Raw genomic sequence first — 105,774 nt, 5'->3', positions numbered from 1 at the left:
ATTCACCACCGATAACTAACATATCGATATTATTTTTATCGATACAATCTCGTCAAGGATGGATTATTTTATATATTTGTAATTTTTACACGGGATATGTTCTTTCTATATGTTATCTTTAAATTTGTAGATGATAACGGTTTTAATCGAATGAGATTATTAAATAATTTTTATGTATTGTATTTAAGAGTTTACCACAAGAAGCGAAAATTTATTCGTTCTTGTATATATCTTTTTTGTTTTACATAGGAAAGTTAATAAATAAGCCATTGCGTTTGGGACACAAAAGAGTTTCTAGAATCCATGAAAAGATGGAGTATTCTCATTTACGAAAATAATGTTCTTTCGATGATGTATGTGTTCATAGCATGTATATGCATCGTTGGTTGAAGTATTGAATAAGCAGATCAGTTTATTTATCCCGATAAAAGTCATATCGGAGCTTTGATCCACTAGGAGAAATTAACATGGAACGAACTCAGAATTGAATGTCAATATGTACGATAATTATAAATATCGATTATCGCATTGTATAATGTTTTATGAACCATTGTTTATAGGGTAAAAGACGATAAAGCACGAGAAAAATCATTTTGCATATCAATACTTTTATCAAAATATTACAGTTATGTTTTGCATACGTATCGTCTATAATAGATATGGTGGTATAAAAGAAGAAAAGAGTGATAGAGAATGCTCTGATATATAGACAACATACACGAAAAAATATATCGATAATCGCAGAAGACACATAATATGAAATCGTGTTTAAAATCTATATACAAAACACGTATAAAATAGAAAAAATAGGAAGATTTTTGTCGAGAATCGAAATATCGATAAAATTGAATTAAACTATAATTCTCGTATAACATAGAGAAGGGTGGGGAAGGTCGGAGTCACAATCACGAAAAGAAAATGTTTACTATCGTGTGTATATTCCTAGATACATTTATATCGTAATTTTAATTAATACTGTAAGACGTACAATTTATGTATACCGATTAAAAACGTAGCATAATTTACATACGTTAATAGAAATTAACTAAATATGGATTCGGAAAGATAGCAACCAGCTTGAAATAAAACTACAAATTAACTTTTAACGTAATACATTAATCGTAAAATAAAGTTTACATAGTTCTTACGTATCATCCTTATAAGATATTAAAGGGTGAGATAGAGAAAGGAAATAATAGAATAGTTTTCCGTATATATAAAACACACACGAGAAAATATATCGAATAACCCGGAATTCATAGTAGAACAATTCATATATTCACTAAATAAGGATTACCTTTGTAACTACACCTCCGCACTGGTTTATTGGCGGTGATGGTGATGAATATAGAATAGTAATTTGGCAGGGTCTTCTGATTTGTTTTTTATCGTGATGGCGAAGATAAATGTGATTAGCTCGGATAGATAGCACCGATATCCTATACATCCATTTTTTCGACTCGGTATGCTCGAATAATTCGATGCACACGTAATGCAATGGAGCAAAGTATGAAAAGTCCAATGAAGGAAAAAAAATACAACACACGAACGTGCGCATGCATATCGTCCAAACGAGAAAGTGTTGAGGGAGAAAAGAGAAAGACTAGTCACAGTATGAATGACAATATATGGTGTATTTGTTACAACTAAATATATAACTGTTAGGTTTCTAGTGGTGTATATGGTTAGTTATCAAACCGTGTTGTCCCCAAACTAAACGTCGCTCAGGTACGATGTATTGTTATTGTGGTTTGATATATAGATATTTCGTCTTTGATTTTTCTCATATTTCCTTGATAAACCTTATCGAATGTATTCAGTAAATAAGATATAATAAATAAGTTCGATAGTATAAGCAGTAATATGTTTACCAGTGAAATAATTAAAGATGTTTCAATAAAAGACTCGTAGCCAAAGACGAGGAAGGCCATGAACAAAGGATAATCCATTAAGAAAAGGAATTTTATAGGCAAATGATAATTCGCAGACAAAGAATACTCCAAATATAGAAGTAGAGGATATGTCTACTAGTTGTATGAATATAGAATAAAGAAAGCTCTTTGCGTGTGATTCAGATAGTTCAGACTTATTAATAGATTTCTGATGGATATGGAAATTGTTTATTTTTGCACCATTTAAAATTATTTTTTTTTTGTTCTTTAAGCATTTTCATTTTTTTCTTGGTTTTCATCAAGAAGATAGAATTTTTTTTCTTCTTCTCCTCCTTCTATGTAAGCCATATCCTGTTATCAATATTCTCAATATCAAGCTCTTTGTTTTTCCATCTTGGGAACTTCATACTAGTTTCTTTATAATTATGTTCATATAACAGTAGTGCATCGTCCTTGTTCTTTTTGATCTTCCTTATAGCATTAACTGTATCCTTGGGTTTTCCCTTAAAGAATTTAGATATTGTACAATATCCTATGTACACATATATTTATTCTTTATCAAGTAGCATACATTGTCTCTAATATAACAGGATGTACTAATGGCTTGTACAAGTATCCTATATACATCATAATATTTATCAAAGCCTTCTCCTCTTAGAATAATAAAGTAAAGAACAAATTAAATTAAAATATTGTAACTAATTGTTATTAATATTAATATTAAATTGAACAATCATAAAGGAATATTAAATAAATCTACTATGGGAAGATGCAGACTATTCTATCTTTATATCCTTATGTACTACGCTTTTATATAAGCTCCTCCACTTACAATCCATTCCTGTAATACACCATTTATATCTTTATACATTTACAATATCCTATCACTTCTCTCTCACTAACCACATATTGAAAATATATCTTATCATTAAGCACAACACACTCACAGAAGTATACTTCTTTCTCTAAGTTACATTGTCCTTGTTACATTATTAAACAAATTTCCTATAAACTTACATCTCCTGTCACCAATTTAAAAAAAAATATAACCTACCAGCTATGCCTATACTGAAATTTATCTTGTATTCCATAAACATCATCCTATGATACACAACGTGTATTGCAAGATGTTTTTTATATCCTGACTCATGAAGATTATCCCTTCTCTTCCATTGTTCTTTATTATCTCACACTTCTATAATAACCTAATGTGCCTTAAAAGATACTTTTGCTTTTTTATATTACTTTTATCGCTCAGTTTTATTTCATAGAACTTAATAAATATGAAGACTATCCTCTTGCTAATGCTGTTCTTAACAGTGGATTTATTATATTTCCTTAATAGTTGCGTGAATGTGAGAAGAGTGCACTTATTAAGTAAATTCTGATGAGAAGAATAAGCAGTTGACTGATTTACAATAACAAGAAGGATTTTAACATAGCTGATATTTAGTCCTTTATTAAACGTATTCTCACTACTAATGGGCACTATATACCACTTCTTTATATTATCAAGTATATAAATATATTTCTTACTGATAACTTCGTATTTTAGAAACTAGTTCACGATCACTATTATTTGATGTAAGGTTTAATAATCATACTTTCCTTACTGATACATATCAAATGAAAAATTAATATATATCTTCTTAAGCCTATTATAAATATATTCGACTGCATTTACAAGATTGACATTTCGAATATCCTTGAAGATATAAGCTAGTACAGATTTTAAATCTTATATATCTCTCTCTACAATATAAAATCTGTATGATATATTATATATCTTATATTTGACAAAGAGTATACATTCGTTAGCAGTACTCTCTACAAGTTTGATGAGCAGAATATGTCGGCTACATTTTGTCGTCCTCTCTTTATCTATGCGAAATATTTTTGAATTTATACTAATAACTTTTATTTTATTATTCTGGAGATCACAATACAACAAAGTATCTTTTGTATAAATTACTCTTCTGAGATAATTAGACCTTAAATCCATATATTCTAAAGATAACTGGTCTAAATTTATACTCTCAATATACTGATTATTAACAACCAGATTCCTGATATTATACCCAAAAGTGTGCATATTTAGAGGTAATTTATGCATATGTAAAGATAATTCATGCATATTTAAAATGCGTATTCAATATGCTTACATATATAATCTTCTAACATTTGTGTTTCCCCGTCTACTACGTGTAACATATCATAAAAATAATTTAGTCTCCGCATTCTGTCTTCTTGAATAATGTAAAGAATCCCATTTGTACACTTGTCAAGTACTCGTTGTGTTTGTGTATAATATTCACCAGATGGTGTTTCTATAATGACTTCTATAGATATCATCTTATAGTGTATGTACGCACGTGCGATACGTACAGGAAAAGTATGGCGTGTGTGCTGATTTTATTATTGTTCTGTTTATAATTTTCTTGTAAAGAGTGGAGAGAATAAGCATTAAAGGAGTAAGAGAAGAAAAAATATAAACAAAGGAGTCAGACGACAGAATCATCCTGTAATGGATTATTGAATAATCTATCAATATTTCTATTAGTATGAATATTCTTAATCCTTATTCTAAGCGGTAAACGAATTGGACAAATAGTAAGTAATAAATAAAAGCCATTCATTTTCTGTAATTATTGATTTTCACACTTTTATACTTCAAACTTAGTATTAATAGTAACTTTTTTGGTTGATTTGGATTTATAAATTATTAGAGTACAATTATTTGATTTATAAATTTTACTAAATAAATTTTATGAAAAAAAATATTATGTAATTGTTATATAAATATATTAAATAAAAAATAACAATTATCTAAATATATAAATATATGTCATACGGATCATTCTTTTTTTCTCCTTTTATCTCTGTAACAATAATCTCATATCTTCCTTTATTCCCCTTTTTGATGTTCCCTTTTAGTGAATTCAGATCCCTTTGAATGAATATATATATTACCGCGATAACTAAAATACTTCTTACTCATTTTATACGAACCTTTATACCATACAGAGTAGAAGAATACACCAGTATTGAGATTACATCCATGATAGGATAGGTATTATACAACACAATCTTTCTGGTATATGTTAAATATACAAAAGTCACATATTTAAATCAAGATTCTTTAGGGAAAATTCCAGACAAATATTTTCCTTTTTACTGTCCTGCCTGGTACTAAAAATATGTATAACAAATATGTCCTATTACATTATGAAGTATTATATGATTCTTTAGAAAAAAATTGTTTTGAAATTTATAAAATAAAAAAAAGAAACTGTCATGGATCATGCCATGCAATAAGCCATCGGTATTTTTATAGCTATATACTCCTAACTCTAATCCCAGGTGGGAAACGAATCGTACCTCCTAACAAATAGCAACAATGCAAAGATTAACGATGGCGAAACTTTTGAGTTTATGATGAATAGAATGAGAAACGATTAGTGAGAGATTTAAGAAATTTAAAACGGAAAATTACGGAAAAACGAAAGTACAGAAGCTTTTATAGATCAATATGCAGAATTTAAATTGAAGTGATCATCAGAACTATTGTTAAGGAAAGCAACATAGAAGTTAAAAGACAGAGGTATTTTATGATATAAGGTAAATAAATGAAACAAAAATGAGAAGTTATAAAGAATTTAATGATCGATGTAGAAAATATTATATAAAATAATTGAAAAATATTATATAAAAAAAAAACATTTCGGAAACTAATATGGGAAGGATAACTTTATTAGGACATTTTGTTTTACGTATACAACCTGAAGATTCATGCAGAAGATGACAAGATTAGGTTTGAAAGAGCAAAAAGTCTAATAATATAATTATTTAATCCATAATATATACAAGAACAAATTGAAGAAAAGCATTCATAGGATAGTTTATTAGATTATTTATCTGAAAAGGATGATAGGTTAAATCCAAAGATGAAAACATCCACCAGATCTTACTATAAAAACAATAGTATTGTCACAGATACTAATCTAAGGATCAACACTGTAAGACCTGAAAGAATACATGTTAAAAAACAGAAGAACTAAAAGATGAGTAAGATTGTTAGAAAGATCTGGACTGTAAAACTGATTCATAAAACTGATTGTAAATCTAGAATCAAACTTCAACATGAAGAGAGGATTCTAACAGCATTATCGGATACTGATGTAAATGTTTCAGTCATATCACTTAAAGCGATTAAAGAAATAAGAATTGAATTCAATAAAGAACAAGGACAAATTAAAGGATTTAATAACCACAAGGAAGTGGAACAGTAAAATTCTATAAACCAGATCATATAAAGATAGAGAATATGAAATTATTAGTAGTAGAAGATATGGAAGAGGAAGTACTTTTAGATATAACAAGTTATATGAAAACTTAATTTAATTCAATATATAGATATAGGAAAGAAAAAAGAAGGAAAGCTAAAGACAAAAATATATAAGATAGTAAAATAGTAATAGAAGTCAATTTTGAAGACGTACAACAATTTAATAAATCTGAATCTTTAAAAGAAATGAAAAAAAAATAGAGACATTGGATGTATTAACATCGAAGATGAAGGAAAAATATAAGTGGTACTAATAAAAAACAAAGCTATGTACAAAGAAAATACAGAGGAAAGAAAAAACGATGTAAAGCATGAGATAGTGCTATTCGAAAATAAAAATATTTTAATTTGTCCAAAGTATTAGCGTTCTGCAGAAGAGCATAAGCTTATTAAAAATGAGGTGAAGAAATTTTTGAAAAAACGGTTTATTGAAGAAAGTGAAAGTAAATACTCCAGTTGTACAAATTAAGAAGAAAGACAAAGAATTGCATTTCTGCAGACTTCCAGAGGATAAATAGCATCACTATACCATATGAATATTCAATCTCAAAGATAGTGTCACATCACCATGTGATTATGTATATTTAATTTTGTTCCATTTAGTAACATCTTATAAATTATAGATTTCTAACAAATTTATTACAATCATATAGTGAATTATTATTGAACTTAGTGAATTGATTATTATACTAAGATCAGCAGAATGACATTATTTACTAAGTCAGACTATATTGCACCCATAATCGGCGGATGCGCATACAAAATGACCCATGGAGTATAAGACTAATTAATTATATATATATATATATATATATATATATATATATATATATATAATTATATATAGTTATTGTTATTTGAGTGTGATAATTTAACTGAACATCTACACCCTTAACAAATTTTTTCCTTAATCTTCTAATAATAATCTTCTAAATATTGACCGATTAGAGAAAGAGACTTACTATTGCAAGGGAAAAAAAGTTCTTCAGGTAAGGTAACAGTAATACCTAATGATAAGCAGTGATATACTAAAACAATCTATTAATCCGTATATCTTTCTATAGTTATGTTTTGAGAATCATTTTTATGTCTTGATTAATTAGCCTCAGTCCTGTTTAAAGTTTTGCACTGACCAAAAGGAGGCAAATGACTAGATTCTTGTAAATGCACCAAATTCCTTCTTGTTGTGTAACACAATCCGCGATGTCACATAAAAATAGTGACTAGATTGTAGTAAACACATCAAATAAATATTTTGCTTGTCACGTGACACAATCCGTGATATAACAATAGATATCTAGGATCAACTAAGTGAAACCAAAGTATTTGCGGCTTTGGATTTGGAATCTGGGTACCATCAAGTAACAGTTGAAGAAGCAGATAGAGATAAGATGGATTTCTACATCAGAGAAAGAATATACCAATGAAAAAGAACCTTTGAACTTATAAATTTCCTCTTCACTTTTCAAAGTATTATGAACAAGTATTTTGCGGAATATATATAGAAGTTTGTGATGGATATTTAGATGATATTTTGATATATTCAAAGGATCACGAAATACACCTAGTATATTTAACCCTGATACTGCAGATAATAAGCCAAATAGGATTTACAGCTAATGGGAAGAAGTATAAGTTCGTAAAATACACAGTAGAGTATTTGGGATTTGAAGTTTTTGATGGGAAAATAATACTGCTTAAATAAAAATTAAAGAGTATAGATTAGAAAGAATCAGAATTAAAAACTAATATCAGAGTCTTTTTTGGATCTTTAGCTTACTTTAGTAAATTTATTAAAAACTACACAAAAAGATGATCCCTTTATACAAAACTATTTAAGAAAAGAAAACCGAAAGATTTACATTTATGAAAAAAGCAAGAGTTGCATTTGAAGATATGAAGGAAGAAATTAGAGATGTCAGTGATTTATTTTTGTTAAATTTTGTCAAAAAATTGTATATTTATGCAAATGCTTCAAATATGGCAATAGATGCTGTTTCGACTCAGAAGAATGAAAGAAATCATATACCCCTATTTTATATCTTGAGACAGTTAAGCGCAGCAGAAAATAATTATATGGTTATGGAAAAAGAGTGTTTAACAATAATCTCGGCCGTAAAAAAGTTGAGAATCCATTTAACTAAAGAATTTACAATTAGAACAGATCATCAAGCTTTGAAGTGGCTACTGGGTCTATAAGAATCAATTAGAAGGCTAATGCACTGGATATTGATACTACAAGAATATAACTATATAATTGAATATAAAAGATAATAAGAATAGCATGGTTAGCACATATCATGCACTTAGTAAAATAGTAATGATGGTGAACATAGAGAAAGTGAAAAAGTATATTGATGAGAGGAAAGCGGAAATAATTCTAAAAAAATATGAAAAATGTGGACATAGGGGAATTGATATGTACTAGTTGCTAAAGAGCACCAGTAGAAAGAATGTGATGATATCTTCGAAACTTTGAGAGGATATAGCGTATGCAACAGATATAATAATACAATAGATATAGTAAAGGTCCAATGAAACTCCAGAAAATAAGATTACCATTATCAAACCCATTAGATAAAATTGGGATAGATTTGATCGGTTCTGTCCTTAAGACTTATAATCTTCTTTAGATGAGATAGTATGAAGCAGCAGTGAAAAAAAGAAAAACAACAACAGTTATAGCAGACTTCCTGGTGATGCATATTCTTATAGCTTGACCCTCCAAAAGAGATGCTATCGAATCAAGATACTGAATTTACAAATAAAATTATTAAACGAGTTTATGAGATAGTGAAGACAAGGAAATCGTTCACTTCCAGTTATAATCTGAAGTACAACGGACTGACTGAGAGAACTAATCAAACACTAATCGAGAAATTTGTGAAGATCACGAATAAGATGAATACCTACTGTGCGCGATATACATGTATAGAATATTCCCAAGAAAAGCTACAAAGAAGTTTCTCTATGAATTAATATATAGAAGACCCCATCAGTACTAATCAAGAAAAAACCTTATATTGGAAGATAACCAATTGACAGAAAGACTAAATTTATTAAGGTAAATCATGATTGAAGAAAAAAAATTAAGGCGGAATGAACGTGATAAAGTTTAAAAAAGCAGAAAACTAGAGGACATTACTCCTAATGTTAGATACAGAAAATTAATAACAGAAAGAGAAAATAAACTAGATAGCACATTTGATGTTTAAAGAAAAATAAAAATGTAAGTTATTGAACTGAAGAAATGGTAGCAAAACAATTCTCAGTAAATAGGAAAGATATTATAGTAGTAGAAGAATCTGATTCACAAGAATGGATTTTTCAGGAGAAGCGGAGAGTGTCAGTCAAGGAACCTTTTATTTATGAAGATAGCTTGGTTTTCTGAAGAAATAGAATTTATATGAGTCATGTGGAATTGGATTTAATCTTAATAAAGAAGTAATTGGCTAGTACAAAAAGCATAAGAAATGGTGTGATAACAAATTATATACAACATATATGCAACTTTATTAGTGTTTCTGAACGCAATTTAGCTGATGTGTTTAAATTAAATAAAAAATAAATTATAAAAGAAAATAATTGACCAATCCCAATTTATGATAGACAGTAACCAATTAAATAGATATGATATGAATCTTCTCTGATTAGTCTCCTGCGCAGACCACACAAACTTTTTTATTTTGCAAAATGAAGGTAAGCAAAATTTGCTAGAAACGCAAAATTTTTCGTTAAAAATACAAATTATTAAAAAATTGTTTATTTAACTTTTTACCACTTTTGAAAATTGAGATAATGGATAAAATATTTTTAGATATGGAGGAATTGAGTTTTTTTTAATAACAAAATTATTAATTCATGTATCTGTACAAGATGTGATAACAATCACTTCTGCCTATCACTGTTAGCAATAAGTCTCTGGCATATAGATGTAAGGAAAAAGATTGTCAAAAAAGATATTCTTCAGTTCAGAAATATCATTGACTAAAGTAACGCATATTCATATACCTTTAATATAGTCACCGTTGGTGAATCTAGAAAAACCAATCATAAGATTGTTTCGTCCAAAGTGAAATAGAATAAGGTCATTGGTCAGAAAATCTCTTCAAAACTATATATAGGAAATTTATAAATAAAATTATTATGGGAAAACAGAAATCTAAATATAAGAAATCTTCTAAGACCAATTGTTTTAGCAAAGTTGACATTGATGACAGCTTGCAACATAGAACCAACTTAGAAAGTATTATTCAGACATTAGCAATGAACAGTGGAAATATGTGGGAATATAATGGAAATCAAATAAAGATTCGCGTAAATGACTATCATAATTTAATTACCTAAAAAAAGAATGGGATGATAAGAAGTTATTAGTATTTATCAAACCATATCTAAGTGATATAGTTCTTTAATGGTATGATCAAAGATGAATAGGGAATTTATTGTAAGTTCAAGTTTGAGGAAAAGTTCGGAAAAGATGTAGTGATATTCATGTTATGATTTCATGAGGTTATATTGATTAAAGGTCCAAAGAATTTTCCTTAGAAGGATTTATTTATAAGATAATCAAGCTAAATAAGAAAGTCAATCTGAAACTTTCGCTGATTCTGGCAGAAGTATTACAATGGTTTCTAGTAGCTTTTAGGGAAAGAGTGAAAAAATGTGAAGCTGAGATAAAGTTCTCAAAATTATTGCTAAGAACAAGATGTATGTAGAATCAAGCGAGAACAAGTAAAAAGGAAAAACAAAAAAATGAAAATGTAATGAATAGCGGATCTAAAAAGGAATCATAGGAGAGAAAATACTATAAATTTGGAGATTTATATTATGTCCACAAGGGTATGATTTGTTTTTAAAATATGCTTTACAATATCGTTGTTAATGTAATTGCTTTTATTAGTTCTTTTATCACCTCTGTTATAATACAGAGTGTGTTGTGTCTATTTATGAATATATATCTTTATAAAAATATTAAAACTTTTTTAGTTATAACTCTCAAAAAATAAACAAAAAAGCGTTGAATGACAAAATAATGTCATAAATTTATACTGACGATTACATAGCTATATAAAATATACCCAAGTATATTTTATTGAATATGAAGAAAATGAAACTTTTGAAATATTAGAATTATTTACAAAGTTTGGATTCATATGTAATTTCATGACATGTAAAGAATGTGAAACTTCAAGGGGAATAGTATAATTAAAATTAAAAATAAAAGACAATATTTGGAATGTAATAGGTCAATACAACATAAAAAGATAATAAGAATAGATTCGATATTTGAATATCTTGAATTAGGAATACCAGCTGTAATGAAATGTCTAAATTTATGGGCTTTGAATATTTTGCATAGCATATAAGTTAAGTCTAAATAAAAATACAGTATCATCTTGGTGTGTTAATTTATGTGGATTTATTTAGAACTATTTTCTTGAATCTCTGAAGATGCTTGATGGTTATGATGCAAACAGAAAAAATAGTAAGGTTGTTAAAATAGATGAATCTCTTTTTTTTCGAAGAAAATATAATGTTGTGCGGTATTGAAGAACTCAATGGGTTTTTATTCCCAATAGATTAATACCAATAAGAAGATATGTACTTTTAGGTACAACTATAATAAGGAATAGCTTACAATTCTTAATCTATTAATCCTAATTACGAACATTTGAAAATTAATCACTCTTTAAACTTGGTGGACTCCAATAATAATATTATTTATATTTAAAATATTGAAAATTATTGGTTGCATGCTAAAAAGGAACTGCTAAAAAGGAATGGAATACTGCCAAATATGCTTAATAGGAATATTTACGAGTTTGTTTAAAAAAAAATTGAGAAGCATTTATGTTTTAATGAATTGATAAAAATAATTAGAAAACAAATAAAATATCTTGATATCTTTTTATATTTAAAAAAATTTGTTTTTTTAAATTAAAAAAATTTTGTTTTGTTAGATTTTAATTTTTATAGAGGCATATAGTCATAAAAAGGCCTTTGTTGTTATATTGTTTGCTATTATATGTACTCTGCACAATTTCTTAAAATTTATTATCTTTATATAAAATATTTTTTTTTATATTTTGTATTTCTATGTATTTGTTTTATTTGTATGTTTATAAAAATAAAATTATGGGAAGTTTTATGTCAAGTGATATAAGAATATTCTTAACAACAATGCACATTATTTATTTCAATACAATAGTCAAAAGCAACAAAAAAACTTAAAATCTAACCAGAAGCGAAGAACTAAACAAAGAAACTGTATATGAATATCAATGAATAGATTAGGTCTTTGTTGCACCCTGTAAATAAAAATAAAAACAATGATCAAAATTATTTTAATACTTTAATAAAATCATTAAAAAGATCCATAATATGTCTTTTCTAGAACATAAAATTCTTTAAAATACCTGTCTGATCTAAAGTGAGACTCTTTGTCTTTTTATTGCTAATTTTATCTTGTTATATGATTCAATGTTCTATATATATGCATAGTGATATGCATCTGTAACTGAATTAACAAAATTATACTTATGACACATTGTATTATGATGATATATCATAGAATTTCTTATATTATTATAAGATTTTTATTTACCAGAATGAATAATACTACCAGACTTAATAGTACATGTAATAATAGATATAATAGTATCTGCAGAACGATTAATTATAACTGTTGCATATCCATTAGATAGTTTATATGATGTATCAACAATACAGAACCCCAGAATGGTCTACTTGATCTACCTTTGTGATTTCTTATATTATAATTCAATTTAGTTTCATCGATTTGACATATCATATTCTGCTTTCCTAATCTAACTGAATTTAAGATAAAATAATGATCTATTCTCTCTGCTATAATTTTCTGTAACTTAATTAAAGGATTCTTTTTAATATAAGAATCCTATTTGTATTTTCTACTTTTTTAAATCCCATATTATGTCAAACGTAGTATATTGCCTTCAAGATTATTTTTATACTGATTTTAAATTTAGATAATCATAAACCAATTTGTAAAATAAAGCTAGTCTGAGAATGTTGACATGTATAATTTATACCATTCAAACATCTCAATATACTGCTGATTTCTTTTAAAAAACATTAGCATCATTGTGACACATTTTTGTTCATCTTTAATCAGTTCGTATCTAAATAACAATAGTATTATTTCATACTCATCAGCACAAGCAATTTTTCATATTTTCTCTTTCATATTTTCTGTTATTTTCAGGGGTTAAAAAAATATTTCGCACCTCTTCATTACACCCTGAATACTACTAATTAATTTTTTTCGTAAATGAGTTTAAAATTTTAGAATTTTCATATTGAAGGATAAAAAAAATCTTTTTTTTTTTTCATTTTTGCGAATTTTCGACATTTTGCGCTACTGGGGGAAAGGGGTAAAAAAAATTTAACCTAGCAACAATAAAATTGTTTACTTTAAATCTTCAGATATCGGATCATCTAGTAACATATGGTAACTTGCTTCTTCTGTATTGAACTATTGTGATGATATAGTCCTTCGATACTGTTTATAGTTATAAATATTTTATTAATTGATTTTCGATTCGAAAAATTTATAGAACGATTATCCTGTTCTGAATCAAGATAATTTATTTTAGACTAACCGAATATTTTCAATTACGATCTTTTTTTTTCCCAATAAAAAAATCAAAAAGTTCTTTGGAAGTAATAACATTCCTTTCAGATCTAAGTAACAATGTTAGTATTATTTTTATATGTAATCGAAAGATATCACTTGTAATTTTTAAGTTTGTAAGCATAATCTTCCTTCAAATAATTTGTGCCGGGTGAAAATTATAACTATTTACTTTGACATTTTCAAACATTGATGTCAAGGATTTATATATCGCTTTTTCAAAATCAATAACGTATTTGATGGCAAAATCGACTTTACCATCAGTTTTAATGCAGTTAAAAAATCGATTGTACAATACCGTATCTTTGTTTTTTATAAAACAATATAAAAGAGATAAGTACTCATCCTTTATCAGACCTTGTATAGTAAATAATTGTTCAAAACTGGTCGATGTATTCTTAGATATACTATCTATAATTGATATATCATTATCCTTGATTATCTTTCATTTATCATGATATGCTTTATATTTGATTCTGTTGAAAAAACAATTATGCGATTGCTAGAATCAATGAATCGTATTGTAAAAATTTTCTGCTGTTTTAGTCAATAAAAGTTTTTTGTAATTATTTTCTTTTTCTTCTATCATTTGCCGTTTTATAACAATTAATAGTCTTTTGTATTATTATCATCGTAAAAAAATTTAGTTTATCTTCAACTTTATCTTTAGCATTTAAAATCACCATTTGATATCTACAAAGAAAGTTCTTTATCTTTATCTTTAGCTTTTAATACAATAAGATTATATTTTTTGAAATTAGTCGAGTGGTTGTATGCTGAAATGTTAAGAATTTTATCTACAAATTTGTGTTCAAAATAGATGAACAACCATACTTATTGCACCTGTAAATAAGCTTTCTCATGCCTGATCCAATCAAATTATAGATGCCCTAGCAAATCATCTGCACATGTTAACAGTTGTGTTATACCGTTCAACTGTAGACCATCTTCATTTTTCTATATATCTTTCATGGCATATTTCAATACTGAATTGAATAAAAGAGATGATAATGCATCCTTCTACTTTAATCCACTATGAATATTAAAAGTTTTCAACATTTAAACCTATAATTAATGAGACGACGATTTTAGAAGTAAAACATGCAGTTAAAAAATTAAAGAATCATAAAACACCATATTGACTTAATTCCAGCAGAATTAATTAAATGGAAAAGTAGATTGATAGAAGAATTAATTATCTTAATTTGGAATAAAGAAGCAAAGAAACAATGGAAAGATTCAATTATAATTTCAATTTTCAAAAAAGGGACAAAATGAATTGTAACAATTGTCGGGGTATCTCACTTTTATCTACATGCTATAAAATTTTATTTAATAAATTTAAAGTCTAAATTAACGATCCTTGTACTATATGTAGATGAGATAATTGGGAACCATCAATGCGTTTTTAAGAAAAATAGATCGGTTGTAGACTAAATCATTACTATTCGGTAAATTTTTTAGGAAAAATGAAAATTTGAACAATCGATACATTAACTTTACATTGACTTCAAAAAGTATGCTGTTAGCGCCTGCAGATAGATCATTGCGATCATGTATCATCGACCTTGCATAATGAGCAATTCTAATCTTTTGTTTATAAATTTAATATTTTTTACTACGGATAAGATCTTATTGATCATGAAGCCCACGCCAAAATCCGACCTTCCTTATTGAAGCGTATACGAAACTGCGCTACATTTTGAACCGGTCATTTGGATTTTCATTTGGAACATTCAATTTGGACCGGGTTAGTGTTATGCAACTTATAATTGAACGATGTTGAATTAATACATTGTTGTCCTATGACGAGTTAACTCGTCATTGCTATAAAATAATAGCCGGTGACATGACATAATTTCTGTGTAAAATTTCCGGGCAACAATGTGTTAATATTCACTTCTAAATGAATTAGGAGAAAAGTGAATCGTTTCCGTAGGCACAACTGGGATTATTGACTTAGACTACGTTTCAATAATGCTTAATTTATTCAAGCCAACAATAACAAATAGATACAATTCAACAAGAATAACGATCTGTATTGGATTTTAAGACAATAGTAATTGAAGTAATAATCGTAATGTGAACGTCAAAGTAATAATCGTGTCGAATAATCATAAGAAATAGACTAAAGCGAATAATCTGTGCTGTAAACAACCAAGAATCGAATAATCCGTCGAAATAATAAGTAACAATCATAGAAACAGCTAATAGAAGAACAATCGAATAATCTGTGTGAACAAAGTAACAGTCGTAGTAATAATCGAAAAATCGTATCGGAACAGAACTTAGAAAATTGAATAATCATAGAGATGGCATGTGTAGCCGATTAAATAGAAAGCGTTAACGAATCAATGAAGGGTGATCTGCTGCTGTGTCGTCATTGGTTCATTATGATTTTCTCCCTAGCTAGAGGTGGAGATGCTAATAAGATTCTCTTTAATACGGCAGCTGTGGACGCTTGGAGTGCTGAGTCTCGTGGTGGGGATGAGGCCCCATGGACTTGTCGCATATGTTTGCACATGTGCTGGCATCCATTATTTCTCTGCTCTTTACATGTTAGATTAGCTTAGGTCACGTCGCTCTTTGTGTAATGGCATTAGAAGTATTTTTATAAACATTTATGCTAAAACATATGTCTAATTATTATATTGCTTAAGGTAAGTTCCCATTTTAATTCTAATTTGATTTGATTTACAAAAAGGAGATGTCGCTTATTCATAGTTATATCTGGAAAAATTTGGAGTCATATTTTATAGTTTCTTTTTTTATAGTCTTGGGTCAGCGTAGAACGTAACAGTATTATTCATATCGGAACAAATCTCAATTCTATTTCAAATTCGTTCGATTATAAGTTGCTTAAACACGATATAGAAATTCGTTTTCTGCGACGCTTTTGACAAATTCCTTACACAATTTCGCTGCAATTATCTCTACTCCCTCTGGAATAGAGCAATCAAAACGAGAATAAAGGAATCAACCTATCCAGCAGTAATAGCATTCAATCTACCAATCAAAGAAGTGAATTTCAGCGTTGAATTTCTGCCAAGCAATCCTCATTGCCAATACATCACGTTATCAGAATATTATAAATTACAACATTCCCATTCGTCGAAACCAAAGGTAGGTGTTATTTTATTGGCTTACGTACTTTGTTTAAATACCATTAAGTGCCAGTCCCGTGCCATAGACTACACACAGTAGGTAAAAACCAAAAAACACATGATCTCACGCATAGGAACTCCTCAAGGGAATTTATATTCCCGGAGGCTTGTGCTTCGTGAAATACAATACTTTGTATTTACATTATTTTGTATTACAATACTTGTGAATTGCTTCGTAACAATATGTTACGTCCTATGCTAACCATAGATTCAAAATAGAACTATGTAACCAGAGACAAACGATATCTCCTTTATAAAAGTGAAATGGAAACGTACCATACCGATATAAGAATTAGATATGTTTTATCTTAAATATGAGCAAAGTAAAAAATCTCTTAAACGCGATTGAGGAATTTGTTCCCCGCGGCACAATCAACAAATTTTTTGTGCGACTTCACCACCAATTAATTCTACTCTTTTTTGAAATCTAACCAATCGAGCGAGGACAAGGGAATCGGCCTATCCGGCGGTAAATATATTCAATTCACCAATAGAAGAAGTGGATCCAGCGTCGAGTCTCGTCAGCCAATCTTCATTACCGGAACAGGGACAAATCGCAGCATTCTCATTTGTTAAAGGTAAAGGTAGGTGTCATTTGATTGATGCGTACGTCGTCAGGCATACCGTTGAGTGCGGGTTTCGTACCATAGAATTGTATATAGCTGGTAAGGGCCAAGAAAGGTACATTAATCTCACGTAACAGGAACTCGTTGAAAGGAGTTTATTTTCTCGAGGCCCATGCTTCGTGAGGTGTAACAAATACTTATGTTTTTCTAGTTGCATATACAAATCCTACATCATATATAGCACGCTTATAGTAAATAAATAGTATAAAATGAGATAGATTAATCTGTCGACAAATGTGAGTATAATTCTATACTTTTGAAATAATTCTAACCTCTATTTACTCGAAGATTTTAGTCAATTTCTTAATATTATTATTAAGTAACTCAATTCTAGGGGTTGAAATATATTAATTTTTATATTTTTGGTACTCTTCATTGTTTTTTGTATATATTTATATGTATTCTTATGAACAATGTTATTGTACTTCTATTATCTTTTACTATATGGTTCAGTCATTACTACTACAATAGTATGTTCTAATTCGATTGAAATGAATTTATATTCTAATTTATAAAATCAATGTAAGACTGAGATTATAATAATAAGAATTTTTAGGTAATAATTGAATCTTTATATAAATAATATTGAAATATTTTATATAAATTATTTGTTATTAATGTTATATATACATTCTTCATAAATTTTATAGTATCATTGGCAACATTTGATATATAACCTTACGTTTTTATTATTTACATATAAATATGTTATTATAGATAGATATTTCAATTATATATGATACTATATATGAAGTATATAAAATAAATAAATATATAACTATGTTTTTTGTTATTTTGATATAGACTATAAAAATGGCAAAAGGTTATAAACATTTAAAACATCTAAAATCTGAAAAGGCTAAAGTGAAATTAAAAGCAAAAAAAAATAAACTATTACCAAAAGGATTAAATGTAACGGATACATCTGTTAAAGTTAAAAAAATCATGATACATGATCAATTTAAACTATATAATGAAACTGAAATTGTTAGTAAGCGAAAGCTTAATATTAAGGTGTGTATATAATATTTTTGGTTCATTTATATAGTATTTATCCTAAAGTTTTTCTTTAGTATTATTTTGTTTTAATATTATCTTTGTGTTTTTTCGATCTATAGGATTTATTAGCTAGACTTCAACATCATAATTCTACAGTTCGTCAAGAAGCAGTTAAAGAACTCAAAGATATTTTATTACAACATCCTTTAGAAATTTTGAGTTCTCAGTTGAATCTATTGCTGCAAAGAATTTCTGCTTTATTTTTTGATAAAGAAAAGGATATAAGAAGAGATTCTTTAAAAGTATTAAATTGTATTTTAAATCTTATTTCTAATGAACAACTGACTCCTTTTTGTAATGTTTTAATTACATATTTAAGGTGTGCAATGACACATATAGATCCAAATATTAAAGAAGATTCTTTATTATTTTTGGATATATTGATACAACATTGTAATAGTATAATTGCAAAACACAGTCATAAAATATTACCAAACTTCTTGGAAATGATTTCTAGAATGAACATTGAAACAAAACCAGAAAGACAATTAACAATAACATTAGATTCTAAAAATACTACTGTAAAATGGAGAATTAAAGTTTTAGAATGCCTTGGGAACATATTAAGATCTATTATAAATTACAAAAAAATTGAAAAAGCACAACATTACACATCTGCTGTAAAAGTGATATGCATAAATAAAGAAACTAAATATATTCCATTCTATAGGCAAGTTGATATACAAGATTATAAAATAAATTTTGAGAGTATTGCTAATTTAAGAAATGATACCAATGAAAGAAGTTTAGATGTAGCTGAATTCATTGAATATATAAGTGTATTAATACCTTTAATGTTTGATAGCTGGATTGAAGTATGTCCAGCAGAAAGAACTGTAACTAGTAAAATTTCTGAAACTATTATTTCTAGTGAAACATCTATTTTGTTAAAACATATTGTAATAATTATACAATTAATAACTGAATATATTGATATATTAGATTATAATGATCATGTAAATACCAAAATGTGGTTTACAAATTCTTTTCAAAATGTTTACACTAAGAAATTTTTCTCTAAATTTCCATATGCTAAAACAAAAACTGTTGAGAAATTTAGAAAAAGACAAGAAGATTTTTCTAGTCTAGAAATGACTGAGAAATGTTTAGAACAAAATTTGGGCATTTGTCAAATTTATACTTGGTTTACATCTATGAATATAAATCATATCACTAATAAATTGGACAAGACATACTGTCAATATGTTATGGATTACATATATGGTATTTAAAATATATTTATCTGGATACTATTTTTATAATTTATCAATTACTGCTATTTAAGTTTGTTTCATTACAGAAATAATTGATGATTGGTCTGATATGAATAATTTTGTATTACCGCAATTAAATAAACTTCTCAGAACCTTGTTTTTCAAAGCAAGTCAAGTATGGTACGTCAATTGTATAACGATGGAACCTATATTAAAAGTAATGATAAGTGCAAGTTTTCATCAATCAAAGAAAGAATTCCACATACAATTACATGATATAATTAGTGATATTATATCAGACCATACATTAACTGGATTACAGAGGTAGGAGTAGTTTTTAAAATATATCTTATGTTTATTTCTATACATTTTATGTCTATATATATTTCATATTTTACATATTTATATGTAAATATTTCTATTAAGTCTATAGAAAAAAAAGACAAATTCTAAAAGTAATAGTTCTATTATAGTGAACATATATTTAAGGACTTTGTATCAACTTTACCAACTCTTCTTCTACATTCTTTTATACATGAAAATATAATACAAATGATTAATCGGGCTGTACTTCATCACAAGGAATGGATATGGAATATACTTGTAGAAAAACAGGATGCTATTATTGGTAAATTATTTGAAACATTTCTGTGAAAGATTTCTGCCAAAAGGAATATATGAATTTTGTATTAATAACTATTAAATTATTTATATTACAGACAATGCAAAAATAATTGAGATTATAGGATCGGAGGATGAGGAACGTTCTCGTTTAATGATATGTAATTTATTTTATTTTGTAAATGAACAAGTGTTCTATTAATAAAAAAATTAAATTTTATTAATTATAAATTATATTGATTTTCTAAATGATTAATATTTGTAAATATTATTACATAAATATAAATTTAATTCTTTTGTTTATTCTTTTATTTAGCATAATACTTATGTTTCTTTAGAAATTAACGATTTTTACAATGTGATTATTGTAATAATCTATATTTTAATTTCTTCACTTCTACGAGTTGATCAAATTAAATGACTCTGTTTATGAAGAATGATATAATACATTCAAACACTTAATTGATATGATAAAATTAACAGAAAACAACTTAAATTATTTCTAACTTAACTTAACTAAGTTATAAATAACTCAAGTTATTGTGCAATATATTTATTATATTCAAATACGATTGTGAGAACAAAATAATATCGATAATATTATAAAAACATCCTAATGTAAAATGAAAAATAATATTTGTGCATATGAAGTTGATACTTTCTTGGATTCTTGAGAATAATAAAGTTTCGATATTGATTTTTTTATTTCATACTCTATTATTAAAATTTTAGATGTTGGAGTAAATTTATTATATTTTATTTTATAGGAGGTAAAACAGGGATCCAAAGTACTTGTTTTAATATTGTGGAATTCAAGTTATGCTTCTCCATCAAGTTATATCTGCCACTAATTGTAATAAGAGGCTTGGGTATTAGAGAATAAAAGGATTATGCACACAGTAGTACATACATGTGCGCAATAACTTGTCTCTGCAATATTTTGTCCTTATGATTAAAGAAAAAGCATGTTGAACCATTATCAATTGACTTTTTGTAGAATAAACTAATGAATGAGTGGACTAATTTTGAAATCCAACATTTACATTATTTGTAAAATTGTTGACATATCTTTATTGAAAAGACCAGTAGCAATATTCAGTGATTTCTATCGCTTGGACATACAATTGATAGTTTAGAAGCTAGAGCCTATACAAGATAATCGAAACTTTTATTCGTATTTTGCGTAAATTCATCAAAGCTACATTGTAACAAAGTATCTTCACTTGTAATGTGTTACAATAATATTCTTAAATTCCAGATATATTCAATGGATAACAGCAGTGGTTACACAGTAGTGGATAACAACAGAAAAAACATGAGATTAAAACTTTGCAAATACGATAACTGATTAATGCAATTGATGAATTAATGAAATTAACGAATTATAATTAGTCAAATACTGGCTGAACATAGTTCGTATTTAAACCTTATTATATCTGCTGCCATTTGTCCATCATATATATATATATAATATGTATTGTATGTGTACGTGTGTATATAAGATGAGATTTATCAAATGCTTTGATGAGAATGAGACTTTTTATAAGTATTGATGTATACATATTGTTTGGAGATAGATGTGTGAAAAATAATTTAATTATGATCTTATAACTGTTATAATGACAATATACATATAATGTTGTAATAAAATTACATTGTAAAAAAATAAGTGTTTTTCAAAAGTATATTTTTTTCATTTCTTTTCTAGAATCGAAGTAAAAAATATTAAGAATGTTAATAATTAAAGCAATATTTAATATATTCAAATATATTGAATATTTAATATATTCAAATATTGTACAACTTTCTTTTTTATTAAAATTTTTACTTTTTTATTAAAAATTTTACTAATCTAATGTAAACAATATAATACTGGATTATTTAGTTATATTTGATATTATTTCTTAATAAATTATCGTTAGCAGATAATGTTAAAATAAATTGTGAATAATTGTTAGTGTTGTCACAAATTATTTAATAGGTTTTCCATTTACCAACAAAAATAAATTTAGATAAGTATATATATATATCCCACCTATAAAAATTGCGAAAATAACGCACATAATATACAGATGTAAGCAATATTTATTTCATACAAATGATACCTTTTCTAAGAAATATTTCTGAAAAATTCATTCTCCTTTATCTTTTTGCGATCTCGCAAGACTATTTCAGTTTGTTTCAATTTATTTCGTAATTCTTGTAATGTATCCTCTGCAGATCTAGTAGCACTTAGTGAAACAGTATTTTTGTTTCTATAATAAAGTGTAATATAAAAAGTAAAACATTATAATATAAAAAATATTTTTTCTAATATAAATATATATCACATACTTTATATTATTAATTACATTAGACAAGTTAATGAGATTGGAATTAATATTTATCCAATCTACATTGTACTGCATTGTAAATTTGTTTAATTCATCTTTCATATTTCTAACTTCTTTACATAATATTTTGTATTTTTGGTAATAATCCTTAATATCTTTTGTTAGATTCAGAGTAGACTATATTAAATAAATGATATAATTGAACAAAGTATGTTGGTAACATAAATGCATAATCTATCAGTAATGAGCAACCTTTCAATAGGCAAAGATTGAAACCTCATATTCCATACAAACCGCAACAAATGCAATATTAAATACTTAATATATTAATTAACAAATTTTAATTTATGGGATTGTTATTTTTGACACAGATTTACTTGACTCTGTCTCTTGTTATTGAACTTTCCAACATTGGCAGATATGCTTGAAACTGAGACTCTAATACAATTTTTTAATAGTTCATTATCAAGTTGATGCATTTTTTTGCTAAAATTTTTCACTTTAGCTTATGAAATGCAACATTTCTGCCAACAGCAATTGGATAGCATAAGGGTTTTGGGCCATGAGTTGTTCACTACTGTTTTATATAATATATAATACCATTTACAAAATATTTACATGCATAATGAACTGTTTAAAACAAAACTTACATATCTCAATTGTCCATGGGAAAAGTTTTTATCATATAATGCAATTGTACATTTAATATCATCCCTAAAAAGAAAATTGATACTTTTATATTTGATATATAATTATACAAGTTTTAGAAAATATATACCAATCTTTTTGTTCTTTTTGTGTTCTTAGCAGTTCTAAATTTCCTAATTTTTGTTTGTAAATATGATCAATTTTTACATATTGTAAGATAGTTTGTTTTAAAAATTTTATTTTTTTCTGTAAATCATTATAGGTTGCATTTTTTGACCAATTACTAACAGATAGTTTAGTATCTTGAGATCTCCAAGAATACAATTGCTCTCTAGATTTCTTATCAATAATATTTTCATCAAAAAACTGGAAAGATATTCTTATGTTATTCGAAAAATTTATCCAGATCTTTTTTTTTATGTAAATTAAATTTAACCTTTTTGATCAATGAATCAATTCGTATTTTTATTGAAAATTCATTTGACACACCAACATCGTTTATAGATATTTTCATATTTTTTTCACTCATTGTTATGTTAAAATTTTTTATTTTTATAAGATATTATTAAACTATTATTTCAAAAAAAAAGTGCAATTACAAAATCTTACGCGTATTTAACTATGACTGTATTCAATAGCAGTAAGCAAACTGATCGAACCGTTCAAAAATTTAGAATGATCAAAGAAAGTTATTAGAATAATACATTAATATATAGATAAGTTCTTTATTATTTATATAAATGCTACTGCCGATTTTAATTATTGCAATTTACATATATCATATATACATAATGAAAGAAATATTGTCTATAAACCTTGGTACATGAAAAATAGAAGAATTAAATAAACTAATAAATTTTAAATATAGATTGTTTAAATATATTTATATACTTTTTATCCGTTACGAAAAATGTATTAGTTTAATAATTTTTTTATAACGTTTTTATCTCTGTAAATTAGTATTATTATATGTCTTTATATTCTAATAATTTTTGGTATACTCAAATAGCATACAATATTTTATAAATATTCTTATGAATTACAAATGTTCTTAAGATTGTAAAAGAATGTTCGTTGAACGTTCATAAAAATGATTTGTATTATCTAAACGTTTGCATATATGTTGTAGGTTAATATATATGTGTGTGTGTGTGTGTGTATATATATACTATAATATAGTAGAAGAAATAATAAATGCAAATGAAACAACAACAAGGCAGCTATATAAAGCTCTTTTAAAGATAATCAGTTGAAAGAAAGAATATTCCATTTGATGGATAGATTTGGCATATACTTTGATAAGCAAGATGCCAACAAAATATCATTTTATTATTAATGTAATACAAATAAATATGATATATCTAATCAGTTTGTTTCTAGTACAAAAACTCTTCCGATACTACAAGAAAGCTAAAGATACAGAATGGTTTATGAAAAGTTATTCAGATTTATCATTATTTTTTATATTAGCAAATTTGAATTTAAGGTGATTTTCATAATTTATGTAATGATGATACCTTTTTAAGTAAGTATCTTTAAAAGTGATATACAGGAAATACCAATATATATAATAATTATAAATTATAAGTCTTATTAAAAAGATATTACTTTATTGTATTTAATATATATATTTTTATAAATTATATTTTCAATTTTTTTATATTGGTATATAATTTATGTATTTTTGTTAGAAAACAGTATTTATGTACGAATAATATTGTTGTTTATTTTTTTACAGTACTTTAAAAATATTGTGTAGAAGATTTAAAAAGTATCATGAATTCTATAAATTTGTTTATACTTAAAATAAAATAAGAATATTGTATTATGATATTTATATAAACTGCATACTTATATAAGGTATTAGAGTGAATTCCTGTAATATTTTATAAAAGCGACATATTTTATTCTCATTTCATATTCTATAATCTTGCATTACCTTTTTTCTTTTTTTAAAGGAACATTAATAAATATAAAAAAATATACATTGAAAACTATCAATATTTTGAAATATAGATTACATTCTAAAATTGATAAAAAATTCAAAAAATTTGATTCTATATACATTTTGGAATTTCCAAATCCACTATTTACGTGTCTTGAATTCAAATAATTCTACTAGGTATTTTGCTTCCAAAGCCCATAATCTCAAATTCATGTTATAAACAATAGATTTTCTGTTGTAATTAATAGATCATTATTTTAAAAGAGAATAAGTTATACCAAAATCTATTACTTATGAAGAGTTGACTTTTATGTGTATGATACATATCTTGAAACCAGTTATTATATTATTATATTATAAAAGAAATTTGCTGAAATAGATTTCAAATTTGATAATAATTGGTTTATTTAATTGAAAAAAAAATTTTAACAAGTCATTAATATTTCTGAAAGGACAGTATCTAGACATATTTTAACACGTATACTAAAAAAATTTGTTGAAGCGATAATAGTAAGGAAAGAGTAATTAAAAAATTATAGACTTTTCAACAATTCTTTTTTACGCAGTTTGTAATGAAATGATGCAACTTTTGTTTAAACTCTTCTTTATATATTTTTTACTGTTAATATTTTATAAAAAATAAAATCTTTAATTTTTTTCACAGTGTGATTTTACTCCTTTAAATCGAATTATGTAATGAAACAAAATTAAAGTTGTATTATGAAGACATACTATACTTGTATCCAATTTCCGAATTTTTTGAATTTTTGGATTGCATACCTTGCCTTATTAGTTAAAGGAAAAGTATGATCCCAAAAGACTGTTTCCTACATTTCTTGCTGGCTAAATATTTCTTTAATCAATTGTAACTTTAAAAATAATTATAAGATATATAAGACATATGTTCATATGACATTTTTCATTTATATTAGTATGTAGACTGATTCCTTAAAGTATTGACATGCATTTATAAATTACCCTGTACAGTATATTGTTCGCATTACACGTATGTTGTCACAGAGTATTCGACAATTTCTGGGTTGAGAATTTTCCCTTGCAAATACTATGATTATCATTTCTTCTTCTTCTTTGTTTGTTACTATCAATAGTGATGCGAATCATGTGGTTATGTATTGAGGTTTTAAGAAAAAGAATAATAGGCAAAACCTATTATAAAGTTATGTGATATCTCACATATATAGAAACAATACAGAAACAATAAATTGATTTTTATGACATTCAAATTTTCGAACTTTTTAGATATCATGTCCTTCCAAAAAGGCATAATTATACATTATTAACACTTTTCACATGATTTATAGTAAATTGAACAAAATCCACAATTTGAAATGCATTTGGAAATATGTTGAAAGTTAAACAAAATTTTATAAAACTTATTACACTTACTTTTTAATGTACTATTATAAATAATGAATTCTGAAAACCATTGAATGAGACTTCACAAGCGTGAATAAAAATACTGATACAGGCATAAGAATCACTGTTTATATATTTCGTAACATTTACTTATTCACTTTCAGAACCACTTGCAGCACTACCACTACCAGAAACACTACCACTTCCACTTGCAGACCTTGATTTTGAATGAGATCGTGACCTCGATCTGGATTTTGAACTTGATCGCGATCTTGATCGTGATTTAACAGGAGAACCAGATCGAGATCTCGATACTGATTGTGATTTGGATCGAGATCTTGATCGAGAAGAATTTCTCGATTGAGGTGATTCAGATCTTGATTTTGATCTACTACGTGATTTAGATGGGGAGCGTGACTCTGATCGCGATCTAGAACGAGAACGAGATGAAGACTTTGATGCTGAGCGAGAACGTGAATGTGACTTGGATCTTGAACCAGATTTAGAGGGAGATGGAGATTGAGTATGAGATCTTTTGCTGGAAACACGAGAAGATGCTCTGGATGATGCGCGCGAACCGCTCTCATTTTCGGAGTCAGCTGAAAGAAAAAAATAATAATGAGGATCTGATTAAAATTACAGATATATTAATATTATAATTAAAAATATATATAACCTTTCTCTTCTGCTTTTTCAGTTTCCTGCTGCATTTCTTCCTCCTCTTCCTCTTCCTCTTCTTCATCTTCATCTTCTTCTCCTGGAGGTTCTAATTGTTTTTCTCTGTATCTTTGCATTTTGAATTCATTAGCATTTAATGGTCGATGACGCACAATTAATCGTGTATTATTTGGTTGTTGACCAGCTTTCTGTCTGCGTTTACTAAGTCGTACACGAGTTTCCAATTCATTATAATATACCTGAAATCATGAATAAAGTAATTAAATAAGTACTTCAATAATTCAAGAGAAATATTTCATCTTTGATACCCCATCTTGTCGTATAACAAGAAAATAATTTTCCTCATATCCCTTAGATGCTTTGCTTTTAACATTCCAATTATATTCTCTAGCCATCTTATATTCATATTCTTCTTCATCTGCATAGTCAATACTAGCAGCAAAATCTCTCCTTCGTTTTTCTAATGTTTCTTCTAAAGGTAAGAAATATGCTACAAATTGTTCACCACTCTCATCCATGACGCCCCTATTCCCATGAAATTATATATTACGAAGATTTATTACTAATTTATAAAATATGAATAGTAGTAATAAATTAAATTAACATAAATTAGAGGAGATATAACTTTACCGAATCATTGCTTGGGACATCTCTTCTATCTGAGCAGGGACAGAACGTCCTGTTGGTGCAGGGTCGGAATCAAATATTACTTGAGCACAAGGGTATTTCCATAACTATGATAATAAAAATATATGATTATATTGAAATTCAACAAAATTTTATCAAAACTCATTTTTATATTTATAGATACCTTAAAATCAGGATATACAGGTAAAATCTCAACAGGTACAACATTTGGTTTGCTATAATGTTTATCAATTGGTTTCTTATTGTCTTCAAATGTTTTTTCAATTGCTTTTATTTGACTTTCTCTGTCCATATATAATGTCTCCTCCTGTCATATAGAAGATCATACAGAAAATCAATTTTAAAGATCACAAATATATAAAGTTAATTACTTAAAAATATATAAGTTAATTACTTATTACATTTGTATGCAAACCTTAAAATTTTTCTTAATACTATAACCAACTTTAGCTTCAACTTTATCAACTGTCTGTGGTTGAAATCTAGTTTGTTCTGTAGAAATATATTCAGTACGTCTAAGCCAAGAAACACTTCTGGCATGATGTCTAGATCTTTTTGAATCTTGTGGCGTAAGAACATCTTCTTCAAGAAGCTTTTCATCAGCAGGTTCTAACTGTGCATTAACATCTCCAGCATAGGTATCTTTATTTATAAGATCTATTTCAACACCTAAATCATGTTCTGTCAAAACTTCATATTTGTAATTACGTTCCAATGATGTGGGGTTATATCGAATAAATCTATTAAGTAATACGATTATATTTACTACAGATGATCATTTTATAAATGGATAAAATTTAATAATCAATACATACCGAGTTGATTCAAACGGATATGTGATAAACTTAGGATCAAATGGAATATCAGGAAGTGTATTACAATATTTAACTCTACATATTAATTCGGATCTATAACAAAAAATAATGTAAATATGTAGTTTGAAAAATATATACATATTTGAGGTGAATTTCCCTACCTTTTCTCTGCTGGTCTTGTTGTTCGTTTATCTCTTTCAGATGTACTCCCATTAGTTTGAATTGTCGGTGCCATGTTATCGAAATAGATGATACTCGAGAAAATTCGCGTAAACGTTTATTAAATTGGACTAAAAAACAGGAAAATATAGAACAACTATCTGCTCTTTATTTGGTCGTTCGACATCGGCACTGTTCGATGATTGGCTAGCGCGGCACCTTATCAAAATCGACCTGTGATTGGCTTGTACTTTTAAATCGAATTTTTGTTTAAGACTCGTATTCATAATCGAATCTTATTTTGTGGATCGCCTTAACTCTTTCTAGATTTATAGTCAAAGAATAAGCAGACTTCAGCAAAATCTCGAGACATGACTTGTTGAAGATTATCTTCCAAAACGTTTCAACCTCTTTTATGAACGTTTCTTATTCGACAGAAGCATAGACTTAATGTTATCTCATTAGTGTTGTATTTATAGTCATTTAAAACGATCTTAATTGACATATATATTTTCATCAAAAACGAACAAAGTATACATGACAAGAGGTTAGTGTTAAAACAAGACATATGACAAAAATTTATTATTTATTGTTTCATTTATAATGAATTTGAGAAACTAGAAATATCGAAATTCGAAATATTAACTTTTCAAATGAGGAAGAAAAAAAGAAGAAATATAAATGCATATTAATAAACAATATATTCGAGACTAAAAAGGATTTTAGTCGTCTATAAGACGAATAAGAATTTAAAAGATTTCATTTTTCAAAATCCTCAGTTATGTTTTGAATATTAGCATTAATAGAAGACAGATTTAGATAAACCATATCTATATTTCTAATAAAAAAATGTATAAATATAATACAACGTATTAATATGGAAATATTTTTTCAAATATTTTCACAAATATAAAATTTATCAATTTTAAGGCGATCTATATTTTCTATACAGTACATAGGACTGTACATTAATGTTGTATATACATTGTTTATAAATTTCAGTATTATCGACATCATGTGATATATAATTTTGTTTTTATTATTTATATAGCATCTGTGATTACAGATAAATATTTCAATTATATAGAACACCATATATAAAATATATAAAATAAATAAATATAGTTATATATGCGACTATATAAAACTATGCTTTATATTACAAAATATAGTTTAGTATAGACTGTAAAAATGGCGAAAAGTCATAAATACATAAAACATTTAAAATCGGAAAAGGCTGAAGTGAAATTAAAAACAAAAAAGTAATGAATTACCAAAAAAATTAAATGTAATAGATATTATTTAGATTTAAAAAACCGTAATTTATAAATAGTTTAAATAAAATGATGAAGTTAAAAGTATTATTAAGTTTAACGTTAAGACATGTATATTATAATACTTTTTGTTGATTTATGTAATATTTATACCAAACACAAATGTTTGGAATATATATTACATAATTATTATTATATGTATATTATTCGTTTTAATATTATCCTTGTTTTCCTTTGATTTATAGTAAAATTATAGATATTATTATAAATCTATTAGTAAAACTTTATTATTATGATTCTATAATTTGTCAATAAGCAATCAAAGAATTCAAAGATATTGTATTACAATATTCTTTAGAAATTTTGAGATCTCAATTAAATAAATTGTTATAAGGAACTTTTGCTTTATCTTGCCAAGAAACAGAATAGAAGAAGAGATTTTTTAAAAGTATTACATTTTATTTTAAGTCCTATTTTTAAAGAATGACTGATTCTTTTCTATGATTTTTTAATTTCATATTTAAAATTTACAATGACACATTCAAATATTAAAGAAGATTCTTTATTATGTTTGGATGTATTGATATAAATTTATGATAGTATACTTAACAAAAAAAGTTCTAAAATATTACTGAATCCCTTAGATATGATTTTTAGAATGTACATTAAAAAAAAAAGAATTAAAGAGACGATTAACAATATAACATTCTAAAGATATTAGTATAACATTGAATTAATTAATGGAAGATTTTAGAACGATTTGGAAATCTATTATAAGCTAGTTCTTTTGTATATAAAAATATGATACAAATGATCAGTCAGTATTTCGCTGTCAAAAGGAATATAAAAACATTGTATTGATAGCTACTGAAATATTTATCATAGATAGTGGAGAAACAATTAATTGGAATTAGAGGATAAAAAACAAATGTAATTATATTTTGTATTAATAAAATTTTCTAATTATAAAATTTTCTATTAATAAAAAATTCAATTTTAATAGGTATAAATTACAGTGATCTTTCAAATGATCCTCAGACATAATACATGTAAATATTATAAGATAATATTATTTTAATTTTTTTATTATTTACTTATTTAATAAAATTTTCGTCATTTTAAAAATTAACAATACTTACAATAAATACTGTGCTAAAGTATATATACATATGATTAAATATATTCTGTTACATCCTTACAAATCGATCAACATTTAACATAAATTGTTTTTTGTTGAATATTTAAAATCTAGTGATAATGCTCACATTTTCGATCAATGAATCTTCTACAAATCCTTGATTGTCAATACCATTTTTTTTTATGTCATTTAAACGTTTTAATACTTTTTGTTCATTATATTTTTGATTATTTACAGTATTTGCACATTCTGAAGTTTCTAGGTATATTGTTTTAATAATATTTTCAACACTTGGTGTAATTGGTAAAACTGGTAGTTCATTATCCAACTTTGGCCAATTTGGATTATTATGTAATTCATACTCTATTTTTAAATAATGTTTCTTAGATTTTTCAGGACGATAAAATTTTGGAATTAGTTTCTTTTCTATCCCATACTCTATTATTAAAGTTTCAACAATTAAGCACATAAAAAAGTTTGCTAAAGCAAGTACTAAGATTATAATCCTCCAATTATAGTCTGGAGGTACAAGTAATTGTAACAAATTTATTACCCAATTTGCAGGATAAATTGTAATATATATACAAATTGAAATCAAAAGAACAATAGAAAATGTAAACACACCATTTGTATAAATAGGTTGCCTATATGGTTTACCACGTGAGAATATTATTGCCATCGTAATGTATTGAAACATAGATATACAGAAAACTGAGTAGTTTTCATAACATGTATACCCAATATTACTGGTATGAACAAAAGGTGTAAACCAAGAGAAATACCGTACTGTGTGATATGCTATTGCTTGAAATGTTGTCATTATTAACATATGCATTGTTAAAGACAATAGTGGTGTGAAACTCAAGAGACTTGTCATTGGTGGATTTTTAGCAAGTTTTTTGTCATATGCTTGTGTTTTTCCAAAAAAGGAAGCAAAATTTACAATCAAAAAAATATCAATAAATAAAAATTCCAAATCTGTCAAATTAGAGTCTATTGAATATAAAATTATAACAGACAAAAATTCTGTTAGGGAATATGCAACCATAAATTTGAAAATTCCAAATGATGTGACTAAAGCAGCTCGTCCTTGTCGTATGACTTTAGGAATACATGTTATGTCAGGTATTCTTGAAGTAAAAGGACTAGCCACACTAAAAGAGATAAAAATGTTGAGATAAGAAAATATAAATTATAAAATAAATATTTTGTGTATTTTGATACATGATTTCTTTCTATTTGAATCTATTTTTACCTTGACTCTGCTTCTGAAAGAGATACACCTGCATGAGCTGCTCTTAATGCTCCACAATCATTTGCGCCATCTCCACACATAACTATGAAGCAAATTTAAGAAGTCGAAGTAAATAATTGTAATAAATTCCTAAACGTAGTTAATACATACCCACATAATAACCAAGTTGCATAAGTTCTAGAATCAATTGTTGTTTTTGATCACTTGTCATTCTTGCAAATATTGCTCCCCTTACGCAAATTTTTGGCACAATATCAGGATAACATTCTTTTAGCAATTGCCATGTTTGTCCAGTTAAAGCAAATCTATAATTTTTTATATCTATTCCTTGTTCCATATCATCTAATATTGGTATCATATGTCTTTTGTCTCGAAGATTCTAAAAAAGTAAGATTCGAAGAGAAAGGTTTTGATATTGAGATAAGTTTTTAAGATAACAAACTTACCAATTTTTGAGTTATATTTTGTGCATTGAAAAATATTTCTGGTTCGGATTTTTTAAATTGATTTGGAACTATGACTACATCTATAATTGTTTCATTAGGTAAAAGTATACCACACTCTTTTGCAACACTTACTGCAGTTTGTATATTATCGCCTATATCACCGACAAAAGACATAGATTTATTTATATATGAATAACATTTTAATTGTAAGTATAAAAATAAAAAACAAATTACTAACCTGTGATCATTATTACATGCATGTTAGCTTCTCTAAGTTCTTTTATAACTGAAATTGTTGGTTCTTTTAATCTATTTTCTAAGATAACTAAACCTAGGAATTCCAAGTTTTGTTCGACCTCGTCTCGTGTCATTTTTGATATCTACATAAAAAATTATTTTATTTTATTTTATAAACTAGAAAAACTTTATTAATGCTGTATAATTAATAAATATATGTTACCTTTGCACCATTTTCAATTATTGTAGATTGCCCCATAGCTATTACACGATAGCCTTGCTCTGTATAAGTTTTCAGGGTTGTTATTATGTTTTTCGGTAGTGTTTCTGGTTTACTTAAACTAAATATCATTTCAGGAGATCCTTTAGTATATGCTTTAAAATGGTCAGATCCTAGAATGCGTACTATCACAGACATTCGTTGTAACGAACTTGAAAATTGATATTGTTGCACAATACCAATTTCTGAAATTTTATTCATATTTTCTGTAAAATTATTATTTTTTGGCGGTTTCACTACTGTTGGTGTCACGAGATCATATTTATCTGATTGTGTTGTATCAGATTCTTCCAATATCCATTCAGTACTTTCAAACATCTATAATCAATTTTATAATAGTACAAATAAGGGTTCTTTTTAAATTTATCTTTACAAAAAATCTAGGGATAAATCTTGAGAATTATAGGATTACCTTAACATCCAATGGATCCCCACAAAGTTTGCCATTAATGATATTTAGACTGTGACATACTAACATACCCTCAAAAAGAGAATGATGTTGTAGTTTTGATATATTCTTCTCTGATTCTTCTAAGTTACCATTTGTACATGGCACAACACCCCACATATCTAAGCCATCCTCTGTCAGCGTTCCAGTCTGTACAAGTAGATGAAAGTAAAGAAGAAATTTGATATTTCATAGTCTCCAAATCTGTAGATTAATGATTTTTTAACAATATGTTAATTATTATTTTATAAAATTCTTACCTTATCAAAACACACACAATTAATGCTCCCACAGACGTTAATGACCCTATTATTGATACAATATATTTGTGTACGTTTTAATCTTGCTTGTGCATATAATTTTCCTACTGTCATTGCAGCTGGTAAAGCTGGAGGAACAACTATTGTAATTATATCTAGAGCTTTAATTGCAATATCACCTGCTGTAATTCCTCTTGAGGCCTAAGAATGTAATTTTTTTTAAAGATTCTAAATAGCCTGATAGTAGAAATAGTTAATAATAGATTCATAACTATAAGGTTTTTTTTTTACCTTGGTAACAACTGTATATATGAAGCCACAAGTGGCAACACATGCTAGTATGCCAATAAATTTATACGAATCTTGATCGAATTTGAAGTCTGCTGGTGGTGGATATAATATAGCTGCAACTAATGCACCTCTATTAGTTTGTAGACCTGTTCTAATGACTCTTGCAAGAACTGGATTATTCCCATAGCATCTATGATATGAAAGATAAAAATTTGATGAATCATAGTAATATTTTGAAATATACAATTACATTTTCTTTCATTGTATATACCTAGTTTGAATTATAGTAGTTCCACTGTACAATGTATGATGAGAAGATTGTTTTGAATCATATGGCACTTGATTTGATGGTAATGGTGTTTTTGAAACTGGTACAGACTCACCTAATCAGAAAAGAAATATTTCTTTAATTGATATTAATTGTCAAATAAATTTCTAATAAGATATATTTACCAGTTAGCATAGATTCATTTATTATACACTGTCCAGTTAATAATACTGCATCACAAACAACTGTTCCATGGTGATTTGGTAATTCTATAATATCACCTGGTACTAGTTCATTACTTGAAATGCTCTCAAATATACCTGAACTTCGATATACTCTAACATTTTCGAAAGAGGCCACAGTTCCTTTCAGATTCAGTTGATTCTAATGTATACACAAATTTTACACATATTAAGTTAACAGAAAGTATAATTAGATAATTGTAGTTGTAATCTACTTACTTTACGTGTTTGCAAAATGGAACTTGTAATTCCAAAAAGAGACATGCATATTATAGCAATGGTGTAGTAAAGGTATTCTTCGGCAAACCATACTGCTAAAGTAAATACTTGAAAGATGTAAAAAGGATTTAAAACTTCCAATAACAATAATACACCTATACTTTGCACTGGCACAACAATCTCATTGTTTCCATAGACAATTCGCCTGTAAAATTTAAATAAAGAAAAATAAATTTTCTGTATAACTGGAATTCAACATTAAGCAATTAATAAGGTTATATATTAAAATACCTTAGGAATTGTTCTTCCTTAGAGAGTCCCTTGTTCTGACCAAGATGAAGGTCTGAACACAATGTATATTTGTCAAGACCAACAAGTTTGGAAAATGTATTTTGTGTAACATCCCAAATATAACATTGTTTTTTACACCAAAATGCTTTATACTCTGTTACTTCAGATTTTGTACCATTTTCTAAAGTAAGCTTAAGTTTCTTATTTTTGACACTTTTAAGTAAGTTTATACTATTACTTCCCAAAATTGAACTGAATGATTTGTCACTGAAAAATATATTGTCTAACATATTATTTGTATAAAATATTAATTGTCAGTTGATAACAATCGAAATATTTCAGAGATTATCTTATTATTAGAATCGGAATCGTTATGTACGCTTTTATAATTGTTCTTACGAATTATAATTATATTATAATTATATGTATATAATTGAAATTCAACTGACCTCACATTTTCAGTAGATATTGTCTTAACGTTTTTCACGAAATAGGATTTATACCTTCCTTGATAGTCATCCTGCATGTATAATTATTGTTATTTTACGTAAATTTTTATCTTCTATTAAGAGAAAAATAATAATGGAAGGTCTGGTCTATTAACGAAGATTTTAACTGTTTCAAGAAGTAATAACACTTACGATCACAAGCAATTTTGTGGCTTCCTCTAAAGGGCATTTCCTATGTGTTGCATACAAATACAATCGCGGATACCAATGGAAAAGAAGTCTTACGAAACCGACAGTTAATATATAAGAAATATAAATTATAATCGTTTTCAATGCACTCCTTTCAAATCCATATACCTGCTGAAATATATATTAACATATTTTAATAGAGGATATCATTGAAGAATAAAAAACAACAAAAAGTGATCTTACTATATCTTCATCTTGGCCAGTTTGGATTTTTTGACAGTCTATTTTCGACTGTTCATCATTCTTTGTGTCTAGGATAGAAAATTAACATATGAATATAGATACAATTAAATTATAAGTAGAATATAATGAAGTATACATATATTTTGAGATAACAACAAAGAAATAAGTGACAATATATGAGGTATAAATTCTTATTGCGATTCGTATTTGTAAATAGCGCGATCTTTCGTTGACATCTTGCCATTATCTTATTTGATCTGATACGGTAAAACGATTAACATAGTAGAATATATCTTAAAAGAAAAGAAAGAAAGAAACAAACAAAGAAAAAAAAAAAAGAAAACGAATTGTTTCGTCATGCTAAAACAGTACGGAATTTCAGTAATGGATTTTGTTATTTGTCATTCTAATCCATAATATTACAGATTTTAGAAATAAGCTTACGCGATAAGAATTCAATAATACTTCTGTAATGTCATAGAAGTGCGTCTCATAAAAATTGCAATTCGTTTGTTTCCTTTACGAAGATATATAATAGATAGATATTATTATTCTATTATATTACAGTCTGCTTTTTTTAATCAGTTTTAATATTTCTTTCAATATCATTTTTATATTTTAGTTTTGTTTACCAATGGAATATACAATAATTAAGTATGTGTATTTCGAAATAAAAGTAAACTTGTAAAATTTAAATACAGTATATCGAAAAATTTACAAAAGATAAAAGAATGTATAGGAAAATGTTTTATTTTCTTTCTCGAATATTTTCTGTTTAAATAGTTGATTCGCTTACCATTCGAATCGCTCATAATCGCCTCGAGATTGCTTCGAGATCGTTTATTTAAATAAGGTCAGCGATTGTGTATTAGAAATTTTCGCTTTTTCAAGACGTAGTTGTCAGCTTAGAAAATTTCTCTTCCTTTAATTGCACTGAAAATGATTACATATTTACAATGAATTGTTATGTTATTGTCATATTTAAATATTTTTCCTATGCATTATTTGATAAAACAATTTTCATGATTTGCTCGAATTGTAAAAGAATTTTGGCAAAAAATGAATCGTTTAATTATTGAAGAAATTCAAAGCTAATCCGCGCAAGTCAAGACTCGCGATAACCTTTTCCTTGAAAAATCATTTTAAAGCGGAAGTGACGTGGAAGATAAATCATGGTCGTATGCGATTACGTTGACCGTGCACTTGAATTACACACAGTTGGTACAGCCGTTGTACAGTCAAACAACGAAATAATTCATTACTCAAATCATTCGCTTCGTCGGGATTAAATTCATAGCTTTTGTACAAAGTTCGTAAAAATGCAATTGATACGTATATCAAGAAGGTAAAGAACCCGAAAAGAAAATAATTTGACGCTATAAATGATGAATACACGCTGATAAGGTGACATTAGAGAGTGATTAAGTATAACACTTATAAAATGTATAATATATTTTTTTAAATATTTTAATTTGTCGTAATTAATTAACATTTAAAATCCTGTTACATTGTTATATATTTAATTATAAATTTCTTTACAGTCCTTTATTTTATTTTCAGTGCTATTACAATTAATCGTCAAGAATGTAAACAAGTTGGTTTTGAGGCAAACAATAAGTAGATAATTATAATATTACTGTTCGCGGAAAATATTATATAACATAGTTTGATAAATTCAGGTAGGCCAAAACTGTTCAAAATAAAACGTTTAAAAGTCTGCTAGAAATATTTCGATGAAGGACGATTCAAAAAATATTTTTAGTTGATTTAATGCAAATTTAAAATATCTTATTTATGGTATCGCAAAATCGTTTTCATCTCCGTCGGATAAAAATTTAATTTTAAGCGTTCAATATTGAATGAGATAAAATTGAATGCGGTTTAAAAACGTTTTATTACTATATGAGTTATATTCGAGACGATACAAAAATCTTAGTTTTGGTCACCAAACAGGTAGTATTTTTTTAAATCTCTGACGCACTCATAAAATGTATTCTTCACGTCCGTACTTTTTTGTTCTTTTTTTTTCTTTATATGTAATTATAAAAAAAAATGAATATTTTCGATTCAGCATGTTCACGATGTGTCATGTGTGTTGTCATTATTCTTGACTTCGCAGCGGCTATAAGCAGAGATAATAATAAGAATTCACGAGAGCGAAACGTGTTGTGTCTTCCATATACTATATCGGTATTACTTCGTTTTCTTTGCGCCAGTCTAGTCGCACAGACATATTAATGTTTTATTTAATATGACATGTCGACCGACTAGTTTGTAAGTTATTTCACTTATGCAACAGTTCTTCGATTTCCGATGTTTTAACATCAAAGCAATTGTAGACTTTGAATGTGATCATCGAAAGAAATTTGAAAGTGAAGGAGCGATAAGAATTGTAAGGTAAGTAGCTACTAGGTTCTTTGAAATTGTTACAAGAAAATCGATCGGTGTATTGTAAAAATTGTCAAAGACGACATTGCTTAATACGAGATGATTGTAAGTATTTCTTCGCAATATATAAACGATGATTAATGATTAGCGCCAGTTATTTGACGAAATAATGCGAACGAATAGATGAGGTGGAAATTCTTGCGATAGCGGCATTGTAATTCAGTGTTTTACAATTGAATGAAAAGAGATAATTAGGATTGCATAATAACTCGTTCTATTCGTATTAGGCGACATGGTACATCCTACTGCGTTATGCCACTTTCGATTTGACTATGTATAGGGAAAAAAATAAATCGTGATTTTTTAAAAGGATATTGTGATACGAGAGTGGTTTAGAATTAATTGTATCTTCAAGATTACTTATTGCGTATGATAACATAAATTCATTAATGCGATTAGCCAAAAAACGAGAAAATTTGTTAATTATGATTTTTCAATCTATTTAATTCTCTAAGCGATTATTTCATCATTCTTCTTCATGTATAAAAATTTTATGTATAAGAAGAAATATTTATGATAACTCAAATGGAGAGGAAAAATGTGATCGCTATTGTATTACTTTTTCCTTAGGAGACTGCAAATATGTGTAAAAAATTGTTTATGTTATAATCTGCTCGAATAAGTTCGAATAAGGAAAGAATAGAAATATTCTATAGAGACTGGAGATATTAAAAAATATTTTTTCACAATCGTACGTGAAGATTATCTTCGAAGGATATGAAGTAAAAGAAAAATTGGATGAAACTAAACGAAGTTTTACTCACCCAATTTGACTGTATCTTTTCTTGAGGCACAAATAATTCCAGCTTCTTTTTTTTAAAACGCCCTCCGCGCTTTTCGCGCGGATCTGGACATAACCGAAATGTCTTGAGATTAATTTTCGGTGTTTAATTTTCAACGGACTTTTAACGAATATTATAACAGTGACAATCCAATCCTTCTTTCCTTTGAGATTACGCAATAGTTAAGAAAGGAGAGAAAAATTAAAAAGATAGTTGAGAAAGAGGAAGAAACGAACTAAAAGCATTAATGCTAAATAAAATTTAAATAGAAATCGAAAGGAGCGTCCGAGTTGCGCAAAGTTGATACCAATCGAACTCAATGAAATTCGTGTTTGTCGAGTATGATTTTATATGAGACTCTTTTTATGTTTCTTCTTCAAAGCACGAAGTCATAACTTGAAATGAACGCTAACACACCTGTTTCACGTCAAACTCAAACGAGTACTGCGGCTATAAGCGTGATATTTCAAACTCTTCGGCTCTTACGTTGTCATCTCGAATTTCCCCCACCTCTTTCATTCATTCCCTCTCTTCTTTCTTTTGTATACAATCATTTACACAATATAATGTTATTGCTTTTTGCTTTGTAAATATACCTTTTTAGTCATTTGGTAAATGCTTTGATATTTTTAAATAAACACAACGAAAGAAACGTAGTTAGTTTGAAATTATTATTTATTAATAAGAAAAGCGAAAGAGAAACAGGGATAAATAAAAGAGTGTTATTTATAGGATCTTACGTATGGACATAATATAATCCATCATGGATTATAATATATTATTATTATTATTATTATTTTATTATTATTATTATTATTATTATTATTATTATTATTATTATATATGTATATGTGTATCGTTAGTTTTTTAAATTATAATGAATTTAATATTCAGTTAACACGAAATTATCTATTTATCTTTTTAATTCATGTTCGTTACAAAAAAATATTTGAGTGATGCTTGAAAAAGTAAAATAATCAAGCACCTATTGCGCAGAAATCTGGCACGCTTGCTATTTCGCAATAATCCGGTTAGAGTGGGAATTCGAAACGTAACATAAGACATTTTACTTAAACTACTCGAAAGATTTCACACTTACATGTAAATGAACTGATGATAGGTGAACATCATTTCCATTTTAGATTTCTATCAGTTTATTTTCAATTCACTTTTTCGAATCTTCTAGCGTCTAACATATGATAGCGGTACGATGTTAATCTGTTTAAAGCGATATGGTTGATATTAACTGTAGTTAAAAGAAAAACTGGTAATAAAACATAATAAACTACATATTTTTAGATACGTTAGGATTAAAATACCATCTTATTTTTTAGTATGATTTAGTTATCTATATCCCACTTAAATGATAATAGAACGTATCATTTTCCATGTTTTGATAAACTAAATTTACTGATTGGATAATAAATTGAGTTTAAATAAAATCGCTTAATCGATATTAATTTTTGATATAGATAAACGTCTCGATGTTTAATTATTTATTGTAAACATAATGATCTTTAACTTCCAGTTACTATATTCGATCACTTGCTGTTATATATATATAAAATATTCGCCGAAATATTCTCAGAAACATTAAATTAGTTTTTATCGTACTTCATTCATATCATTATTTCATTTCTTTTTTCTGAGAAACGCTATATTCACATGTTAATCTAATTAGATACTTAATTTAATTATTTATTTTTTTAATTTAAAAGCAAAAAATAAAACAAGAAAGTGACGGCGTCAAAATAGATGTTATAGAAAATTAGACATGTGAATTTCTTTAATATCATCACATTGCACGACGCTACATCCTTTTTTGAAACAGTTGTCTTTATTCTAGGTATGTGTCTGACAGTGATATTAAACAAAGAGATTACAGACTATTTTAACGACTAGATCAATTATGAACAAATGCGTACACGCATACGTAAATATAATATACATTTGCGCACATGTTTCGCTGAAATTCTTCGATTGATAGCGATAATCCTTCTCTAATTATTGTACTCGGTATTCATACGATCAAATTGAACGATTATTGAGATCGTGTATTGCGAGACGTTCATTCTTTGAAGATAATCTCTTGGAGATTACAAACTAACACTGAATATTTTTATCTGTCTCTTTCGCAATGTCTTTTTTTTTTGTAACTGTGTTTTTATCGCATTCATATTATTTTTTCAGTAATTTTAAATAGTTTTCGATTGAAAACTGCATTATTTCTTATTAAAATCGAACATATGAAATGTAACTATTGTAGAAATTACAAATTATTTTTCATAAATATATATATACACACACACAAGCACGCGCGTACTATATATGTTATGTACTATATTAAGTATCATGAAAGATTATATGTGCAAGCGTGATATATGAGAATACGTAATTTCGTGTTACGTGTTGTTCACGTGTCACGGACAAATAGAAAGGAGAAAATGATCGGTGACCGTTGGTCAGCAAGTTTTAATTATCAATACCGTCTATCTATGGTATGGCGACCTATTTAGCAAAACTTTACGTCACCTATACACTTACATATATATGTGTACGTATATACTCTCTCTCTCTCTCTCTGTATGTGTAGCTATTAGGTATACGAGCGCGCATGTGAAAGGATCGAATCCTTGATATATGTGTGTATATATATATATATATATATATATATATATATATATTCCTCGGAAAAAACGATGCGATAATTATTTCGTGGAAGTTGCAATCTCGTTTCTCTTTTTGTTACAATAACGGTATTTTATGCTAAACATACATTTAAACGTTTTATTCGTCTTGTTCGTAGATTAATGATAAAATTCTTTCTCATTGTCAGATCGATTTATATATTATCTCATTTAACGTATATCATTTTGTAAGATTATTATACTGAGATAGAAAATTGTAATGGAGAGTAATGGTATAGTAGTGGTAAAAAAGCATTTTTCTTTGAAAGAACGTGAATAATCCTCTACTTTCTCTTTTTATCTCTTTTGAACGAGCAAAAGAAAATATTTAATTTTGAATGTTCGATGCTCTGTCGAAACACGAAAGAATTTTGAAATCTACGCAACTTTGTTTGGCAAAAAGAAATTTATGAATGTCACGAAATTTTTAATCTACATAATCCTTACCTTTCTTGCACACAGCAAGGAATTTTGTTACTTTCGCGCTAATCTAATCGGTGGTATTAAGTTTGGCTATTATATATTTTATAGCAGAAGAAAAACAACGCTATTATATGTTTTATTTCAAACATTTTTTGAAATAATCTCGTTAAATTAAGATATTTTGATTTTCATGTTGAGTAATATTTATACTTTTTTCCTTTTTTTTTTTAACAAGGAATAAAAAACGATGAATTAAACAAATATGAATCCATTTAAAATTTTCATGAAATTTCCATTTGAAAAATTTCGATTAAATGATGTTTAATGAATATCCATAAAATGATGTTACATAGTGAAAAATAATACACATAGACAAAATTTGTGTCACGTAGTAATCAATAATGAAAAGTGATAAAGATAAGATGATCGATATCAATTAAATATCATTTTACTGTAGCATTGCAATGGCCAATAAATGATCTCAATTTTCCTGATATTGGCCTGAATCGGTACCCTACTTAATCGCGGATGTAGGAAATACGAATACAGAAGACCCATGAACTGGATTCCCTTCTTGGCAAGGAAGGTTATACCAATGCTCTGAACTGATCTATTGGATCAACCTTGAGGCTCCCCGATTATGCCGTGGGATATCAAACAGTATCTATTATCAACTGTAATTTGTCTACATTAGAAATTTGAGGTAAGTTATTTAATATTATAGTATAAAATGTTATAATATGGAAAAGGAATAAGGAAGGGTTGACAAAGGAAGGGTATATGAAAGTATTAAATAAATGACACAATGGATCAGAATGGATACGCTTTAATCTTCGATATTCTATAGATATGTTTAATGAAATAAAACTTCAATTGATAATCATGCGGATATATCGTCTTATAATTTGCACAATATCCGTTTCGATAAGACTATTTGTTAGAAATCTCTCGAGTGATCAAATCGCGATAAATTTATTATGTAAGAAAATTTAAATATTTGTTCGTGTATATTAGCTATTTATTTGCCATCGCGATTAACTCCACAAAACAAAATATAAATAAAATTAATAAATTTATATATAGATTTTTTTTATTGTTTTATAAAATATATATTAAAAAATATATTTTAGAATATATTAATTACAGATGTAACTTTTACGTCATGACATGTAAAGTAAATTAAAATATTATATGTTTGAAATAATTTTCGCCCAACTAAAGAAGTTAATCGATTTGATTATTGTTTATTATAGGATTTTAGAGAAAAAATTAGTGCAAACTATTTAGTTACTATTATCACTATTATTAAATGATTAGATTTCATAATAATTATTGTTATTATCAATATAAATAATGTCTTCTTCATCAGATGTATTCAGGTGTATCATTACATCGATTTGTATTCTTAAGTTTTCATATTATATTAAATTTGGAATTTAATTAAATAAATTTATTTGTAGTTGTACATATGTGTAGTTATGAACTTTACATTTTTTTACATATTTTTATTTAAAATAATGAAAAAAATTGTTTAATTTAAAATGCTATTAAATTATTTTAATAGAATATTGCATTAAATTTATAATTTAATTAAATAGTTTATTTTTAACTATAGATAATATTTTAAAAATAAGTAAATAAAAAGTTTTTAATTTCTAAAGTATATTTTCAAAATATATTCTTGTTTAGCTTATTAACTGTTATTTATTTAATGAAATGGTAGAATTAATAGAATTTAAATTGCTATTAATAAGGCTAAAACATCTAATTTATTTGGAATTTTTATATGATTATATTTATTTATATTCTTATATGATTATATTTCATAGATTATATGATATATATCACATTCCATAGGAGGAATATATTTCCACAAGTCTATTATATTTTTCGTTTCTTTTGTCATATTCTGCTACTAGGATATAACAAAGGCTGGTCTATGTTCTTTTAGAATTCATAATTTAATTTAGCATATGGAATTAGTCACATCAGTTTGTAAAGTAAATTATTTATTAATTAAATATCAATTGTCTCAATTGTTTACAAAGTTATATTATTCAATGGTATTCAACATAATTATTAAGGAAATTTATTTAAAATAATTTAATAAAAAGTTAAGCATCCATCAAATATTTTGATAGTGAAATTTAAAAAAATGTTAAAAGTGAAGTTAGTTAGCCACTTTGGCTTCTAAAGGAATCAAATATATATATTTAAATATATATAATAAATTATATATTATATATATTTATATTTAAATATATATATTTAAATGTATGTATATTTATAAGCAATGGTGAATTTATGCACAGACGGTAGAGTCAGTTGTCTCTGGTTGCATAAAACAGACAATCTCACACAACATATTACATAATATAAATTTATATTATATAATAAACTTAATTTAATATCTGGCGGCTGGTATATAGTTTTTATTTTTATATTTATGACTATAATTGAACTGAGATATATATATTTCTCATTTTATCATTTACATGAACAATTAAAACGAGAAAATATATATTATACATAATTGATTTTTTTTTAATGGGACCTCTAATTTTGTAACGTGTTGGACTTTTAAATCCGCCAGTATTTATAAGAGTGAAGCAATTAGGTAATAATTTAACGTTATTTACATTAATTTTTCAAATACAAGTATTTGAACTGACTATGAAACTTGTGACTATGATCTTGTCTAATTGAAAATCTATGAACTTGTATTAAAAAATTAACAGATTTGTATAAAAAGTTATATAAATGCATAATGTCATAAGACCACATGTTGGAAGAATATCATACCACAAACACACGCGTACGTATGCACACAAAAAAAAATAATTATTTCGTTAATTATATATTTTTTGTGCATCATTATTGAATTTATATCACAAAATAATTAATACGCTTTGAATCATCGTTGAATAGGTAAAGAGTTAAGTAAATACATATATCTTTTTTCTAATTTTTTAGTAGTATTTATTTCTTTTCCAAGTCTTACTGATTATACACAAATTACTTAAATCTGTAACGTCAATATTGTGTTAAAGTTTAATTCTATACACGCAATTTGTTTTTATAGATTTGATATATTATACAAATCTAGATAGAAGTAGATAACTTCTCTTATCTGTGATTCATTTTTAACCTTGCGTCAATTTGCTGAAAATGAGATTTAACTTAATGATAATTTTGATTTTTTTACATAATTTCATTTTTATAAATTAGACGACAAATATATTTCTTGTAATTCCAAATATTCCAAAGATTTATTTTTAATCAATTTTCAGGTTGTGAACATTACTTAAGTATATCATTTCTTTTATTCAAAAATTTAATTTCATAATGATAATAATGTGAATACGGCTAATTTTCCGTACAATTCCGATATCAATAAAATTAATTTACGAATGTTTATCTTAAAGTTGCATTGCCTAATCTAATTGTTCTTAAATGTATTTAAGGTGTGACTTGAATTAGATAAATTCATTAATATTATTGGTTAAGGTGTGAATGAAATTTGACGGGACAAATGATTGTGATTTATGGATTATTACACTAACGGCTATAATTGTGTAATCGTATTATATAATCGTAGCAGTGAGCCGGTTGCTAAGTTGTGCATGAAAGCGTCATTATTAATATCAATTATCAAAATTGATATTACGTTATAGGAAAATAAAAATGTTTAATTATTTTCAATGCTCTTTCTTTTGTGTACAAGTATAAAATCAATAACTTACATATATATATGCAACTATAATGCAAAATATAATTTTTCATTAATTATAAAATGATAATGTTGATAACCTAATATCATTCTTTTCTTAATTTCTTTTTAAATACATTATTAGTGAAAGCAACGTAATAAATATGTAATATAATAACATAATTTCGATCATTTCTTAACTGGCAGTTTACGAGAATATTATTTATAATCGCAATACTAATCAATAGAAAAAATTTAATACACACGTAAACTAAAGATATTTAAATATTATTATGAACTATTTTAAATATATACATAAAAAATATAAAAATGAACATATTTATAAGTTTATATAGATTTATAAAATATAAATTTATAATTATATTTCTTAAATTTTGATGTAGGTCACTAACTTATTCTTTTAAAATGAATATAATACCTGAGAAAGAATTAATTTAAAGAATAGGCACTTAACTTTTTTGATCATAATAACTAGCTATACTGTCTACATCTAATTGTGATAACATTTCATCATCAGAATCATTATCGTTATTGTGTAATATATTTTCAGTCCAATTTCTATCCACTGATAGTGTTTGTTTATCATTAGATTTATTTTTATTATTTTGTAATATTGCTTTGGTATGCAAATTCTCATGTCTAAAAATTAATTCTATTGGTGTTACAACATCTCTGCATTTAAAAATAGAAAGTCTTGATTTTATCGATACATTCTGATTTTTATTATTATTTTCTCTTTTATCACTGAGATTTATATCTTGATCTTGAAGATATTTTAAAGAAGTATCTGTTGAGACTTGTAGAGATGTAGTTTCATTATCATGTATATTTTCCTTGTTTTCTTTTACTATAATCCTATGTTTGAAGTTTGTGTTTTTCTCTTCTTCAAATAAATTCGTTGATAATTTTGATTTGTTGAAATTTTTCTGATTATGAGAATTATTAACTTCATTTAAATCCATAGAAAATAGAAATGTGCCTGGATCAATATCAGAATCATTTGATTGGTTGAAATTTCTATAAGTTTTGCTATAATTTTTTTTAGAGAATGAACTATTTTCTTGATGAATATATGAACTACCTAAATTTTTTTCTTTTATATTATAATTATCATTTTGAAGTCTATTTAAATTTGATGTTTTAGATTCAATTATGCAGAATTCTTTCTTTAAAAATTGCATATGTAGTGTATGTATAATATCTCCTGTATAAGAATAAATTGCTAATAAATTTGAAGGCGAAATTAGAATATGATATTTATGAATAATAAACGTCCCTGAAATACATAATAATCCTACATTTTGTAATAAAATTACAACATTTTTCTCTAAAGTGCCAGGATATTCTGCAGGAATATCTGCATGTATTGTTCCTTCAATTTTATCTGTAAAGTCTTTCAACACAATAGAAGGATTTTCATGACTGTAATCTATACTTTCTATTATACCTGCAAGAAATGGTATTTTGATACACTGATGTTGGTTTGCACTAGCTATTTTCTTAATTTGTTCAATTTCATAATTTTTTAAAAATTCTGTAGGTAAATCATTTAGCATTATTTGCCAAGCACCTTCTGAAAACAAAGTTTTTGTATTCTGGGAACAATACCCTATTAAACTAGTATTCTTCTGACTTTGTATGCCTTCAATTCTCCTGTCTTCTAGATTTTTTAAATATGATGAAAGTTTTGAAGTGTCAATGACATCTGGTAGTAATCCAGCTGGTCCTGGAAATTTTCTTATGAGAGTTGTTTTGTTGTTTGACTGCTTCTCCATTTTAAATATAAAAGATGAATGCTTTATATTATCTAATTCTTCATTAAATGAAGTAAAATGTTTTAAATGTTGTATTAATGAATATTTTCTTGAATCTGTAGATATATCTTGCATATTGTCATTAATATTCTTGCTTATTGGTTGCTGCAAATTTTTAGATGCTTTTTGTATCAATTTTTTTTGTTTTTTGTCATGATCTTTACTTATAATTGACTTTTGATTACAATTTTTTATGTCAGAAATTGTATTATTAGTAAGCGTTTCATTTTTATAGAAGAAAGATGATCCATATGATGTTAGTAGACAAGAATTTGATTTCTTTAATGAGTTATTATATTCAACTTTACTTTTCTCACTAATTATAATCTTCTGACTTTGATGAACATGTGTAAGTTTATTAGAAGAAATTTTATTATTATTATCTGATAAATTTTTGACATTTTTTTTTTTAAGAATGTCAAGTACTATATTCTTTCTCAATTTTTGTATATTTAAATCATTTTCTAATTTAGATACATTCAGTCCTTGAAAAATGGTATTTTTTTGTGAAGTATTTTCGGTGCATGATTTCACTCTACTATATAATTTTTGATTCTTATATTTACTTTTAGAATCATCTTTTGTTTCCGAAGTTTGTTGAAATAAATCTAACACAAAATTTTGTCTTGACGTATAACCTATATCAACTTCATTGGAATCTTCATTGTTATTGTTTGTTATACTTTGTTGCTTATTGACGATCTTATTAGGTGAAGTAATAGTATTATCATTTATGCTTAATTTGCGTTTTTTTACAGGTAAATCTATTTCCTCATTTTCTAGATGTGAAAAGAACTTTAATGCTTTATCATCTATATCTTGCAAGAATTCCTAAAACATATTAAATGTACATTAAATATATGATATACTTATCATATATTAAAAATGACTTATTAATTATTTAACAATTTACAAATGAAGTTGAGACAATAATTCTTAATCACCTCATCAAAATTCCAATCTTCACTTTCAAACATATTTTACATAAACTGACAACGCATAAACACTTTCAATTCTAAATAATATTAATAGAAATTAACGTAATTAAATTATTGATTTTCTTCACTTTCTGATATTAGTGTTTGTATAGATCTATAAAATATAAATGCTAAAATTTGGCAGCCTCAATTAATTGTCTTTTTGTTCCTATTAACGTCGGAATTGTAGGGATAAAAAGTTTTCTGTTTACTTAAATAAATGTTACTAGATGCATCAGTATTTACAGCGCCACGCTTTAGATGTTTTTATTTTTCTTCTGTCGAGTACAATATAGATTACCAAAAGTTTTCTGTTATAATTGTTATTATTATCATGTTCTATAATTGTAACAAAGTTTACGTAAAAACAAGAATAATTTTAGCATGTCTATCGTTTGTAATTATTGATAAAAAATATGGCTATAATTCTACATTTATCATAAAAGTTTAATGCCATGACCGATACTTACGGCCACTTCGATCAAGTTTGATTAATTGTAATTAATGATTATTTGGTCAGCAGTGTAGCCTATAGTCAAACTTTTAACTGTATTTCATTTTTAATCTATATTCTCGTGATATCAATAATCATTTAGAAATTTTATATGTAGCGTGGAAATGCATATATGTATTTTCTTTAGTTTATTTTAACTAATATTCTGTTTATTCCACATTATATATAAAATTTTTATAAGTTTTCTTTTTGCTGCGTCGGTAAAATAAAAATTACTGATTCGTCATAAGAATAATTATTGAAGCGCCATCTAGCAACAAAACATTTGAATTAAATCAAAGAAAATATAAAGAACCTAAAATGTATATGATATCGAATTTATAAAATAAGATTTTTTTAAATTAAAGTAAGCTAATTAAATATTTATCTTGCTTGTAATTTTTAAAATATTCAACAGTAATTGATTAACTATGAACTTTAAACTAGTTTAATTTTTCCTAATAATCCATCATACGTTTACGATTATATTGACTAATTATGTTGTCAAATACAAATTTCAGAGTCTCGATTTGACAATTACAAATATTTCACTACACGAAGATAAGTTAACGAATCAATATTGTATGTATTTACTTTAATGCAATAATTATTAATTTATATGATTATATTAGATATGCAGTTATAATTTAACTTTTTACTAGATATGATTTTGATTGCAAATAAACGTTATTATATAAATATAAAAAATTGTAGATATTTATTGTAGAAATTTATTTAGAAAAATATGTTGACCTTCATAACTCGAAAAGGTAACAGGAAAAAAATATTTTTACAAGTATTTTGCAACTAATTCAGAGTTGAGCAAATTTCTCTTATTAAATTTTTTTGTAACTTCAACCCATTGTGAGATATTTGCTTGGGCATCTATAGATAGATACCTTGTATATTTTATAAAATGATGTGTTATTATAAATAATTTTTTAGCTAGTTAAAACGTAGTAAGTGACACATTTATCATTTGCGTGTTAATCAATGGTAGCAGAGAAGTTATCATGAGTGCGAGTTAGAAAAACGTAATTTCAAAGTTGCCTGCTTCCTAATCATTGACATTATAGATTTCCCATTTACATTACTTAAAAAATCACTTTTGTACCAATAAATAATGAAATTTATTATTTTTTTGCATAATATTATTGTTTTTTTTATTCATGTCTATAAATAGATTATTTCCATATCTCATAATATTTCATAATATTTTATAAGTTTTATGTTAAATCATATACGTAATAGTTTAAAAGTTCAATAATAGTGTTCGATGTCCTTATACTACAGTAGATTATTTCTACTAGATTATACTCCACTAGATATTATTAGAATGTTTCATTCCGGATCTTTTCAAGGATACGTTAGACTAACAAGTGGGTCTTAGACATCATGAGTTGTTTCAGAATTTGTATATATTCTTATTGTGCAATGTTGAATTTCGAAAAAGATTGTTGAAGTTGTGACATCTAACAATAGTGTGGCAAAGATGATCACAATACAATAATCGATAAAATAGAATATAGACTAAGTAAATATTGAAATGGTACATTTGATTTATTTTTATTGATAAGATTATTTACTAATGTCTCCAGATTTTTAAATATTTCTTGTATTGATTCTTGTTTTTTTTCTATGATTTTCACTCTAAAATTGATTTTTAATTTTTCGTAACTTTTATCTGCATATTTGTTAAAAGGATATTTGTAAGATAAATTGTTTAAATTTATATGGAAAATGGAGAAATAAAAAGAATAATGTATGACATACAAAATCATTTATTTATATAAAAGGACACTTTACACTAGCACGTACTGTGAAAATTAGCCTAACATATCCATATAGTCGGGAACATTTGAAATATTCACGGTTCGATTGTTTTCTTCATTTATCACATACATATAACGATACGCAGCAGGACGATAGCAGATTATACTCTAAAGGAAGAGACAATTGTCATTAGCAATCACGTAATCGAATATAAACAATTTTGGAGAAATTTATAGACTATTGAGTATACTGGCGTACTGAATATCGCGTTTATTTTCTGTGTTTACAGCAATCATTTTTAGTCTGCTTAAATTTGCTTTATTCACGTGAAAGTATAATGAAGCATATTGTTCTAATTGGCAATTAATATTGAACGTTACAGAAAAATATAAGACTTCTCTATAATGTTAAAACATTCTTTTTACAGTATGCAAATAGAAAAAAATGAAATAATATCTAATGTTATATAAACAGACAGAAATTGGTCATCATTCTGTACATAAATATTTTGTTATTGTTTTTTGTGTATATCGTATATTGATTGATATATAAAGTTGGCTGGGTCACAAGGAAGAATGTTATTTTTGACGATAACGAATTGTTAAATTTTTTAACCAGCCGACAAAGCTGCATAATTAATTATGCATACAATCTAAGTATATGCCGTAATCGTATGCCTTACGTTACAATTATGCGTATATTATCATTATCATTAACTTATTATATATTCGATATTCATTATACTTTCAGTATATTATCGCTATGAGTGCGAAAAATATCAAGATAAATACTAGGCTAGATTAATTGCTAAGAAAGTTGGTTTGGAAAAACTTTACTTGGCTTTCACGAATGCCAAGTTACAATGGCAATGCATTTGAATTTTTTACTCGACATGCGTGATAATTCCTCATACATTGTCTAATCCTAAAATAAGACAAAGTATATTTCAAATTTATATCAATTGATTACTAAATCTTTTGATATATGCGAACAGCTAATTCGACAATCGAAAATAGAAATTAAAGCTGGATATATTAATCGTACTTGAAATTGTGTTTATGGAGAATGGATTTTGGTGTCGTGTATATCGAAATCATATCTATTGAAAAATGTTTGGGCATTTTTATTATACTAGATACAGATAAATGAACGATTTAGATAGCTCCAAAGAGTTACGTTGTTGCAACTTCCTTCTTTCTTTCTTTTTTTTTTTCTTCACGGAATCATTATTATACGTTTTATAATTGTTTCCCTTACTTCGTAAGTGTGTCTCATGTGAAAGAAACTTTTCGTAAAATAAAAGCGTTTTAAACGTCTATCGATAGCTTTTTCCTCTCCTGTAATAATGACGATAATCAATATGGCCATTTATATCACGTATGAGCTATTATGGAAGCTCTACGAATACGCCGTCGATGTTCGTTGCATTGTTTGATTTAAACAGAGAGACCCATTTATGTATAAAAGAGTTTACATAAAAGTTCGCTAGACGCTTTTCCATTCCTATTTTTTTGTTTTTTTTTTTTTTTCGTTTCATTATTTCCTTTCAAGAGACGAACTTAATCGATAAACGAGTACAGGTATTATGAGCTACTTTCATGCCAGTAAAACGGGACACCGACATATAGTCGTTGGTTAATTATCAGTAATATCAATATAAATACAGACAGTATGCGCAGTATTTATGCGACGATATAGCGTTTTTTTTTCTATTATATTAAACGATAACCAACGTTCTGAAGTCTCAAAGCATGACGACTCTATCATTTTCGTATGCCATCGATTATTCATAGCATGGATCGGCCAAAGAAGAATATGTAATTGACTTGATTCTTCCTCATAAAACAGAGGAATATTATGACAGAATGAGATAACCGTGGCTTTACCTTAAGGAGAAAGCAAGAAATGAACTTCGTTACAACATGATACTTTGAGACTGGAGAACAATGGGAGATCATTTCGTCATAGAGGAGTATTAATTATAATTTCGTACAAAGATGTAGAACATCGTGTTATCGTTAAGTATTAAATGGGGTATAGTATATATAAAGAATCATATAAATGTATATATATGTTTTTATTATATATATGTGTATATATATATGTATATGTATGTGCGTGTATATATATATATATATATATATATATATATACACACTTATGAACGTATAATGCCAGCTCGCCGGAGAAGCAAATTCTCAATCGGTCCTCCGCGCGAGCCGTTTGTTTAAGCTTTGAGTTTGCGCGTACCTTTCGTCTATCTTTCATTCACCATTTTTTCAATTTTTTTCTTTTTTAATATACATAGATTCACACACACATATATACACGTGTGTATGTGCATATATATATGTTATGTACCGGCTGACCACGCACACACGCAAATACTTGCACGCACACTAGGATACGTAAGAAAATGGCATCGTTCTTTCGAGTCTTCGTTTTCTTCGTTACTTTTTTTTTATAAGATAAGAAATATTTTGTTTATTTGTTTATAAGATATAGTGACTATTTCGGAAGTGCCATTTCGAGCGTATTCAAATGTCTGTAGACGTTGCATACTCACATATATGTGGGTATATATGGACTGATCATATAAACATGACACACGGCAGCTGAAACTCGATAAAGATCTTTTCATCGATCGTGAATAGTTCGAACCATCTTTAATCGCTAATGTTCCAACTTCTTACAATAGTATTACAAGAGCGACGGGTGCAATGAAAAATCCTTTCATTTTCGATTTTTCAATCACATGTGGACGAATCGTACGAGAAACATTATGTTCTATGCAATTATGTGTATAAAGTGATCACGATTTTATTTTTGAACGAATTCGTTAGTTACAAACGAATCGAGAGCATAACAAAATATTTTATCCTACGATTCCAGTCGATGTTATAATGTTACTGTACGAATGTTCGTTTATCCAAATTTATAATATTTGTTCTTCTTGTTTTAGCTTGTTCATCGTTAGCATCCTACCGTCAATTGTTGGACTTAGGATTCTTTGGAGAATGATGCTGATGATTTTCAATGTTGCTGTTGCTCAGCTGCCACTATAAACGAAAATAATGCCACTCTCGACGACACTGACGAAGGCACAGTCGTAAATTTCAAACATTTTTTTTCTTTCTTTTTTAAATAATTTTCGTTTTACGATTTTTTTCTCCTTTTTTTCTTTGACTGAGTCATATTTTTATAGGAAATGGTATAAGACATAGAATGAAATATGACCATGGAACCAACACGAAAGTGGTATTTCTTAATTTTTTATCCTTTTTTCCTGTTTTCCCTTATTTCGTTGAAACTTCCTTTCTTACGAGTTCATTCTTCATTCGCCACGTTTTTGGCACTGGAAACGCGCGTCTCATTACGTTAATTAAAATTCTCCATACGTCTCTTTTGACTTCATCCCTTATGCTCTTGTCTTCCTTTCATTCCTTTTTTTGTTTTTTTTTGTTTTTATATATATATAACATAATATAATATTATAATATAAACGTTTACGTTTTGGCCACTCGGTTCGTGAACGTCGAAGCACCTTATTGTCTGTGTTCTGCGACGTTTAGGTAGTTTAGAATAATTTTAATTCACTTTTATACAACACTTCCTTCATGGCTCCCTTATTCGCTTCTTCGTCGGGATAGATCCAGGGGACCATTGTGAACGACTCATCTCCTTCTTCTGGCTGTAGCTGCGGCGATCATTTGCCTCAGCATTGGTTCCGGAGAACATACTCGTGGATCGCACTTCATGTTGCCGTCACCTCCGCAACTAAAAAATAAGATATGGGAGATAAATCAATAAGAGTTACGAGTTTAGAAAAACGTTTATTATCAATATCAGTTTAATACTTACGTGCAATGAAGGCATGGACCGGACGCGGATGTAATAACTTCGCCTACATGGTATGCTTGGCCTCGAATTTGACATCCGCTTCGTTTTGCAGCGCCTTTATAGGCATGCGTTAAAAAGTGTGGGGGTAACGTAGTCGTAGTCGTGGTTGTGGTTGTAGTGATGTTAAGAGACGTAGCCATGGATACAGGACACTCGTATCTAGGACAACAGAAACCGCTAATAGGTTCCTCGTGGCATCCTGGTATCGGTGGTGGACAACTTTGCTGAAGACAGATAATGTCGCTTCTAAAGCAGAAACAAAAATCACATGGGTCGTCTCTTGGTATTTGTTGGGCAGACATGTAAACCTTTCCACCGTATCTACAAGTGCCAGGTCCATAAATCGCCTGATCGTCTTCATCGTAATCTTCATCGGGATTAAGGTAACTACCACCGTGCATGGGAAAATGAGGATTATCTTCGCCGGACACTGTTTGTTCGGGATATTCTACGCCTGTTTGGGGTGTTATACTGCTCGTCATATGATGCTCTTCCAAAATTGGCTCAGAATTTTCAATGGTATGATTGATTGGCTGTAAGTGTTCCTCATCTAATCCGACAGTTAGTTGACCTTCGGATTTATCTGTCTGTGGAATTTGCGAAGAAGAGTCGGGTTGAATAACGCCGACGTGTGATTGTACTTCTTGGTCTTCTTCATGATCTTTTTCTAAAATTTTTTCAGAAGTTTCAGTGATCGATACTTCAGTCGGTATAGGTCGTAACTTTGTAATGAATCCTTCGGTAGACGATTGCGTTGCATTCTGTTCTTTTTCTGACAAAATTTCTGGTCCTTGTTCTTCTGCTACAATTGGTCCTGTTGTTATTTTCTTTTCAACTTCTTCCGTTATCGAGCTAAGGCTAGGTAATACAGGTTTTTCTTTTGAAAGAGTAGGCTTTGTGATTTCTTCCTTACTCTTTTGTGCTTCTTCTGATGTAGTCATTGATTCTTCAGTTATGGGCTCTGTTATAGATTGTTCTTTAATTGTCACCTCGTTAGATACTACTGTTTCTGTAGTTTCTACTTCACCTTTGGAAGGATCTTCTTTGATAGGTACTGGCGCTTCTGTAGGTTGAATTTCTTCATGAATAGCTGATACTGTTGTTGCTTTTTCTTCGGTTATTGAATGATCTGTTACTGCGGTTTCTTCTGTTGGTTTTTGTCCTTTTATTAAAATACTTTCTGTGCTTTCTGGTATTTCCAATATTTCTTCTTCGATTGGAGTTATAAAATGTTTTTCAGTTATGCTGCCTTTTTGCTCTTCAACAGGTTCTGTCTGAATTGTTTCGGTAGAACTGACTTTTAGATGTATCTTAAAAACATTTTCTTTTATAGTGGTTTGCGTTTCTTCAAATGGAGCTTTTTCCGATGTCTTTTCAATTTTATCTTCATATGTAGACAGTTTCAAGATTTCTTCTTTATTGATTGGTGCTTCTGTTTCCTGTTCAATTTCAGTTAGATCTTTTATTGGTATTAATGAATCGATTGGTTTTTCTTCCGATGCTAATGATTCAATTGGCTTTTTTTGTGACGTTGATTCAAATGGTTGTCCCTCTGATGTAGATGATTCAATTAGTTCTTTCTTGGGCATAGAAAAATCACTGGGTGTATAAATTTCACTTTGCTTTTCTTTCGGTGTAGAGGATTCAATTGATTTTTCTTCTAATGTTGGAGATTCAATTGGTTTTTCTTTTGTTGTAGAGGATTCAACTGGTTTTTCTTTAACAATTACTAATGTTTCAGTCACTTCACTAATTTCTGAAGTTCCAATTGGCTGTCCTTTATGTACTTGTTCTTTTTCTTTTGGTTTGTGTTCTTCAATTTGTTCATCCTGTTCCGTGACATCAGTTGTTATTGATTCTGATTTTACTGTAGGAGAAATTTCAACATTAAGAGAAACTTCTTTGCTTGGATGCTGCTCAGTTTCTTCGTCTATGGGTAAAGAAGGTTGTACTTCGATAATACTTGTAGAGGTTATTGCCTCTTCCTTGAAAGGCTTCTGAATAATTTCCTCAGGTTGTTGACGCTCCTCTTCAGCATGAATTATTGCTATGCCAGGTGAAATAGTTTGTTCTTCTATAATGGTATTGGAACCTACCGTTTCTCCTTCAATACTTTCAAGAGTTTTTTCTTCTGTTTGTTCTTTTTCCATTGGAATACTTTCAGAAGTTTTCTCGTTATATGGTGTTGCGATTGCAAATATTTCTTCGTGTATTGGAGAAATCGATAGAGTCGTGTGCTCTTGAACTGGTTCCTTAGTCGATTTCTTTTCAAATTTCATAGTCTCTTCTTCTATTGTCATTGTTACATGCTTTTCTATGGTAGGTGTAGTAGAATCTACCACATTTATATTATGTTCTGTAACTTGAACTTCAATAAATTCTGAGATTTTCTTTTCCGTAGTTGTAACTACCGGTTTTTCTTCTTTCTGTGTTAGTTCAGATTTTTTGGGTATTTCTTCATTTTCTTTGTGTTCTTCGACTGAAACAAATGTTGATGTTTGAGTTTCTATTGTTGATCCTGTATGTTCTACAAAGGATAAGGGACTTTCACTTTTTAGAGTAACGATACGTTCTGTTAATCCTATCTTTGTCGAAGTACTGCTTTCTGTTTCCTTCGATATTGGTGGTATCGGTGTTTCTTCTATGTGTACGACTGATTGTTTTTCAAATACCATAGGAACGTCTGTTTGATCTGTAGATTGTTGTGTTGATGTTTCCGTAGACTTTTGAATAGATTTTGTAGTTTGTTCAATCGTTTTATCTTTTTCTTCTTGTAAAATTTCACTCTCTTGAACTTTAGTAGATTGACTGTTCTCAATAGTAGGTGTAGTTATTTCTTCATAACTAGACACAGACTCACTTTCAGTGGTAGTAGCAGTTTTAGAAATATCGGTTTGATCATTTGTAATGAATAAGCCAATCTCAGTAGAAATTTCTGCATTGGATTTTGATGGATTTATATTTGAAATTTCCATCATCTTGTGTTCAACTGGCATAGGTTTTGCTTCTTTAGGTGCTTGAGGACTTACTTCACTTGTTGCTACCAATTTATTAATATCTGTAAATTCTTGATTGATGTAATGTTCAGTCGGCTGTTCAGATGTTACTTCAATTAGTTTGTCAGGCTGTTCTTTTTCTTCGGTCGTTTCTATTTCTATTTTTGTTTGCCCTTCAAATTCTGCACTTTCTGCTATTTCTTTTTCGGTAACAGTAATATCACTTTCAGTAGGTACAATTACTTTCTGAGCACCTCCAGGTGCTTCAGATTTTTTATATTGTCCTTCTGTTACTTCATTAGATAGTTCAGAGACAGTAAGCATGGAAGTTTCGCTCATCGTTTCTGCTTGTTCAGTCGTTTCTATTGATACCCCCTCCGCCATATCTCCTTCAGGTATCTTTTCGGATTCTCCCATTAAAACAGTAGTTTCCGTTTTTGTAGCAACAGGAGCTGATATATTTGTAAAAATTTCGGTACTATGTTCATATTCAATAGTAAAACTTGATATTACTTTTTCAGTAATTTGTTCTACGATTGATTCCTCGGTAGAAGATGAAAATTTAACAATTTCTTTTTCTTGATCGGTAATTTCTTCAGTTTTTTGTGTAGCAACCGATAATGTAGATTCTATTGTGGATTGCTCGCTTGTATCTATGATGAAAGGTTCTTTTGATGAAACTTCTTGTGATTTTTTATGTTCTTGAACAATTGTGGATTTTTCATTAATAGATTCTATTGGACTAATGGTTACTCGTTCTTCTACTAGTGATTCTTCTTTTACTGTTTCACTTCCATGTTCTGATACAGTTTCTAAAGTGTGTGGATGAGATAATACATGCTCTTGATTTTCTCCTTCACCTGTATGATCACTAAATGCTAATGTAATTTCTGTAACTTTGGGAATAGAGGTTATATGTTCTGGCTTTTCACTTTCTTCATATTTCGGAGTGAGGTGTTCAATCATATGGTTTTCTGCTTCTAATTCAATTGTAGGAGTGGAATCACATGTGTATATTGGACAACATGAAGCTCCACTTGTATGTACTGGCATACAGTTAAACAGATGAGTTGGAGGTGGTGGGCATAGGATAAGTTCACATTGGATGATACTGCTAATACATTGACAACTCAATTGACAAGGATTTGCTGGAGGTATAGCCGAGTTATTATAATAAGATTGTCCATCAACAAGACAATTACCTTCACCTGGTATATCTGAAGATATAGGTTTGGATTCTGCTGATTCAGTTATTTCATTTGTTAATATCATTTCTGTAATATCTGCAAGCTGTTGTTCAGTTGAGTATTCAATTGGTCTTTCAGAAGATACTCTAGTTAATAGTGTTAGTTTTACTGTAGATATTTCTTCTTTAAAAGGTGCAATCGTTGAGTGTTCCTCATATGTCTCGATAGATTTCGTAGTTGTTTTTTCTTCGTCAATTTCTAGTGTTGTTTTTTGAAGTTTATCTTCTGTTTCGGGTATTTCTGTTGCTTCCTTTATAATTGGTATTTCCGTCAATGTGCCAATAGAACTCGTTAATTCGTGATTCTCCTCTTTGTCTAATTTTTCTTCAAAAATACCTTTAGTGTGTCCCTCAATTTCTTGTTCTTTTGTTGTCATAAATGATTCAACAGGGGTTGCTGCCTTAGTTGGTTTTTTATATGATTCCTCTGGTTGCGATGTACTTCCATTAATGTCATCAGATATTTTAGTAGTATCTATAGTTTCTTCTTGTTCTGTAGGGAATAGTTCTTCAGAGATTGATTCTATGGAGGTAGATTTTTCTTGCTGTATTGGAATTTCAGTAGATGATTCTTTTATCATTGAAGTTTCAGTTTCTGGATGCTTTTTTTCTTCGGTATAAAGAACTATTGGCACTTTCAATTTTGTTATAGGAGATATCGTTTCTTTAGAAAATTCAGTAGTCGATTCAGAATGTTCAGAAAATGATTCACTTACTGCAGCTTGTTCGGTAAATTGTTTTCTAATATTATCCTCAAAAACACCATTCTCACTTTCCGAGATCATAGTAGATATTTCGGGTTGTTCAGGAATTGAAATTTTACTTGGTTTTTGCTCAGTAATTATTTCTGTCACTTCTTTTTCAAGACTGACTATGGGTTCTTTCCCTTCTTCGACAGCAAACTCAGTAGATTTTTCTTCTTCAAATTTCTGTTCTTCACCTTTGCTTATCTTTTCGGTAAATGGCTCACTAAAAATCTCTATATTTTTAACTTCTATAGTTGAAGTTTCTGTTGATGTATATTTACTGGGAACAGAAGATTCAGTCTTCTTTTCTTCCTTTGATTCTTCTTTAGCACTAGATTTCTCGGTCGTTTGTATTTCGGTTAGTGTTTTCTCTGTAAGTTCCTCTTTTGTGGATATCACTTCATATTTTTTCTCTTCTTCAGATTCTTCAATTGATTTTTCTTCAGAAATTAGTGTTGATGTATGCTCTATTTCAACTAATAAAGGTATTTCTGTTGATTTTCCTTCTAGAGAAGGCTCTTCTTCGATTACAGTAGGTACCGATGTTTGTGTTTCCGCTATTTCAATGCTTTCTGTTGATTTATTATTTAGAATAACTGACTGCTCTGACACTTCCTCTGGAATAATATTTTCGTTAATTTTAGTTGTTTCAGGAACATGTTCTTCCGTTTGTTTTGCTATACTTTCCTTACTCATCATTTCTGAAGCAATAGTTGTTTCTTCACTTACAGCTATTGGTTCAGTTATTTTCATGATCTGTGCTTCTTCTGGTACACTGATTTCATTCACAGCATGTATTACACTTGGTTTACTAATTTTTGACGTTTCCATAAATTCTTTCTGTTCAGTTTCACTCGGTCGACTTACTTTTGGCGTTTCCGTAGATTCTTTCTGTTCAGTATCTATAATAGTAACTTGTTTTTCTTGTGTGTTAGTTTCTGTCGGTTGTATCTCGGATTGTGGAATTTCTGGTTGTTGTTTAACAGATGAAGTTTCACTAATTGTTTGTACACCTTCTTTAACTGATTTTTCACTAGTAGGTATACTTGTTAATTCTTCTTTAGAAATAGAACTTTCAGTTGAGGTTTTTTCAGGAGATGGTTTTTGTAATTTCACTTCGGCTTTACCTTCTTCCACGTTAAATCGTTCTTTTCCTGGAATTGCTTCTTTACTGTCATCAGATATTTCAGAACTCACTTCTTCCGACGAAGTTTCTTCAGATTCTACTAAAGTAAGACCTTTTGTTGGTAATTCTTCGACGGTAACTATTTTTTCTGTCAATTGAAATAGAGAACCTACTGTGTCTGTGACATCAGATATGATTGATTTTTCAGTATTCTCAAATTCCTCTTGTATAGTATGTGCTTCCGTAGAAACATGATATTCTGGAGTATGAGTAGCTTTAGTGTCCAAAGCAATAAGCGTAATCTCGGTAGATGTTTCTTTTTGATTTGATATCGTTTCTTCAGTAGGTTTTTCTGCTTTTGTTTCAGTTTCTATTTTATTTTCTTCGTATTTAGTAGATGTTTTACCTTTAGAAATCGAAGCTGTCTCAGACGTAACGGCTTCCTCTGGAGTTTCAGTTACAAGACTTTCAGGAGCATGCATTTCTGGTTTTTTAATATCAACATTACTTTCGATTATATGTATTTCCGGAATTGATTCTTTATCTTCTGTTTTGTATCCTGGTGTATTTTCAAAAATTTGTTTGTCTATGTCTGTTCCATTCGGTTCTTTGATAAATGGCTGTTGATTAATTTCTATTCCAGGAGAGCCAAAATCATCTCTTTTAGGGGCAAGAGGTGGGAGTTTTTCTTTCAACTCTAATCCAAGTTCTGAACTTTCAGATTTCTGCTCTATATCTGTTTTTGTAGGTGGATATTGTTGTTCAATTTCTTGAACTCCTAGTAAACCGGTAGTAATTTCGAAGGGTTCAACTTTTCCCGATTCGCTAATTTCAACAGGTTTTCCAGACTCAGTTATTTCTGCTATTGGAGATTTTTCTGGTTTTGACGTAGTAGCTTTTTCTGCGATTTCCTGCGGAATTTCACTTTCTTTCGTATCAAGGCTTGATTGTTTTTCGTCTTCAAATGGTTTCGTTGTATTTTCATATTGACTAATTGTTTCTATAATTTTTTCTGACACTCCTTCAGCAGAAACTGTTATTTCAGTTGAGTTTTCAGATTCTTCACTTGGTCCTTGAGGATTTGTTGTTTCTTCCGATGGTACTAATTCATATGTATTCTCAGTATGCTCTTGTTCGCTAATCAAATGTTCAGTTAATTCCTCTGCTTTCATTGCACCTTCAATTGTTACTGCTTCAGTTTGATGTTCTTCTAAAGTGACATTTTCTTCGGTACTTTCTGGCTGTTCAATCTTGTGCTCTTTTTTTACGGTTTCAGTTTTGGTTTCTAATCCTTCTAGAGACGAAGAAATTGGTGGCATAATTTCGGTTATCGAAATTTCAGTTGCTTCTTCTACACTTTCGGATAGTTTAGTGGACGCATCTTCAGATTTTTCAAGTGTGATAGGGATTTCAGTTTGTTTTTCAAAAACATATGTTTCTGTTTTTTCTATAGTAATAGGCTTTTCGGTAATTTCTGTAACGAGAGGCATTTCTGATTTTTCCGTATAGATAGGTATTATGATCCTTTCTGTTGGAATAGGTGTCTCAGTTTGCTCGATTGAAATAGTTTTTTCAGATTCTTTTATCAAGATAGGAGCTTGTGTGTTTTGATTCTGGATCATCTGAGCTCCGTCGGTTGGCTTAATTTCCGTATTAGGTACATTTACAGGAGCCAGTTTTATGTCATGTTCTTCGGGAAGATTTATTCCCTCTGAACCATAACTAGTTTCAGATTCAGGAATCTCTTTTTCTTCTGTTGTCTCCGCAGACTTTTCAGTAGATTCTACAGCTTTAATAGATTTTTCAGTTTGTTCTGCTTTAATTTCATAATCGTGTGAAATCGCGTTATCAGCACCAGAGAATGGTTCGCTTGTAACTGCAAATTCTTGTTTTTCCGGTTCTTCGATTTTCTTCGAAATGGTTACCATTGTTTGTACTTGACTAATTTCGGAGGTTTGCTCTATCCCTTCTGGTATAGTTATACTTCCACTTTGACCATTGTCCTCTGTAAAAAAGCGATAAATAAAATGGCATTGTATTGATAAAATCATTGAATTGTTAATATCAGACACTTTTGAAGTTATTCATGAAAGTGTTTGGTATAACAAATATTGTTCTTACCGCATTGGTAAGTGGTCGGACAACATTCTCCTTCGGGCGGTGGTAGAGCAGTGCAGTTTTCTCCATGTGTCTTCATAGGCGTTCCACAGTCTTGAATGGCGCAAGCGATATCGCCACGGAAGCAGTAGCAGTGTTGGCAAGGTTGTGTTGAGTAAATCAACTCGCCGTCTTCATAAAATTTACCTTCGTAATAACAATGTGGTGCTATACCGGGAGCAATCGTAGTGGTCATGATGAGGCCAGATATAGGTCCAACCGTAGTTTCAAGTTCTTCGTCGTATTCTGTTAATGTTAATAGCGTTAAATTCGTTTATTAAACGTTTATTATTCGTCGTTTATATTGTTACAATAAAAATGGAATATTAACTCGAGATTAAACAGATATAAATTACATTCGTCAGACAGCTAATAGAATTCTAATTCTTTATCTACGACCAAATTATTTCGGTAACGTTTATCTTAGATGGAAAACTTTTTACTTAGGGTGAAAAGAAAGAGAGCGTAAAGAGAAGATATATAAACAAAAAGATATATAAACAAATGAATGACACGGGCACTGGATTGTATATCACACTTGTTTAAAATGTCATGTTAGATTGAACACGCGTTAACAAATGACGAAAGTCAATAGAAGCGATACAAGGAAGACTGCTCACACGAACATACGATATGCAAATGAAACTTACCACAGTTGTACTTGACCGGACAACATACACCCGGTTGGTAGGCAGGTTTGCATCCTGCCACGCGTAGCGTGCACTCCTGTATCACGCAAGTGGTTCTGTTCTTGATGCAGTAGCAAAGCTCGCAAGGATTCTGAGGATCGAGCGGTAATTGGGCGCCGTCAGGGTAAAATCGATCATTTATTTTACATCCATAATTATCATGAAAGCCAATTTCCGTCGAGTCGGATGTGGCTGGAGTATTGGTAGTCGACGTAAGTAATTGGACTGGTACTTCCGGACAAGTGATCACGGGACAACATTGATCGGGTCTTTTTTCGACCGTACAGTCCTGTCCGATAGCCTTCGAGAAAGGACAAACTCTCAAGTAGCACATCAACATTCGATTATGACATGTACAATTCAGACATGGCTCGTTCGTTATGATTCTGTCACCTTCCTGGTAATGTTGAAAGTTGTAGTAGCAGCCTGTTGCACCTGCGAATTTCATTGACTCTTACAGTTATCGTACCTCGACTATGCGCTATCAAGCTTTCTGAGCAAACAATAGGTAAGCGTTGATTAGCATTTGATTCGTTAGGCTCACGAGTCGCATCGAACGTTGTTGTTATTCTTTCGAGCGAGCATCGACCCAAGAACTTACTCGACTCGATCAGAATTATCGAACGAATCAGTGCGTGTGGCCAATACGTTCGCTGCGCTACAATTAATACGCCTGTGTCTACAAGGTGCCTGATCTCAAGGTGCGCGTAGGCTGATTAGAAAGAGTAAAAGTGGAGCGAATGCGTGTATCTACGTACCTCCATCGTATTCTGCGACTTCTGTGGTATCTTGCTCGTATACTGGCGCTGTAACAAAACCAATGCGGATGTTATTGCCACGATCATATACATACATATACCAATTCGATTTTATTAACATTGTTACCTCGGTTTGCATCGATTGATATCTGATTGTGTAAAAAGTATAAAGTAAACGTGAATAGCTTGAAAGATTCGAAGAAACTTTGTGTGTAGATTGTTTTTTATTAAGGCACGAAATGGTTCGTATTATCAACGTAAAAATTAACTTAATCGTTTTCTCGGAACGACGTCATCTAACTCGATAGGAGAAGATTAGAGTGTAAGTCGGGATTTCAACCGCATCCGAGTGGAAAGATTTTCTCTTTGTTATTGTGAAAAATGTGATTAAAATGAGGTATGAATAATTTCAAAAATTCGAGCTTTCGTGTCGTCGTTTCGGTTGTTCTTTCGAATCCTATAGGAGACGAATACAGCTTCGGTGCTCGCAGTTTATCATAATAATTACCAGGCGGCGGGAGGCGCTTGTCTAGAGGGTGAACAAGGCTTTAACAACGGAGTGAGTCAAAGCGTCATATGGCGCGAACGTACGTGGGCGAATTCTCGTTAACACCCTCGCCCTGGTCGTACGAATTGTATGCCGAGTGTACGCGGAATACAAAATTCTCTTTCTTTTCCTTCCTCTTTATCCTTTTATCCTTTTCGTACTCTCTACCTACGTTTTGTACTTTTTTCCCTCGCGCGTCGCTTTTATAATTTTCTTGGTATTAAAGTTCCGCGAGCGGAACTTGTCTTCGATTGTCCCTGGAACACGACAAAGCATCCTCCTTAACGTAAATCGGCGAGTTAGTCTTCTGATTCTTAGGAGAGTAACTACCTATCTATGGACCCACCAACGCATTTCTTTAATTTACGATATTCGCGAAATTTGTTCTCCTATCGGAGCTCCTACCTAAAAAGTCTACCTTCATTTTTAATAAAATTCTACGATCGACGACCTGTGCATGATTTCATTATTTTTTTATGAGGTACATTTATTACATCATTGTCGCGAAATTGAAGGAAAAAGGCCTTTTTACACGATGTCACAGATGTTTTCCATTCTAAAAAAGTAGACGTTACTCTTTTGAAATGCATGAAGCGTTTCTGCGGAGACTACGTGCATCGCGAGTCGAAGGATTAGTATCTCTTGTATCGCTTTTTCATTGAACAATACGTTCCTGGTGGAGGAATAGACAACGGTTTTAAGCTATTTCTGATTGAAACATTTCGACTCTTCTGTAGTTCATTTATCAAGTCTCTGATTTTTAAATGAAAAATATTGTCATAATGTGACATTTTTAACGTATTAGTCAAACAGATTTTCATAGAGAAACATGGAAAAATTTCGCTGAAAATAAATTATAGAAAATATCACAACCTGGGAATATTAAAATTTGTATTTCACTTTGATTGCCGTTTTGCTTGTTGTGGAATCCGAAGCTGGCAGTTTCCAGCGAATTGAATTGTACTGGGAATCATTAGACGGGTCTGTGAATGGGGCCCCTATTACGAGTTTCACGAAGTGCCTCCGCGTGCCTCCACGTATATGCGACAGACGCACGGGACTCAGCACGTATGAGTTTCTCGTATGTTATATGCATGTATCTACTTTTATTCGTACGTTGCTTTACCTAAATTACTATTATATGAATAAGCCGATATAATATTGTGCAGCTTTTAACTTCGATATGATTCAGTATAATATTTCTTAGATTACGTTGTCGCGTAAGAGAAGCATCCAATACTTGTAATTGTAAATTAATGATCTTTTTGCATGAAAAATGATATGTCACAAGTTATCTGATAAATTTAATAAACTCTTATTATTATACATCCTTCGTATATTATGTACGGCAATAAATTTTCATTCTCTCTCTCTCTCACTTTCTCCCTCTCTCTTTTTCTTTCTTTTCTTTTCAACAAATCGTGCATTGTGATGGTTGATAAAAAGTTGAATAATTTGGAACGAGATTTGTCTCCTGAGTGGCGAATGTAGATACAAAAGCGAGGTTGCTTTATCTCAAGAGCATCTCCGTTGTGGAGAACAGGCGAAAAATTGTAGTTTCGTCTTGTCGTTAATGCTATCGATGAATATCAATAAGATATTTAATGAAGTTTTTCATTTGTCGAATTAAGGAGAGGGGATGATTATTTGCTAAAAAATGACTTGAAATGACGGAAAAAAGTGTTCTCGTTTTTTTTCAGAAAATTGCTCGATAAAAAGTCGACCATTATTACCAGGTATTAATATATAAATTATGTATATATAATATAATATTAATATATAATCCAAACGGATTTTGTAACGTTGAAGCTTGATTCTAAGAGATCTGAATAAGATCGACAATTTACGCTTTAATAAAATGAATCGAAAGGACTTACGAGCAACTACTCAAGAGGATAGTAAATTTTCATCTTGAAAAAGAAATTTTATGGATGATTAATGAGCTCTTTACTTACTTCAACGCTAATCGAGCACGGAACATTCTATACATCTTGGTGTATTGCAAGAAGACAATATATAAGCTAATGTACTGCCACGTTCTCTTTCCTTCCCCAATTCTTCAAATTCTTTCCTTCTCTATTTCCATTATTATTTATCCTTCTCGCACATCTTGCGCATCTCTCATTTCTTTTTTCTCTCTCATTTTAACTTTATCTCCCTCCCTTTTATATTGAGAGACACGTACGGGTGCATAATGCTGTTATTATATATTACGAATGTGGATACAAGATACAGATTGAAAGAAAGAGAAAAAGAAAAAGGAAGAGAGACGAAGGAATTCATTGCGCGCATTATGAAATCATTCCCGGCGGCCTTGCTTCGCAAAAGTTCATTACCATCAACGCTTGGATAAACACCTGACTGTAATTCTTGCTGTATCGTATGCACGAAATTCTGCATTTAACATCGCTTTCAAGGTTGCGGCTTCTCTCAATATACCCTGGATCGACGAGAAAAGATACAAGATCGATACCTTATGTTAATGACGAATCGATCGATGTGTGATTAGCCAAATTTAAAAGATTATCTTTGATTATACTCAAAGAAATACTACTTGATATCGAAAATATGCGATCAAGCAAAGTTGTTTAAACGATTCTGAGCATAATACTAAATTGTTTCCGAGTTTTTCGAGAATAATCATAAATTACCTTAGCGAGACTTGTGAATTGAGTTCATTGCTGTTTTTTATTTTGTAAATGAAAATGGAATAATGTTAATCTCGTGTAAATATATTTATATTCTCTTCGATGGGAAGCGCGTAATATATCTATATCGTAAAAATGTGGGTTTATTCAAAATTTTTGATCGAGTTCACACGTTTATGTTTGTAATTGAGTCGATTGAAAGAATAGAGTGCGTTTCAATGAAATCCTGCTCAAATTATTTCTAGATAACACTATACATACGATTAATTAATTGGCGTTATTTTGATGTTGTACCCACGCGTTTCATTTATGTCGTTGGTTGATCACGGCTGATCTCATAATCTTAATATGATAAATGTTAAAGCAAAAGCGGAACTTTTGCAAAAGAGGAAGTTTCCTTTATTTTTATTAAATATTATTCGAAAAATAATGAGACTGATGTAATAATTTTATTCTAATTTTGTATATATTATATTTTATTTTGATGCTTTCACAATTAAAAAACGTATCGAAATGATGATTTGGAATAATGATGATAAAATTACATCATTTTTATATAAGTAATCTATTTTTTCTATAATCTCTTTTTATAATAATTAATTTTAAAGTTCTTATCTATTCTATCCGATATGTGTGTGTGTGTGTGTGTGTGTGTATAATAGATATATACTCTAGAGACAACTACGATGTTGCTACGTTATCTTTTAACAAAACCAATTTTATTATTATTCCTAAACGATTATGTAATATGAGGATCGAAATGACATTGCAGTCGAGCAAAGTCCTCGGATTTTATTGTATGCGCTTTGATAACGATAAACTGTGGTTTCATTGGTATACATAAATATATGGAATGGTTCGAGCATCAGGTGCGTCGGGACATGGACTGTATGTGAGCAACGTGCTGAGGTACGCGCGGTCAGTGACATTTCCACCAGAAGCTTGAAAGGCGGCTCTTCGAAGGCTACAGGTTTAACCAGAATTCTCATTGCATCGCACGGATGCAGACGCGAGTGTAAAAACCGCTACATAGCTGTCTACTGTATATCTTTCTATTTGTCTTCCTTTTTTTTATTGTCTTCAAATACGAAGTCATTATCGGGAGAATATTCCAAATAAATAGATTTTTTTTTTTCTTATTGTGTGGAGTCAGAGATTGTGCGAGAATTTTTCGTTTTGTTTCGCTCGAGAAAATCCAACTTATGCAAACCAACGTAAATCATAGATAGGTAAGTAGGTACATAGGAGAGAAGTATCGGTGTGTATTCGAGCAGGAAGACAAGAAAGACGAACAAGATCACCTAGTAACCTCGGTTTGAAAGATCTCGCTTTCATCAATGAAGAGATCTCTTCCCGCTTCTTTCGTTTACCTGCTCCTTCATCTTTGCACAGCTGATTGACGAAAAGAAGCGAGAAGCAACAACGACGTATTTTCGATCAATAGTCATTGTCGAACGTTTTTGCAAGTCACAATGTTCTCCTTCGTATAAAACTCTGTGTTCTTTCTAGAATGATTGCAAAATAGGATAGTTAACTCTTTTTCTGTTCTTTTTATGATCATGTAGGAAAGTGTTTCTGATTTAAGCTGTAAATGTTTATGAAAAGGCACGAGTTTAGATATTGGATATCTCAAAAGAAAAATGTTATTATTTAGGCATGTTGATAGATCGATAATCGTTCGAGTCGGCAAGACATAAATGAAAGAAGAAATTTATAGAAATTCAATTCTGATAAAAAAAGTAATCGTATCTTGGAGACGAACTGAGAATTATTAGCGTGTTGGGTATATGGGAAAAAATTTTAATTAGCGACTTGGTCAAAGTCAGAGGTGCTATGAGGTAAGCTATCTATGGTCGAAGAGAAGTGAGCGCTGAGAGGTTCGACGGCCTGTTAGCTTCGGATCTTGCCCTTGTTGCACGCGTGTATACATATCTGCACACATATGAATGCGTACATTAACATTGACTAGTGTCAAATGAGTAGAAATTGCTTGTATTAACTGATGCTCATTTAGACATTATTTAGCTTATTTAGACGTTTTCACGTTTCACGAGATGTTTAGATAAATCTAAAATCGTAAAAATTACTCGAATCTCGAAGGGAAGGAGAAAATTTATTGGTTGCTTGTCTCGAACAAGATCGAAATCTTCTTTATAATCGACAAAAACAACTTCGAACACAGTATCGGTCTCAGCAGACTTTATTTCAATAATTTCTACTTTATCGAAAAGAGAGAGAGAGAGAGAGAGAGAGAGAGAGAGAGAGAGAGAGAGAGAGAGAGAACGTAAGAGAGAGTGATTGATAGAAAGAAGTAAAGAATGATTGAAAGAGAAGCTGTTTTAAATTCTCTAAAACGAGATCCATTTTTTTTATGAAATGAAAACTTACCAGAATGCGTGCATTGTGGGACCAGGAAGATCACCAAGCAAAGAATTATTTCAGATCTATAAGAGCTGGTGCTCAACGCCGACATATCGACACTTATCTTCCGTCCTCTGTAACAAACGAGGAAAAACTTTCATTAGATTTTATAAGAACTGTGTGCTATTAAAGTAGAAAAATAAATTTTATTTTGTTGTGTTGTAAATTTGATAAAAAAGTATACGTAGTTTTGTAGAGTTTGGTAGCAGATTGCGATGATTAGAGAAGCAGATAAAATGTAAAACATGTAGAAATTAGAGTGATCATACGAAAGTTGTACGTTTGTTAAAACTATCAAGTTTTAGCCGCCATTCACCGAAGCTTAAATAGTTTTATAAAAATTAAAGACAATCAGTTTCGGACATTTTAAAAGCAATAAAGCAATTTTGCAAATATTCGTTTGGAAGACAGATAAGAGACTCGTTCAGCCACGTTTCGTTCTACTGGAACTGTCAAGCTGATTTTCTTTGACAGCCGAACGTGCAATAGCTGATGCTTGGGAGTGAGCCAATCGCATACTTTCGCACTTTAACTAAGTAATTCTCGTAAGCGAGCTATGAATTGTGTGAGAATGAATCTTGGAAAATGCTTCGAGGTATGTAGTACGCGTGTCGATGAAGGTGTGAAAATCCGTAACGAGTGCTATCGACGTTTAGAGCGTCCATAAATGATGCGATGCAATTAAATGCGTTTGCATTCGTTCGTGTAAATATGCGTGCATGAAACTCGGCAACTGTGACTTCAGGAAGTGTGGGAATAACAGCTTCTCTGTGTGTAGGCTTTTGACTGTTTTAAAATAATTCTTTCGTATTATTGTAGATATCCGTAAAAAATGAACGCGTTTCAATGATGGTATTAGAATTTTTATGCCTTTTCAAATATCTGCTCTAATACGTAGGTACGTATACAAGGACGCTGAATCATTGCAAAATCGTTTGAGTTCACGGAAGGATTAGACGAGGATAATCATGAAGGAAAAGATGGTGAGAAAACTTTGGTAAATTTGATGCATTTCAACCACGACAACGTACTCAATCAAAGTAATACAGAGATAAAAGAGCGTAGGTAGTTACTTTATGCGACAACTTCTTTTCTCAGTTTGTAACTTCTTCCTTCTTCTCAGCCGACATTTTATTGTAACATAAAGAAGCAGCACAAGACGTCTAAATACTCTAAGCGATTTCTATGTCTTGCGCACGATCGTTAACGATGCCATATTGACGCTTTTCTTACACGCGTGTCTCAGTAAAATCACATTCATCTTTTCTTTTTTTCTTTTTCTTTTTCCAAAAACTAATAAATATGCACAAATATATTAACGCAATAGACATTATTCTTTCAAATAATTTTGAATCGTCGCACTTCTTGTAACGTGCGCGCTTTACCTTATTTTTTACACAGCTTGAACAGCTCTATATATAAACTCCGTAGACCGTGCTGAAAGCTAATCATGGCCTTACGTCATTGCGTATTCACTGTAGAGACTATTGAGAAGCGGAATTCGGTGAATGGATACTCCAGTACACATTGAGTATGCGCATTCGCATGATTGCTTCGTATTCGAATAATCCGAGAAAGGATCGCACTTAGTTTCTTTTTTAGTTTTTTAACTAGCATCGACAATGGATTAATTTTTATTAAGATTCTTCTTTAATACGATTTTTAGATGTAATTTTAGTCATTTCAAATTATTTTAACGTATATCGTACATATATGGCCTTATCGAAAAATTAAGAATAAGAATCTCAAGAATTTCAATCTACGATGAATAAGTTTCTAATTTGATTATTTCAATATTTAGGATGTTTAAAATTTATGATAATTGCATTATCAATACAATGATTAACCAAAATATTGAAAAGAATATTTCTCGTTTTCCTTAATCAATCTATTAACTCTTAAAATTTCTCGTATCTGAATAACAAGCGTTTGATATTGTTTGGCGGAAGGAAGAAGGAGAAAAGAAATGAGAGAGATACAGAAATTATACGAGAAGTCAAACACGATTCGTCGTTTCTCAAATCTGTATAACGGGGCCGATCACTCTCGTAGCATTCCACACGTATTGTCATATCAACGGCAGTAAAAAAAGGCACGGAAGAGTCGTATGAATGGAATAGATGAAAACACATGTCGCGCCCACCTTCTGTTTTTTCCTTTTTTTTTCCTTTCCTATTTCTTTCTCTTTCTCTTCTTTTTTTTTGTTCTTTTTCGATCTATTCTGATTCGTTGCATTACTTTCAATCTTGCTCGCCAGAACCAAATCGCAGTCTGTAATCATTGAACCAAGACTAATTTCACTCGCGCTCTCGATACGCAGGGCACCGTGTCCGTATAAAAGCTGAGACCACGGAATTGCTTTACAAGGAAGAAAAGCAATTTTTTTTCTCTTTGCTATCTAGCGAATAATAGACTATCTTTCTATGCGTTGTAGCTTTTACTAGATTCATTCAATGAATACCTATCTGTTTCTGTCGAACGAGCTATGTTCACCATAATCATCGAAACCGTTAAATGTCTACTTTCTTTCCTTTTTCTCTCTCTTTTCACTATCACCGTACCAATAATTTGTCAATCGATAACAGCTGGTACGTGTCTGGTTCATAGGTTAAACACAATAATTTCGTTTTTCCCCTTCTTCCTCCTTGACAGCTGGCATAGTGATAATTACAGTGACATAAAAATTTCTTTCTTAAAGGCCGATGCTAAAAGACGAGTTGTCTATAGATGCACCCACTGCTTCGACAGAACCAGGCTGCTGCCTGCTCTCAAGTATATTCCGTTAGAGCCCGGAGGCTGCATTCGCTCGCCATTATTGTGGAATGCGGAATATGATTACCCTTCACCTGGGAACTTAAGAGACTTGACGTCGCATTCGTGAGGGCAGTTTTGTCACGACATTGCGGATTAAACACGAAATTCAAAATATGTACTTAGAAATCTTGAAATAGCGAAAATTAATCGAGATTGATTCTAATAATAAGATATGAAATGTATTTTTATCGATTGTACGTAATTATAACATATCTCGTATAAATATCTCAGAGTAATCAGGGTAATCAAATTCAATACATATATAAAAAGACGGAATAAATTATGGACAGTAAATTATTTTATGCATGCACGTTGAAGAGACGCGTTTGAGAGTAATTAACGTCCGTTGTATCGTATATATGCGGATCATATGCAATACTTTGTGCATTCCCGTTTTATTGGTAAGATGTGCTATTATTAAGAGATATATTATAATCAGAAAGTTTCCGATCATTTATAGCAATCATGAGGAACTCTTTGTTTTTCTCCCTTTCTTTCTCTGTCTCTTTTTTTGTATCGTATAAGAATCGTCGAAAAGAGTATCCTAAACGTTGGAGAAACGATTGATGGTCATTGAAGAGTGTCCGTATGTCAGAGCTCGAGTTGGGATCCCGAAAGGGATCTCTAGTGGCATCGTGACGCAATAGAAAACGGTTATTTCCGACAAGATGCGACTCCGAAGAGTTGTCTCCGAGATGCTTTCCGAGCGTTGTCGAGAATGAATAACGGGCCTGTTCGTCTTTCGTAACAGGTGAATCGCAATAGCCATGCTCTGGTACTCACCGCTTCATCTCCTCCTTTTGCGCGGGCTATGTATGTTTCGACGACTAAAACTCGATAATTGACAGCACTTCGTGCGAGGAGATCTCGAGTGCTTCATCTTTCCAGGGATAACAAAGGATACTTCTTTCAAGTGTGTCGCTGACACTTTCGATACGACCCTTGAAACATGCTTTGTTTTTTCTCTCTTTCACTCTTTCTTTCTTTCTCTTTTTCTCTTTCTCTTTCTCTCTCCCTCTCTCTTTCTCTTTCTCTTTTTTTCTCTTTTTTCTTTTAATTATATCTCAGGCTGCATTTGTAGATTCGTACTCTAGGTATTACGTAACTTTTATTTAATCCTACTTGATATTTAATATTAATCCTGATTAATATTTTCTCTTTTAATTATGATTTAGATAGTGATTTGAATTGTATTACAATAATTTCTTTCTATTTCCCTTTTATAATTAATTTTATAATTTTTGTTTTATTTTCTATTCTGTTGTTTCAAATGCCAACCTAGTGAAAAATATTGAAAAATGAAATATGAGACTTTCTACGAGATCGTTATCATAAAATCAAGAAGCGTCTATACGGTAGAGAAATTGTAGGAATATTGCGATCTCGTTATTGTCGAGAGAAGACACTTTGAGTATTGTAAAATGGGCTACTACTTGTATCTGATCGTCCGATGATTCTGAACAAGACGAAGTGAATCGAGTTGAAATGCAAGCTGAGAAAGGTCGAGCCGAAGTTAGCGCGAGTTTCAGATTATGCCAGGATGTAACAGGGTTAAAGATCACGAGATCAATGCGGAGGCGGAGTTGTGGAGGCGGTTAAATGAAGTTATGCAAATTACGAAGAGTAAATGGATAAAGTTCCGTGAGTCTGTTATGACTAACCGAAGAGATCAACCACCGATATTTCTTCCAAGCGTCTGAACCTGGGAACTCTTCCACGGTTAATTATGACAATTAGTGGGTGCTGCTGTTTCTATCTCTGCTTCCTTACTCTCTCTCTCTCTCTCTCTCTCTCTCTCTCTCTCTCTCTCTCTCTCTCTCTCTCTCTCTCTCTCTCTCTCTCTCCCTTTCTCTTTCTCTTTCACACGCGTGCGCGCACACGCACACACGCACTTAGCATACGTAAAGATACGTATATATTTTTCTCTTTCCAAATGCATGAAGTATTTGGCCCTCGGTAAAGGGAAATTCTTGCTCTGTCAGTTTTAAAGACTCTGACTTCCGTGTGACAGAATGCGAACACATTTCTAGACTGGTCCCATTGCTAACTGCGGGATTTGTTAACCGAAAAGCTCGTTACGCGATTGTCAAATAGTGATCGCAATGCGAAAAAAATCTTTTCTTTCTTTTGATTATATCTGTGGAACATTTACTTTTATCAGTGCATATTTTTTATGGCATTGCTTTCAAAGTATATCCGATCAACATTCCCATAAGTAATCAATTCGTTGCTATCGAGTTACACAGCTAAAAATTTAGCATTGCTTGAGCAGATTTTATAAATTTACGAGAAATTCTCAATGAATCTGAAGAACATAGAATACAAGGAGGAAGTAATAAACATCTCTCTCTCTCTCTCTCTCTCTCTCGATAAAGTAGAAATTATTGAAATAAAGTCTGCTGAGACCGATACTATGTTCGAAGTTGTTTTTGTCGATTATAAAGAAGATTAAGAAAGTATCGAATGTTTATTACATTTAATGACCTCTCGGAGCGGCGAGTGCTTTTGGGCATGAACGATAGAACGTGAGGTGGCATCGGAGGCAGTGCCAACGGTGCGCAAGAGGTACTCGGAACAATGGGCTTCGATTACTCAGGGTCCGACGTTCACACGAGAGTTCTCGAGCAACAGGTCGGCAACACGTACATGCTCTCTATTTATAGACCTACCTGAGCTAGAATTACGTGGGTTCCAGGATAAACCGACCGACTCCTCGTATTCCCCTAGATTCGCTTTTTCCTATTTCTTTTTTAGCAAAAAAAAGAAAGAAAGAAAGAAAAAAGAAAATAGAAATACTTTCGAGATTTACCAAGACGAAGAGTCTCGATGTCGTCAATTCGATGGCATCAATGTTCGTTCTCATTTGAAATTAATCTTCGGAACGCGATTCGAGCAGCTACACGATAGTTATCGATTTCTGTGATAAGGCATCGGAATTCATCTTTTACTTCATTATTCTCCCATCGATCTCATTAATCACCGTTTCTTCCTTTGTTCCGGGTTGGCGTTTGAGGAAGCACTTGATCATTTCATATTGGAGTGAGAAAGAAAAGAATTTCCGCGCCAGCTGAATTGTGTAGTAACACTTGCCTCTTGTTGTTCTCTTCCCTTACGATTGAAACGTCCACTCGCTCCGCTGTCGATCGATCCTTCGATCGGATAGCTCGATCGTTCGGTAACATGTAATAACGTGTATTACCGCGACGTGCGGCGATTCTCCTGATATATCGTAATATCTTGTCGAAAGATCTCATCGTATCTTTTCTGTGCGTAGCTTCGTGAGATACACATTTTCTTTTCTCTTTTTTCCTCTTCTGCTTCTCATCTTATCTCATCTCTGTTTTTTTCGTGCGTTTTTAGCGATCTATTTATGTATCTAATTATCTTCACCACTTTCTCAATTTATCTATTCATTTCTTTCTCTTTCTTTCTCAACAGCTTTACATCCGCTTTTATAGATAAGTGTGTATTGGAAATTTTGACCACACGATCACGATAGGGTGTAAGGATCATCATCATTTTATCCTTAATTATAAGCTCACAGTGAACGTTTGCCTTATGGAGTATGCTTTTCTCCATCATACAATTAACCCAATATTATTATCTAGAATATAACCCGACCCTAAGTCGCTTGCATTCTTCGTACTCACCCTACCCGACTGCATATATCTTCCTGTATGTATTAGGAAGAGGGTAATAAATGTGTAATCTTGCCTTCCGTTTTTTGCTTCTCTCTCTTTCTTTCTTTTTTAAATTCATTCGTGTATTCTTTTCAAGTATAAAGAATGCACTAGAATTCTTAACAATTTTGTTCTTTCATAATCCTTTTCGGTCCATTCTATCTTTTACGAAAAAAAAGATATCTTGTTTGATTTTTTATATTCTCTCTCTCTCTCTTTTTCTCCTTTCTTTTTTATATCTTTTGTCATCAGAATATTGTTTTATCCGGGTAGATCCAACAAAGTTCGGAATCGGATAATAAAAAAGGAATTCTTTTTCGTTTGTGCTGCTTTTTTCCACGGTGGCTTTATCCTTGCTCGCCTGCGTTCTTCTCTTCATCTTTCAACTCTTCTTTCTTCTTTCTATCCTCTTTACGTAAGGCGTCCTAAAGGGAGGGTAAACTTTCTGGTTTAAAGTTTCCGTCGAGAGAACTACCAGGCTCGTGTAAACACTTCAGGCTTGGTGTGTTCGCCTTAAGGAATGTACGGACTACTTCACCGGAGCTCGCTGTTTCGATTTTCTTTCTTTGCAATGAAATATTCGAGTTCTCTGAGGGGAAACATGAGATCGTTCGTTTCGATTTTCGTTTAGAAAGAAGGGAAATATAATATTTTGCATGGCAGAAATGCTTGGAATAATAATTATCGAAACAAGAAGATTTCCTCAATGAAAGATCGACTGTTAAGCTACAGGGAAACGAGTTACTATCGCGATCGTTTTGTTTCTTTTTGAAAGCGTTTCTTTTTTTATTGTACCGGTAGATGATAGCAGGGCGTTGTCGATATGTTAAAGCACTCTCACCTATAATCGGAAACTTCGGGCGCGTTCCAGAATCGATCGCTGCCATTCGCAGCGTATATCGCGCATAATAACAGGAAGAGCCGTCGTTCGATCATGATTATTAAAATACGGTACGCTGTAATCTTCAGCCTATTAAAGGCCATCAATTATACGTGGCCCGTCTCACAGTGGGCAGCATCTTCGAACTGAATCTCGTCTGCGAAGTGCATAATTTAGGATGCGGCCACTGCCATCACGCTCGATAATGGTCGACGGGATGTTCGAACGAATCGATACGCTTCTCGGAAGGGTCGACGGTTTAAGGAGAGTGGAGTCGCTCTCGAAGAATTTCGATGAAGTTCGAGATCCTTGATTAGAATTTCTTTGTTTTTTTCTTTTGCATAGCTTGTATTCGCGTTTTCTCTTTAGGAGATGACCCTCTTCTCGTTTTCCTTTTTTTTTCTTTTGCGGACATGCGTTTGATCAAGGGCCACAAAAGATTAGAGGGTCGATCTTTCTTTCTCGAGAAGCTAGATCTTCGTTTTATGTTAATGTCTGTACTTTCTGTTTTCTTTCTATATATAACGCCAGAATTCGAAATGTTAATAAAATCATTTGAACACGTCATCCGTCGATCGTTGCATTTCGAACGAAAAGTAATTCGTCCTGGCAATGGACGTGTGCAAGTATCCGGACATTAGGAGTTGGATCGGGTCAAGATTTTTTTTTGTAATCCGATCGGGTTCCTGAAAGTATTATATTTCGACTCTGAGGAATCCGAATTACATTGTGGGATTACCTTAAAATGCGTAGTTAACAACATTCTTTTTATCAATATATCACTATTGATAGTAATATCAAACTTTTTTCGTAAAATAACGTACCTCGATATAAAATAATGCATAAACATTACTTTTAATTTAATGAAATTAGTTTCGAAACGCCATTCGGATTCTCGAAATTTTTGGGAATTCTGACATCCTCGAATTTCGAGATACTTTAGAGCCCAATTTTACCCGATCCGATCTCTTTCCGATTCGTTTGGAGCATTGGGTTCTCGACATTTTCGGATTCTCTCATATCTCTCCCTAGTGATCGTTTTTATTGCTTTGCTCGATTAATCGTCGAGAAATTGCGAAAACGCATGTCGTTTTCGGAGGAGTGCATATAGAAACAATAGATGATATTACCAGCAACAATGAAAATCAATCTGTTTCCTATAATAGGTACCTACGTTGGCATAAGAACTCGATGTATCGGATATACGGTACTTTGTGGCTCGAACTTGTTCGTTTTTTTTTCTATTTTACGAGTATGACCTTGCTAAGGGAAGTTGTGCGAAGCGAGTGCTCTCTTGACGCGATAACCTTATTGTACCTTGTTTCAGCCACTTGTCTGTTTCACCACCTTGTCTCACCCACTTTTACTACAGCATTTGTCATTTTTATTACATCTTCTATTGTTAATTCTAAATTAGCTCATGATGACATTTGATTGTAACAATTAGAAAAAATCTTAAATCTTTTATATGTTTTTCTGTATATATGACTTTTTAATTACATTTGTTCCAATTGGGCTCACTTAGCATCGTTATAAAGGTTAAAATAAACGATCTCTCTATCTTATTCTTTCAAATAATCAAAGGTAAAATTTTTCGATTATACTCGTGCGAAAAGGCATCGTTTTTCCATGGAGTTTTATCGATCTCTTGTGTGCACCACGAGTTGAATGAACGCCAAGCAGAAACAGAAAGAGAAAGCAGGAGCGAAGAAAATTATCCGTTACGAAGGGAGTAGCAATCAGCAGCATCAACACCAACACCGAGACCAGTAATTAATTATCATGCAAAGTAGTGGTATCAGCATTTTTCGTCCTTTAAAAGTGCTCGTAAGCGAGCATCGATTCGTGTAGTGACGGCAGCATATTAGCGGTGTATTGCCGACATGTTTCTACTATCCTTTTGCTCACATTCTTTTACATTGAATGTTCGTTAGCTTAACGTGCTTGTATCACTAGATTACTTGTCGATTCATAGTGTAACGCGACTGTATTTCTTCTAACGAGTTTTTTTGCAGCGATGTCTCCAACTCACCTTGTGACTGGTGGCTTTTCCATCAGACAAATTCGTTAGATTCTTCGTTAGATTCTTCGTTAAGATTCTTGATTTAAAGCGGGATGGATTAGAAGGATTATCCGACAGAAAAATTCTATAATCTTTTGTTCATGACGTGCTATTGTATTAGGTCCTATTTACGTTCTAGGTTTTCATTATTCTCCATATTATTAATTGATTTTATGATAATGGTAAATCGTTTTGTTTTCATATATGTATTATTATATCATATTAATCATATATCTTATTTTTTTCTATTCGAGTTATTTAAACAGTCAAAATATTATGTAATACTGTAAAGAAATGAAATTCAAAATTTAAACGATTAATTTTCTGAATGTAGGAATAAGAAAAATCATAGAGTCTATGAGTCGACAAAATATTTTCAGAAAAGATCTTCCTAAGAAGCAGCAAATTTTTCGAAGAACAAATGCAGAACACATAAGCTAGGAATACATAAATATTCAGCAAAAGCGGAATGTCGATTGTTCGTACGGTGTGTAAGTACGAAAGATTACAGAGCGTGTATAAGAATCTCTTAACGCCCCGAGTGGAGCTAGTAAGAAGGTGATAAAGATCTGTCGAAGAAGAAGAAGAAGAAGAAGAAGAAGAGAAAACTGATAAACACGTGCAAAATAGCAATAGGAGGATTATATTGGCAGCAACTTTGTAGTAATGGCTACGATCGAACACAGGAAACGTCGGTTACATATTTTTTCGATTTTTGTTGCTTTTTCGTTCATAAGCGTAATAGTAAATGATAAGTCAACAGAGGAAGATCAACGAATTTCTATTTCAAAGCGTATAACGACAAAGATGGTGATTGCAAAAATAACGAAAAAAAATCGGAGAAATTAGTAATTCACCATTTTTTTTTTTATATCTCTTCTCTTCTCCTGCTAGAAAACGTTTTCTTTTCTTTCGAGATTCTAAGATATATTCGTAGCAAATAAGAGTCTATAATGCCATGTTAATAACATTTCGTCCTAATCTCTTTCGAGAACTCTGTTAGTAAGGTTAACGAGCCGAATTTGTTCTAAATGTCATAAGTCAGATTTTAGAACTTATATGGGTATATTTTCATTATATAGGTATATTTCATGTCTGGGTATCGTGTAATATCAGGCGATAGCGTGAAAATAGAGATCGCCACATATTTATCGTCTTTATTTTTTTCTCTTACTCCTTTAGTATTCGATTGTACAGCTGAGTACAGTTAATTGTTTCCTTTAGCAGGGAAAGAATCGGTAGTATCTTTGCGTGGCTTGGACAATCTGGTTGGAAATATATTGAAATGTTCGGAGTAAGTATGATGTGGTTTATTCTATAAAGATTTCGAAGAATATTCTGCAAATATGACGGAAGACGAAATATTGTGTAGAAAGAGAATGTAGGAGAAGAATATTTAAGAATATTTAAGATCTAATACATTAATAAAATAATTGTCTGCGACTAGGTATGTACTTACATATATGTGAGAGTTCGATTGATTAGAAAATGTTAATGATAGAAGGATCGCAATCATCTTTTAATAGGAAAGTTGTCGAAAAGATACATGCGCCGAAAGGGAAGTTTTCTTTCGTTCCCCTTCAAGGTTGTGTATTTACACATCTCGGAGAAAGTCTCAAAGTTGGTGGTGTGTCATGAACGCGCATGCATGCAGTAATGTTATTTACCCTACGTTTACACGGAAAACCTGAAATAGTAAGTTTGCTTTGGGCGCGGTATCCCTTGGCGGCTCGCTACTCTCTTCTCCTTTCTCATTTTATTCTTCGACTCACATTCTCCTCGACATATACGTATCCTTACGACGGATCCTCTTTCTTCAACTCATCTTTGTGAGCCACTTAGCGAGGAATCGTGTAGTGCAAACATGGGCTTCTTGGACTCGTAAGAAAGGTTTTCTCGATTTTACGTGGGAAAAGGCTACATCCAAGCGTTTAGTAAGATTCTTTTATTTTCTTCGAGTACACATTGGCTTCTCGGAAAATGACTACCTTGGCAAAGAATTATTTAAAAATCCGTCTGATATATGAGACTAGAAGCAATAGACAAAGTAGAATATAATAGAATAGAATAGAGAGAGACAGAGAGAGAGAGAGAGAGAGAGAGAGAGAGAGAGAGAGAGAGAGAGAGAGAGAGAGAGAGAGAGAGACACGACGTCGTTTTCCACGCACGATTCTTCGTAAGGTCGAGGTGAAGGGACCTTAATGATTGTATATCAAGAGACGAATACGGAGTTTAAAGGAACGGCGGATCTTGTTCTCTCCCTAGAAGAAAGCATGCGCACCTGTATCGACCTTTACCGAAGTAACGCGGCTCGATTCCTTACAGAGACATGATGCTCTTTTTACTCAAGGTTTTCAGATCAACGCGACATCTTGACTAGGAAACCAGTATAAGGAAGGATAAGGCTGATAGTTGGAAGAGCTCCTGAGAAGCAGCTATGATGAACGTAAACGTGATTCCATGGAATTAAATACGAGATTCGAATTCAGTACTTCTCTACGAGCGTTACGGTATCTTGCTTAGTCGAGAAGGGTATTCACTAATTTTTCCAGTTTCACTTGAAAAATAATAATTCATTTGACGACACAAAGTGAATGATGCCATATCGCAAAAGGATTATAGATATATGATCATGTTTAGTAGGTTGGCATATTTAGGATGATTCTCGTTTAGTTGTTTTAAACATCAATCTATGATGATGACTATGTTACTTTAAAGAATATAATATATGTAGGGACAAGATAATTGAATTCCTGGTATTACAAGGAACGAGCGATTAAAATTGAAACGAACGAGCCGATCATAAGAATAGGCATCCACTGAAATCGGTCATCCGGGAGAGGGAGAGAGAGAGAGAGAGAGAAATTCAGTGGTAGCATCCGCATCGCATAATAAAATGCTCGAACGACGGAGTCTGCCTCGGTCCCCTTCGTTCCGTCATACATCCGGCTCTGGATTGGTAGAGCCGAATAATAATTCTGCAATGTTTCGATCTGCCTGGCAACGAAGCAGGAGATAAAGAGAGAGAGAGAGAGAGAGAGAGAGAGAGAAAGAGAGAGAGAGAGATGGTGAGGACGTTGCTAACATGTCGGCGAGAAATAATAAAGAGTAAATAGAGTAGAACGGGTTCGATCGTGCCGTAGCCACACAACGACATCTAGAGATTGTTCTGGTGGTGAGCCAGGTGCTAGGCCACCCTCGCATATCCCTATAAATAGCACATCGAGAAAAGAGGTGTCTCGTTCTCGTCGTCTATCTTTTACTACGACGACGAAGAAAGAAGAACAGTATCGAATACGATCGAGTTGCTTCTGGTCGCGAAGAGATACAAGCTATCGGCTTCGGGATGGCGAACCGGATGCGAGAGAGTTTGCAACTTCGAAGAGCACTTCTACCACCCAGAGTAAAATGAGAGAGGGAGACACACAGAGAGAGAGAGAGAGAGAGAGAGAGAGAGAGAGAGAGAGAGAGAGAGAGAGAGAGAGAGAGCTAGTCCTACTACCCTCTTCGTGTAAGACGAGAGATACAATCTCTCGACCGACTTCTGACTCGAAGGCGCAGGTTTGTTCTATTCTCCACGACAAGACCTGCCGACGACGTTTAAGCGCTGTCAGCCTTGAAACGATGTTAATCGCTCGCGCGAACACCCACGTTACGAGACGTCGTTAACCCTCCGACGAAGCGCTGTCCGTGCGACGATGTCTCTTTTTGCTCGAGAACTCCATGAACGATTCTCTTTTCTTTTTTTTTTCTTTTATCTCCTTTTTCTCTATCTTCTCTTGATCGAGGTCATTGCATGATCGAAAAGAACAAGAAAAGAACGAGCAATCTCAATCAAAGTATCTCTTTGCTTAGCTTTGCTAAACTTTAGCATTTCTTTCTTTAGATTCTGTTCTCGTTATCGGGGGGAAGGTTTTGATAATAAAAATTTTAGAGAGAAAGAAAAAGAGAAGAAGAGAGAAGGGGAATGCTTCTCGATGAAAACTTTCGATAACACTTGCTGCTATTGTAATTCTAAAGGTATTTGTCGAAAGTTCACAGCAGCGTTAATAAGAAAAGAGGAAATAGCAGAATAAAGGAGATAAAGGAAAATGCTGAAATAAAAAAGGAAAAAAGGAGACAGTTTGTAACTACTCGAGATGGAGCAGTCATGAAAAGGATCCATACTCTGTTACTATCTTATTACGAGCATCCGCAAATGGTCTTCATCGAGGTAAGAGAGCGTATTCTAGCAGGGCTGATATTTCCTCTTCCATACTTTCTGTTTTCTTGTATTTTTTTTATTTTTCTTTTTTTGTTTTTGCAGTTATGTCCTCGAAGTTGATGGCTGTGAAGAGTGCGAAGCAACGGTATTTGGCGTGGAGGTGGCGGTGGAGGATGTTATTAATCTCGGAATAGACGTCATGCGCGATCGAGGACGATCATGGCTCTCGGCGTAGCTCATGAGGATAAATGGATAGTAGAGGAAGACAGAGAGGGAGAGAAAGGAAGAGGAAGAGGAAGAGGAAGGCTCGAGAATATGAGGCTCGAGAAAGTGAGGGTGGAGGGAGAAGAACATCGATGTTTTCGAGAGTTCATTCTTCATGGTCGAGCGACTTTTTCGTATATACCCAATGCCGGACGATTAACGATCACGCTCGGCGTCGCGCTCGTTAAGCGACAGTTTCTTTTACTTTTGTGCTCGATACGCAGAAGGCGAGAGAGATCATCCCTCCTCATGTCGAAGACGAATGGTCGTATCCACTACCTCTGCCTGCTCCATTATCACAGCATACGATGACAACGACGACGACTAGTTTGACCTTTCGGATGTACTAATGCGTTCATGGATCGAATTTATATGCTTTTTCGACTCATTAAGTTATCTAATCATGATTCCTTAGCGCGAATCCCTTAATGAGAACAAATTATTTTCTTTTGGAAAGTTTCATGACTTTGTGAGACCGTGAACAAAAATATAGGTATGTACGTAGTTAGGGATGTACCTTCTTGAGGATAGCAAAGGAAATAAGATAATATCCCATCTGAGTATGGAAGGTAGTGAATGCCGAGGTCTACTATTCTTTTACATAATTCCTGATTATCTTGCATTGCCACGATATTTTTTATTTCTCCTTTTCAGTTCCCTTTGTGTTCGCATAATTGTGTGAAAATCATACGGAAAGAACAATTGTAGGAAGTCGCGATGGTAGAAGGGTATATCGGTAAACTTTGAATCCTTCAGAGAGTTTTCTTTGGTCATTCTCGTTAGTTTCATCTATCGTTGTTCTGCTCCACTTTCCTCTATCATTCTCTTTTTAAAACCGATGATAATAATGAGACGGATGGATGCATAGAATTTCATTTTAAGACTTGTTTTATCCTTGCTTTTTGTTCATATTTTTTGCATAAAATGTTACTTTATCAAGTATGCTTATGTTTTGTTAACTTTAAATTTACTACATTTAACACATTTAGAATTCGACTCTGATGTAATAAACATTCATGTTCTTTTTTTTCTCGAATAGAAATCAAGAGGTTTAAAAGAAGAAAAGTAATGCTAAAAATATGAGGTCGACCTGTCGTGATAATTATCGTTCGTATAATCTAACGAAGAAATAATCTAAAGAATAACCTAATGAAAAATGTTGTATGCGAAAAATGAAAATGTTGTAAAATGTGGCTAGAAAATTTATCGTTATGACAACACAATTATCGATGGAAATTAATTCGCGATCAGAACAATGTTTCTCTCTCTCTCTCTATTTATCTATCTATCTATCTATCTATCCATCTATCTCTTGAAGATTCTTGGTCATCTGTTTGATCGATTTTCTAAAAAGATTGCATAATCTATGATTTCATCGTTAACACTTCTTCGCGATATGCTATATCGTGAAAGGAATGTGTTTGAACAAGAGGATTGCTCTGGAAAACGTATTTTGATCTCATGATAATGATTTTGTTAAATAAAAAGTAGAAGATTATATCGTATGATTTCGAGATCGAGAGAGAGAGAGAGAGAGAGAGAATGCTTGTGTCGGATAGTAATGCCATGTGAATTTTACTCGATACAATACAATCGCTTCTATGTCGTGAATTTAGTTTACTATTGTCGTTTTTTAACACTCCAAGCACAAAATGGAAAGTTTATAATTGAAATGAAAATAAAAGAAAATTTATTAACTAATCTTTTTCTTTATAATTTTTATCTCATATTCATAAAAAATATTTTAAGGTTGTTATTCTATACAGTGTCGACCCTTTGACGAGAACTGATCGTTGATAGTATTCGGTAGTTTGGAACCTCGAATTCATGGACGCGTAGTGAGATTTTCTGTAGCGAGATTTCGTCGAAAGGTTCGATCGAAGGATATTCTTATTACATACACCGGATGCTATTTTTTAAAAACCGATAGGAGAAGCGGTCAGGATCGATCGATTTGATATATTTATGGTACGACATATTAAATCATCTCTCATTCAAAGATATTTCTATTCGGCGATAGGACGTCATAAAAAAAGTTCGTGAATAAATGTTATGACGTCAGTTTATTGCACGATAGTCTGAAATCAAAATAACAAAAAACAAAAAAAGAAATGTCGAAGGAAGAAAAAAGTAACATCGACCACTGCCAGTGTCTAGATCACGAACTCGAATACCGTACAAAAGCGTTTTCGCATCAACTCCGAGCGCTCTTTATTGCCCTTCTCCACTTCTTCGTAATGTGTACGCGCGATCGTACTCAATTCCACCTTCCTTCGTGACTTCGACTTACGGTACTTGCTTTCCCAGAAGTTTGCTACGCATACCATACAAAATCCCCTACCAACTCGTTCCCTTTCATTAACAACTATAACAGGATGCCTTTCTTCGTGAATCTACTAAATATGGTATATCTAGAACTTCTTGGCTAGCTAAAGCTAGAATAGTAAAAAAAAAAAAAATAAGAAAAAGAAAAACAAAGCCTTCGCTCGGTTCAAGAAAAATAGAAATTTTGCGGCTGCGTGTACCGAAGGTGATTCGACTTTGTGTTATGCTCGGCTACTCTACACTCGCGATTTTATCGACTATATCCGTGTCTTCCCGTACCGTGGAACGACCATGCAGTAATTAAGCGCGATTCTTCGCTTGATTACGCGGAATCCGTTCAAACGATATGTATGTATGTATTATACATTATACATTTCTTTGTACCTCATGGGAAGCTCAGAGGAACAAGAAGCTGAGAAAAATGTGTACGAGAGAAGAGAAACGGTGTAGGATAACCTGTGTCACCAATTGGTCGTAAATAACGATTCTCTCTCTCTCTCTCTCTCCCTCTCTCTCTCTCTTTGATTTCTGGTAAAACCATTTGAAATATGTATTTCGTTATTACGAAAGTAGGCTAATAGAGCAAGTTCGCTAGACTCACTGGACTACATTTTTTTATGTTTAGACAAGAACAAAATTGTCCCTAAAATGTTTTAGTCCATTAGTTGACCGGCTAACCGAATTCGGTGAGTACGGTAAGCAAGGTCAGGGTTATGATCCATTTATAGAGTCTCATGTACATACGTGGAAGAACGTGAAAAAGATACATCTTCGGATCAGCTTCGGATCACCGAAATCGATAACCTTGTACACGTGAAACGGATCGCCGTGAGAGATCAAAGAGATGGACCGACTATAGGAGTTTATTAATGTTCTTAAAAGCATTCGGCGTGAGTTCGTGCAGTTACGTGCAAGGGATCTCAAGCCGGCCGCGTGGCAAACAAACGTACGGAATCATACGACATTGAAATTCCCTCCAATCCCTTCAAAGCGAGTAGCCGATTTTTATCGAATACATGACCGGTTACCGGGCGAAGAGCTCATAAACCTCATTCGACATCGATGCATGGGCAGGCATGCGAGGAATACGAATGGTATCGCACTTTCCAGAAGAAAAGAGTGAGCGAGTAAATTCTTTTCATATGGGTTTGTCTTTCGTCGGTAATGTCATTTGATATAATGCGAATAACGAGTAATTAGCATGAACGAAAGAATTACTTTTCGATTTACTTACGATACATTTGTATCTAACTCCTTGTATTTCTTCTCGAAATATATCGATAAAATACCATCTAACGGACCGAATTATGTTATTGAAAGAAATGTCAAGGCAGTTATCGATGTGATATCATTAGCGAGTAGGAAAAAATATAATTGACGTCATATTTTTGGTGACAATTATGTTGAATCACCGTGTGGAATAAGTTAATAAATTATCTTCGATTTATCATCGGTAATGCATTTTAGAGGAGGAACATGTCTCTAAGAAATGTCTGTACGAAAAAAATATATTCTTTTAATCTTAGGGAACCCCGAGAAAAATAATCTTATTTTAAATCCAACTTAATTGCACGTTTAATTACAAAATAAATGATAAAAATTATTCAATTGCCTCAAATGAGCATATTTTACTATAACGGCAAAATTTGATAATCATACCAGAAACGTCAAAAATTTCAGTCATCATCTATGATCTGTTAAAAAAGATTCACGAGCGAAGAGCTAAATAAACGTCATTGAAGCGGATTATATTTGTCGTGCAAATTGTGTGTCCGTTAATCATGATTCACTGTAATTTTTACATGAGAAAGGGTTCAGTTATAATGTCAAAAATAGAAAAATATCGCGACTAGAAAATTCTTGAATTTGTAGTAGGAATTTTGAACATCTTTTTACCTTCCTATTTCCAACTTGCTTGAAATAAAAATTCAACTATTAGCCACGTTTTAAGTTTTACACTATCTAACGGTATTTCGCTAATTTCTTATTAATAAATTCACGCGAACCTTTGCTTTACGCGGAACTATTTTTCCCCTGTTGAAAAAAAAAACGTTTTTACCAGTCGCTATGCCACTCTCTCCATCTCTTTTACTCGTATATCTCGTCTCGGGTCAACGTCCGTTTCGTCAAAGAAATTTCGTCGTGGGGACGCGACCGGTTCATTAGTATTCACGCTTCGTAATTCCGGAGCGTATCCAAATTTTGCAATGATCGCCACGAAGCATGTCCGTGATTTCGTGAGAGCGCTGTACCAATTTTTGTAAATGAAGATATTTTGAGAGAAAACATAGAAAACGAAGGAAAAGCATAGTATATCTTGACGAATACAATTTTAATATTTTAGAATGATAGAGATAAAACAAAAAGGGGATATCTATACTTAGAAAAATGTAGGTTTCACGGATCGTTGAATGAGGACAATGAATTCGATGTTTTCCGATGAACGACATTGAATTCTCGGTTCTTTTAAAAAGAACATCCGATATTTTACGATGGGCAATGACGACGATCGATAGATCGAACGCCTCGATAGACATAGAACAGTTTGATTGCTTTGAGAATTATGTGATCAGGCGACCATCCGTCAGCCTCAAACGATCACAGTATCGTCCTTTCTTCCTGTGCATAACGTCTTTTTTGAAGACGACGAACGGACAAGTGTCAGCATCATCTCATTCTGCCTGTCTCTCTTCCGCCCTTTATGGTTTTTAGCATTCGGTACGGTTGTAAGAGCACACTTACTATGTTTCACTTACTCTTATCTATATGTACATTCTACACGATCGAAACGTTCACCCGAGCGAAGATCGACCTGTTCATAATTTCATAAAATATCTATGTTTTCTTTATGCAAGGTATTATAGTTTAACGGTGTTTTCACTTCGTTAATTTGCTTGTCGATAAATATTGTAAAAATTTATGACTATGGACACACTAGAATAGAGGAAAAAGTGAGAATGAAAAAGTACGCGTCGAAGATCGATCGAAAGTTCTTGGTACTTTTATCAGGGATTTTTGTTTTATTATTACAATATAAATGAAATCGATTTTATTTTTCTTTTCATTTGAGCACGATGTCTTTCTCTCCCTCTCCCCCTCCTCTCTCTCTCTCTCTCTCTCTCTCTCTCTCTCTCTCTCTCTCTCTCTCTCTCTCTCTCGATCCTCGGAAGGACCACGTTAGACCTCGATTTGCTACGGTTATTGCCCCTCTTGGATCGCGTGAGCATAATCGCTTCTTACTTACACCCCATTACTTCATTTTATTTTCATCGCTGCACCTAACGAGCAGTAGAACCGGAATCGGTGCTGCCCATCCACGATACGGGCAAAAGGCGGTCTCGGTAATTAGCTTTTGATAATTAGTTATTAGTCATTGATCACGTAAGAAGCATTCTGCCTTAGACGTACTTTGCGTTCTTAATGTGGATCTTTCGTTAACGAGTTTCACGAACGCTTTGAATTTTTGGTCGTTTTTACTTTCATAGACTCTATTATATAACGATCACTATTAATTATCTATTAGCGTTATAAGAAATAAATATAGGAATTTACTATTTTAGGCTGAAGTATGCAAATAATATTTTAGAATAAATTATTTTATAAAAATTTACGAATAAAAGGATAGTGCAATAGTAATTCCCGTTTAAAATAATGATAATTATGATGGATCTTAGTGCGAATAGAGAAAGTCGTGTAAAGACGAGTATTTCATGTTATTTGATCATAGATTATTAGAGATCATAGACTATTACAGATCTCGTTTCTTTCGAACGTTAGAGACTGATATCGTATAGAGTAGCGTCACTTCTTCGATAGAATAGATCATTTATCAGATCGATTTCTATAGATTGTAAAAAAGAAAGGTTTTTGCATAGAATAATGAAAGATCGTCGCCGGTAAATCAGTACAATAGAAGTTGTTTTATCTTATCATTCCTTTTATTGACTTCAATTGTTTTTCAAGTCGAATCAATTGTTTAGATTAGTAATCTATTTGAAATTTAATTATTTTAAATGTATTTTTGTAAATACGGTGATAAACATTTTTTCCTCTAGCTTGGGTAGAACATTATAAATACTTTATAAATACTTTATAAATATCTTTATAAATACTTTTAAAATACTTATGCTAGTATTTTATCTTATTATTGTCAAGTCAGATAATATCCATAAATAAATACAAGACGAGATATCATGCAAAATTTTACGATGTATCGTATGTGTTAGCTTCGTTATATTCGTCGTCGTCGTCGTCTACTCATGGCATTAAAAGAATTCGATCCACCGCAGGAATTCTTTTTATTCACGCGCGTTTCTCTCCATCATCGTCGGAAGAGAAGCTAAAGCAGTCCAGGCCGACGGATACAAAGGGGTCTGTAGGACCCCATAGATTCTTCTAGTTTACATTTTTCGTTTCTGTTACCACGTCGCTTGGCAGCGGACAGGATCTATTATGTCGATCCCTGAAATTTTTTTAACTCATTATGCTAGAATAGGATCCCTGTTTGAAATTTTTGTCGAAGGTCGTCACGCGAACAAGCCGATAGACTTTGAGATCGAATCGAATCCTCGATAAAATAAGATTGAAATTTTCTTTCTTTCTCGTTCGATCTAATCTTTTTGTAAAAAAAAAGAAAGGAGAAGAAAAAGAAAAATATAAACAAATCATGGATGACATTGTAAAAGTAATCAAGAAAAAAATGTCGTTGGAAAGTGAATGTCGTCGAATTTGTCTTCTAAGTCTACTCGTTATGAGAGGAAGGAGACATTTGGTATTCGTGCGCTGATTGTATTCGATTCGATATTCAGATACTATTTTCTAATTGTAAGAGGCGTTCGTGCACGTTCGACTATCCTTCACGGACTACGATTCGACAGGCATACATATTGTATACCGGTTTGAATCATTTAGATATCTTTTAGATTTCATTCCGTGTTATCAAGTCAAAAAAGACTTACAAGTTCCCAGGAGAATCCGCGACTTGTACATTCTCGGAACTCGACTATATTGCGGTAAATCTCGATCGCGAATTCCCCGAAAAAAATATCCAAATAAAGAATGCTGTGTATATATGGCTCTCGAGGTTCGTAGTTTTGCGATACGCAATAACTCACTTTCTACTTTGATCGAGCATCTTCCTTCAAGGTAGTATTCACACAACCTAGGTACATTGAATTTCGTTGTGCCTCACTTGTGGCTTTCACGAAAGGAACTCTCGTACATCTCCGCTAAGATCATTCCAGCGCCCCATAAGTGTTTCAACGCACATGAGAAATCCAATCCGTAAGAAAGTCCACGAAGAGAACGAGAAAGAAACGGACGACGACGATGAATACAAACGATCACTGATCTTGATCACTCGCTGTCACCAATACGATAAGACTCAACTCATCGACGGTGATTGACGCGGGCTCACTTTTGCATTCTCTGTTTATCGAAACTTTCACTAATTATTTCCCACGTTATTGCGGACTTACCTATCGAGGACGGTCGTGGAAATTCTTCGAAGGAGATTCTTACGAGATGCGGCGGTCATTCGAAGGTGCTACGTCTTCCTCTCTCACTCGAGGCACGATATCTTGAAATTTCGCGCGAAGATTGAACTTTTGAAGAATACTTTTGCGCGTATTGCCAATCAACTTACCCTATTTCTTACTTCTCTCTTTTTTTTTTCAAATAAGAAAGAAACGACTAAGTATATAAAGTGGCACGAACGACGGTGAGTGATTGTTGTTTCAAGGGGCCGACCGAAACACTCTCGCACCCTTCGGCGAATTGGTACGAGACAGAAGGCCTACTCACTAACGCTCTCTCTCTCCCCCCCTCTCTCTCTCTCTTTCTTTCTTTTTCTCTCTCACTCTTCCTCTCTCATGCACACACGCATTCTCTCTCTCTCTCTCTCTCTCTCTCTCTCTCTCTGTCTGTCTCTCTCTCTTTATTCTGTCTCCTCAAAATCACCGCGACACCGCACCGAACAGAAGTGAACTACTCGTGCGCCGCCGGTTCACGGTACCTTAAATACCTTGGCAGCCATGCCGCCACCGCCGCAGCCGCCACCACCGCCGCAGCCGTCGCCGCCGTTGAGAATCGTGCGGCCCCTACCTTCAAAGCCGCCCCACGTCGCATACCCGGATTGGCGGGGGAGCAGGAACGATGCTCGCTGTACTTGCCGGATACAGGAGAGCATCCTCCGCCACTTCTTCCCTCCCCTTCTGCCCCATCTGCCACCTCTTCCTCCTCCTCCTACTCATCCTCCTTCTCCTCCATTTCCAGCGTTTATTCGCCTCTCTCCTACTCCAGCATCGAGGTATAATGGCCTCTCGCTCTCTTTCTACGTGCTCCGCACGCACACACAACGGTGGCAGTTGCATGAAAAAAGGAGATGTCCCGATACTCGAGCAATTCTTTCCATTTCATTCCTATCTTTGTGCACGTTTGTAACCAAGTTCATAAGTTGATCTCCATCGATTTTGGTTATGTATCTTCTCATTTCCTCCTTTTGCTTCTCTTTGCGTGCATTTGGATATATCGTTGAATATCGGGTCAGTTTATATTTTGTAGATCGTGAATCGTAGGAGCTTTAATTTGATTATTGTAAAATTAGAAGAATAGAAGGAAAAGAAGAATGAAACAGAAAAATAAAAAGCGGAAAGTCATTTTACAAATATCATGATAAAGAGGAATGGCGCCAAGGGTTTACTTCTGTTTCTGCGCATGCGCGTTTTCACGAAACACGGACTCTCATTTGCACTTCGCGACCCGTTCTGTGTGAAGCGCCGCTCTGACGTAGTGTTGATTTTTAAAGACACACTGCTGTCCTCTTTCTCGGCAATATCACTCATCGCCCATAGAATTTCAAGCGCTCGCGGATGGCAGCGATGCGTTAATCGCGCGTTCCGCTCTTTTCTACGAGTGTGTCCCTGCAGGTTTACACACGTGCTTTCGAGTGGCTCGTGCATATTTACTCGAGTAGCATTTTCCTATGACTGTTCCTATGTTGCTTTTCATAATTAGCGACTGGTGTTCTACGCATGACAAAGAGGGACACCCTCCATTGAATGGTTAAAGTAAACGAGATCAAAGCTTTTCCCTCTGCCTCTCTCGTATGTATTATCTCCATGATGTCGAAGAACCCATCTTTTCCATTTTGAAAGATGCAAAAGATGTCAACAACGTACATACATACGAGTTCTATCTCGTCTTCAATTGCGTGTTCAGGAGGAAAAATTTCATATATTTTTTTCTCAAATTTTTTGTAGGTACATCATTATTCTATTTGCATACATACCTACATCCCGCTCATGAACATTTATCACGTGTATTTCGTCTAATAATCTCATCCATACCGATTACAACAGTGTTCGTTGAAATCGCACAGATTCCAAGAAGTACGCTTTGAAATTGTGTTAAGGTTTATCCGGGATTTTGTATCCGAACGTAAACCGTAAGGATTGGTCAATGCTATTGGAAATTCAGCTTGCTCACTCACTATCAGCCGGCCTATTTGGGAACGGCCGAGAGAATGAACATTCAAAATTATACGCGACTTTTATTCCAAGAACATCGATTCAAAAAAACAGATTTTTCCTTAATTATTTCTCTATTTCATTTTTTTCTCTCTTTCTTTTAATATTTCGTGAATTTTTCGTAAATTGTATCATTTATCTGAAGTTGTATCATCCATTTCTTAGAAACGTCGTCGTACAAGTTTATATTTACATTTGTTTTCTTTCGAATTTACGTTACTTTAGAATTGGTAATTAAAGATCATTTAATTAAAAGATCATTAATTTCATCGGTCGGCTAATGACTTATATACTTAAAATCTCAATATTTTCTTTTTTCATATCGTTACTTAGCATGATTGAAAATACGACGTTCAATCAATAAGAATTTTAATTATGTCGAGATCATACTAGTAACGGGGCGGCCCCATATTTGATTAACTGTTTGTTCCGTCCTTCGCTCAACTTGCCTTCCCACATCCCTATTCCTCTTTTTCTTTTTCTTGTATGCATACAAACATCAAAATAAACACATCGATCTAGAAGATAAGCATTTTGCGATTCAAATGACACTCGAATAGAACCAACACGTTTTCGATAATAAGCGTGATTACTTAACGTCGTATCATTCAGAAGCTCTAAATTTCGAAATAGCTGAACTCGAAATGCATGGTCGAACGTTTGGCACCCATCACTAATTTGAGTTTTCTTTATTCAAAACATCAATTGCAGAACTCTTTTTTTTTCTTTTTCCTTTTTTGTAAAATACACTTGAATTAAATTTCTAAAGCTAATATGGAAGAGAAATAAAAACTACAAGATTTTTTTGCACCAGAAGAAAATGCTATGCTTAGAACTTTCGCATTTACGCAGATGAAATAAAGATACAATGGAATATTTATAAGTGCGGATTAATAACGCTGATAATAATTAGGAACGTGAACACGCTTTTTGCTTTAACTGACGGTAGAGAATGAATAAACAAAGAAGAAACGCGTAGTAACGTCGTTTCCAGGCAGCCTTGCTCATCAGAACAGAAGGGGAATTCGGTTCAGCGAACCGAACTTGTCTCGATTCGTAACTCTCGAGTTTCCATATCTACCCACGTTTCTCCTCGCTCGAGAGAAATCGTTACCACTGACACTGACATAATATGGTTATTCGAGAAAGACAGTCTCCATCTTCGACGGTCACAGTCACGACAAGACAGTGAAATTGCTCGAATGATGTAATATCTCTTGCATAAGAGCCATATACGTGAGAAAGAAAGAGAAAGAAGAAAAGAACGATGGAAAGTGAAATGTGAGTGAGAAAAGGAGATAGAGTCGTTGTCGAGCAGACAGTGAACTTGACCTGAATCTTCTAGTAGCGAGAAAGAATCATCGTTGGAGTCTCTTGTGTTTAAAGAGCAAAGAGATAGAGTAAGACGGAGAAGAGGAAATTACTTTCAATTTCGAGCTCTCTTAGATTGGTTACACTTTCTCTATCATCTTCCTCTTCTTTTCTCAGCTTCCTCTTTTCTTTTTCATTTAGATCTTTTTCGTTCGTTCACATGGGTAAATCAACGACAGGATTTATTATTGCGATTGTATATACTGCAACGATCATGTCTTATTTATAACGGCGTTTCTTTGAACTTTGTCTCATATGTGATATAACTGACATCTTGTCTCCATCCAAATTTGTTGCTTGGCCGATTGACGATTTTGTAGTGTTCATAAGATAATAGGTCATTCGGAGGAACTTTATGGGTCTCTCTACTCTTCTGGTTTTTATAATTTTGTTTTTTTATTAATATTATAAGGAGATTATGTGACTCGATGTACGATCGAAATATTTCAATTTTGTTTCATGTAATCGTCTTCTGTAAGGGTGTTCTAATCGTTTCCTAGTTATATTTTGTACTTAAGACGTATATACGTCCAATCAATACGTTATATATGAGAATCATGTAGACGCATATGCGCATATAAATATGTTTGTGGATTCCGTGAATGCTTTCGAGCTGTTATGATTATATATTTCTATCAGAACGTGATCTGCTTATTTTGCTCTTGCTAGCAAAATATACCAATTTTATTTGAATCGTTAGCAGATTAGTTGATCAGGAGGCCCTGCTTGATGTTTTTCCCATATGTTACCTTTTTCGACTTTAGTCACGATCGTCGAATGAATTTGACAGAGTTAACAGTTGTCATAGGAGAATTTCTAACAAAGGATCGTATTCATGACAGTAGGATTAATAGGTCGGTTCCTCACAAATAGGATAGATCGTAGTATTTCAACCCTCGACTTTAGTCTCTTTCTATATTTGTTGCATGCGATGGAACGAGACAACGTCCTTTCTACGATAAAGATATTTATCTTGCCGGCTCTCAGACGAGTAGAAGACTCAATAGATTTAGATGCAATTTATCGAGTCGTCTCTCGTCTATCTGGACCGTTTGTACTATCAGTTGGCATTAGGCGCGTTTGGAAACGAGTTAGGTTCGACTGTATCACGGGTTATGCTCAATTGCTTGGATGTAACGTTTAAATTCGAGGTGATTGCAAGAACCGAGTTACGCTTCATCTTTGCTGAATGTTGTACGACGATAAAATCTTTGTTGTTTAAGTAACCGATCAACTGGACAAATAAACAAACAAAGCATGTTTTATAATAGCGCTCAATTCGAACTATGGTATTCATATTGATCGAGATGTTTGAAATTCAGATCAGATTATTTTTTGTCGTATGTTATATATCGATATAACATAAAAACAAATCAAATTACATCTTAAGAACTGATCGTTCATCAGTAGAAAATAATATTAGGCCTTATATGGAACCTTCTCTTCTTTGTCGAACGATGTTGGTCGCTTGGACGAAAACAATTTTGTCGCACTGCGACATCTATCGAGGACGAAGACGTTAAGTCGAGTTTGAGTGACTTCGAAAATTTTTTCAGTAGCTAGTTTAGCTTTTTTAGGTAAAGCAGTAGCTTTAATTCGATCGATTCCATCAAGATTAAAAAGTAATAGATTCGTTCGGATAACCCGTACAATTTGTCATTATCTGCTCCTCCTTTTTTTTCGTAAAACTCCTTATTCATTATTTAAACGTAACACTTTTCTCGTAAATTAAGACAGTTGCGAGAAGCTCGTATCGTTGCACAGGCAAATGGAGATATTATGCAGACCTCCTGGTTCGAACGATATCAACCTCGTGAAAAATACTCTCGAGTGTGATAGAGAGCAAGAGGAGAGAGAGTGAGCTCTCGATCGTCCGGTTTTCCGGTACTCGCCCGTATCTCGTGCTAAACTACGCGAAATATGTACGGCAGAAAAGGTATGTACGCGCACGCGCACACACATATGTGTTGATCGACCGTAAATATTTATCTTTATGTACTCCCGCGAATCCGATTTTTAATCCCGTATGTATGTATTTGTCGTACTTATACATATTTGTCTGTTTATATAAATATCCACGATCTTAAACTTATGCGATCTTTCGTGATAGCACAAGATAATACGATAAACGAAGAATTAGAGTTATCGATATTCCGGGTGCTTCGATATACTTTCTATTTGCCTTGAAAAAATTTCATTGGGTTTCTTTACCATCGAGAGATAGTGTACTATTTGAATTTTCCGAATCTTCGAGGTCCTAAGGTTTCGTTAAGGAACAGCAATTGCAGTTCTTAATCCCTTTGATTAGCAATTTACGATAACGATTTTTATCTCCTTAGACGTTTTTATCTTACTTTCTTCTCATGGAACGTTTCTTATGACAAACTCCGTGAGGCTTTTTTTTTACTTTATATAGAGATCGGTGTTCTTGTTCTCATATATGTATGTATGCACTCGTATGTATATAGAAAGAGAAAGGTCGCAGTAAGTTGAATCATCTTATGTTTTTTCATTCATTGTATACTTTACATCTCATTTATGGCTTTAATGATATATATACAGTTTGATGTATTCTGATCGCATGAAGAATAAGGATGCTGGCTAATTACTATGAGTAGGTGAACGATCTATCCGACGTATCAACTTTCTTTGTTTGCTATAAACTCCGAAACATTTTGCTTGATTTCCTGCTAGACGATAGAAACGACATCGACAATACCTCGATCTCTTCCCCAGTCGTAAAACGGCTTTTTCACCAAAGAGGGTAAATTCTGTGAGATAGTTCTCGCTGAAGGGGGAACGAAGGAAATCAATAGCGTTGCTAGGGTTGCTACGGAGCAGAGAGAGAGAGAGGGAGAGAGAGAGAGAGAGAGAGAGAGAGAGAGAGAGAGAGAATAACGTTTGTTGCACTAGAGAGACTCCGTAAGTATATATATATATATATATATATATATATATATATATATATATATATGCATATACATATACACGAACACACACACAGTACACAAAAGGACAAAGCAATATAGATATATCTAGCAGTAAGATCAAGGAAGTATAAGAGAGAGAGAGAAGGAGATAGTAAGAGTATGGACGTGATGCTAGGCCAAGTTTTAGGGATCCGAGTGTTCGTAGAAATCTTTAAACAAAATCAGGAATACATTCTTCTTAAATTTCTATTAGAGAAATTTCATTAGTCGGAGTATGCACCGTTGACAGGGTGCCATTCGGAAACTAAACAGATAGTATGAATTACATCCACGTCTCGTTTGATATTCAATAAATATTTTAAACGTCGAATTAAATGTTTAATATCCCTGTTTTTCCATAACTTTGTACTTCATTTAGAGATAAAAAGTAGAATTTGATACTCGGAAAAACACAGAAAGTTAAAAGTCAATGTGCGCTATGTATTTTTATGAAACATGTCATTTGGATTCTTATTTTTCAAATTCCGTTGCAAACATATCTCGTTCATATGACACTCAAAGTGTTACAATTTTATAAATGTTATTCATTACAATCAGTCGTAAAGATTTGATTTAAAGCAATAATTTCTTGCTTTTGAACATCAGAGTGCACGTTGAACTTTATCACAGAGTTCTTCTTTATAAGGTACGATCAATTATAACAATAAAGAGCGATTTGATACTGCGATTATTCTCGTCATTGAAAATATCGTAATTTACACGCTTTTGCCTGTCTCCTTCGTGATGTTTCCCATTTTTCACATATCCACAAGCGAAAAAGCATTCCCGAATGACAAACTGCTTTAATCTCAAAGTTGTAAATATAGTAGTTGCCTTATATATTACGTAGGCGAGGGTTCTTTGAAAAAAGCACGAGCAATGTAGAACAATCATCGATGTTTGATGACGTTGATTTTTTATGATCTTACTCATTGAGAGAATTTATCATTAAAAAATACGTTCCATTATCTCATGGCACCTATCTTTCTTCTCTATCACTATTTTTTTCATTTCATATATTTTTGTATATTTTTTTTTGGAAAGACGTAATATCGATATCGAATTAATGCAAACGTTCTTTTATCAACTGCCTTTTACGTGACTTATTATTATATATAAATATGATTAATCCTCATAAACGCACTTTTCGTTTCTTGCTCGATATTTTATAAATAGCAATCTCGTCTATGAAAGAACGATGACATTTCATGGTTTTATCTTTCATACGAAGAATTTAATCCTCACGTAATGTTTGATTCATAATTGTGAATATTGACAAAATGAATACAGAGAAAATAAAAAGGGAAGAAATGATTTTGTTCAGAATCTATTATATAGTGTAGGGTCGATCCCATTTGGGTTTGCAGCTGTCTCATCGACCAATTGTTTCGATTAATCCACAGAGGAAGAATCACAAAAGGTGACGCATCGGGCTTAGGTATCGAGGGATAGAGCATATGTTGTACTGAAGGAAAAAAAAGACGAAAAAAGAGCAATTATTCAAAAATCCTGGATTTAGGGTTCAGGAGAGAGAGAAGGAAAAAATGGATTTAGAACTGGATAGAGAGGAGAATACATTCTGCGTGAGTGAGAAGGAAAAGTTTTACCGAACGTATGACCGAGAGTTTATAATTCGATTCAGTGAAATTTTCCTGACTGGCACCCTGACTCCTTGACTGACAGATTTTTAGAGGTGGATGTTATGTCACCTAGGTCCCAGATATTATGCTCACTAATTTAGTCGATTTTTTCTCTTTTCCCATCCATCTTTCTCTCTCTCTCTCTCTCTTTGTACATTTTCTCATTTTAGTAAATCGTTAAGCAGTACCCCGCTATTGCGATATTCCACTTTTAGTAACGAACGATATTCGTATCCTAAGCCAATTAGCGAGTTTTGTAATGAACTCGTTAAACACGAACACCTTTAAAGATATCGCTTATATAGAAGTGAATATCTCCACTTCTAATAAAGTAGGTATTTGTGGGAAGGTTGACTTAAAGGCCTGTGGTTCAAAGCAATTGCTTGGAAAGCGAAAGACCTGGATTTGAATTTTTTTGCAGATTAACTAAGATACGAATTTTTTTCACGTATCGTACATTTAGTTGATTCCTTCTCTTTTCTACGTGATAAGTGTTCTATTAAATTTTCTAACACTTTTTAATACTTTTATACTTTTTTAATACTTTAAATACGTTTTCTTGAGCTTTTTGAGAAGAAAAAGAAAGAAGAAACAGGATGAAGAAATGGAATATCTGTGCAGAACTTTGAATGCCAAGCATAAATTGTTACGAACGCTTGTTATAGATATTCCGAACGAAACGTATTTGAAAGAATGTATATTCACTTGGACTTGATGATATTGAGTTTGGATTGACAACCGACTTTTATTTCGACGTTTACGAGGAAATTACGTTAGAGTTTTATTTCGATGTTTACGAGGAAATTACATGACGACTCGTGATAATTTCATTTTATATTACAGTCTTGGCATAAAGAGAAATTCTATGAGAGAGAAAGAGAGAGAAAGTTCATTCATCATGGTTTCTTCTCATCTCATAATGTATCATACCATCTTACTATTATGTGCTTTCACCTTAAATCAATACGCAATGTATAAATATTTAATCAGTATGATCATGAATTTCAAAGATTACGAGTTTTTCTAGCTAGGAAAACGTCGAACAATTAACGTTTACTAAATTTCTATTTTCAAATTTTCATTTTGTCCTCATTTCTTAAGGATTCTTTTAATAGGCGTAAAGTGATCTTGCAAAATGCTTGATTTTCGATTTGATATTTCTTCGAAATATTGATAAATTTCATTCAGCGGGTATTTTCTGAACCAATTTTCTTCCTCGAATATTTATTCTTTCTTCGGAGAGTGATTTTATCTATAGGGGATAAGAGCGATCGAGGGTTAATTACTATTTTTAGCAAGGAGTAGTATGGGTTCGAAAAAGAGCGTAGGATCGAAGAAAATGGAAGGAGAGAAAATAGGAAAGAAGGACTTCATCTTTTGACATCAAGTGTATCCTTCAGAAGAAGATCTTGTATTTCTCTTCTATTTGTCCACATGGTCCGTAAATTCATTCGTTTCACGAATTTCTCGCGTTTTTCTCTCGAGACCTTATGCCGACATTCAAGCTTGCTATTTGATTTCCACCAGTTTCTATTCCGTTTATGTGCGGTCTTTGTATCAAATTCAACGTTTACAAAGGCTTGATTCGAAGGGAGTAATTACGGAGCATAACGAAGGATTAAGGAAAGAAAAGGAGGACGAAGAGAAAGGGAAGCTGAAATATAGGGGTGATATTCTTCATGATAGTTTCAAATTTGCTACTTACCTCGACTATATCTAATTCATACCTATTGCTTTTACTATTTGTACCGGCTAAACAATGATAATCTCTCTTTCTCTCTCTCGATTTCTGGTTCTTTTCTTTTTCCCACATTTGTTTTAAAGCAGATAAATTGAAATAACATGCTACACATCTAAAGCCGTAGTAGTTCTTGTAATTACACTATTGAATCCAAAAGAAAATCGCAAAATTTTTTCGAACCTTCCGAAATTATTAATTAATTTCTCCGAAAATGAATGCAGAGTAAATCTTAATGTGAATGCAAAGAAATGAAGATGGTTCGGAATAAATAATTCTACGATTTATCGCGAGACAATCGACCCGAGCTCATTTGTATCCAAATCTTTTTTCTAAATATTCTCCAACTTACTTAAAACATGTGTATTTTTTCGATAATGAAAGAATGAAAAGGAAATATTCGAAAAAATATTTAGTTGAATGAAGGTATTGAATATTTTTCTATTTAAAGAAATTAGATATTATTCGTTAATTTTAGAAAACATTAAAAATATTCGTGAATTTTTTAAAAATACTACAGTCACCATACTAAAGATAAATTTTTAAAAATTATAAAGAGAAATGCTAACGAAAAATATCTCTTTCAAATAATCTCTTCAATACGCGTTTGCAATTCATGTATATATAATAAATGAGTTAATTCATTTGATTTATTAATTTGTCAGATAACATGTTTTGATGAAAGGACGAAACGTTATTATGCGAATGAAAGAAGCAGATAAAAATTGTAAAATGTTAATACGCATCGGCTGAAACGATGACTGCGAATTGGCGATTAAGGCTGCATGCCTAAGATACGCAGCATTTCTAAGGTTACATGCACACTGTTGATCAGTCGCCAGTGACCATTAAATTCAAGGGAACATATGGAGCGTACTATGACCAACGAGTCGCCGGCGACCACGAAAACATGAAGCGATGCACGAAGGACACGTATGGTTATCAAGTTTGGTCGCTTGCCCTTTTGGTCGTACGTCGACCTGGTTGACGCTGGCAGTGCGGATGCAGCTTAACAACATAGTGCACGTATCGGGTCAATATGAATGATTCGCTATAATTATCGATGAGTCAAAGTGAAAAATCTATTTGTGATTTAATTAGCAATTCGCATTTGCAATTAGGAGATTGTTAATCGCGAGTCGCAGTTCGTTAAAGGATTCTCTCCTTTAATGAATCGTTCGTTACACGAGAATTCATTGCGGGATGTTCTACGTTTGAACATCATCTGGTGTCAAGGATGAATGATTCAAGCGAATCTAATACTTTTTTATAAAAATTCTTCGAATTTTCTACAAGCTCCTTTTATTTTATTTCAAAATCTTTGAATTTTTTTTATTATTAATAATGTTCTTTTCTTTTGGTTGAGGTCTATCTGAAATCCAAAATGAAAATTTTTAATTATTTATTTAAGCACCCGTACAATATTTTTTCTTTTTCCGAATTCCAGAATTTGTTATCCCAATTACTATACGACTTTTTACTGTGGTTTTGATCCCTAGTAAAAGTCGATCTTTCAAAACGACTATGAATAATTGAGAAATAGTAGATATTCCATTGTTCTTGACGCCATTAGTTACATTATCAGAAATGCTTGATTCACTTATTGTTATTTCGATATGGGATAATAGAGTAACGTGGAAGGGAATAAAGGGCAAAAAGAGAAAAACGGATGGTAGCTTAAAAAAAGGGTATTTCGTTTGAAATTTTGCTCAAGTACTAAATAAGTTGATCAATAGGTTTACGCATATCCATTGATTGCTGGTTTAATATTGTCCTATACAATTCTGATCCGTTGTCTTTTTTTGTTTTTTTTTCTCTTTCTTATTAATTCTCTTTCATGCGCTATCCAAATGCATTAGTATCTTTGTTGTTGGTTGAATATCGATTAACTAATGATTTTGAGCTCATAGATCTTCTTACGTGTCAACTGATTCTAGAAATACCATTCGCTCGTTAAATAAATTAAAACAAGACGGAACGGTTTGCAATGGTGCTTCGTTCGTATCATATCGACGATGGAAAGCACTTGTTTGACGCTCAATTCAACGAATTCGAGTACTGAAGCGTTAAGAATTATTATATCTCGTTCGATAAATCATTTTCCACAGATAAATGGATGGTTTTTAGCAGATCGAAATTACTAGCAAATAAATACGCAGTGAAGGTGAGAAATGCGATTTTATAATAAATATCTGTAATTTTCAGAGTTAATAACCTTCAAATTGACAGACCTCAGATGACAATTACGATACAATATGCAATTCTGCATTATTATGAACGCCTGGTTGGCTAGGAACGACTATAAAGGAAAGATATTATTAATTCTCGACCAGGACGATGCATTTTCATCGAAGCAATCGGAATTTCAAATATTTCTTTTGTCTTATCAATATTCGGCCAATTGATTTGTTCGATTTAGTCTACAAAATTCTTTACAACGAATTTGTATAGGATTTATGAAATTTGAATAGATTTATATCTAATATTTCTCCCTACGTTATGACCCTACGTAACTTTTGTAATCTTTGAGAATGAGCAAAAACGTAGGTATATCCATGTTAAAAACGTAACGTCATTGTATCCAAATTTTTATTCATTTCTTTGTCATAATACGATGACTAATTCATAAGTTTAAAGAAATTACTTGCTATTGTTTTAATCTGTGTAGCTAATGCCGCAACCTGATAAATTCTCATCATCCTGTAGGACATAGATCGTTCTCCGTTGCGTTAATGATTCGATGGATTTAGACGACTGTTAATTCTTTAAATAATCCTATCGTACAATCCAATAACGGAAAAATTGCCGTCGTGTTTCTTTACACTATTTGTTTTGCCAGAATGGAATATCCTTCTTCTTTGCCATTTATGGCAATGTGTTTCGATTGAAATGATAAATCGAAATCGTCTTTGTCGATCTAGATCTACAGGGAGAGAGCTAATATCGCGAGCTCAACGCAAGCTGTGCCTAATAATTATCTCTCGTTATTCATTAATATCTTTATAAGTTTGTAAAAGATGAAGAGAACAGAGAATGAAAAAAAGTGAAAATAGGAATAACGTGTAATAAAGATCATTTGAGTAAGTTCGTTCATGTCTAGTTTCATCGATCAGACTAGTGCAAAAGTTTGCGATAGAAGGAAGAAATGATCTCCGTGAAACAGAGAGAGAGAGAGGTAGAGAGAGAGAGAGAGAGAGAGAGAGAGAGAGAG

At 31.4% G+C, this 105,774-nt stretch overlaps 6 protein-coding genes and 1 long non-coding RNA gene across 14 annotated transcripts; 2 read left to right on the top strand and 5 right to left on the bottom strand.

Annotated features, from left to right (window-relative positions):
* The first annotated feature begins 10,695 nt into the window (after nt 1-10,695).
* On the top strand, nt 10,696-11,633 carry LOC122637031. Its single transcript, XR_006329117.1, has 2 exons — nt 10,696-11,079; nt 11,227-11,633. It is a non-coding gene; the product is annotated as an uncharacterized LOC122637031 (long non-coding RNA).
* A 6,094-nt stretch (nt 11,634-17,727) lies between these two features.
* Nucleotides 17,728-20,827, top strand: LOC122636748 (testis-expressed protein 10 homolog). Of its 4 annotated transcripts, none has more exons than XR_006329025.1 (6): nt 17,728-17,938; nt 18,507-18,716; nt 18,821-19,985; nt 20,062-20,299; nt 20,465-20,603; nt 20,695-20,827. XR_006329025.1 is itself a non-coding variant. In XM_043828324.1 (6 exons), exons 2-6 carry the CDS (start codon nt 18,516-18,518, stop codon nt 20,796-20,798), a joined length of 1,863 nt encoding a protein of 620 aa, XP_043684259.1. In that variant the 5' UTR covers nt 17,729-17,938; nt 18,507-18,515; the 3' UTR covers nt 20,799-20,827. The 4 variants fall into 4 exon arrangements, 3 of the variants coding, with proteins under 3 accessions (XP_043684278.1, XP_043684259.1, XP_043684267.1); XM_043828324.1 differs by having other exon boundaries at nt 17,729-17,938; nt 20,449-20,603; XM_043828332.1 differs by lacking the exon at nt 17,728-17,938 and adding an exon at nt 18,188-18,224 and having other exon boundaries at nt 20,449-20,603.
* Nucleotides 20,828-22,658: 1,831 nt separating this feature from the next.
* LOC122636977 lies at nt 22,659-24,386 on the bottom strand. Of its 3 annotated transcripts, none has more exons than XM_043828737.1 (5): nt 24,014-24,386; nt 23,708-23,943; nt 23,580-23,643; nt 22,931-23,106; nt 22,659-22,851 (listed from the first exon to the last, which is right to left on the bottom strand). In XM_043828737.1, exons 1-5 carry the CDS (start codon nt 24,104-24,106, stop codon nt 22,707-22,709), a joined length of 714 nt encoding a protein of 237 aa, XP_043684672.1. In that variant the 5' UTR covers nt 24,107-24,386; the 3' UTR covers nt 22,659-22,706. The 3 variants fall into 3 exon arrangements, 2 of the variants coding, with proteins under 2 accessions (XP_043684672.1, XP_043684681.1); XM_043828746.1 differs by having other exon boundaries at nt 22,948-23,106; XR_006329107.1 differs by lacking the exon at nt 22,931-23,106 and having other exon boundaries at nt 23,580-23,943.
* Nucleotides 24,387-26,426: 2,040 nt separating this feature from the next.
* LOC122636828 (RNA polymerase II-associated factor 1 homolog) lies at nt 26,427-29,360 on the bottom strand. Its single transcript, XM_043828452.1, has 8 exons — nt 29,202-29,360; nt 29,041-29,133; nt 28,641-28,965; nt 28,389-28,532; nt 28,208-28,311; nt 27,886-28,102; nt 27,576-27,816; nt 26,427-27,498 (listed from the first exon to the last, which is right to left on the bottom strand). The coding sequence occupies exons 1-8, from the start codon at nt 29,273-29,275 to the stop codon at nt 27,050-27,052; spliced, it is 1,647 nt and encodes a 548-aa protein (XP_043684387.1). The 5' UTR covers nt 29,276-29,360; the 3' UTR covers nt 26,427-27,049.
* A 2,199-nt stretch (nt 29,361-31,559) lies between these two features.
* LOC122636691 (polyamine-transporting ATPase 13A3-like) lies at nt 31,560-40,485 on the bottom strand. 3 transcript variants are annotated; one of them, XM_043828221.1, is made up of 18 exons: nt 39,942-40,485; nt 37,526-37,662; nt 36,730-36,797; nt 36,490-36,654; nt 36,298-36,368; nt 35,849-36,115; nt 35,558-35,762; nt 35,282-35,480; nt 35,100-35,211; nt 34,829-35,018; nt 34,538-34,738; nt 34,242-34,427; nt 33,773-34,147; nt 33,551-33,692; nt 33,313-33,464; nt 33,017-33,245; nt 32,867-32,948; nt 31,560-32,765 (listed from the first exon to the last, which is right to left on the bottom strand). In XM_043828221.1, exons 2-18 carry the CDS (start codon nt 37,539-37,541, stop codon nt 31,715-31,717), a joined length of 3,711 nt encoding a protein of 1,236 aa, XP_043684156.1. In that variant the 5' UTR covers nt 37,542-37,662; nt 39,942-40,485; the 3' UTR covers nt 31,560-31,714. The 3 variants fall into 3 exon arrangements, with proteins under 3 accessions (XP_043684156.1, XP_043684149.1, XP_043684164.1); XM_043828214.1 differs by having other exon boundaries at nt 36,490-36,657; nt 39,942-40,484; XM_043828229.1 differs by lacking the exons at nt 36,730-36,797; nt 37,526-37,662; nt 39,942-40,485 and having other exon boundaries at nt 36,298-36,410; nt 36,490-36,626.
* Nucleotides 40,486-47,123: 6,638 nt separating this feature from the next.
* Nucleotides 47,124-49,718, bottom strand: LOC122636715 (putative mediator of RNA polymerase II transcription subunit 24). Its single transcript, XM_043828255.1, has 2 exons — nt 49,558-49,718; nt 47,124-49,444 (listed from the first exon to the last, which is right to left on the bottom strand). Exons 1-2 carry the CDS (start codon nt 49,588-49,590, stop codon nt 47,249-47,251), a joined length of 2,229 nt encoding a protein of 742 aa, XP_043684190.1. The 5' UTR covers nt 49,591-49,718; the 3' UTR covers nt 47,124-47,248.
* A 2,128-nt stretch (nt 49,719-51,846) lies between these two features.
* Nucleotides 51,847-93,156, bottom strand: LOC122636620 (titin). Its single transcript, XM_043828030.1, has 7 exons — nt 92,797-93,156; nt 71,058-71,164; nt 65,475-65,522; nt 64,678-65,151; nt 63,992-64,273; nt 55,718-63,875; nt 51,847-55,633 (listed from the first exon to the last, which is right to left on the bottom strand). Exons 1-7 carry the CDS (start codon nt 92,853-92,855, stop codon nt 55,531-55,533), a joined length of 9,231 nt encoding a protein of 3,076 aa, XP_043683965.1. The 5' UTR covers nt 92,856-93,156; the 3' UTR covers nt 51,847-55,530.
* Between the last annotated feature and the right edge of the window lie 12,618 nt (nt 93,157-105,774).

Source organism: Vespula pensylvanica, chromosome 1 (assembly GCF_014466175.1).
Source record: "Vespula pensylvanica isolate Volc-1 chromosome 1, ASM1446617v1, whole genome shotgun sequence".
Taxonomy (NCBI): Eukaryota; Metazoa; Arthropoda; class Insecta; order Hymenoptera; family Vespidae; genus Vespula; species Vespula pensylvanica.
Note: the sequence above shows the minus strand (reverse complement) of the source record. Positions and strands in the feature narration are given on the sequence as shown.

Coding starts and splice junctions, on each gene's coding strand:
- LOC122636691 (XM_043828214.1), bottom strand. Junction 34,428..34,537: donor ATTGTGTGTGTTTTGATAAG/GTAAGAATTTTA, acceptor CTACTTGTACAG/ACTGGAACGCTGACAGAGGA. Junction 33,246..33,312: donor AAAATATAACTCAAAAATTG/GTAAGTTTGTTA, acceptor TTACTTTTTTAG/AATCTTCGAGACAAAAGACA.
- LOC122636715 (XM_043828255.1), bottom strand. CDS start 49,590: ATGTTTGAAAGTGAAGATTGGAATTTTGATGAG. Junction 49,445..49,557: donor AAGATTGGAATTTTGATGAG/GTGATTAAGAAT, acceptor AATATGTTTTAG/GAATTCTTGCAAGATATAGA.
- LOC122636828 (XM_043828452.1), bottom strand. CDS start 29,275: ATGGCACCGACAATTCAAACTAATGGGAGTACATCTGAAAGAGATAAA. Junction 28,533..28,640: donor GTATTAAGAAAAATTTTAAG/GTTTGCATACAA, acceptor TCTATATGACAG/GAGGAGACATTATATATGGA. Junction 28,312..28,388: donor CTGTATATCCTGATTTTAAG/GTATCTATAAAT, acceptor TTATTATCATAG/TTATGGAAATACCCTTGTGC.
- LOC122636748 (XM_043828324.1), top strand. CDS start 18,516: ATGGCAAAAGGTTATAAACATTTAAAACATCTAAAATCTGAAAAGGCT. Junction 18,717..18,820: donor AGCGAAAGCTTAATATTAAG/GTGTGTATATAA, acceptor TTCGATCTATAG/GATTTATTAGCTAGACTTCA. Junction 19,986..20,061: donor TGTTATGGATTACATATATG/GTATTTAAAATA, acceptor GTTTCATTACAG/AAATAATTGATGATTGGTCT.
- LOC122636977 (XM_043828737.1), bottom strand. CDS start 24,106: ATGAGTGAAAAAAATATGAAAATATCTATAAACGATGTTGGTGTGTCA. Junction 23,107..23,579: donor CCCATGGACAATTGAGATAT/GTAAGTTTTGTT, acceptor TATTTAATATAG/TCTACTCTGAATCTAACAAA. Junction 22,852..22,930: donor AATGTAATTAATAATATAAA/GTATGTGATATA, acceptor ACTTTATTATAG/AAACAAAAATACTGTTTCAC.
- LOC122636620 (XM_043828030.1), bottom strand. CDS start 92,855: ATGACCGCCGCATCTCGTAAGAATCTCCTTCGAAGAATTTCCACGACC. Junction 65,523..71,057: donor CCCACAATGCACGCATTCTG/GTAAGTTTTCAT, acceptor GTTTTGTTACAG/CGCCAGTATACGAGCAAGAT. Junction 65,152..65,474: donor AGTCGCAGAATACGATGGAG/GTACGTAGATAC, acceptor TGAAATTCGCAG/GTGCAACAGGCTGCTACTAC.